We start from the raw sequence: 131,420 nt of genomic DNA on the forward strand, positions 1-131,420 counted from the left end.
CAATAAAAGATGAAATGGTGTTTAGTTCCATGTATGAATAGCTGCTCACATAAATCAGTGTGTGTGCATGCAAGGGTTGTTGGGACTATTTCCTTGATGCCTCCTGTTTCTAAAGAATTTTGTGCATTGTCCCAAGAAGCAAACTCTGTAGAGAAAAGTTTCAAGCTTTAAAACAAGGTTATAACAAACAATGAGATTACCACACAGAGCAAACAGTTTGTGTTAGCAGGGAACAAGTTTATTAAACAGTGTTCTTGCATGTTGGATTCACAAATTCATAGTGCACGAATGAGAAACACGATCTAGTTTTTCCTCTCATTATTGACACAAACCCAGAGGTTGCTCTCCTAATGTACAAATGAGCCTCCCATACACCTCTTACATTGTTCAAGGTATTTGACTTTTTGCTATAAAAGGAATTCAGGGCTACTTGTGCAGGGAGTCCATCTGAACAGAAAGATTAGATGGGTCCAATGAAACAACCATGTCACCTTTCATTTGCATTTCCAGGCTGTCCCATACTATTTCAGATATTGTGCAAATCCTGACTCTCCCCTACATCTATCTCCCTGCCAGCAATAATACATCCAGAATGGAATGTAAAATAATTTTTACTGCCATCTTCAGTCAGATGAGTTAGGATAATGAAGAAAACTTTCACAAAAACCATCATTGGTTCTATGTTACCTGAATAATTTCTCTCTGCACTTCTCCACTCTTTGCTTTAGACATATCTAGTGGTTTATATCATACAAGGGGACAGCCAGACACACCTGAGAGCATAGAGCCATCCTGAGGGGTGGGAGGAAGGGAAAACTCACCAAAGAAAACCCCATCCTGAGACCAAGACCACATGCCTGCTTTCTGAGATCAAAACTGAACAGCATTTCAGTTTGATTCAAGGGATTGTATACCCTGGCCATCAGGTGTGTGCCAACCTCCCTATACATAACCCAGATTTGGATGGAAAGCGCTCTTCTGTAACCCACTCCTCTCAAACTAACATCACACTGGTTGTGTGGTACAAAGGAGGAGGCAGAGGAGAGCCTGTTTTTAAAATCTGAAGTGCACAGCACATGTTGCAGGGTCACTTGTTTTGATGTGCCTTACTGTGCCTCTACACCTAGGAATTTATGAGGCACTGCTTTAGCAACGTTTTCTCTATTTTAAGGACTGCAGTTGTTGGTACCACTTCTGGATGATGCCACCATTAATTTTTTCATTCATCACAACACACCTAGGGCTGGTTTAGACAGAGGCACGTTGGCAGAGGCTGACCAGGTGCAGTATCAATAGCAAGGAGCCCAACCTTTTCCTGGTATGTTCACGACCTTTTACAGAGAGTACGTGCTTGGGTGTCGAGGTAGGGAAGGATCAGAACAAATCACAGGCAAGGACCACAGATGTGACTGTCAGGGAGAACCACACATGCAGCATGCAGAGGGGTTTGTTTTACTGTTTTCCACAGCTTAATGAAAACTTCCTGTTCCTTAACATTCATGTGGCACGAGAACAGGCAGTGACCATGCTGCTGACAGTGCTGCCCTGTGCCTGCTGAAGCTCTGCACTGCACAGCGACGCAGGGTTTCGGGGCCAGACCCACAGAGATATTTAGGGGCCTAACTTCTATTTCAGACTTCAGTGGGAGGCTGGTGCCTAAATAGGAGTTGAGCACCTGATTACCTTTGCAGGTCTGGGCTTGTGTGGAAGCAGCCAGGAGGTGCTCCACGTCCCTTGCCTGCCCACAGGAAACGCTGCTCTTCTCCAGCCGGCCGTGGAAGCGTGGTGCGGTGCGACCCTGGTGTTGTGAAGTAGCCGTTCTCCGACTGGTGACGGCCTGATTCACAACACCAGCTGCTGCACGGCACCTGAGGGGGCCCCTGGCCGGGCTCCCTGCTCCTGGGCTCCTCTGTGCTCTGTCCTTCTCCTCTGCAGTCCATCTTCTACGCCGTTGAGTGCTGGAAAGCAAAGTGACAGGGTTAGATCCGTCGACCCCAGCAGTTATATACCCCTGTCTGTTTGAAATACAAATGTGTCAAGGGTGAATGCCTCCAAGAAAAAAAAAAAAAAAGAAGAAATAGAAGTGGCAAACTGGCTTGGCACTCAAGATCTAAGGCTTTGCAGAGGTGGCCATTGCAGCACAGTACTGCAAACGTGTACAGCTGCACTCCTGCAATTCATTCCCTGCGCTCGTGTCATGAGAGCCGGAGGCTGGAAGGCAGAGGAAGCAACCTAGAAACTCAGCCAAGCCCTCAGAGACATGGGAGAAGCAGGCTGCTTTTTCACAGATCCCAGGATGTTGTTGAAAGGAGAGCAGGGCCTAAGGGACCGCTTCACTTCCCAAGTGCACCGTGGCCATGAACCTTCATGCCTGCGCCCTGTCTGCTCCTCTGAGGTGGGCAAGACACCAGCACGTGTGTGGGCCATTCCCAGAAGCTTCCCAACACACTGACATGCAGGAAGGTGCTCCCCACCCCACAAATGTCCCAGCCTGCAGGCCTTTCATTCCCCTCCAAGGCACCCATCCCTTGGGAGCTCTCAGAAGCTGAGGGACACAACCCACTGCTGACCAGGAAAAATAAGCTTCTTGTAAAATCACAGGGGAGTTATGGATTCTGGGACTCAAGGGAAAAGGAAATCTCCCTCCCTGTGCAGGACTGACACTGGTGAGCATGCCAGCCATCACAGCATGCACACAGCGTGTCTCTCGAGCAGCACAAGGGCTCAGGGTTGCAGTGCTGCACCACTACAGAACTGGGGAGAGCACAGCTCCAGGTGGTCCTGCAGCTTTTCAAGCAGACAAAAAGAGGTGGAAACAGACATGTGGTTCTTCCTGATTCCCTCCAAAATGCTGCACTGGAGGTACAATGAATCACTTGTCAGGGCTGGGTCATTCTTAAGGGGTTACCAACAACTCCTTATTGAGTTAACTAATCTAGGCTCTTGTGAAAAACAAGCAAATAATAAACTTGATCTTGTGTATTGGAGACCTTCCTCAGCAACCAGCCTCCAGAAGAAGGCTCAATTTATGTGAGTTAGTTTAGGACTATCCCTGGGAGGAGGACTCAGTGAGGAAGTCCTTAAGCACATTGGATAGAAAGAAGTGATGTACAGCCTAGCACATCTCCAGGGAGAACTGCTGGTTTTTAATAGTTCTCCTGAAATGGGTGGGATTTGGAGGCATAGGAAGCATCCCTGCCTCTATGCCCAGTGCCCAATTTAATCCAAGGGAAACTTCATGCCCCTGCTTAGAAGGGAGATGTGTATAGTCCCTGGGAAGAGAAGCAAGTAACATATGCAGTAGCAAAAAATATTCCAGAGAGACAGGTTATGCAATCTAGTTGCTGTAGGAAATGGAAATAAATTTCTTGACACTTGTGCATGTGTGCACACTTGTAAAGTCCCAGTAATGTTGTATTAACAGAGCTTTTATTTAAAGAACAGTTTTCAAAATTTTAATGTGTTGAAACAAACAAAAGAAGGAGTATTTACATTTTATGTGTATCTAATATTCCCACCAGCCTTCAGCTCTGAAAGAAAGAACCAGAAAGCTGAACTTGTGTTGTGGCTGGTGCTGATCAACGGTGACATGCTAATGCTGGATGAAGGGGAATCATCTCACCAGGGCAGATCTTTCAGTGTCTGTGGTGGCACTGAGCACACTCAGTGAACCACACTGTGTCACACACAGAGCAATGCCAAATACTTTTAGTACATTCTCTGTTCCCTGGGAACACTATGGTCTGCCACTAGTACTGTGGGTGGGAAAAGGGAAAGCAAATGATATGAGCATTTTTCAAGGTTGCTGAAATCCTTCTGAATCCTTGAATACAATCTGTACTGAAGCATATCAGATTACTTTAAAAAAGCACACTACCATATATGCATTGCTTGTAGTCTAGAAGAAACAAATTTAAAGGACTTTTCAAGTGGAAAACCAGAATTATATGTTGTACAAATAGGAAATGAATGCTTAATCTACTTTCTCTCCCCTTAACACACCAGAGACGGAGGTTGGTTTTCTGCTTCTTTATCCCCTTGTTCAGATAGTCCAATGTAGTCTTTGTGTACATCTAAAATTTTTAAATTTTAATATTCTCCCATTTTTACTTAATATTATTTTATTAGTCATCTACTGGCAATAGCATTCAGGTTCTTTGGCACTACATGGTCTGAAAGCTTTTTTACAATTTCAGCTCAACTGCACGCAGAGAAGTGTAGAATCTCCTGAACAGCTGAGTAATACACAGTGAGGGAACTGCATTCCCCCATGGCCAGCTGGGTCCAGAAGCCCTGAGGAAAACCACCAAACCCAAATATTTATTTTAGGATAACACTAGTGCATAAGGAGAAGAAAGTCATCTCCTATAAATAGGAAAATAAATTTCTCAGTTTGGGGGGGAAAAAATCCACGAACACAAACCCACCTGGTAACACAGACAATCCTGCTTAGGAATTAGCATTTGGGTTTTTTTTTTTTTGTGTGTGTGTGTGTGTGTATACATTTATATATAAGTATTTAGAAACAGGAAAGAGTAATAAGAAGCTGTGCCAATGAGCTGGCTTTTGTGCCCTGAGTTGCAGGCAATGAGCGGGACTTGGGCATGGGGTCAGCACTAGACTGGGGGCATTAACTGCAACCCCACCCGGAAAGGTTATTATCGCCCCTAATATCCCATGCAAATAGATTTTCTTGCTTTGGTCACAGCAGTCTATTAATTCAGCCCTCTTGTCTGGTACATCTTTATCCTCTGCAGGTTAATCCTGCCAAATTCCCTTGCTGTAGTACATGTCACACAGCATATAATATCCAACAATGCAATTTTGCTAATCCTGTTTTATCAGCTTTGTTGCCTTGTCTGGTCAATCCAATAGCGAAAAACCGCACATAAGGTTTTTGCCAAGATCTCCCTCTCTTTTGCCCCTCCACTCCCCTCCCTTTTGTATGGTTTCAATTAAATAGTTTGAGAGCAGAACATAGCATTTGGATATCTGCCAATGTCCTTCAGAAGCAGAATATCAAGGCACTTAATTATATAGGTCTCCCAATTCTTTCAGGCGCCCCACCTACCCAGTCAGCTGAATTTACTAAATGCAAGTGTAAAAAATCAGCTCAAATCTCCTTTTAAAACACTCCCCATGCATTAAGGACGTGAAGATGGCTGAATAGCGACATATTTATCTCCCATTATCTTAGTAAAAGATTAAACAAATGAGTAAAGACTGTCTCATTAACAGTTCTTTGTTTTCTTGTTTACTGTTTAGTGGACTCATTAACATTAATTATTAGAAGAGGAACATCAATTATTGCAATAACCTTTGTCAAGCCAAGCAAAACTGACTGCTAAACAGCAAACAGATCCTCGTTTACCAGTCAGGATTTGCGTGGACAGAAAGAAGAAAAAGAAAAGAATCCCATATAGTCCTCAACATCACTGTAAAGCAGGAGAGATCCAGTGTCGCTTGTTAAGTCTGGCATCAGCAGCACGTCCTACTTGAGACCTCTAGACAGGGAATAAAAGCGTGAGTAAATTCTGAGGTTAACTCCACAAGACTTGCTTACCCAGCTCTAAGTGGCGAGATGTGAACAAAGGGATCCCTACTTCCTCTGGCGCTTGCCAGGCTGTATTTATTACACTAATTATTTTAACGCAGGGAACAGCCCTTTCTCTCCCTCGTCATCAGCGCAGTACATATGCTTGTATAAATATAATGCAGACTGCAGCATCGATTTCAGGATTCTCCATCAACACGCTGCTAGAGCTGACTGCTTCACTACCTCAGGTGAAGGGCATTCTCACAGTTACAAGATATTATGGCTCAGGCTTTTTCCTCCTCCCTTCCCCTCTTCCTCAAATTTCCTTTTCCTTTTGAGAAAACCAATCCCAGGTGGAGATCTCTTCCCCTGCCTGAGCAGGGATTCGATGTTGTAGCAGTATTTTAAAGACACCATATATTTCAGCAGCTCTGGCAGGAGTTAAATGCCAGCAGTAGCACATCCATTATTTAAAATACTCTGAGGAAGAAAGCTGAGTCACACTAAGCTGGATCTGTCACCTCTGACACTGCTTCTCAGCCTAAATACAAGTGCTAGCCTGTGCCCAAGAACAGAACGAACCTTTGCAGAAGTACCCTGAGCCAAATGCAGAGGTTTGAGATTATATTTATATACAAATAGAAACAAGGGCAGCAAAGTGCTGCACTTTCTGCAGATGCTTCCACAGCTACACGCAGTGAGTGAATACGCAGATCTGTCCTTACACCAGCCAGGTTTTAGAGAACAGTCCCTTGCAATTTCTGAGCAGCTGCCCTGTGACTGCTGCCCCATGCTCGGTGTCACTGCGAGCCTTCCTCCTCACCCCCACCCTGGCAGCGAGGTTCACCAACACCTTCCCCTTGCTGCCCCTCGCAGTACACTGACTGTGTCTGGATCTCCCCACTAATTAAAATGTGAAACAATTAAGCTGTTTGCTAAATGAACGATTCTGGCCCTACAGCCCGCTGGCCAGAGAGAGAGGTCCGCAGAGACGGCAGAGCCTGTTACCTCGGCATGAATTTGTGCTGACAGGACAGTCCATCCGTCTTCACATCTTTGGACAGCTGTGCTTACCTAGCAGAATGCAAACATCTCTGAACTTTGCTTACTGGATAAAAGGAAGCATTAGTTTCCTATTGCATTTCCTCCTACAAGATCAATCATACACACACGGGCCAGACACAGCATCCCTGTGTTTGTAATTAATCTTGTGAAGGAAGAACATCTCCTCTCAATCGATTGTTATATTTGTATGCAGCCTTCCTGCAAGGGAGGGAGTAGAAGAAAATAAAGGCCAGTAGCAGAATAATAATCAGCTTATTTCTAATAAAGGCTGGTACACGCTGTATATGCACAGCAAGATGTTTTTTAAGGTGAGCTGATTCTCTGTTGGAAAAATCACCTCGTAATCAATGTTAATCATTAACATTGAGGACTTGAGGATTGACTTTGGATGTCCGGATGGCGGAACTTTGTTTGATCACAATAAAATTCAAAAGGATTTTCTGGCTTTTTTTCTGATGTTTTCACTGAAACAATACATGTGTACTTCAAAATAATCTTCCAGATGCTTTATTGTCTCTTGCTAAGTGTTAATGATTGCAGATAACCAAACTGAACACCACACAGTCGCTGTGTTCACTGCCTGGTTTGCTTACAGGAGACTCCTTCCCACCAACACATCTGGTCACAAACAATGTCTCGTTCACATTTTCCTTACTGTGTATGGGGATGTTTAAAATCCAGACTAAGGAAATATTTATTAAGAAACCAACAAACACCCCCACAGCACAACTTGCTATATCATCCTCTTAAAGAAGAATAATTTCCTGCCCTCTCAGAGAAAGAGGTATGTGCAAAGTTACTGCCCTTCTGAGGCCTACCAAGATTCAAATTAGTGGGCAGAGGGAATCAAATGCACAATATTTAAAAAACAAAAAAGTTTTCAGCAGTTCCAAGGACCCAGGTTTGCCCCTTTCTACTGTTTTAGATTTGTCTGTTTCATTGCACAAAGTGCACTGAGCTCACTGACATTTACACTGGGCCAGAATATTCTTTATAATGAGAAAATAAATATTCTCCAAGACATCTTCAGATGACACGTACACTTCTGATAGGCACCATGCTAGTCTAGGGTGCTGCTGCCCATTTTGATTTAAAGGAATAATGTGATGATTTGCTTGCTGAGTGCAATATTGAGACAAGTCAGCACCCTCTTCCCCATTAGACAAACAGCAGCAGGACAGATCTGCTGCCATTCATGACAGAACTTACTCCGTGGTGCTTCACACAAGCTGGTTCACAGGGTCTAATGCTTACATGATCAAATATTTAGAAATATTGAATTGTACATGTCCGAGAAAAAAAAAATCCATATATTTTAGGAAACTGATTTACAGCAATAGAGAACAGCATCAGTATAACCACACTTTAAAATAAAATGCAGGTGTGGTATTATCTCCCTGACTTCCAACACTGCAGCCTCATCTGCAAGGCCTGTGAAGATCTGGAAGCATCCTTCTTCCCATCAGCATCCCACCATTGCATCAGGTAACAATGCAGTCCTTGATAAATGCTCTGCTGTGGTACAGCCTCTTTAAGGACAGAGGCTGATCATTTTTATTTTATACTGCTTCTTTCTAATTTAAACATCCTTTATCTCCACAAAAATGGAAGTTTTGCCTCAAAGGAAAAGATACCTCAAACATCCACAAAAGTGTACCATTTTCTTTCAGTAGACTCAAATTATGCACTTCCCTTGGATATATATATATATATATATATATATATATATATATATATATATATATATATATATATGATTTTAATAAAGAATTGGATGCCAACACATCTATTTTAGAATTTCTCTTTTGGAAAATACATCTATGTGGTAACAAGCAGGCTTTCATCTGGGAAATCTATAGCCTGTTGCCAGGTTTATAGGAACAGCCAGCAAAACCAAGTTACAAATCATTGCTCTGACTCCTCCCACCTCTATTTATCTGCTCCCTGCATGACAGAGGGACAGCCCTTGGACCAGGGGTGCTGGCATCTAACCTGAAATGATGGACGCTTCAGGAAGAGCGTTTGAGTGGCCAACACCTCGACTCTGCCCCTCTCCCAGCCACAGCAAAGGGCATCTTCCCTCACCACCAGCAAGGAGATTTCCACAGCTGTGAGGTGAGCAGACGCTCAGACATGTGAGTGACTCTTAGGATGTCTCCTCTCTGCCCCTCCTTCACGAAAAAAATCTGGGTGAAAAGTGTAAAGATGCTGTTTGCAAACACTGATCACTGTAATTAAGGCACTGCTCAAACCGGCAGTGTTTGATAAGGTGCAAAGAAGATACAGTCTGGTCACAACTCACTGGCAGTGTAAAGTACAAAAGTGGTACATACTCGACTAAAGGGACACATGGTGAGCCCAGGGCTGGGTACTGAGTGTTAACCTCTGCCTTCTCTTTAACAGGAGACTTCAGACACTTGGCTAACTTGGAAGTTTTGATGCCTCGCCAGTTGCCTTGAGGCTGCAGATCTTAGAAGATGAGATTTTCCTGTGGCGTTTGACTTTTCTGCCTGAAGCCCAGAGAGCTGAGGAGCAGATAGAATGCAGGTGAAAGTAACCCACTACAAATGATAATGATAATTCACTGCATCCTCTAAGTAAAACTTTCATAGACTGCAAAAGGAAGGGAATTTTCCTATTCCCATTTCCTCCATGTCCGTATGACCATCACGGTCCTTTGCCCCTACATATACTGCTCTCAGGTCTGGAAGACCAGTAAATGCAAATCATTCTTCAGGAAAAGAGGATCCCAAACTCCTTTAAATTCTATCTGCTGTTTGTTTCTCTTTTTTTCACAACTAGCTACCCTTCTGTTGCCAGACCTAGAGAGGTTGGAGACACACATTTCTCAAAGCCGGCAGGAAGACAATAACAATTAACAGAATTATTCAGTTCTGTTGAAGCCAGATAAAAACCACGATCTGCATGAGAATTCAAAATTATATCCCTAATGAAATTTAGTTTCTGATCCCAGATATTTTTTCCTAAATAAAACATCCAAACAACCAACCAAACAAAATGAGCTAACCAAACCCCAACCCCCCTAAAATCCTCAAAAAAATCTCAAACAAACAAACAAACAAACAAATGGAACAGCCCAAATAAACTCCTAAGGATAAGTATGCAAAAGCTTCCCTTTCCTTAGCAGAGTCACAATACAACCTACGTTAGTTCAAGCCAGCTGCACAAAGCCAACCCCTCTTTTGTTATTGAGCCAGTGAGAAAATATGAATCAAAGTGGAAATACTTCAGAGATTTCCCATTAAAGCTGCAAACTTGACAGAGAATCACATATGGTCAGTTGTACCACACACACAAAGTCACAGTCCTAAATCCAGCTGGTCTCCTTCATCAGAACAGGATGTGTCTGTCTAGCAGTAGTCAGTGAAAGAGTGAAGCAATCTAGGATCTGGAAGAGAGCAAGCTGGAAGGAGGCATGTTTGAGGATTTCCGTTTAATTAATAGCAATACATTTTATTATGCTCTGCCTCCAGTTTTGCTTTTAGTTCTTTTCATATTTGCTCTCTATTAATGAACAAAATATAATCAGGAAAATGAAGCATAAAAGAGTTTAATTAAGCTTTTTTTTTTCTTTTTTTTTTTTTTTTTCTGGGAGGAGGGGTTAGAAGCTGAAACAAACCAGAACTACAAACCCGCGACAAAAAAAAAAGCAGGACCACCGTGTATTTCGGATTCTTACTATACAATATTCACATCCCTATGGGGGTGGGTGTTATTATGGCACTAATTTGTTTAACACAAACAAGCAGAAGCAGCTGAAGATGAAAACCTGTACCTAAAGACATGGCTGACAAAACATACTCATATGTGCAAATAGGATGCTTGGGAATAAAGCTAAGCTGGAGTTATTTGCACAAATAAGAGGGATTTTTTTTCTTCCCCAGCAGAGCTGACAATAAAAGTACTCCTGTCATCACCACAGCCTCCTGCAATGCTAACATGAAATTTTTCTGTGTGTGCATGTGTGCAGGCAGCTTTTGTTAGCATTTGTCTATAAAATCATAATAGGTGTCTTTCCTTGTGCACTGGCTTGTGTGATAGCGGTTTAAGAGACAAAACCAAGCCCTGTCTTTAATATAGTGTTATCAGAGGCATCTCCCTTGGGGAGGGGTTATGGCCATCTAGCAGACACCTGGATGAGATATGTGCTTCTTTGGAGAGATATTGCTACAAAGCGTTTGAGAGAAAGAATGGGTGCTTAGTTAATAGATGCGCATAATTACTAATCTGCAATGCTCCTTAATGGGAGATTTTGACAGGCAGTTTTGAGAGGTATCATAAAGACATGCAATAGTGCTGCTGAGTTTGTAACTCATTCCCCTGGAATCTTCGAACCTTAACTTTTATTAGCTGTAATTTACTTTTTTTCCACCTCCAATGATTATTTGGAGAACCCAGCCCATTGCTGCCCTTCCCTCCCAAGGCAGCGTGTTAGAGCATGCATCCAGATTTCTCTCATCTGCACACGCTGGGCACAGGCGCTGCATCACAGCTGAGCAGGATTGGTTCTAGTGGAGGAAAACACTGCTCCCGTTATGAGAGAGGTTAATGTGAAGAAACTGCTACAGAAATGAAAAGGACTTAAGGTGAAAAATCTAGGGGGAGAAGGGGTGTTAACACAGCAACACATCTTGGGAGGCCAATCATCCTAACTCAGGCTGAAAGTATATGGGGGACAATGTTTTGCTCTCACTACTGGCAGCTGCAAAACCATGTATAGCAGTTGGGTGTAATGGAAAAGACCATGAAACTCAGAGGCAAGTGACTGGCTCTATTTCCCTATGCCTTCCCTCTGCATCCCTGCATGCCAGCACAGCTGAGGGCAAGATTTCTGATTCTTGCTATTCCTGTCCTGGAGAGGCAGGGTGGCCTGATTCACCGCTCAGCTGGTTTTGCTCCTGTGATTTCAGGGGATGGCCTAGATGTGCTGCAAGGAATTAACCCCTCGGCCTCCTTCCTGCACATGCCATTTTCTTGTGAAGTGTAATATCGAAAGAAACCACTATGACAACATGTCTCGCTGGGCGTGAGAATGATCAGCACAAAGCACAAAAAGCCCAAGCCCTACTTGCAGACTGTTTTGAGTACTTTAAAGCAGCCTACATTTGGCTTTTGTCCCCGTCCTTCCTTTGGATTTCTATTGTACCTGGGCATCCTGGCAGGAGGAGATCATTCTTGCTAAAATCCCCTCATTTGCCTCACTGTCCATCCAACATCAAAGCACATCAATGTTTTGAGCCCAGAAGCTCCCAGATTAACAGAGCAAAATGTGACTGAAAATGCTGGTGAGATCACACATGTGACAGGTTAATGTGGGCTTTTTTTGAAGGTGAAACGGAGGCGCTGAGGTCCAAGGGCAGCAAGTGGCACGCTCCCAGGCCGCAGCTCATGATGAAACCGGCCACCGGGTGTCTGCGGCTTTTCAGGAGCCCTGTCATGCATTGCAAACATATTTTGAAAGGTTTTATAAACAAATCCAAAGGAGGTTATTAAATTCATCATTCTGTGTGCAGAAGGCATGAAAAAATTGTTGTGAATCGGGTAAGTAAATAGAAGTCTAACAGCAAATAATAAAATGACATAAATAATACAAGAATGATGACTAGATTGCTGTATTTTGAGCGGATTTCAGACAGATGTGAAACAGGTGGTAATTATTTGCTACAGAGTAACTGCAATTTACTTGAATTAACTCCATAATATATTTTGGCCAGAAATCCTGGTATTAAGGCAATGTTTTCTGAACTTCTTTAGGGAAAAACATCAGTTGTGTATCAAGTTGCATTTCACCACAGCTCTCATTTTTTTTTTTTAATTGTCAATGAAATACAAACATTAAAGCAGATCTCTAAGGTCATACAAGCAGCCAGGGCAGCAATGAGCAGGAGCTCTCAGCAGAAAATGGACACTGGCTCCATGCAAGAACTCCCTTCCTGTGGATTTCACCCCAAATTCCAACAGAGGAGCACACCACGTCTCCTGCTGCCGTGCTCAGAAATTTCCCTCTGCGCAACTCCATGGACCAAGCAACGGCTTGCAGGGTAACTCCTGAGGCTCTGCTTCTGCCACAGACGCACCTACTGCATCTCTCCTTGTAAACTAATTAAAATGATGTTCCAGAGGAAACTTCCTCTTAGATTTGGCACACAATTCTTTCAGCACACAATGCTGAACAATTGTAATTTCCTTCAGACGATCCTGTCAGCTGTATTAATAAATTAAAACACCAAAAATAAGAATAGCAGTGTTTGAAACTCCACTGGCAAAAAAAAAAAAAAAAAAAAAAAAAAAAGCATTAAGCAAAAAGTATTAAAACTACCGTGCAAGGCATGTATTTGCTATATTTAGCTTTTTTGCCCTGCAGGATGACAATCCTAAAGTGGAAGGAAAAATGTGCTGAATCACTACATCTAAAAAAAGGTATTCTTCTTCGAGCAAAATGTACCAGCCATGTAACACTGAATCTGAGTGCTTTTCACCCTACATTAAAATACTTACTGAACTGAGGGAGATTAAGGAAAACCCAAGACCTTCCCAAATGCATGCTTCAGAGGAGCGGGGAATTAAATCAGAATTCATGTAGTCAGAAGTTGGTATGCAAATTGTCCTGTGAAAGGAGTGCTCCATCTGTTTTGATAACCCAAAGCTCTGTGACCGCTGCAGGACACAGGCATTACACGAACATCAGATCCCAAACTCACTACCTCCTTCAGGAATAAGGGCAAGGAGACCCAACCTCAGCAATGCTATTCACACAGACCCAACCTCAGCAATGCTACTCACACACATTACAATTTAGTCCTGCAGATCCTTCATCCAGTGGCGAGGCTGATAAAAATGTGGGGAAAAAAAATGCAGATCCTCGCGGTAATTTGCAAAAGGCTGGTGTAGGAAACTTGTCAAACGCATGGGCAATGTGCATGAACAGAGCAAGCCTCTAAAAATGTAGGCAAATGCTGAATTTTTGAAGACGTATTTTAAAACAGGAGTCATATTTTGTCAGCTAAAACATAATTTTAGAGAAACTGTTCTTACCTTGCTTGAATACGCTATGGTACCATATGGCAACTTCCACCAATGGTGGTAATAATATCTTTTTATAAAAATAATATCCTTTTTCCCCTCAACAAGCTTTACAGATGAGTATAGGAAAAAAACCACAGTTGAATTAAGCAGATGCTTATGACATTCCTCCTGGCCATATAATGTGATTTATTGAGTTATACTGCAGTCTTTGGCTTTTTAACCAAATTAAGGCTGAAAAAGAAGCCAGCAACTAAAACATTTTTCCTTTTTTATTTGTATTATATTTAGTTATGTTGTATTTTTAGTTGAATAAAGTTGTGGAAGAGTACAGAAGCTACAAGACCTAATGGCCCGGATATGTAATTAATCAGATTTGAAAAGCAAGGACCATCTATCTACATAAAACAAATAGAATCTACCCTATTAAGACAACCCATTCAAATCACAAACCTGGCTGCTGCTGGTGAGAATATTTTGCTTGGCAAAGGTCCTAAAGGTTCTAAAATTATGTATGCTATTTTTATTTCCTCCTTGGATTGGATTAGTTACTAAGCAACTGAAGTGTTCAGTTCTCTTGGTTAACAGACATACTGTATTTCATAAAATTGGTTACTGTATAGGACCTAAATGCCCGTGAACAAAAGATAGAATCGTGTTTTTTGGGGACTGTTTGAATAGTTTTGTGTGATGGACTGTCCTGGCTTACCGTTCAAATGTATGTAATTACTATATGGGTTGCAAGTTTTTAGAAGTTTTATGTCTAGGTTAGATTTTTAAGAAAAGAAGAATCTCCAAGTCAGTGTCCTACTTGACAAGGGAATTTGATCACTTTTCATTTCCTGAAGATGCCACTAAGGAATTGGAGGTATATCATCAGTGTAATGCTCTTTGATGCATTAAACAGAAATAGGACACAGCTTAATAAAAAGGAAAAAAAAAGGGTAAAAACCAGCAGGGAATATAAAGAAGATGCCCTGAAATAGCTCTCCTTTGGAGTGAGAATGGACAAGAATTCTGTCATAGAGGCAGAATACTGGCAACATCCTTTAAAGCACACCCAAAAGTTCTACCTTTGGCTGATTTGATGGCATCAGTTGTAAGTACATATGTTCTTCATACAGTTAAACTAGGGTGGAAAAAGTACTTCAGGCCTCCCAGGACTTTGAACCGTGCTGCTTACTGATGCTGAAGCCCTATAACAGCTCCATGGTGCACCAACTGTTCAACTTCACAAAGTATCTCCCTAGTGCCCTTTAAACAGCACAAAATGGGGAGCTGATGGTGGTTTGATGGTTGATCCCCGTGTTCTTGCTTGCTTGCTTAACCCCAGATGAAACCTCTAGCACCTACAAGGAGTGATATGCTAGCTTTTACATAAAGTTACTCTAAAACAGTCCTTGGGAAAATGTGTACCATCAGACACACCCTGGAACCTTTTCTGAAATTAAAGACCCTGCTAGACAACTCAGCCTCCTCTCTTTCTGAGCCAGCTGATTGCCATGTTTCCACACTGAGGGTGTGGTGTGGCTGTGGATCCCAAAGGTGCTCAGACACGCCTCAGATAGGCAGATCCCACAGATGCTTCTGGGTCAGACATGGAGAACACACACTTCTGCTGCCGCAGCAAAGATCTTCCCTGCTCTTCTGCAGCTTGGTCAGGTGAGCTGCCTTTCATTGTAGCATCCAAGAAAAAAACCCTGTTAAAGCTGGCAAAACATTTCTGAGCTCAGAGTGCACCGAGTACCTAACTTGGCTTGCTTAGTTGAGGTGCAGTGAGAAAAAGCCAAGCTCATGTGAAGGGGTTGCCAAGCAGGGCATCTGTTCCCTCTGCAAAGCCCTGGGGAATACCTGGTGAGCAGAGGGACAAAGAGAGGTGCTGGAGTGTGTATCAGTCTCACAGCTGCCTATGCCATCAGTTTGTTCTGGGCAATGTGTTTAAGCTCATACACATCAATAGACTCTACTGGATGATGCTAGAAGTAATTTGAAATGCTTAAAGCAGCTACTCCATAAATCATTTGCATTCACTGGGTTCCACCTGGGCCCTCACTGTACTCTCCTTCCTCTGCTTGGCTTGGCAGCAGAGCACAAAATGGGTCAGTTTCTGTTCCCTTGAATATTTTATCACTAAAAAGGGAAAAGCAAAAGGTCAGTGTTCAAAGGGATTCCTTGTCCACATCTCTGTGCAACTTCAGCAATCTGGGTAATCTCAGGACCAGACCCTTCAAGATGCACACAAGACCTCTGACAAAATCCCTGCCCTCATATCACAGTGCTGTCCCCTGCGTGGCTCCTTGCTGTCTCAAGGTTAATATGCACACACACACAAAAGTCTACTTGTGGGTACTAAGGCTGACCCTCAGCATGTACTGCACTATTCTGGAAAGTAGTTCAGGCAATTCAGTGCCTTCTTTCAACTGCAGGCTAAGCATCACTCTTCTACAAGTTTTAAAACAACACTTAAAAGAGCCATTAGTGATGCCTGTGTAGGTACCACTGGACTGCAAGACAAGAAAATGAATCCACCTTTTGCAGCACATCTGCACTCAAGCCTGCTTGCTTAAGGACCCACAGCCTTTGCACAAGCCTGAAATCTGACAAATGAGTAATTTCAGAATCAAAGGCAAAGGAAGAAAAATCCATAGCTGTGACAACTTCCACCTCTGTTCTCTGGCCAGCTGCAGAGAGAGTGGAATTTTGATCACCTCTGTGCTCCTATTTAAGCCCAAAGCAGGCAGAGCTTCACCAGTGAGAGCCAACAGTACAACTGCCATCAGGAACAGTGATGCTTTTTTTCAACCAGATACTGCACCACAAGACAGGCTGCTGCATGACTCAAAATAAATGTACTTTGCGTACATTTGGGTGCAAAGCACATTTAATTTAAATTCTAGGAATGTCTCAGCTTTTCCATCAGGAATTCCTGGGGTATCATCCTGAGTCAGCCGTGAGGAGGACAGCAGATGCAGAGGATCCTACGGGGTTGACGCTGGGGAAGATGGAGGAGGGTGAACAGTGTCTCAGCCCCTACCAAACCAGTGGTGTCGTTTTAAATGATGTTTAAAGACCAGTGTTGAACGAATAGTGACATGAACGAAATGTACTGGAAAACACGAAACATTTAAAAATCAGTGGGGAGGGGTGAGAGAGATGCTGATCTGCAGTTCCAGTAGAGGACAGTCAGCAGTGCTGGTATGCACGCTACTCTGTGGAAGCACACCAGGACCCTAACACAAAGCAAAGCACAAAGGCAACCCTTTCGTTAGCTTTTTTAGGGTCAGCTTCTCGTGCTTCACCAACCCTTTGCCTTAACGTGCAGTGACACAGCAGTTCCACCCAGAGCATAATGGCTGAGAAAAGCTAACAGGATTTCAGGTATAGGCAAGAAATAGTATCAGAACCAATGTTTCAACACCAGAATTGCCATTCTGCAAACTACATGTCATATCATTTCTTATAATGCCACAAGTGCTCAATAAGAAAATTCTTCTGAGATCCCTTTTATCGGATGCAATCCTGCAAAATCTTGGAGCAAAGCTGCTAGGAGGTCTTCATTTTTGACATGTGCATGGTCCTCCTGACTTCAGCGGGGCTGCTCACTTCCAGGTCTACCTAATCTACAGCTGAGTTTTCAAAACACTCCTTATTTTGAAGTAAAGAAATGAAGCAAGGAGACTGAACCTCACAAAGGAAGGAATTCTAATAGAAATGCCTCACCAAGCATGAACTTTTATACCTTTAATTTATTTTCCAATACAAACCTATACTTCTGCAGCTTGCTCCTGCAGGGTGCAATACACCAGTGACTTCTAGGACTTCCCTGCAGCAGGGGATTGTCATCATCTGCTTCACCCTTGCAGCTTGAGCTTTGACTGCCCACCAGCAGAAATATTCAAACTCCACTACACAGGAGCTCAAACTGCACTCTTTCCACATCCCAAACCACAACCATACAAGCCAGGCTGCTGATTTAAATGGGAATACTTGCAGGTTTGCAAAACCAGGTCACAGGGAGGGGACAAAAAAAAAATTGTGTTTTGTAATGCCTGGAGAAGGTACATGTGGGAGAGATGGGGTTTCTTTTCTAGGAAAAGAAATACACAGGGAAACTCAAGTAAAGGAAAATGAAGCCTTGCTTCTGAATCGGGACAAACGGCTGTCTTCCTGGCACAAGTAAATTGAAGGTGAAAGCTTTGTCAGGAGCTATGCTCTGTGGAAGACAGCTAGAGAAGAAGAATTTAAGATTTCTGGGACAGGAAGAGTCACAAGAGATGAACATTGTATGATTTAATTATCCAACTGGAGGGATAAATTAAGCTTTTGACTTGGAGTTGCATATAAAGAGAGCAATTAGACTTCTCTTTAAGAAAATTAGCATACGGTTTAAGAAGGGAGTAGTAATTTAAAATGCTAGTATGAAATTGTTACTTATATGCAATGGTAATAGATCTGTAGGCTAGACAGATTGAACTAGGTGCTTCATTGTTTTATATCAGTATTCCTTTTCCAAAGCCAGCAGACCTGGAGCTGATTTTTACTGTTAGAAGATGTGCCCCAGTACGTCCATTTTCAGTGTGGACACAGCCTCCACCAAAACTCATAGAAGTTTTTTCCATTTCCAAACCCACACTGCTGCTGTTTATCTTGGATATGTATTATTCATAGATTATTAATCCACTTAAAATAGGTCTGTGCTGTGAATATGCTTTTGAAATGAGCTTTACATATATGCACATTTGCTTAGCTTGGGTTCAGGTTTTCATGATACTTCTGTACAACAGTAGCCTCTATTAATCCGCTCTTCTTATAAAGATGCCTGGTGTGTTTGCATATATCTGAATATATGCACCTTTACTCTCCAGGCTCTGCTGGCACTGCATTAAACAATTCCAGTAAGATGAAGTTGTTGCAAAAAAAAAAAAAAAAATCTGCCAAAACATCTCCATCGAGATTCAGATTTCTCAAGAGGGTTCATCAGTATGAGTATGTCAGTATGAGTCTTCTGACCAAAATCAAACCCTACCAATAGCTAGGGAACAAACCCTAAATAATTATAAAAATACGCAGTAATTTATTCAAAATTTAAATTAAGTTATATTCTTATATTCCACGTCAGAAGGATGTGGAATATAACTTACACTGTGTGTCAACTTGCAATAAACTATGCTCTCTGTTTGGAAACCTACCAAAAATTGTTGAGGGAGATTTCATCAGTGCAGGGACGAGCACTTTTGACCCCATGTAAGATTCTGCTATGGTATTCCTATTTGAACAAGTAACAATTCTGAGGAAGTCGATGTTTGCTCTGCTATCGTATTTCTATCTAGTAGCACTTTCCGGAGTGAAGAAATTGCTCTATCATGCGTGCAGAAGCACTTGGCTTGCACATAAAAAGTCCCCGGAGGGTTAAAAAAACAACAACCCACCACTTTTTGAAACCATATCAACATGCACACAAATTGCAAAGCAAAGAACTGGCTAGTATAAATTTGAATGCATTTAATACCAAAGTGAGGAGCAAGACAGTAACTCTGAAGCAACAATCCATCCTTTTTGCCTACCTTACTGTCAAATAAAATGCTTAAAAGAGGATTAATTTTCTACTTATGATCTTTCACCAAGCACTTTTATGTTGAGATAATTAACTTCTCTAATGAAAAAAAAAAAAAAAGAAAATATATCAGTGCAGGTTTTAGTGCAGTTAAATAAGCATACATTAGTTTAATTTTCATGTTTGAAGCCCTGGGATCTCAATAGTGAAAACCTAATGTGATTTGACCTCTTTTATACAGAAAATAGGTCAATGAAAAGAAGATATAACATCTGCAGCTCTACACATTTCCTACATACACCAAGTTTTTTTTATTGCTAGTAGTACTGGAGGGGAAAGCATCAAGAGTAAACATACACGCGAAAGGTCTCACTGTGTTAGTCACCAGTAGGGAACTCCATTGTGTACACAACTTCTCACTATAACACACCACCAGAAATGACTGGGATGTACATTTCCAGTGAAAAATAGCAGCTCTGCCTTTTATAAATCAGATAGCGTGACTTTGAGCTGAATTTCAGCTGTGAACATTTTGGACAGTGTAAGAGCATCAAGCATCGTGATGACTGAGGCTGCTGTGGGAAAGCTTCCCTGGTTGGATGTCATCTGCTGGGGTGGCACTGGCATTAGTTGATGCTGATGTGGTCCTCATCTGCTCCCAAGGGACGGCTCAGTCAGGGCCAAATGCCTGTTCAGGCTGCAGCTCTCAGGGACACACCCCAAAAGCCTTGTGCCAGCAGGAACAGACCTGTTCACACACACCTGACACTGGTGTTCCCCCCAGAACAGACCTCCCACTGATGGGCAGGAGAGAGTCTTCAGGAAAAGGAATGTTTGTGCTTTTCTGTTCCTATGCTGACACTTGCTGCTTGGATAAACATTCAGGTGTTTGTTTGTTTATTTTTTCCTTTATCTGTGCAAATCCTTGAAAACACTGCCCCTTGGGAGCACGTTTTTGGAACAGCTGCCCAAGATGACAGGTGAATATTTTTCTCTCTCTGTGGTTTAGTATGTAACTACCCTTGTCTCCCACTCTGTAAGTCAAGTTCATATGGTCCAGGCAGCACTTCTGAGGAAGCTGTAGAGAAATGTAAGGAGTGGGCTGGGGCTGCCACATTGTCCATCTATTTATCTATTTATCTATCTATCTATCTATCTATCTGTCTATCTATCTATCTATCTATCTATCTATCTCCCAGTCCCTGGTCACCCCATCATGCAGCATCAACTGAGAGCGCCAGTGGGAAATGAATTCTCTTCCCTGCTTTTTCCTACTCAGGGAAGTCGCCACTCGCCATTTTAAGTTTGCACCACAAAACAAGCCCCAAAAAAGGGGAAGACATCCAGACTGATGTTAAATGTCTTGCTCAATGTCAAATGGCAGCCAGCAACAGAACTGGAAATATAAGCCTGGGTTCCACATGGTGCAGACTGTAGCTACGTTTGCTAGTTTAAAGTTTGGCATACACTTCTGAAAATGAGTGCATGGTGTATTACATACACTGAAGTATTCAATGCCTTGTGTTTTCTTCTAACAACACCACCAGTAGGCCATACAGAAGTCTACTCAGACTTTACTGTTTTGAAAAGGCAAAAGATCACGTTATTCTCAGGGGAAACCAAAATTACTCCCCCACTCCTACATTCAGGCAAACTGACTGTGTACAAAGTATCACGGATATAATTTAGCAAATACAGGTTATACTTACTTATTTAATACAGAATTTTTATAACACACTGGAACAAGCCTTTCTTTGTATAACAGTGTGGGATGCCACCATCTTACATGGAGACAAGTCTCCCTGTCAATCCTCTACCTTTCTGTACATAGGAACAGTATGTCTGAATTACTGCTAGCATGGGTGTGAAATATATTAATTCAGATCTTACAAAGGCTAGTTTTGGAGGTTTGTAAAAACCTGTATATTCTGTTGAACAATTAGTTCTGGCAGCAAGGCCTTTAATCCAATAAAACCTCATTATGTCAATAACAGACCCCATGCAACATGCAAATCATACAGCTTTAGTGTCAACTGCCTGCCTGGTCAATGTTAATGAGAAGGGCTGAGGGGGGATTTTCAGGGGTTTGGACACTGCTTTGCTTCAAATGCAATTTTGTTTGATTTGCCTTTTTTTTGGCAGCAGCCCTTAAAAGCTAAAGGGCCCCACGGCATCCCCAAATCACATTGGGACCATTTGTGTGCAGTGTGTGCTCCAAAGAGGTCAGAGCCAAGACCAGTGCAGTGGCCACTGCTTCTGGTTGTTCTCTTGAATTTTAACACATCTAAAGCAGGACAAATCCCCTTCCATTTGCTTTCCAGTAGCTTCCCTCTCACCCCAAGATCACTAGCCTCTTCCCTCATTGCATCACTCTCAGCCACACGGAGATAAAGACTCTGATTTGTTTTTCAGGAGCTAGGGAGAGAGAGGGGGAAAAAAAGCAAAAAGGAAAAAAAAAAAAAAAAAAGGACAAAAGCACCAGTTATGGAGGAATTCAGTATTTTCATCACCTCTCCCCCCATCCCCAGCTTTAAGCATGAGCTGCAGTCAATTCCACCCAGACAATAGAGTCATTTGTCACTCAAGGACCCGCACAGGTTCAATACCTGATGTAAAGCAGATGATTGCTTCCATTGATTCAGATGAAATATCCACGCCGAGCCGCAGCCGGCCGTGGCTAGAGCGCATGCACCGTTTGGGACGGTTTAATAAATAAAGCATTGATTATAAAATGGAGCCTGATAAACCCTGACGGGGCAGATCTGCAGCTGTACCTCTCCTCTGACTCCTATAATTAATGGCTTAGTGCTGTGCTACTGTTAAGTGAGGGCCCGCTCATCTAGAAGCAATGGCACATGTTAGCGGCATTTATGCAAATGAGCATAATTACCGCACCCGGCCTGATTGACAAGGTCACTCCTTGCTTTGGCCGAGATTTTCTTGGTGGAGACCATCAGTGTTGGCTGGGGATGCCTTGCCAGAGGACAGGCCATTTCTTCAGCTGCCTGAGAACACAATGGGATGTCAGGCAGGCAGGAGATGGATCCCACGGCAAATGGGGATGTGAGCCCTCAAATCAAGCAACCATCAGAAGATGCTGAGTGAGAAATGTGGGAACTGACTGGGCTGTGGATGGTCTGCAGGCTGGGAGAGGGACCATCCCACTCCTGGTCACAGGTTGGAAAAAAAGCTTGACATAAGATGCCCCTTGAAAAATGGCATCTCACAAGCCTGAAAGAGAGATCTGGGCAGCTGTAGACAGATCCTTCTCCTAAGGAACAAAACTACTCCTTTGTTGTGAACAGTTGTTTAAATTACTTCTTTTTCTCTTTACAAGTGCTGGATGTAGAAGGACACAGCCAGGAAATACTCTTCCCACCAGCATGATGCACAAGCCTGAGCTCAGCCATGACTCAGAGGCCTTCAGCCACAGTCCCCAGCGTTGCCAGCTTTTGCCTCAATCTGCATGGATGACATCAGGAGAGAAATAGTATGTCTCTCTGTAACTGATATATATGCTTTTCCAAGAATGTATTTCAGGCTAATACATGTGCAATTAGCAGTGGAATTGCTTCACTATTTACCAACCTATTAGACTCTGCAGTCAAAGGCAGGTTCCAACTATCAGACAAATCTCATACAATAGCTACTCATTTATACGAGACTCCTTTAATTTCATAGTATTTTAACAAGGTTGCAGGTTCCTCATGACAGTTCTTCTACTATTTCAAGGCAAACCACCACACCCTTAAAAGGTAAATATATTGCAGGGGAGAATGGCAGAGAGAGGCAAGGAAGAAGGGATTTATCTTAAATTTTTATTTGACTCCTTCTCCCCTTACTGGAGACAGGAACAGACACAAGATTTAAAAAGAACCCCAACCCACGCACACATACACTAGATTTTAACATGGTGAGTTCTTGTAATGTAAAGGGGTGACTTTCCCCATTTCAATTTAAATGGAAAATGAGCTTTCTTTGCATACATTTATGTGTAGATCTACAAAATCCATTAAATAACATGGGGGGATTACTGAGTAGTGTCCATCAGAAAGTATTCATCTGACTTAATTCTGTTTCCAAAATGAAATCAAGTGCAACAATAAATAACAGCTAATGTGTAATTCAATGTAAAGTCAGGATCAATCCTTTCTTTCATTAGACTTGGTACAGTATATGTGCTATGCATTTTTAATACCTTTAAATGATTTAGGAGAAATCTTGCAGAATAAGACTGACAGGAAATAGTCTAAGCTCCTAATTTTAGGAAACAGCCTATAAATTAAATTCCAGGAGGACATAACTTCTTGATTAAAGGTAAATTGTTGTTGTCACGCCCAGAAAAAAAAATGCAGCATTGTATCTTATTACTCTAATCTATTACATTTGCTACTTTAATTTAGGAGAGTACCACAAAGCTGACAACCAAAGAACCACAGCCTGAGACCTCAATGTGCTACATTCTGCCCAGCCACTGCAGAATGAAGAGCAGCAATCTAGAATTTGAAATCTTAAAGCAAAAAATGGCTTCTTTTATAAGCATGCATCAGCTTCTGATTTTTGGCAGCCACAGCAAATGCATTTCTGACTCTTTCCATTTTCTTGCTGGCTGGTTGGTAACCATCTCTCTCCCTCCTCTCCACCTGTCACTCCTGACCCTCATTTCCTGCACGGTTTTCTGTCCTTCCCTTGGATCTGATGCGCTGATAAAGCGGGCATGCAGGATGCTGATTAGCGCTGCCGGCTTTAAAGTTTCCCTAACCCATTTCCCAGGAAATCTCGCACAGGCGCCTATCTCCAGCCAGCACATGTGGCAGGGATGCAGTGGCTCACCTCTTATTTCAGAAACACCTGCAGTAAAACAGAGAAAAGCTCTTAGCCCAGGTGCTGAAAGGGAAGAGCACAGCAGCCAGGCTGAGGCTGGAACTCGAACCCAAATCCCACTGTGTGCTCTTCCCTGCAAGCTCATCTGTGAAGGGTGCTGCTGGGTCCATGGAGGGAAAATAAAAGGCAAAGTGTAATGCACGAGCTTAGTCAGGCAAATAGCATTGCAAATGAATAACTCTACTCACACAAGCAGTCTCCATAAATCCCAAATCATGTTTGTGTTCAAATACTTCCTCCCACGGCTGCAAAATGTGTGAAGAGGCTGAGAAAGAGTCACCCATAACTACAAGGATTCACACCTCTTAAAGCTGTCCTTATTAAAAACAAACTGTATTTACCAAAACAGTACACAAGCAAACTCAGCTGTCTCCCTTCCTTCAGTCATAGCAGGGAGAGCTCCAGCTCCTCCAGGGCAGACCAAGGATATGCTTTTCCATACCCCTTCCAAGCCAAGGGGGCTGAAACAGCTTCCACTTCCACTTGGGAGATTCACTGCAGAAACCGCCCAGTTTAAATCACATTTTATAGCTTGTGTCACACCAACAAAAGAATTTAACTGCCTCTTCTGGCTTTAAAATCTACCTACCTATTGCATCACCGGTGGGAAATCTTTTTACCAAGAGAAGGGTAAGCTTGGCCTCGACAAACAGGGCTTTTTAAAACTAGTCAACCACAGCCCCAGGTAAGCCAGCATGTGAGAAATTTGACATTGTGAAAAAGATGAATTTTGGTAAAATCTCGGAGCCTGCAACTTTTGATGAGTTTGTACTAAGCTCTAAAGGACTGTGAAAAATAATGCTTCTTGCCATAAAACACTATTATATTTGAAGAGGAAATTGTATATAATCAGGAAGAGAGTTTGAACTCAATTAACTCTACTATAAGCTAAAAATACCTAATTTAGCACAATGTTTCAGAAACTGAGCCCTAAACATGAAAAATCTCACCATTACACAGCATCCTGCCCTGCAGAGACCATATCAGGTTCAGCCTGAAAAAAACCAAAGAAAGAAAATGCTGCATGCTGTTCCACTCAGTCCAAAGGAAACTAGAACATTTAAAAAAAACCTAACTGCACTTAAAGTCCACTTAGAGGACTTACACAGTAGCTAGTTGTAAATGAAGTAATGGATTTCATGATTTCCACTTGACAATGTATTTAAGCAGGACAACTTGTGTGCACAAAGACAGAAATTTAGCTGTCTGTTCTTTACATTTAGAATAAGTGCCCCATGTGTTATTCTCCCCCAAACTGGTGTTTGCACATGACACCTCTCCTGAGAAGCCTGTGTCTCTGAAGGGGAAGTGCTGAGCCACAGCCCCGCAATTCACAGCCAAAACAGCAGCTCTGAAGCCTCCTGGACTTTTCTCTCAAAGACAAGCATCCCTAAGCATTTTTCCCACACAGAAATGGACACAAGACTTGGAAATATCATTGAGAAAAATGCCTTCTGATCTCTGAGGAGCTGTGCAATATTGGGATGTGCAGTGCTTGGTCCAAGAGCAGCACTTTCAGCATATACAGATCTTCAAAGCACTTGTATCTTGGAAAAGTTTTCTCTGCCTGATAGCTGCTGCTCTTATAAAGGAAAAAAAAAACCCAACAAAACAAAGACCAGTGGAAATGTTTTTTGTCCTCAGGGGAAGAAGCCCAGTGTATTCCCTTTAAAGGATAGAAAATTCAGTAAAGCATAGAACAAATGTCTTCCTCAGTTTTCAAACAGCAAACACACTTCTGGTTTTCTTCTGCACATGCAACACCTCTCCACCTGACATTGATCTAATATTTTGAATTTCTCTGCAGTTTCAAACCTAATTAAAAAAAAAATCTACTTAGCAGAAAGATGTTTTCCTCTTTTTTACTGCCAAATCTTTCCACCTCGTTACTGGCTCCAGATGTAAAGTGTGCAATGCCCAGGGAACCAGTGACAGATTTAAGAGCCAGCCCCTGGTGCCCATGCAGCGTTTCAGACTAGCACTTTGGGACCAATGTGACTAACTGGGAGGTTCAGAGTTTTCCAAATGAACACAGAATAACAGCTTTTCTCATCTGGACCCAGCAGCAGAAGGCATCCAACTTCTGGGGAACAGTAATGCAAGTGCTCCCTGGCAGCAGTAGTGGATATTTTTAAACAGCTTTTCTATAAAGTCATACACTGCATAGAGCCAAATATATTGAGTTTTTTTAGCCCTCATGTAAAGTGACCTGAATAACTTAAAAAAGCAGCTTTATTATCTAATAAAACCTTCCATCACACTGAATCACCCTGTGTGTTCACACACGGAGAAATAAAACGTGTGTGTGTGTGCACACGCAGCCCTAGCACATATCCTCGCGTTTTGCCATCTGGCATCCTTCTAGGGATTAATAAAAGAAAAAATAAAATTAGGTTTAAAACGCCACATACGCACCCAGGGAATGAGAGCTCTTACAGAAGGTTTAACAACCTGTGTGGAGGCGCCACGGGACAAGGCAAGCCAGCTAAGGCTGCGAGCATGTGTCAGGAGCGGCAAATGCACATTTATCAAATCAGCGGGCACAAAAAGTTACAACTCTCTGAGTTTTATGTAGCATAAGGAAGCTGCAGACCAGCACGACTGATCAAAGCTTGCTCGAGTCCGGAGGAATTGAAATTTCACAAATGGTAATGTGACAGAGAAATGTCAAAATAGATGAGGAATTACACATGCCAGCCACTGAACAAAAACTAGCTGAGATTAAGTCAGAGACAAAGATGAAATGCCAGATTGCCTAAAGCTAATTATCTGGACAATTAATGGAATGCCTGCAACTCGTTTTGATTATTAAGAGCACAGTCAGTCGGAGAGAGGACAAAGCTATTTGCAAGAGCCCGCGCCGCTTTCCTCGGAAGAGGATGCTGGCAATGGAGTGGAAGAAATCTGTACCCTGGAGATCACTAAGCCAGCTGCTAAGCTATGGTACAGCCACGTCACCTGGTACCAAAACGATACCAGTCCTTTCCTTGGACTCTCCCTGGTGTCAAAATTCAATGCACATCTCATTCCCAAGCTGATAATTCAACCGGAATACTAGATAAGGAAAAATATTTGTGTGTCTTTGATGCTGCAAAACAAGAAACACACAAGTAAGTAATTCTGTGCCCTGACCTGCCAGAAATTAAAACTGAACTTCCTCCCTTAATTTCTTCATGCACCAGTTTTCAGGAAATTCACACATTCTTCTATATTTATCAACTCAAGAGCTAAATGTGGTTCCCAGATAAATTCTTTATGTGATGACACTTTGACACTTCTTAAACCAGCCACAGACCAGCCACATGCAAATACCTACTCACTCAGCTAATATAAGGGAATATCAAGATGTTTAATAAAAATATTCACTTGCTTTAGAAAAAAAAAAAAAAAGAAGGAAGAACAGGGTCTAATACCAAATACAGAGAGACTCTGTGAAGAGTTATCTGAGCCTTTTTCTGTTACTGGTACAGGACTACCTTAGTATCTGGGATGAGAAATACCCGGCAGGTTTCCCTTCTAAGCCCACATTTGTGTCAGTAAAAAGCACGGAGGCCACATTCTTTTGAAGACACAGTACTACATTTTAGCTTTTTTCCCCCTCTAGTGAGAACCTGGGAAATATGTATGCATTCACCACTGCCATTAAGCACCACATCCATCAGCTGAGAGCCACTTTATGCTGCAGAGCAGAGAGTAGAAATAGATGTGACCCAGCCCTGGTGTTTCTCTGAAGGGCTTCCCCGCAGACAGTGCCTTCAAATATCAGATGTAAATCAGAGCCCACATCTCTCTGGGCTGAGCAAGGCCTGTAGTGCAGATTCCCAAGGGTGAGCGGCATGGCCACAGCAAGACCCGCTCATCACCCAGCTCAGATCCGCCAGGAAGAATCCGGGACCTGGGTTTATTTACTTGGACTCTGGCATTGACTGACACAGTTATGCTGCTTTCAGCACTTCGGTAATTCTTTTGCACACATGTATATTCATTTTGGAGCTTTTGACATCATTTAACTGCTCAAGATGTGGGAATTTCCAGAGCTGCCTTGATCCTGAAATGAGGATGACTTTCAGCATAGGGATCAAAAAGCCAAGCTGTTCCTGCTTCGTGTTTAAGTTCAGCTTTGCTGCCTTAAAAAGCAAGAGCCTAGAAGACAGCACGTGCTAGAGAATGGACTACAATCTGCTGTGCTTCTTGGGACAGACCCTTCCTGAGGTTAACAGCAGTTTAACACCCCATGCAGAGATTAAAACTGGTTTTACAAACTCAGTTCCTGAGCAGGGACTGTATTTTAGCCGAGGGGAAGGCAGCCAGCTTTGCAGCAGGGAAACCAACTTCAAACAGAGGTAATAGAAGGGAGCCAATGCCTTCAAGCACACTTCATCCATCCTTGGATGATGGAGATAAGATGTTGCATTGGGGAACTGAACTTCCTATTTTTTTCTCTGCACAAGAGAGGCGGAGAAAGGGACCAACATTTAAGGGTATAGAATTGATGTACTACCTCAGCAAAAAGCTGTCTGGTGAAAAAACACAGCTCTGCTGACTGATGGGTGAAATGGCTCTGGGCAATAATCTCAATACCAGAATAAAGCAATTTTGGTAAAATCCCCAATGAGATTTGCAAGTGCAAAGAACACTTTGCACATTACCCAAGAACAGCTGCCTTTGTCCCCGCTCCCTGTGAAACCCCGACTCCCAAACTCATCGGTGATAGCAGTCTGGAGAAGAGCTGCAAGCAGGACGGATGTCCACTCCCTTCATCTCAAACTATTGCTAGAACTCAGCCACACACAATTACCACCTGCAGGTAGTTACAAACAGAAAATATTTCAAGTCCACAGGCTTAAAAGGCATTTTTTCCCCTAAAAAAAGTGGAAAAGTACACTAAAAGCTTTTGCTCATTTGTTAAATATTAGGAACATTTTAAAATTATTTTATCTTGCTAACAGTTAGGGGTTTCCAGGCCCTTAAAAGAAAATAAAAAAAAAATCAGTATTTCATCCTTCAGATAGGCCAAATCTCTTTTTTGCCATTTTAACTGATTTGCACTTCTGAGATGGCGATTAACATCTTGGTCAGAGACATCAGAATAAACAAAAGCTCTCAGCATATCAGGTCCTACCACTGTTTGAAGAAAAAGGTTCTCAGCTTTTATTTTGGTTTGCCAAAACAAAGAAATCAGCTGTTTCCCAGGGGAGACATGACAGACACACTGATTTTCAAAACACAAATGTGATGGGGGCTGGTGCAAAATCAGACACACTCAAGTAATCCACAGCACCCTGTCCTGCAGACTGGAGTCGAGGCAGTGAAGTGAGGAACAAAGCACACTGCAATGTTTTGAGGGGCTCAAAAACCTGATACATCTGTGTCTGCCACTGGAGTAATTTTTTTCTGATCTTTGCTCACAAAAGATGATTTAAGGATCTGAATGATTTTTTTTTCCTCTCAAAATAGCATGTCAGAATAATACATGCTTCTGCTGGCCCCATGGGAGACATGGGAACTGTGCCAATCCATCACACTGATACCACAGTCCACCCAGTATCCACCACGTCTGTGCACTTAAAAGGTTAAAAAAAACCCTCTATGTTTTGTGATAGGGTATTTTTTCCTTTATCCCAGTCTTAAAAATGTGGGAAAATGATACAATCTGTATCCATTCTTGGAGAGGCAGTGCAAGGGGAAGAAGCATCATTGCTGTACCCCAGATTTCTGCACAGGTTTGCCAACCCTGAGCCACTGGGAAACAGGAGTGATCAGGAGCTGCCCTATGCTTTGATTCACCTCGTACCAAACAGAGCCAAAGAGACTACAGAAATAAGTATTGCAGGCTCCCCTACTACAATACATCCATCTCAAACACAGACGTGAAAGATCTTGCAAGAGTGAGGCTTTGGTAAAGTGACAACTCTGTATTTAAATGATGATTTGTTTGGACAAGGTTTTCAGGAGGAATCCTGCACAGCAGCTGTTCCCAAGGAGCTCAGCACGAGCCAGAGTGCTCATTTTATCCTACCTTTTCATAGCCTTAAAAAACATGGTAGCATTCTCTAATTGACTACTCTTTTCATATCTCAGGAGAGGGTTTTTTTCCATTACAAAATGTAACTTGTATTCTGAATCTCACAGATCTTACCTAGAGGAAGAGACAATGCACAAGCAGAGATGTCTCCCTTTCCAAAATTCTGCCAGAGTGGACTTAAGAAAATACAAACATTTTTAGACACTTAAAATCTCCAAATGTGGGAAAACCAAGAAAGCTTAAAAAAAATACACACATGCATATACCTGATTTAAATGATTAAATCCTACTAATGAAAATTAACCTGGTATCTACATAAGAGGTGACCCATATGATAGCCCTGTGGTCCCATTAATGGCATTTATTCCAAAAGTCTAATAAGGTTATCTTTGGCCCCAGCTTCAGCAGGCTGTAATTTAACACAAGCACCTTTTCCTGGCATGTGAATCAGGTACTGTTACCACCTCTATCAAACTCTTTTGTGCTTCTAAATTAGAAAACCCAAATGTCGTTTTTCTTCAGATATGAAACACAGTCAGCATTGCTGTAAAATAAAAGAGCAATTAACTTTGCAAGAAAACTGTTTTGCAGGAGTGAAATACAGTACTTGAAAAAGTGGCTAAAATCTAAAACTCTTCCTATAAATGATATCCCTTAATCAGGCTAAAATGACAGAACACACCTTCAGATACTCCTGAAAATTAAAACAAAATAAAAAAATTAAACTAGTGGAAGATTTTCCTCCCATACACTAATTTGTTTGCTGGGCTGCACGGTAAGAAGTCTTGTTGCTTTGGTGGATAGAAAACTGGCTCTGTTTCCCTGCCATCTTCCCTCTCCCCAAATGAGCCCTAAACAGCTAATAAATATTATCACAGAATTTCTCATGGTTTCCTTTATCACTCAAATGACAAAAGAAGTTTTATGAATTCTCTGAATAAAATTCAGACTGGAGCTTCCCTAGCTGAATAGACAAAAAGAAAGCTAACATTAAGGACTTGAAGTTGATAAGTATTTTAAAATACAAAATTATCTTGGCTTTGACCCTTCTCTAAAATCAGCCAAGATTTTATAACTTGGTAAAATTAAATGCCTTATCAACACACAACTGACTGCTACCCAGCAAAGATAAATTATCTCATTAGTGCCATAGAAATCAGATGAGGCGTGCATAGTAAGTGACATATTAAATGCAATTAGAAAACCCTACTGAAGTGATGTTAGTGACCTGACACATGACAAAGAGCCCCAAAGAGGCAATGCAGATTCCAGGCTGGAAGATGCACTGATATTATTTCTATGCAGCCGACATCAGATATAAACCCACTACTTAGCCACCAGTAAAAATCCCAGAATCAAAAGGGTTGGAAAGGTTTAAGAAATTATTTATATGCAAAGAAGGGGATATCTCTGAGAGGAGCAGAGCTACCCACTAATGCAGCAATCTGCAATGGCTGTGATGGGATGAGCAGGTTGGGAGAGCTGCTTTCCCTCATTGCTCACCTCCATCCTCACATGTGCACACAGTGCCCATCAGCTGCCAGACATGAGGCAGGTTCCCACTTTTCACATCTGCAGCGGTAGTTTTCCAGTGCTAACTATCATAAAATGAGAATGAGGGAAACACATGGCTCAAAGAAACCTCCTCCCATCTCCTGTCAGCAGTACCAGTGAACTAAACCCTTCCTGACCAGCATTTATCCAGCTCTCTCAAACTCCCCTGCTGCAGGAATGCTGCAAGCAGGCTCTCTGGTGCTGCTCTCCCTTCTCTGCTGCAAAGTTTTTACTAAAATCTGTCCTACATTTTCCTTGCTGCAACTTACTGCTCTTTATCCAGCTCACAGCAGACAGATCACAGGCCATTCCTTCTCTCCAGCAGGCATTCCCACCTTCCAGGGTCACACAGCCCAGCCAAGAGACCCAATGACAGTTTCCATTATTTCAACTTGCTGTCCCACATCCTATTTCCTAAATATGTTGTTGTTTAACCTTTGCTCTTCCCTATATTTTCCTTGAAGGGCTATGCCCCAAAGCAGATCACAAATGCCCCAGCTGAGTACTTCTCAGGATGAGCTACCTTAGAAGATTAATCCATGTGTTGCACATGCAACTGTCCACATCTGGCAAGCTGTCATCTTGCTAAAGTACCACCTAGTTTTCAGACTACAAAAAGACACTCCTCAGGAGTCATCCCCTGTTTGGACAGTGAATTGGGCAGCCTGAACACTGCCTTCTGCCTCATGGAACCTCACCCTCCACAAGAGCATGGTCTGCTGGACCACAGAAAGACTGGCACAGCCACCTCCCCCAGAGGGACTGCTCTGAAGGGCTGAGCTCCCCCTCTCACCATCAGCCTCTCACACCATCCTTGCTGCCCACTGACAAGCTGGAAGGCTATCCACAACCCAGCCAATGTCCACAACAGCACCTTCTTCCTATCAAACAGCTCAGCATCTCTCCAGGAACCTGAAAATGAGACTTCTGCAATTTGGTCTCTGCCTGAGGAAAAGTTCTGTGGAGGGTTTATGGGTGGCTCTTCCCAAAACACCATCTTGATGGCTGGCTAAAAGGATTTTTCTTTTTTCTGGATTGTGGGTTTTTCCTTCCCTCCTCACTTGTGACTTGCTTTAGATTTGTGAATTTTATCCTACCTTTTCATAGCCTTCATCACTGGAATTTAGATACAGTGAATTTGAAATGCAAACTCTTCCCCAGGCCACAGAACTGAGGGAATCTCCTCTGGCTGGAGCCTGTGGCAACACAGACAGCTCTCTGCTGCACCTCCTATCTGAAACAGCACTTGAGTAACATGACATGCTAGAAAAAGTAAGCAAAAACTCTGTTAAGTTTCATGAAATCAGGTTAAAGCAATATACACCTGTACCTGGTAGAAACAGGCATTTTACAGTTTTTACACTTTTGGAGATTATTGTATCAGTGATGGAGAGTCTCATTTCTACAGGGAAAAAGACAAGAGGCAGACTGCAGCCTCTTGTCTCCTTGCAGTCTGAATGACAGGGGCCTTGCTATGGAGCTCCCTGCTCTTTTCCATCACTCACCAGCCCCATTAAATAAAAGAGGGGAGGAAAGGTTTGAAAAAACCCGTGGTACCTTTACTTCACATTGCTAGCAAAGGAAAACCACAAACATGTACTTTTTCCATGTCATTGTCAGATGATCCAGCGATTTTTTTCACCTATTGAAATGGGTCAGCTTGAAATGCTTTCCTTAATGCAACTTTTAGCTGCCTTTAGCACTTTTGTGAGGGGCACTACTGGTGTCAGATGTGGAACAACCATGTCAGAGAGGGAAGCAACCATTTTCCAAGCATGTTGTTTCGTTCCACAATAAAACAAGTTATGCTGTTCACAGAATTACTTTTTATCCATCACTTTACTCAGCAAGACAGGCCAATACAATTTCTGTCCTTTTTCTTTCTATGCACAGTTCATTTTTGTTCCTCCTGGAGGTTAGGAAGCAAATTACAAATTGACTGGTTTGAATCATCAACACACAGAGGTGTAACACTGTTTAATTGTAGGTATGTTGCTGGAATGCAGTTCTCTATTTTAATACACTTATTTCAAACACAAAATTAATTATTGGTGACAGTAGTAAGCAAAAATAAACCATAGAGATCACTGCATTTTGTTTAAGTGTATGATAACATGGAAAAATTACACAAAGCAAAAAGATTTCAGCATGTTTAGTTCTGTTTGAGGGCAGTGTTCAAATTCTTGGGTTTTAAAATTTAAAGGATAAAAAGTTTAATAGGAATTATTTGGTGGTCTACATTATCCAGTAGGGATATTTTGAGGCATTGCAGAATGTCTCTTTTGTTTCCTGAGATAGAAGCCAATGAAATTGAGATGAGGGTTTGTTATTGACTAGAACCAATTATTTCTACTGGGAGAAAAGATCAATTTGTGATAAGAATTATAAAGAAAAAACAGGGATAAGAATTTGAGACATATCGACCTTAGTTAATATTTCCTTGGAAATATTTAAATACAGCCTTTATTTTATAGTCTTTTATAAAGGAAACTAATAATAATTTTTTAAAAAGGCAATTTTCATTGTCTTGATGAACAGAAAACACTAATTAATTAATATTCTCTATTCGGAATGCCTTAAAACAGAGCAAGATTTGAAGTCATCTGCCCATGTGTACATAAGAATGCCAAACACTCTTTCCTCAGTTTACAGAGTCTTGCATGCCGCAAGCCCTGCTGGAAGAGAGCTCGTGCAGAAGTGCTGGTGCTTCTGCCCATCTACCCACAGGCTCACCTTTAACTGCCCTAGGAGAGAGATCAGTCAAGAGACTCACACTCAAACTCCATAACCCTTCTGCCTCAAAGAGCATTCCTTACTGGCTTCTACTCTTCCCTGCTTTTGTTCCATGTGGCAAAAACCATCATCTTTTAAAGAACAACATCTAGGTGCTCGTTCAGTGATGCTCAGAGCTGTTTTTAGCAAAGGCTGCTGGGTTCTCAGCCCTCCTGCACCGTGTGATTCCTGCATGCCAAGGCAGCAAACCATGGGTGGATTCACACGTAGCACGGATCCAGCCCACAAAGACACTTTGGTTATTTCCTGTGAGACCCCTGCACTCAGAACATGCAGCATTTCCTCAGCTCAATCACCCACAAGTCTCAATGAGGTTTTAGCTTCTTACTTCCCCTCAGTCAGTGTGAAGTTAGTCTGATCTTTAGTCTCACATTCTCTTTGCAGTGGTTCTGCCCTGTTTTTCAGCCTTTTCAGCTTCATTGTCTTACCTGCTTGCTCCCCTTTTTCTTCCCTGCTCTCTTGAGAGAGTCTCCACTGCAGAACCTCCTCCAGCAAGGGCTTGGACAAACCCTGCCCTGCTAAACTGGGGGGACACATAACAGAGTTTATGGGCAGCCACAGGGTTGGGTCAAGCCCTCATTGCTGCAACTCTAAAAAATTTAATACCAATATATGCCTTGTGACTGTGTGCTAAGATAACAGGAGATGAGAACTGGATGCAAAAGGGCATTTCATCCCCAGCTGCATTTCAGCTTTGGAGAGTGATGGCAGAGTGGGATACCGTTTGCAATATCCCCGGTGGATTTAAGATAGTGAGTTTATTATAATTTTAAACATGTTTTAATTAACAAATTCTTTTGTAAGCCACCGTCAGCAGCGGTTTCCATGGTTGCTGCTATCGGATATTGCAGAGCACAAAGTGGGGCTGCAGCAGCAGGGGGAGGCCACACACTGTGCTGATGGGGAAAGGGATCACTGCTGCCCACCAGGACCCTGGCTGAAGGGATGGTTCTGTGGCCCTCTCCCCTCGGCAGGGATCTCCTCCCAGGAAGGCATCAGGAGAATGGTGCCTCCTCCACCCACCCACTGCAGCCCCACGGGGCCCTCCTGCAGCCCCACTGGTGTGAGATCAGATCCGCACTTCCTTTTGGAGAGCAGCCACATTCAGCCCTGTCCCACACCCCAGGAATGTCCCCACAGTTCTTTCATACCAGAATGAGTACAGCCTTTAATTTGCTCATCTCCAGCGTTCAATCAGTAGGTCGACTTTCTGATGGGAACTAAAGGCGATTCTTTAATTAGATTTAAGAACTGCAACACTTGAAGTTAAATCACGCTTAGAAAGATGAAAATTGAAAAATGATAACTAATGGGATTTACAGATGATTTCCTTTAAAAGTAAAAAATTATTATTACACATATGTACCCCAAGGACCTTTCAATGGCTGTTAAAAATACTCCTCTTAACAGGAGACAATGAGAATATATCCACTTATATGGAAAGATGAACAACAAAGCTTCTGCTAAGACATTTTTTAATAAAAGTAAAGATTCCCAATTATAGACTACAGCCTGCAGTAGTCTATAACTGCCTCCCTTCCCCCTTCTCCTCCATTTCAGAGTCTGCACTTCTTTAGCAACTGAAAATTTTGTCATACCTAGGTAATATTGGGGCCATATGTCTGGATTCTGACCTAAGTGACATTGATGAGGCTGGCTGTAAAAAGGGACATTGAATCCTAGCTCAGCAACATGTAACTAAAGTGAAAACAAGATTTAAAATATTTCTCCTAGTGCAAAGTAGTATTTCAACCCAAGTTTAAAACCATCTGAAGAATTTAGGACCGCAACACGTACTACAAAGAAGCCAGGTATCATACTTTTGGGTAACCACTGCATCTTTGGGGATTTCTTCAGCAGTGACAATAATGGACAGAAATTACTGCTCATGGTTTAAGTGTAGGGATAATGCTAATGTCAAGGTTTTCCCCCTGTAAACGCAGGCACTCTCTTTTGCATCACATTCATCTCTTCTGACACAGCCCCCAAGGCCAACCCACTTCAACAGGAGTGGATACAGACTCAGAATCTGCTTCATGGGAAAGATCCGTTTGCTTAATTAAGTGTATAAAATATTGAACTTATAAAGATATTCTAGCTGCAATCAAACACTGACTGGTGCACAAGGCTTCTTGTGCCATTTGCTTCCCACCTCTGGTTTGTGGAAGTCCACTGCCACGGCAAGTGCTAAACCAGACAGTCAAACAAAGGTATGGAGTGCCAGCATCTACACTGGTGACAGAACTTGCAAACATGCCAGGAAACTGCAGGGGATGTGATGAATCAGGTAGGAATTCTTCACTAATATACTTTAACAGCAATTTGAATAACATCTATATATCTGTACAAAATACTATGTCTTTTACAGGGATTCCGAAGGTGCTCTGAAAGGAAGTATTTTAAGTTTTCCTTCAAGTGTTCATAGATAACAATGTTTACTGGGAATTTTGTGGTCTTACTTGGACATTAAAGGAATTAGCAGCAAATCCAAAAAGACAGAGACCAAAATGAAAATTATGATCATATTTCATTATATAATGATATAATAAATATACTTGCATAAGACAGAAGGAGAAAAGCTGTTGGCTTTCACACAGATTATGTTGAAAAGAGTCATACAGAACTGGTAAAAGAAAAAAACTGTGACGACAACTTAGCATCTTTTACCTAGCAAGGCACAATTCTTGCGCAATTATGAACCCAGAAGTCACTAGTACACACCAGCTCTTTGGTGGTTCACTATATGCAGCAGGATGATTACTGCACTTGCAGGAGTTAGATGCCTTGCCCTTAAAACCAGTGGCAACCTCGGCAGGGAAGGCAAAACCTGCTTGTTTGAATCCTTGCCCCTCCAGTCTCTTTAGAGCATGACAAGCTAGCAGAAGCTGGCATGGCTTCCCTGTCTCCTCAGTAGGGAAGATACCAAAATGCTGCTACTGCTCTCTGGCAGGCACCTTTTTCCAGTGCTGCATTTATTTCCAAGGAGAAGCTATAAATTTGATGTTGCAGCCCTGGAACAAACAGTTTGTTCTAGTCAGGGTTTGCCAGGCAGGAAAAGTTGGATGTTTCAGCAGCTTGGTGTTCCTGGGTCAGCTGGAGGAAGGAAAACCACTGGCTCAGGAGCCACAGAACCCTGTCACAGCTTTCCTTTCACAGAGTGCATCATTAAAAAAGGTTTTGCTTGACTAGGTAAGGCAATATTTGCAGACTCTGGAGAAGAAATTATTTGTAAGTTAGAATACATACAATCAGTAGAAGTAGCATTGTGATACACAATGTGATTTACAAACTGATTTCATGCCACTGCCACTTGAGGCCCAGGAGGAATGCCTTGGTAGTTATTTGGCTATGAGAAAAGCTTTTCCATTTACTCTCCTGAAAACCCAACAATCTGCTGTGTAGCAGGGACTCTCTTGGGGTGCATCCTCTTCATTCACAGACTCTGATAGGGATGCTCTATCAGTACTTTTAACTTCATCCCAAATTATGAATGCTTTCAAATCTGAACAGCATTAAGAAGCTTTCTTGCTTTTCCTGGCAGCCTGCAGTGCAAAAGTGTTAACTCAGGAATTTATTCTACAATGGATAATAAATGACATTTAGTGACATGATGGATGCATCCTGGCTTTGCAGTATGTGGATGATCTCAGAATACAAGCCTTATTTCTTGTTTCCCTAATATGCTGCACACAGATCAGTGTTGTCAGCAGTCTGTCTTCAGTATTTTGATTAATAATGTTAACGTGGTATTCTAAATTGAGTTACTGTTCACATTTCTGATCATATTTATGCTAATAGTCTTTTTCTTTTTAATTTAAACTTTCATGAAAGCATTATTTTGTGACTAGCAGGTTTACTTTCATAGGCCATGTTTTTTCAAAATGAAGGCAAGATTATCAGAATCAAAAATCACTTAATTTTTGTGATTAAAAATCACAAAAATTCCTCTTTAACTGAGAAAATATCTTCAGAGGTTATTCTAAATCTTATCCTCTTTTCCAGTTCACATGTCTGTAGTGAGGCTTTTCTTAGAACATACAAGTAAGAAGTCACTGAACTCTCCTGTTGGCGTGAGGTCAGAGGACACACGGATTTCCTGTGGTATTTGCAGGATTCCCAGACAAAGGGAGGAATGATGAATCTGACTCCATATTCTTAGAAGGCTAATTTATTATTTTATGATGCTATATTATATAAAAGAATGCTACACTAAACTATATTAAAGAATACTAAAAGGATACTTACAGAAGGCTAAAGGATAATAAAGAAGACTCGTGACTCTTTCCTCGACACAGCTTGGCATGATTGGCCAATGAGTGAAAACAATTCACATGAAACCAATGAAACAAGCACGTGTTGGTAAACAATGTCCAAACACATTCCAAAGCAGCAAAACATAGGAGAAGCTAATCAGATAATTATTGCTTTCATTTTTCTCTGAGGCTTCTCAGCTTCCCAGGAGAAGAATCCTGGGCAAAGAGATTTTTCAGAAAATATGACAGTGACAATTTCCCAACCAAGAGCTAGTCCAGTTTTGGAGATCTTTTTTTGTAACATGCTTCAAATTAAGCACTTCCAGACTAATGACACTTCATGACCCATCAGCATGCCTGATAGCCAACATGTTCTTACTCAATGCCAACGATGTGGCATTTGAAGATGGCAACTCTCAGCCTTCATGAACAAAGAGGGTTACAGGCACAAGCCCAGTCAGACTTCACAGGAATTCAGTATGGGACTAAAATAAGAAAACACCAAAAATGTGTTTGAGATGGGTCTATCTCACATTAAGCATCAAAGAAGCTCTAACAAGACCACGCTGGTAGTATCCACAGTCCCTGTTAACCAGAGAACTGGCTCATGCCATCAGACTGCAGTCTCTGTAAGGCCACAGTGAGGGCAAGATGACTTTCTGTGCTCACTAATTGCAGAAATTTGCTCTCCAGCTTCAGGCATCTGAAGGGCATGATTCACAGTGTCAGCAGGAAATGACGGGGCTGTCGTGCTCCTCCTGGCAGCAGGAGGAAAGATGATGCAAAAGTGAGTGAGAAGACTGAGGGCTGTGGGGATGACTCGACCATGAGGCTTTGGCACATCAAAGACAAGCCACGTTTTGATACATACAGACAGGAACAGGAAGTTCCACCCCTCACCAGCCAACACCTAAAACTGTCAAGTGTCTTAGCTGTCGCACTGAGAAAGAAAGAGCAAAATGAATTTTGGAGCTGATTTTAATAATAGTTTGCAAATCAACATTTTTGTTGTTTCTTCAGTCCTTAGGAACAGAACTTTTCTGGAGGGCAGCAGACCCAGGATGAACCATGTGTGGAAAACCTGACATTTTTCCTCAAACACACAAAAAGGAAAGAATGTAGAAATTGTATGAACACCAGTCCCACTTTCTTCTCCCACTGAGCAGCAACCAACCACTCAAATCACTAAAAAAAACAATCTGCAATTTTCCTCCAGATGAAGAGCACAGTGGCTTTTGATACATATGCACCTAACTGTGGCTTTCTGTGAGCACAATTAATATCTCTAGTGCAGCTAACAAAAGCAAAGCTTTTTAAGGATACAAAGCTGAAAAAAGGGATCTAAGGCTGAGTGAGCGGAGAGAGGAACAAAACGCAAAAGCAGCTCCAATGCTTAAGGCAACCTACACGCACACCATCCATAGATGAGTGTCTTGCTATGAAATGCATTTATATGGATCATTATCTTCACATGATACCTAGGCATTCCAGAAGCATTCAAGTGACCACATTATGCAGGGCTCAGCACACCGCTTGCGTACGCACGTGGGTGGCTTTAAAGAATCCTGAAATTATGTCACCACGAAGGGGAAATGGGGGGCTTCCCATGGAAGGAGAGAAAGAACAGGAGAGAGTGCATGCAGAGGGCTGGGCCCGTCCTACCCATTGTGCTGGACATGAAAAGCAAGACTCGTAGATGAAGTTAAAACCATAATTTTGACTCAATGGAGGACAGATGTCAAAAACATCAATCCTGCCCATATGCAAAGGATTTCATAATCACCTTTGCTGCGCGGCTCAGTTCGTACAGGGAGAAGCTGGGAGAAGGCAGCAAGAAGGAAACATTTTTTAAAACTTTTGTGTAGGTGTGGGAAGGAGGAGACGGCTGTACAAGCAAATTGCTTTGAAAAATCGGCTGGTGATGGGTTAGGGCTGAAACAGGCATTTCTGCAAACTCTGCAGTGCAGCAAAATCTGGGAAACACAGCCAAAAAAAAAGCCGGGTGGACTTCTCCAGAAATTGCCCAGTTGTGTCCCTGTGCAGCTTCCTCATGGAGCTGCCACCTGGCCCAAGAGCCAGCTAGACCTCCTTGCCACTGCCAAGCACCATATGATGGTGAGACAGGCAGCATTTTGCTGCTCTAGCTAATTAGGAAATCCTAGAACTAACCTCAAAAAGCACTCTCAACTCCCAACTTACCAACCTCTGCCTCCCCAGTGTTTTTAAACTCTGTTTAATGAAACCCTTTAGACAGGCTCCTACAGCCTGTGCCTGCGTGGCACACGTCTGGGGACAGGGACTGTCTCCGTGCTGTCACAGGGAACTGGTTCCTGCTTCCTGCTGATAAGGAAACACACTATACATTAATCTCCTTTTACAATATCCTATAAAACCCTAATTACAACCTCATGCCTCCACAACAAATACATCACACATTTAATTCATGCAGAAATGTCAGCCCTCAACAATTTTTTTAATGTGGTTGAGTTTGTAATTAAGGGTTTGCTTTGTTCGGCAAGTGAGGTATTAGGGTGTGACAACGGAGCCCAGCTCTACCACTATTTCCTGCAGGCTTTTCCCAGATATAAGCAAACCAGGACAACTGACCAGATACATTAAGAAGATCATCTGCATGGTCAGAGGTCTTACAGACCTACTTCTGGGACAGAAAACCTTTTATGAGGCCTGATCAATAGAAATAACTAGATAAGGACTTGATTTAAACACCTAGGAGATGTTCCAGTCCAGGTAGCCATTAATCCATGTGCTTCTCCCTCTCTTTCTTTGTGTCATTTCAAAGAGAAACAGACCTATCTTTCTTTTTATATATAGCTAAAAAACCCCAAAGAAACAATTAAGCAGGATCTTTGGTGGTAGTGCTTAAAAGAGATTTTTAAATTGGGTAAAAGGGACACACAGTACAGAGCTTACACCCGTCGGTCACTCAGCCAGCAACAGCCTTTCATTATCCTAACACAGATCAGTCCTGAAAATAGGAACTCACATCTTACTCAGAATTCACAAGAGTCTTCTTCTGGCTTGGTAGTCACCTCTATGTGCTCCAACAATCCAGCACATGAACTTTACTATTACCAAATGATCATTGCTGGAAACACAAACGGAGCCATATGCAAAGTCCTTTAAGGTCTCAAATGACGAACATACCACATCTACCTAAAAACACCAAACTAAACTAAACGCTCATGACCCAGTGTGGTGTTAAACCCATGAAAACCTTCTTGATCTTGGTTCTTCTTGCATGAACTGCATTCCCTTGACTTCAGGATAACAGACAGGTTTCCAGGAATTAGCAAATAAAAACAATCCTTCCAGTTGTAATGATGCTCCAAGCTTCACAATTCTGTGGTGGAAACTGGAGAGAAGAGTCTTACATTAGCATATGGAATAAATTCACTGATTAGCCAAGAAAAACATTTCAAATAAATCAGGACACACAGTGCAGCGGTGTTTCACCTGTACACAGCCATGGAACAATTTTAAATTACAAAGTTATCGCAGTAAGTTGTCCCCTGGAATATCATGTAGCAGGAATGGACAGACATCACATCACACTCAAGCAGAGTGACCGTGACTGTGACTCTTGGATAATCAGCCTTTGAGCTGTAACACATGAGATGCATGAAGAGAATGTCAGTGGAGAGGCATACAACAACACATACTGCCCTTGTTAATCACATAAGATTCCACCCTGTCATATCCAAAGCACTGAGGATAAGGTTTTTGGAATACTTATATGGAAAATATTAAATTATGGATAAAACACTTTGCCATCAGCAATGGCAGTGAAGGAAGCAATGTTTTATGTCAGAATTTAAGACCACAAAACCCAAGAAATTTTAAAAAGCTGAAATTTTATAAACCAACGAATTAGATTAAACCAAATATGTAGTAAATATATCTTTAATAGATTTTATCTCACGTAATCATAAGAACAACAGACAAGAATCTTCGATTTTTTGAAGTGACAGACTAATCACAGGCCTAATTTCAAGAAGCCCACTGGAAAATAAATACCACAGGAACATATAGAAAAAATATTAATTTGTAAATGTTCTTTTTGTAAAATATATCAAGCAAGAAAGTGTATTTAAGAACTGGATATGAAGCAAAGTTATCACATGTATGGCTGGGTACACTAAGAAAAGTTGGATCTGTGCTGTTCTGCAGCACAGGTTCTGCACAGACAGCTGCACTCCTTCAAGTGGTATGGGAGATATTGGATAAAAGTCCAATCAATGACTGTAAGAAGGGAAGAAGCAAAAGGGAAGAACAGGCAGATTTAATTAGGTTCCTACCCAGGCTTATGACATATATTACAGCAGAATTTATTGGCCAAACTGACCAAGGCTCTATTGTCCAGGAAACTGACTGAATAAGTCCAAGCCTCTATCTCAAAGGCTTTTTAAGTTAAGAGTAATTAGGCAGAAAGAACAGAGTAATAAAACAGTGGATGTGGCTATTTCTAGTCAATCAGAAGAGACAATGACAGTCCTCAATCTGCTTATCAACAATCCATGTTGCACTTCCGACAGGACAAACCAACCAGAGACTCTGCATTGAATCTTTTGGGAAACGGTCACCAAAATCACATCAATCCACCAAGACTGGAAGTTAGCTAAACCATCTTTTTCATTATTAGCATTATTCTGCATCTATCATCTTCCGCATGATTATAAATGTAGGTGAAACAATCATTAAAAAAAAAACAAATTTCACTGGAACTATTGTTATTTACCCTCAATAAAGACATTGCCTACAGTCACTGGGTCTTGATTAGGGGGCAAACACTTTTAGAGGTTGCTTTCTTAGACTGTTGGGATTTAAGCCTGCCAGGACGTAAGCTCAAAGAATAGTATTGGCCCATATGATTGAGGCTAACACAAGCTTCAAGATCTAAAGCAGGGCTTAGCAAAGGCAGAGAAGGTCACTCTCTATATCTGGTATCAGCCTGGGAACCAGAGCACCAGAAACAAGGATATAGAAAGTGGTGAAAACTGCCCCTCTCTAGATGCCAAGTACTTGGAACTGTTACCCTCAGAAAGCTAAGGCAGAATCAACAACGTAGAGTCTACTGACCAGGAGGAAAAAGAAAGGATGCTGTAGTCTTGATTGCTGCAGTCAAAAATTGCTGAAGCCATTGCCTCATAGGCTTTTCCATTAACAAAGGTGGTCTTTTTCTTCTTCCTTCCCTCAGTAAAGATTACTAATAGCAAATAAAAAAATATTTCTCTAGAAATCTTTTCACTCTGAATATGGTTAGAAAACCATATCCATGGTTTCCTCTTGACACAAATGCATATTGTCAGTGCAGGAGCCCTACTGAGCAGCAGCAAGGCTCACTGTCCACACCCCTGACACCAGAGAAAAGGGACATGTCACGCTTGCCAGAAATATGTTGGTCTATGAGCATTATGCCACAGTGACAATTGAAAAAGCCATGATCAACATTCTCCCTAAAAATAAGGCAATTCAAAAATGTCACTTCTGTTGTCACAGTTGATGTCACTTAAGTGTCACTTAGAGTTAATATTAGACTAATCGAGCCAATTATAGAGTACTTATAGTATTTAATAGCCTCTTGGATCTGACTTTTGATACAAAAATCTGCATATTCCTTGATGTTTTATGAATTTAAACCAGTTCAAAGCTCAGCACCAACAGAGCAAGGAGCGTGCAAGGTGTTGAGAAAAACCTCTCCCCTGTTCAAGCAGAAAATGATGCGTCACCTTACCAGCCACAGTGGACTTTCAGCAGTGACTCAACATGAACAGCTCTCTCAGCACACCCTGAGCCCTTCCAGCCCCTCTGCTGGGGGCCTCATGGAGGACTGGCTTCTGCTGCTTCATTTCAGAGGTGGCAAAGGCTCACGGACAAAGCAATGGAGATGGATGGAAATGCCAGGGACAGAGGCACATCCCTCACTCAGTAGGCGCCCCAGCTGCTTGTTCAGCCACACAACCAGGACCACCTGGTAGCACGCTGCAGTCCCTGTCTACATTCCCACACTGCAGTTCATCCATCCCTGGGGATGAGGTTTGCCTGGAAACCTGCACGCTGCCGCTCCAGAGTCAGAAGAGGTACTTCAACACTCCCACTCATCTGCTGAGGAAGAAGAACTGGGCAGAAATTTTTCTGTGACATCTATTTTCTCCTTTCTTTAGTACGGAGGCTAATGAAGAGTTTCATGTACACCTAATTGTCATGCACAGCAGTTTAATCTCCCTACGCAGCCTTCGTGGTCTAAACACACAAAGAAGATACATTGATTCTCACAAAAATTAATTGTTGGGGCAGAAAACAGGCAGGAGGGAGGGACAGCGATGCTATTTCCTCAAGGAAGTAAACCATACCTTTGTGATAACAGGTGCCCTTGGGGGAAGGTCAGAGCAAAAGCAGCTGGCATCAGGAAAGTGACTTTGCCTTTTACTAAAATGCAATTTCATAAATGCAGACATGAAAGGCAAATTGGTGCAAAGTCACATTTTCTTAATTCCTTCAACCCCAAAAGGCAGCGCTCTGCTTTCCTGTTTGAGCACCAAGAGCAGAGGCCTTGGAAGGAATGCATACCAGGGGCTCTACCCCAAGCCCTGTCTCCAACCCTTCCTCACACAGAGCCCAGTGCTCATTTCTCCTGCAGAGGCAAAGGCTGTGCCCCACTGCCAGCCTGGTGGTCCCTGCTCCCACTCCTTCAGGGCAGGCTGCTTACAACACGCCATTCACTTCCAAACTTTCTATGAGCAACAAACAGGGGTGAATTCACTATTTCAATGAGGAGGAACAAAAAACTCGCTACATTGGTCGGTTTTATTTTAAAAGGGGTGGGTGTTTTGAATATTTGCAGCAGTCCTCAGGGAGACAAATGGGTTGTCCGTGGATAAAGTGGACAAGGGTGCACGATACAGACATTTATCATGCGCACATTTATAAGCTATGTGTGCTTTACAGCGTAATTAATCAGTACTTGTCTCCTATTCTGTACACAATGCAGCCTCCCATCTTCCCAGGCACATTCGATAACTGATTTATCTCCTTCTGCAATCCAAATAACCTTATTCCTGTGGAACAAATTCAAATTCCCACGCGTGGAAACCTAAAAGGGGCATTGGAATCGCTGTCCTTGTGCATCCTTGGTACCTGCACCGTGAATCCCTGCAGACTCCAAGGCGCATCCACTGCCACTCTGCCACGTGTACATACAGAAATGTACTTGTAACACTGTGTATATCTGACTTGAGCAAAAGCAAAAGAAGGGAAAATTGTATCCTCAGGGAATCACTGCTGCTCTTCAACTCTCACCATCAACGCTGCCTCTTTTTGTACCTGGTCCTGAGTCTCAGGAGCAGGAAGCCAATCACAATCCAGAGAACAAGCAGCTCTCCTTCTGAGGCCACTCAATTAGAAATCAGGAGACACAAAACATGCAATTACAAAAAATACAACAGACAAACCCGGGGATTTTCCCCGTGCAAAAAATCTCACTCGTATCATACACAGAAAAAAAAGTATTCAGCATGATGTAAGTGCCCTCTTTGTAATTATAACTTGCCACATTTTCACGATTTCTTACTCTGTATTTACTATTCTGTTTTGCTGCTGCAGAGTTTCCTCTATTGCAATCAGTGTGGGTGTCTGGAGTGTGAGCTGTTAAGATTTCTGCTCCTCCCCTCACATCAATATGCTGGCAGTTATCATAAGCAGCTACAGTACAGATCCTGGTTAGAGATTTGCAAGATCTCACACAAAAATGTAAGGGTTGCTAGATGGAGGAATTATTTCTCCCAGTAACAGAAAGTTTAAGGAACATGTACATATGATTTACTGGGAATAAATAAACAAAAAAAAGGTGCAAATTCTTTGTGGTTTTATAAGCTTTATGTAAGCAAGACAATGTAGTGAAGCATCCACTGAAACACCATTCTTTAAAATTAATTTAGAGGAGAACTCAATGGACTTGGAAAAAGCAAAGAATATGTGTTATGTGGAAGTGCTACACCCACGTAAAGGAAAAAATATCCCTCACATTTCGGATATATAATTTCCCTTAACATGCAAATTAAGAAGGAAAACCAAGATAATTTTAAAAGAAAGAGATCTATATACTTATATATATTTGTATATACTCCTCTATATCAACCCATGATTGACCTTGCTTTGCAGACAGTCACCTACACAAGGTTAACTTCTCAAGAAATTAAGAGGGCTCAGACAAAAATGAAATTAAATTTTTTCAGCAGAGGCCAAATCACAGCTTGTGATGCAAAGCAGCCCCATATTACCTTCTACTTTGTTCCCTTCTCGTGGATGCCTCACAAAGCACTTCCATTTTACACAAGGGCGCACCCAAAGTTCAGATAAAGAGGAATCCTGCAATTGTTCTTCTTTATTTAGAAGGCATGAAACATGCATCAACACAAGATAAAATTTCTATCTTCTTTAAGGAGCATTAAAGAGGAGCAATGCCAGCTTATGCACTTTTGCATGTATTTTAACTGCAAAATACCAGCACACAGTCATTCCTCAAAGAACCTGTGTGAATTTTATCAATGGATCATTTCCAGTCCCTCCAACATTTCATCTCTGCCTTCAGCAACTAATGAGTTAAAGATGATAAATACCATTAACAAAGGAAAGAGGATCTTTCCTTTGTTTCCCAAAGAATGCGGAAGCCTGAATTCTGGCAATGTATTTTTATATTCAGCGAAGTTCCCTAAGCGCACAATTTTGCTTCTAGCTTTGTTTATTAGTCTACATTAAAAAAAATAATACTTTGATTATCCAGGCAGTAATTGTACTATAAAAGAAATTAATTTTTTTATTTCCTATTACTGATTGATTATCTGTGTGTGTATTTTCCCCTTGAAGAAAAATAAGAGGAAAATGTACAGCAACGGCTCAAAATCCATATAGTCTGGCTTCATTTCATGGAGAAAGTCTTACCAGGGCGAAGGAGAATTATATATAAACTCAATCATAATCAGTCATTAAATATTAAGCCACCAAATATGCATCTGAGCAGCATTTCCGATGTTAAATTTGTCACTGCTAATCCAAAAGGGGCCCAAATAAACCACCCATGCCACAAACAAAAAAAAAAAGGGTTTAGGTTTGTTGGTTTTGTGTATAAATTATAAAACACCAAGTTTGGTCCTACCATCTCTCCTTATGGTGGTTAATGTTTAGGTCTTCAGTTAATTCTGAAGGGATTGTTACACAGAGTCAGGAGAAAAGGATTCACTGAGCACTAACAGCAGTCATAGCTTCACACACCAATTTCACAAAGAAAGGTCTCAACGATACAAATACTGTATACATTCATAACAGAATTTACTGAACAGACTATAAGTTAGCAAAATATCAATAAAAACCATTGACTCAAGTATCTGATTAAAAACACAGAGCATTTTATTGTTCTTTTGAACCTGTCAGTTATGAGCCTTATTGACCTTTTCTGTAATGAGGGGGCAAATGTTCTGTGTTATTCAGCAAACAAAATTACCAGAAGTAATAGACAGCAAATTTCCCCAAGAAAAATGGCTTTGTTTTTAAAAGTTATTTGCAAATGTGCTCATATTTAAAAATTAAACCCATTAAACTAGTAAAATCTGCACATTTACATTTGAAGTCTAAACGATATTAGCATTACACTGCAATTCTATCAGAAAGATAAGAACAATCAATATATTTAAAAAAAAGACAACTATCTGCAAATATAGCCTAGACTAATAAAAAGGAAAAAACCTCAAGTTTTATATTAAGTGCAGTTTTGCTTATAAATTTACTTCCAGTCTCACATACATTTAAAAACTAATTTAATTTCTACCTCTTAGCTTTGGACACTATTAGAGAAATAAAACATTTGAGGAACAAATGTTATGCTTTTAAATGATGCCAGATAGTGAAGTTATTAGCGTGTCCATTCACTCCCCAGTCTGACACGGGTCTGGTCGAAACCACGCGGTACCACTTCAAGTGAGGCGCTGGTCTGTCAGTGCACATTGCCAAGGACACTGCCTCGGTATGGGGGAGAGAAGAAAGCAATACAGCAAGGGGGTTTAAAGCATGGGATAAATCAGAGGAAAACTGTATTTTAAGTTTTCAGTGAAAGGGGGAAAAGTAAGGTCCATCCATCCTACTCAGAAGGCTGCCTGCTGAAATGCCGTGAGCTGGCTTCTGCAGCACTTCCAAAAACAACCTGCACACACCTCTGCTGTTTCCTTCTACCTGATGTACCCTTGGCTTGCTGAAAAACAGATGCAACCTGATTCTCAGCAGAGGGGCTTGCTGTAGTGCATACAGCAGACATCATGCTTCCCTATATAATGCGGTGTTCCTCGCAGTCAGATGCTGTTGGTCATTTGCATATATAGTAATGGAAGAATAAAAAAGGCAGGGAAGTAACTGCTCTGTCTCTTTCTTTCCAAGGAGTTACACTACCTTTCTGCAAATTTCTAAACTTTCAGCTGGAATAATGCAGAGGGTGGAAGCAGCTGAAAAGGATCTGGATCTGACACCAGGATTTTTCCTCCTCACACGTCTGTGACAAGCTAGCAAAAGTGCATGCCTCTACATTTAAATACAAATAGGAAGACTGCCTTGCAAAGGAAGTGCACACAAGGACAGATGATCACATCTCACACTGGACTGGAGGCAAACCTGAACCTTTATGATAGGAACACATCTGATACAGAACCAATTGTAAAGACTTTTTGCCATACACTGTGACCACTAATATTTTATCGCTACTTTTGCAGAGTAATCTGCAATTAAAGAGATAGCATAAAGAATGAAATATTTTTGAGTCCTTCTGTTATAACCCACCCCCAGAGTTAAATGCTGACAGCTAGAGAAAGAACACGCAGAGCTATCTATTCAGAGGCAGCACCGTGAATGCATTCAATTAAAACTGCAAAGCGTCGTCTTGAAAAAGGGGATACGGCGACTGCATCTCCCACCAGGAGCCAGACCTCACCTCCAGCGATACACTGTACGCTCCCGCAAGGTGGAAGATTTCTTCCTTCCCGTGACAAAAAAATAATCTGCAGAGGAGGAAACACTTACCTTAATTTCATTTTGGAGAAAAAATAATAATAATAATAATAAAATGTGAACAGAAGAGCCCGGCTGCAGCACCTTGAGCAGCAAAGGGACCTGAGGAGATGCTGGCGAGAGCGCGAGGAGCCGAGAGGCAGCAGCAGCGAGCGAGGCAGGGGCGCTGTGGCCGTGCCCCCTTTCCCGGCAGCAGGCATGACAATGCGCCAACACCCCCTCCCCGGCACAGCAGGCAACTGTAGCCAGGAGACAGAGGTGCTTAAATTAGAAAACCGCTGCCAGAGGAAATAAACGGGAACCACAGCGACCCCCTCGACCCCAGCCGCTATCAAATCCGGGAAGATATAGTGCACATCTGTTTTACGAGGCCCCCAGGGAGCTCCAACTCCAGCTACTTACCCTGTCTGCATTATTAATAGATGTTAATGGCGCCATTATATCGAAAAGAAGCCTCTTCCTCTTTATATTATGGAAATTCCTAAATTCCAACTTAGGTTTGTTTGTGTTTTTTTAATTAAAAAAAGAAAAAAAAAAAGAAGAAGCAAAAAAACCCCACACACCATGAGGCAGCAAAGAGCTTCTTGGTCCTGCAAACTGCAGATCTGCACCCTCTCCCTTCACCCTGCCTTCCCCAGTCATCCTCAATATACTGATTTGGTAGACAAAATCGATTCAAAGCAGCAAACAACTGCAATAAAGCAAACAGGCAGACAAAGACTTCCTGCCATAAGGCAACTCCTGAATGCACAATTTTCTTTTTAATAAGGCTCTGAAATTTTTCAGCTAGAGCACATACATTTTTCCCCATGCAAATGATGCAGTATAAAGAAAAGCATAATCCCACACCATCCAGATTTGTCTTACCAAAACACCTAGTTTATTTCTTCAGCAGAAGTTATCTGTCCCCTCAAAAAGTATTATTTAGACTGACTTGACGATAAAGTATCTCCTGTCAAGCCTTTGATTTAGTTGATGAATAAAGGAATGTGATCCTAAAGTATCCCTAGGCTGTGTTTTGTTAATGCCTGGATTTCCTCCGGGTCCATTCATCCTCAAGGTAGGTGTACTGCAGTCATGCACCAAAGTGTCAAAAGACCTTCCACAAAAGATATTGACCTATTTTAATCTGATCCATGTATAAATGCAATGGAGCTACCACTGGGAATAAAGTGAACCAAAGATGTATTTTTAACCCCTTTATAGCACCGCACGCGGGAGGAACAAATGCACATCAATAACAAACATACCCTCAAAGACTGCACAAGAATGCAGTTGCTTTAACTGGATCTCTTCCACTGGTGTTAAGAGTCATATGAAATGCTACTGCTTCTCAGAGAGCCAGGCACATCTCTGCTGCACTTTAGCATTGCTGTCAGATAATTTTGAACAGCTTTAAAAAAAAAGAAAAAAAAGGAAAAACCAAAAAACTAAAAATCCAGAAATGCCAAAACAGTAGGCTTCCCCAAGACGGCTTTTACTCCGCTACACAAGATACCTATTTTAAGTCAAATAAAAAAAACCCACCTCAACGTCTCAAACTGCAGAGGAAAAGAAGAAGCCATCCTTAAGGATGGAAATACCCCAAGCACTAATTGCACGATGAAATTTTTCGCGTTTGTGGGGGCCGGCTGGGGAGAGCGAACGTGTCAAGCATCACCTTCTTGTGCTGCAGATGCATGCTGCAGCTGTTTGCTGGCTTCCCACAAATGAATGAAAAGTGCCGCTAATTCTTCCAAGACAAATGTAACCGATTGGCTTTGTTGCCTGCTCGCCTCTGTGGCTTTTGAGACCACGCAAGTACGCTGCAGACGCAAAATCACAGGGTCTGCCTGTATTAACTGAATTACAGGCAGCGCTGATGTGATCATCTTCATCTCTCTCTCGCGCTCTCTAATTATTTATCCAGATCAAGCCTGACTGCTGGAAAATTAGCTCTCTACAGGAGGTAACCGAGCTGAAAGGTTCTTTTTACCAAGAAATGATGGGCTGGCCTCTAGCAGTACATATGCCAGCGTGCAGTTGTAAGGAAATGTCACAAGATGTAAATCTGCAAGTAGATTTCTCATCCTCCCAGAAAAAGAAATAAGACATTTTTAGAATACATATATATATATATATTTATACAGACACAGAAAATAAGTAACTGCCCAAATTCCTGAACCCAAACTTAAAAGAATTTATTCAAAATTGAAAGAGAGAAGATGTATATTGGTCACGTCTTCTTTTCATTGCTTTACACAGTCAGTCCCACTTGCCTGTCTATGAACAAGTTCATACAGTATTTCACTTGCACAAGATTTTCACTTCTTGCCAGCAGCTGCAATGATACCAAGTTTTAGTTCCGATGCTTAGGGGGAGAAAAGACAGCAGCATTTTAGTTACTGAATCAAACCAACCCACAGCAGAATGAACAAAGCATAAAAAACCAGAATAGTAGAGGTTTTTTTAAGCTCAAGGTACTGTTTTAGCCTGTAGCAATCTAAATGCAACTGTGAATGTAATTTTTCTTTTTAGTTAAATAAATGGAAAATAAAAAGTGTTAAACCTTCGAGACAAACAAGGGTAGTTTAAAAGGAACAGCTTTGAAATTATTTTCCAATTAGCGAGACTGTCATTACAAGTCAATTTGCTGTACTGCACGCGTATATGGATGTACACGTTTTTAATACACTTTAACGCACACTTTGGTCCAATTCTAGTCACATGCAGGCCAGTACAAATTTTAGTGCTAGAGAGCTTTAACTTACCACTAGAAGCATTAAACACACAAAACGTGGGCATTGAAACAATGCAGCAGTATGAAACAAATACACTGATTTTGATAGCGACAACCTTCAGAACTTAACTGTTCAGAAAGCAAAAAAAGAAGCAGATTCCAGGCTGAATCTCTCTGCTTGCTGCACTTGCAGCAGTTTCAGCATGTCAAGGCTTCCTCGATCTTTTAATTGCATTGGGTGTTATGCATGCCAGGGATGGGTGAGAATAGTTGTCAACCCACCTGACTGCAGAACAAAGAGCATTTTTTCTCCCAGCATTTGTTATTGATGCTTGAGCCACACCCTGCGTCCTTATAGAACACACTCTTTCTCACATTTTCCTTTTTCCTTCTCACACATAGAGACGATTTCTTCCCAATAATAAAATTATAGCCATTCTCTAGAATTACTACCCTGGGTTTCACCATTTTTTGAATCCCCTGCGGGTTTACTTTTAAGGGACCAAGGAGGGTTGCGGGTGCTGCTGCATTTTCCACAGTGTGGGGAGTCCCTGAGCTGGGATGCCTCAGCATCCCACAACCTGACTCCCCTCGCCCTGCTTGGGATGGTGCTGGCAGGTGAGGGGCCTCACCCTGCTTACCCAGTCACAGGAGAGATAGGGCATAGCCTCCAGAGCATCTGAGGGCAGAAAAGTTAAAAAACCCACAACCAACCAACCAAAAAACCTCAAAACCTAATGGTACAACAGGAGGGAAACCCCTTGAAACGTCTTGCCTGGCCCCCCTACCCACCAGCCCCAGGAACCTGCCTGTGAGGTTGAAATGCTCCGGGTGGCATTAACCCCTAATAGCTTTTTTGCCAAATCATGTGCTCCCTATCACACCTCTCCAAATCCTCCAACAGCTGGCAGTTTGCAAGGTTGAGCTCCTCCTGGTCCGGTTGGTCCGCTGCTCTGCACAAAGACCCTTCTGCCTTTCATTTTTTGCCTACATCCCCATTAGCACTGCAAATCACACACACTGGTGTCTCCAGAATCAGATGCAGGAACAAAATCCCTTGTAGGCTGGCTACACAATACACAGAAACCTATTATGTTTTTTGCAGATTTGTATAAACAGGCATATTCCTGACTGGATCTATTTACAAAATGACCAAGCAATATAAAGTGAGATGCAGACAATGCAAAAACTGGTACCCGCAAAGACTTTTCCTGCCTGTCTGAAAAAATCTCCTGCATCACCTCAATTATCTCTTCCAAAAAGTCTGGAGGCAATCAAACACCACAGCTTCTAACATTGTCCCCACCAACCATGAGGTGTAGCAACAACTTGGCTGTGGTTTTGGTGGCTCCATATGAGTGGATAGGTCCTAAGCATCTTTAGAGTCAACAATGCAGCCCCCTCCCTCTGCATCTCCTGAGGCATCAAAGTAACACCTTCTGACCTAATAAAAGCAGCAGGAATGGTGGCTTTCACCAAGTTTCAGGGCAGGTGGAGTTAAGGAATGATATGATTTAGCCTGGATTATCTTTGCAAGCAGGAGTAGAGAGGGATTACTTACTTTTTTCTGTTTCCCTGACAGAGCCCATGCATCCAATGCGCTTCCCAATCCTAGCCCAGTTGTCCAAAACAGCTTAACGAGCAATGCAATGACCTCTGTGAGGTTTGGTGCAGGGCTTTTTTTGTTTGTTTAAAAAGGAGCTTTTGTTCAGCTGTTCCTTGGTATTCGATATGTTATCACCCACCAGCCACGCACCACTGAAGGGAAGCCGTGGTGCTCCTGGGCTGTGGCTGAATTCTGCGTCAAACAGAAAACCCTTTGACGCAGAATCAAAGAAACTGTTGCCACTTGAACCTTCGAGATGCAGAAAAATAAAACCCTTTTAACTTTTGATCACATGACTGTTGAATAACCAGCAAAGACAGCTTTAAAAAAAAAAAACCACAATCTGTATATCCCTGGACATATTAGACTGCCAACTGCTGAATGTTCTCGTTACTATTTTGAAATAGAGTGTGGGTGGAGGTACCTACTAAAGCTTTCTACTGCTACTGCCACCATTGCTGCTAATGGGGTAGGTGTTTCCAGAAATCCCTGCTCCTAAGGAGAAGCCTGAACTTGCATCTGTGCCTCTGCTGGGACGCACTGCAGACAGGAGTTTCTTGCACCATCTGTTATTTGCATCGCCGCTGCACGGGGATGCCAGCCTGTGACAGCACCCAGACCTAGTGCGGGCACAGCCACAGACAGGGAGGAACAGGGCAGGCCATGAAGGGAGGTCACCAAGACTGGGATGGTCCAGAAACAGGCAGGCAGCAGAGTATGTGACACTGATAAGACTGGGCAGGATCTGGCAGTCACCACGAAAAACCCGACTTTCCACAAGAGAGCTTTTAAGACACCTTGCTGGTGAAGGCATCACAGTGTGGGAGTATGGGAGGAGGGACTCTCACCCCAGCTCCACAGGCTTGCTACACTGTGAGTTGCTACACTGTGAGTTCCCTCCAGCCTCACCAGGATTTGACACGCAGTGGACACACATGGCACAAAATCAGCAGCTTCTCTCCCCCACCTGGCGGCAGTGACCAGAGGTCCTGCCTGTGTCTCTGGGGCAGTGCAGCCGCCAGACAGCAGCAGGACTTTCCTGGTGCAGTCATCTGCACAGCACACTGCACCCTGCCAGGTGCCCATTTGCACTCACATGGGGGTGTCTGCTGAATTTTCGTGGAACTTTCAACTTGTTTTCCTAACACTGTTGGATTATCTTTTAAACTGATCAACCCTGCTTGGGACTTAGGCAAATGGGTTTTACACAGTCACTGCTATGTCGCTGAAAACATGACTGAAGGAAAACCAGGAGGTCTCCAGAGTACTGACACTGAATAGATAATGAGCCCTAAAATAAAAAAAAGCACTACAGAGCACCACAGCTCTCAATATAAACAGGTATGTGAATACTCAGCACCTTTCTTAGAGATGCTCATGTCGAACCTGGGCAATTTATCTACATTTTGGCATAGCAGCTGTTCCTGCTGAGGCCTAAAGAAAACCAGCAGATTTTAATGGCAGTACAATTGAACTAGCAAGTACCAGGACTTGTTTGTTTTTGGATTACAAGTATGCTGATAATCCCATTACCATTCAACCTCTGCACCCCTCAAACAGGCTATTTGTTGCCCAGCTGGACACCAGCCTCCTGGCACACGGACAGCAAGAAGATGCTCCCAGGTTCCCTGTACCTGGTGCACCCACAACTCCTGATGAGTCCCCTGCAGCATCTGGGTGATCCACCAGATCCCTTTTCTGACATATGCTGCATCTTCCCTCCCAGAGAACTCACCTCCCACCAGCTTTCCCTGGAAGAAATCCTAATCCTTCTGACCTTTCTGAACACAAGTCCTTCCGGTCTTTATTTTCTTAAATAATCCCTATCTCAATTTGTGGCCAGGCACACTTATTTTTTCCACTTTCCATTCTTCACACAGAGTTCAACCCTCTGTGCAAGGCTGTAAAGTTGCTGCTGTAGGTCTTTGGCAGTCTTTACCTCTCTCCCAACCTCCTTTACCTCCTCTGAAATCACTTTTAGTTAAAAAAGCCTGCAAGCTGTTTCTCGACCATACCCAATCCTCCCATCACTTTGTCAGGAGCGCTGGACTGTCTTTTACAGTCGGAGACAGTGATGATAAATGACAGCCTCCATAATCCAGCAAGTGCTGCTGTCCAGGGGCGAAAGTCACAGGCAGATGTAGAGCCTTCCCACTGAGAACACCGCAGAGGGAAGAGAGCACATCACTCACAGCAGTAAATCCCATCCTGCTCTGGCTGCTCAGCTTCCAGCAGCGTCAAAGCCCCCTTTGCAGGCTACAGAGCACACTGTGCTTCCGAGTCTTCTCCTGCCAGCAGACTTTGTTTTCACTTAAAACACAAAACAAGGAAAAAAGCATCTTCTGTTATCCAAAAGAAGACTGCATGCAACCCTGTACACTCCCCAATGCAGCAGCTCTGATATTGACAGCCAGCTGGATAATGCATTCCAGCACTCCGGGGATCAAACCCTTTATCCAGGAAATCTGTCCCTGTTTGCTAAAGGAGCCCCTGGTGAGTAGGAGGAGTGGAGATTCAAACCATGCTTCCCACCTCACTCCTAACCCAAGTGGGTTAGAAGCAGGAGTGCCAGCCAGAAGCAGGCTGCCCTTCTTCCCAAAGAACCACAAACATCTTTACAAATATTAGACCTCACAGCATGCTTGGAAGACGTCGATAAACATCGCTTCTGCCACCTCACCCAAGTCTTTGCTGAAAAAGCAATGCTAGAGGGGAGCTTATCTGTGTGTCCAAGATCAGGTTTGGCATCTGTGACAGATTGAGCCATCTTAAGTCTCTGCAAACCCAGCCTTCAATCCTAAGAATTAGACACCAGGCAATGCCTTTGGCTTTTAAAGAAAAAGCATTGAAGAAAACACTTTTACAGCCTAGCTGGAATCCCACTGGAAGACTTGAAGAGGTTTTACTTCTGAAATCAGCTGTAACACCATCCTCCCTTTTGCGAGCAAGCTTTTCCCTGCCAGTACCAGCTCCAAGATCCTCAGGCTGTGCCCGTCCTCAATAGCTCCCAGAACTGGTAACATACCAGACTGGGATGGGGGGAAATCAGGGCACAACCCACACCAGGAGTGTGGGGTTTTGTCCAGTGTTCTGTCTGGTCTTTCCTTGGCTCCCTTGGACCTGCTCATCAGCCAAGAGCAGAGATGTAAAGGTACAGCCACTAGTGTCTTCACCAATACCATATGTACCACAGCATGCCAAAAGCATTTCCAATGGACCTGCAAGCCCTTCATGGTGAGTTGCAAGCAGAGCTAGTGCCAAAGCACTGGTACCTGTTCTGGCACAGCAAGGCCGATGATCACCTGTGACACGTGTGGCATCAGGCACCGAGGGCTAGATTTTTCTTTCTTTAGGCTAGACTGCCCTGCTCTGGTAAGCTGGCTAACCCTGAGTTGGAAAGCAGGTGGTGAGAGACTCTTTCCTGGTGCCTTTTGCAGACCCTCCTCTCTGGGAGGACGCTGTGCCGGGGGAAGGGAACGCACAGCCACGATGTGGCCACCAGCAGGGCACGCCTCAGCTCAACTGCAGTCCATGGCACCATTCCCCCAGCAGTGCTTTTGGTCCCTGCCTTGCTAATATTTGCTTTAAGAGGTCTTGATGAGTCAAGGATGAAAGTCCACAGCCTGCCAGAAACGGGAGTGAGAGCACGGAGCCTGTGCTAACAGAGGATGCCAGCAGTGCAAGGTGCACCTCAGCTGAGCTGGTGGGACCACGAGCCAGCAGCGATGACTTGGGACAGAGCTCACTGCTGTGAGCCCAGCCAAGGAAAACGAAGGCAGCCATTTTCCTGCAGTGTGCTCCAAAACTGTCTGCGGCATCCTTGCCTTGATAGTTAACCAAAATAATAATTTGCAATCCTTTTTTCCCCCCAGTTGTAGTCTAAATCTAGACTAGATCTGTTTTCAGAAGCAGTCTAATTTAGGCTCACACTTTAGTAAATCCTTAAAATTAATGATTTCTTATCTGTCAGCCTCCAAGACAAACATAGGTTTTCAGCAGAACCAAGAAGAGCCAAAAACTTAGCCAAAGCTATCCATCCCAGGTGAGGTCCACAGGGGGAAGTGTGACCCATCAGAATGCCAAGGAACTTGAGTCCAGCTTTGCAACTTCCTGCACATAAAGCCTGCATGTTCCTTCAGGACTTACATCCTTCACATAAGTAAGACAGAGAAATTAAATCTATTCAGCTGGGAAAAGAGAAAATCCACATGTTTTCCTCATCTCTACCTCCCTGCTCCGATTTGTCTCTTTGATGCGTCAAGAAAAATTAAATTCCAAATTTGCAAGAATTAACATCATATTGCTGCATTACAGAAGACCACAATCAGTACAGAGGATGAACAGCACGAGTCCACAAGGGCAGCTGTGGCTTTATATCAGCTAAAGTGGTCACCATTTATTTTTCTTTATCTTGAAACTGATGGGTTTGCTTTTAAAGTTCAAAAGTATTAAAATGGGATCAGACCCTTCAGTGGAAATAAAACAACAAAATCCAAGTCTCTTGGTTTGTTTAGAAAGGCCAACCTTCTTCCAAAACACTCCTAATTTTAATTGATTTATATGCTAGACAAACAGTTAAAAAGAAAAAGGAGCAGACTCCCGGCCATTTTTGCTCCCAGTAAGACCCACTGGGCAAACAAACTCGTATTCATTATTTACCTTGGGGCAGGACCCCGACTCCTTAACCAGGTTAAGGGCCCCATTGTGTTGATCTTTACATTAGTCCAGCAAAACGTGCCTCATAATTAAAGAAAGTGATGTCAATCCCTCTTTAGTAAGGGGGCTGGGACAAATGCCACCAACCCCCTCCTCCCCAGGCAGGCACCGTGGTACAATCTGCCACCTCCCATAAATGCTGCCATTCGTCTTTTCTTTAGATGCATTGCAGGAGTATTTCCATATAAGCCTTATTATAATAAAAACGACAGTGTGACAAACAGCTTTGCAAATGGGTCTGCTGCTCCAACAAAGCACAGACACAACACGCTGATTTGCAGCAATACCCCGCAAAATTCACAAGTGCTACTAGTTGATTTGAAACCCAGTAAATTTAGGTGGTTGCTTTATCTTCTTCATCACGACACCTATTTCCTTGACAAAGCTGAAGAAGTAGAACATGTGCTCAATGCCTGCAACTGTTCCCCCAATCCTTTCCTTCTCCTCCCCTCCAATTTACATTGATTACAGGTTTCAAAGTCTTAGAGATTCATTTTTAAGTTCTGTTTAAAATGCTGATTTTTACTTGTTTTCTTTTCATCTAGATCAATAATGCTCAGATGATAAATATGTACCATTTACCATTTATACTTTTTCATCTTATTGAATATTCTACAGCAAGCCTAAGAAAAATCAGTTCCTGGATAGCACTTACATTTCTCCTCTCCAGCCTATTCCCTGTTTTATCTATAACACAATACATGAGCCTGAGTGTGTTCTATTAACGCAGACACCCGTTATAACATTCAGACATTAAGTGCAGAACTGCATCTTAAAACGTTCACTGCTCATTAAAAAGTTTGTCTAATTTTATGATGACAGTTCAGCGCATACATTATTCTCTGCGAAACAGTGCCCCGGTGTTAAGACATCACCACATCAGTTTTCTATTCAGTCTTCACCGAGAGATGAAGAAGCCACCATTTTCTTTTTGATACATGCAAATTAAATTGTTTCTCTCTACAGAAAGTGTAAACCACGGAGAATTCTGCTTTTCAGTGGCGATACTGTCACCTAGCATTAAAAACAAGTATTAATTTGTAAATCAACCTCCTCAATCGTGTTCAAAGGAAGTAATTAAGCATTTAATGTACTAACAAACCAGCACAAATATTAGTTCTGTTTCCAAGGTATCTCGCAACCATATAAAATTCCCCTCACACTGATGATCTGCATCAGAACAGACTCTTCTACACCATTTTCCATAGAGGCAAGCTTACCAGGGTCTTGCACAAGCTATGCAATTTATACTGTTTCAAATTTAGCAACACATAAATAACTGCTTACACATATCTGGGACTATTAGACTTGAGTTTACATTCTAGAGCATTAAAAAACAATGGCGTCTTGTCAGTATCCTGCTTATGAAATGCTACAAATTCTTTAATAGTCATGCAGCATTTTCAGCATTTAAAAAAAAAAGCTCAAAATCATTTTTCTAGCAAGAGCATTTAGGAATGCCTTACCTCATTAAAATAAAGTTTTAAACAATGTCTACATTTAACTCACATAATGCACTGGGTTTGCTGTAATTATCTAGCAATTCCAACTATTCAGTAATACAGGAGACTTAAAGCACAGCTTAGGAACAGGAAGATTTGTATTTTCCAGCAGCCCTGTGAAACTCTGGTGAAGTTAGTTCGTTGCACTGACAAGAAAAGAAACCTCAAAACCAGTCAGGCAAAGTAGTTTAGCAGCTGTATACAGGGCTTTCTTTCGCTCGAGGCTTCAGTAATTTCAACAGGCACAATTTCACAAATCATCTTTCAAACTCTGAATAGCCGTGCTGCGATAAGAACCAAAGCCGCCAGAGTCGTGGCTCTCCAGTAATGCACAAAAATCCCGATATACAGGGTGGCGACTGAAAGATACATTCATTAACTTTGTTTTCCTGGTTTTAAAAAGGTCAAGTGGGATGCTGACTGCCAGTCAACCACTTTGTTTCAGGCATTTTTATTAGACAAAAGGCTTACAGTTAGCACTGCATTGTGCCCCACCCAGCTGGCTGAGAATTGTCATCTTCTCACTCCATTAGGCTCTAGGGCTGTATCACAATTTCCTCATTAAGCATTCGCTCCGATACATGTGTCTACCTTATAAACACGCTCTGTTCTTTCCCTCCCCTCCTAAATAATCTTTTGGCAGGTCAGACACGAGGAGGAAAAAAAACCAAAAAAACCCCAAACACATGAATGAAACAATGAAGGAACAGGATAGTACTGACCTTTTCTTGTAATAACGTCTTGCATCTCTCCCTCCCTTGCTGGTTTCTTAAGCTAGGAAACCACTTCTTTAAAAATTAATTACTGGAAGGAAAAAACCCAACCCTTCTTCAAAGCACCCACTCCTCCCCAAAACCAGGCAAGCCTATATTGGTCAATTTCTTATTCTAAATATATTTCAAGAACGAGGATTTTTCCATGCATACATCCTGCATCAACCTCACTCTATCTGCAATTGACATATCAAATGCAATGGGTGCAATAAGATGAAGTAAATAACGCTATTTTCTCTCCTTGCACCATGCATATATATTGACACCACGCAAATGCACAGTATGTGAAAAGAATGTTAAAAACTTAATGCTTGTGAAATTACGAGATTTTCAATAAACACATGAATTTAACCATTCATAAGAACAGTAAATGACAAGTTTATCATGAAAGAATGTCACATTTACTTAACCCCTATTTATGTGATTTGAGGCAGCCATACCTTATCATGAAATACTAAGAACACATTGTGAGAGAATATTGAAGACACTGCTAGAGTACAGAAAACAATTTCTGTTTTTAAAACAATTTAAAGTAATAGAACATTTTCCCAGGTTTATGTACTCTCAATTTAACTAAACCCCTCACCTATCTTTTAAAATGCAAGCCTCTCTAACAATGGCCAAAAACAATATTATGCTAATACAAGTCAAAATGGGGCATCTCCTAGCTTGATGGATTACAGGGGAAATAGTCAGGTAGGGCACCGTTTTCATGAGAAGGCCAAGTTCTTCCTTTCCTCCTATTTTTAATACTGATCTTATGAGCACACATTTTTTTTCCTCTCCACAGCATCTCTTAAAAACCGCTCTCGCATAGCCAGGCAGCCATCATGCCTATATGCAGTAGCAAGAATTTTCAGAAATGTGGACTTCTTTTCAAGGTAAAATGCAGGCATATTGTGAAGAAACCTTACTTCTTGAACTAATATTCCTCAGGATGTATTTGACAGAGTCCTATGAACCCACAATGACTTAACCTGTGGTGAAATGCGGCCAACTCTTCCCTTCTGAACGCGCATTTACTATGTCGATGTTTCATGTTGGTAAGACAGTTTTCATTCTTTTTACATTAAAAAGACTATTTTCACATTAAATAAGTTGAATTCGTTGCCATACCTTACTTTTACTTTTCAGTTTTCATCTGCTCCTTGACTGTTGAGTGGTATAAATGGAATCCTTGGGGTACCTACCTTCCAACGTTTTAATGGTTCAAGCAAGGCCATAACATTGTCGCAAATTATTTGAAATACATCTCATTCTTTAACATGGGATAGGTGCTGGTAATGCAAGCACTGGAAACACAGGTAAATTCTTTCCTAGTTACCTTTTTTTTTTTTTTGGTATGAAAAGCAGAGCCTTTCAGAAATTACCCATGATGCCCCAGAACCAAAAACATCTGCAATATGCTACATTCCCCGTTTGTCGCAATCAACCCACCTATTTAAAGCGGGGGGAAGAGACCATTAATCGACTAAAATACACACACATACACCCACAAAATTCATGGAAAGATCTCTTGTACTTACACGTTGCATGGAGCCGCATGCAGGAAGACAGCTGTGCCAGTGCCAGCCATGTTGAAGACCTGCAAGACCCAGGTATTTGTGAAGATGTTATTTGATGGCTTTGTGACTTTCAGCCATAAAACATCCCCTTCTTCCCCAGAGCCACCTACGATTTTCCTAATGATGTTCTAATTTTAAACGTGGTGTGTGAGAGACAGGGTAAGGAGAAACGTTCTAGGTATTTTAACCTCTTGATGCTACAGCTGTAATGCAAGAATGTTTAAGAAACACCTTAAATGTCCCTTCATGAGTAACTATTTCTTTCCTGCTGAAGCAGAAAGGGGGCCAGGGATGGGGTGGGGTGGGATGGGGGGAAGCAAGCCCTTGAGCCAAGCAGTTCACACCTTCAGAGGTAACGACCCTGCTTGGTTAGGACAAGCGGTAGGACACACAAGGTGACATTTAAAATCAAGGTCTCCTTCTCAAACACTTTTTTCCCTCTTCTCCCTCCAAGTAGGTCACCCCTCTCAGCTGATTTTGTGTAATTGGTCTAGTTTGTTCAAAAGCAAAAAGAACCCATCCTGCAGCATATGCTGCCAGGAGAGCTAGTGCCCTACTGCAGAGGGAGAGGGCTTGCTAAAAGCCATTATTGCTGCAGGGGAGCATCACCCACTATGACCATTTCAGACTTCTTCCAGGTCGTGGCAACCTGGATTTCTCAAAACCCCGTCAGGAGAAGCAGCGCAGCAAAGGCGTTTCCCGGTGGCTCCCTGCTAATGACTGCACCGAGCTCCAGCCTGGCCACCAAACCACGACTGCACGAGGGCAGCCGAGCTCTCCTCATCCCGGACTCCAGCGCTCAGGCTGCACCTTGGCATCATCCCCCCTCCCGGGTGACAGCGAGACGCGCTGTGTCGGTGCGGAAGCCTCATTGCTCATTCCCCTCGCGCAGTCCCTAGGGAGAGCTGGGTGCTCTGGGATGCTCCCTTGCCCGGGGAACAGGAGGCACCGCCGTTCTGGAACCTTCCTGCGCATGCCAGCCCTGTGCCTGCATCCCAAAATCTGCCTGGCAAAAGCGCGCTCTTGGAAAGCGGCTGCTCTTCCCGACACACCAGCAATCAGAAGAGGGCTTTTTCATACACTGTATTTCCCAACGAAACCTAAAAGTAATTAATTGTGCTTTTGCTTGCTCCTTATGGGGTACATAGTGACTAGAATGTGATGCCCCCTAAGTTTGGAGGAATTTTAACTAAAAAAAAAAAAAAGCGACAAAACCCAAAACCCAACTGAGACCAGAAACACACGCCCCGACAACCGAGGTACAGTAGTGCCCTTTTCCCCGCAGCTGCTCTCAGGGACGCGTGTCCTGCAAGCCCTAGGCGTACAGCCCCGGCTGCGCCGCGCCCGCAGCAGGCTCCGCATGGCTCCGCACCGCCCAGCACCGCAGCTGGCCGAGGCGGTGCGGGAAGGGCAGCTCGCCAAGGCGAGCATCCTCACCGGGCGGCGGCAGCCCGGCCCCGGGATCGGGGTTTTGTTAATGCCACTTCCCATCTAACGGAGTTCTAGAAACTTTCCGGGAAGCGCCCGGGGCGAGTCCGGACTGCGTCCCCGGGCTGCCGTAGTGCAGGTGCCCGGCCCCGGCCGAGCATCCGCCCGCACCGGCACCGCGACCCCGGGGCGGGCGGGACGAGCGCTCCGCTCCGCATCTGGGCCGGCCGGACCGCCGGGGGTCCGCGGGCCCCCAGGAAATCCGCACCGCGGCCCACGCCCCCGGCCCCCCGAGCCCGCAACAGGTACGCTCCGGGCGAGCCCCCGCGGCCGCCGCCCCCGGCACCTTCCCACGGCGGCGGCAGCGGCGCCGCTCCCCCGCCCCCCACGGGGAGGGGAGGGGATGGGATGGGATGGGATGGGATGGGATGGGATGGGGGGGCCGGAGCCCCGCGCCCGCCGCCCGCGCACTCACCCCGCAGCAGCCCCGGCTCGGCACGGCTCGCCCACCTGCCGGGGCCCGGCCCGGCGCGGCACGGCGGCGGCGGCGGCGGCTCGCAGCCTCCCGTACTGCAGGAGGCAGGCAGGGGCGGGGGCGGCGGGGCCGTATATACCAGGCACCCCCGCCCCCGTTCGCGGGGAGGGGGGGACGCTCGGTGCGGGGGGGCGGTGCGGTGAGCGCGCGCGCGCGGCGACGGCGACGATCAGGTGACGGGGCAGCCCCCGACACTGCGGAGCCGGGCGGGACCCGCCGGGCGGCGGCCGGGGGGCGGCGGCGGGAGCACCGCGCCTCGCTGTGCCGTGCCGTGCCGTGCCGGGCCGTGCCGTGCCGTGCCGCGGGCGGGACGTGCGGGACTCCGGAATGCCGCGAGAAGGGAGCGGGGGCGGATCGGGAGCGGCTCCGTTCTGGAGCGCCGGGTCCCCGGCACCCCTTCCCCACGCCCGCCCATCCCGGCCAGCCGGGAACCCCGTGCGGGATCGGCCACCCCGCACCGTCGGAGGTGCCGCTCCCATGGGGCCCTGCCCTGCCCTGGCTCCCCCGGGGTCGGTACCGATCGCTGGGCAGCGCCGCCGCAGTGAGCTCCCTCCCCGGTGGCGAAGGCAGCCGCGGCACGGGCGAGCGGGGGGAACGGGAGGCAGCGTGGCCAGGCCGCTCCGAAGTGGGCAGAGGGCTGTGCGGGGGGGCGCGGCGGGAGGAGCCGCCTGTGTCCCCGCACCGCGCTCTGCTGGCCTGGGGACAGACAGTGCCTGCGCTCCACGCCTGTGGTGGATGAGTTTCATTAAACACACTGACCCCGGGGTTTTCTGTTGAAAAAGCAGGATCGAGAAGGCTGCACGTTCTCATTGAAAGGGGCTGTCAGCTCGCGGTAAGGGTGAGCTGACAGCTCGCTTTTACAGCGTGGTGCTGGTGAACCTGCGCTTCTGAAGATGAGTGTTTGGTGCAGCCTTCTGCGGGGGAACACCCGCCCTGCCAGGGTCCTTGTCTCCTGCCTGCTGCCCACGCCGAGAGCTGGGGAAGCAGCAGGCTCGGCTGGCACTGCTCCCCACCTCTGAAATCCGGTGCCTGGGAACACCGAGTTACTTAATTCAGGCTCCTGACCCCTCTTCTGGGCAACGGGGCTGCTGCTCCCCGGTGTGGCATCTCACCGCCCCCACCCCTCTGGAGAACACACCCGCACATTTCACCTTGCTGTGTCTGTGCCTGCGTCCCGGTTTTGTGTCAAACGAGACTTTCAGACAAACGAGAGCTGGGACGAACTTCTGGGAGCACCCAGCTGCATCAGCGGGCACTGAAGCACATACCAGGGCTCAGCAAGCAGCTGCGGGCTGAGCGACACGTTCACAGCCCTCTGCTTCCAGGGGAAATTTTGTACGTAAAGCAGGAAAAAACCCCATGACTCCCAAACTGCACTCCCCCCTCCAAAAATCCCCAGTCACCAAACCCATCCAAACACTCTGTTTGCTCCTGGTTGCCAGACCAGGCAGTAGATGCCCCTGCCCTGCTGACATCTTGTCCTAGGTTTTTTTAGGGGTTCACTGATGCGGGGGGGCCAGGGTACAAGTCCCGAGTGAAGCCCCAGCTGTGCATTTGCCTGTTCCATTCCCAGTGTTGCAGAGCAGTGCTCACCCTGCTTCCCTGGTTCTCTTGCCTGTCTGCACCACACAGCAGGGCTGGTGGGCAGCCCCCCGCCCTGGGCAGGCACACTCCAGCCCCTCTGCTGCCATTTCCACGTCTCTGCAATCACTGTTAGCTGTAGAGCTTTATGTGCTCCCCGTCTTTGCAGGCTTTGATTGCCATGTGGCTCCTCCCTGCAAATGGCACGTTTTTAGGTGGTTCTCCTGGAGGGAAGTGCTCTGGTGCAGAGCTGCCACTCCTGTGTAGGATTAAATCTTCCTTGGCATCAGGACCCTTTTGGTGCCATGAAATATGTCTAGACTGATGTGTATTCATTCTTCAGACCAAATCCTTAGATCAAAATGTGTCTATTTCCATGCATGTTTTAAATTTTTGAGGAAATATTTTCCCAATGTTTATATTTTATTAATTTCATTGCTGCAACCTTTACTCATTTGTGTAGTCTCTGACAGAGAGGAAGCAGAGGTGTTTGCTGGGTTGCACCTTTTTTCCCTGATGGAATAGGTACCTTTCACATTAGTGCATTAGCATCTTTTTCTCCCAGAAAACTCTTGAAGCTTTAACCTTGCAGCTTCCTGCCATGTAATCAAAAAGCTGTGTTTTTCCTGCTAGAAATTTCTCATAGGAACTTGTCTCTCTGACATGATCCACTTACTGTTTTTTCCTTGTCAAGTGCAGGCTTGTTTTTCAATAAAAATAAAAGCAAAGAGCTAATTCTGAAATCCTTAGTCAGACAAAGCTTGCACTGAAATCAAGGGGAGTCTTGTCTTGGTGTAAAGATTGCAGGTTGAGGATCAAAATCATTATCATAAAACATTGTCGCAGGAGCAACATCTCCCACTTCAAAAATAAACATCTTTGCTCCAGTTAGCTATTTATGTAGCTGCAGGAGACTATTGATTTAGGAAAGCTTTCTGGTGCACAGATGCTCTAAACCCTTAGCACTACTAAGAAGCAGCAAAGCTCGGGAGGAGAAGGTTACAAAAGAAATATAATATAAAACTCTGCTTTGTTCCGCTCCTAGCAGTACTCAGGTTAAGCCTCTGGCTCACCTTCACCCTAAACACCTCTTTGCCACATCTTTGCCTCATCCCAGGCTCAGATGTTCCCAGCCAGGCTGCACAGCCAGTGGAATTAAACATTTGCCCATGGTGGGGACATGGGGCTTGGGAGCCTGGCAAAGGCAGTGAAGAGCAAGGGCTGTGTCCCTGCTGGAGTATGAGACACCTGTAGCTTCTCCCTCCTTGCCTAAGAGACCCTTACAAGAGGGACCACAGAAGCTTTGGTAATTGTTCCAAAATAAGAACCAATCTACGAATCCATCCCTAGCACAGATCAAGAGGCGGGGCAGGCAGAGAGAGAGGGGGAAAACATGCACAAGCAGCCTGAGTCAAACAGAGAATTTGTCATCATATTTGTATAAATTTCCCAAATTTCCGTAGTAATGTAATCATCCCATTATACTTACGGTAGAAGAATACTTTCAGAGTCACTTTTGAATACATTAGGTTACATTACACAAAACAGAAAATTGAAAGTCTTTAAACAGTGCTATGAAGTGTTTCCAAAGAGTCTGCCTCTAATGCCAATGAATAGCAAAGCTGCAAATAGCAGAAGGAGTTGATTACATTTGAGTCTTGCAACTTACGATATATAAAATTGCTTTTAAGGTACATTTCTAGGAATTAGGCTGGTGACTTAAGTGGGAAAAGAGTTAGGCTGAAAACCTGTTAAAATTATTTTTAGGGAGAAGATGGAGCCTCTCTCACTGCTTCTGCCATAGACTGTTCCTCACCAGGTGTGTAAAGAATTAAGTGCTTTATTGAGTAATGGCCACCAGAAACCAGCCTGTTTGCCCAACCCCAGTAGACATTGCTACTCTAACAAGAAGGAGATAAACTTGAGTCCACAAGCAAATTTTTTTCTCAAGGGAAGGCAAGAATGGTATTTCCGGACTAATGCAAACAGATGTTAACATAAAAGAAGCTGAAACAACAAATCACTCAGAGAAAATCTAAGTTGTTCAGCCTTTAATCTATTTAACATAAATAACTTCCATAACTACAGTGAATAGGGCAGTTGATCAGAAGTGCTAGTATGGAGGCTTGGAAGTCATGGTATGAAATCTATTCATCTTACATCCCACGTCTCAAAAAGTGGCAACATCCGTGTCTGATGCTCTGAGAAATGCCAATACCACGTAACTCCATTTTAGTGGCCTGTTTACACAGATCCCAGCTCTCTGCTGGAGTGAAAATGCTGTTTTGGCATAGTTGGAGGATACAAAAGTAAGTTGCATGCTCTGGATCTGTACGTCATCATTTAGCATCCTTTTAGGGGCAGGCAGATGTGTCAGTTCAGCCATCAGGCAACCCTCACAACATGTTCAGAGCTGCCTTCTGATTACCCAGACACTTCAATTCCTCTCCAAAAAGCAGCAGGTGAACCCTGATTTATTTGCAGTACATCAGAACAGGGTAGGTGCTGTATTAGCCCTGTCAGGAGCTGGCAAACCCCCTTTACCCATTACAGTCCTGTGGGCTCTTCTCTCTGAGCAGAACAGCTTGTCTTGAAAAGCCTTGAAAAGACAAAGGGTGAGCTTGTGGTTGTGTTGGGGGCACACTTGGCAGATCTGGTTTTATTCTTGCCCTGAGCTGTGGGTACCATTGCCTTGCTCTCCTGCCAGCTGCCAGCCCTTTCCCCTGCAATAGAGAGATAGTATTGCCTTGCTCTGCCATGTTTAGGACCAGTGACTACAAAATAATCACACATAAAATGGGGCCCTGAACTCAGCTGAGAGATCAAGGCCCAGCAAAAATGATTTGCCCATCTAGAACCCACATGGGGCCACACTTGCAGTAATAGGAGTGCTAAAAGCAGCAGACTGCAGCTCAGGCCTTCAGAGGCTTGCCATTTTCCCGTGGGGCTTGGGGAAGAGACAGCTTCCTTCTCTGCTTCCCTCCCTCTACTCCAGAAAGGACCTTGTTTGGGACCCTTCTGCAGCACATGTGGGTCTGGCAGCCCTCTATGGGACAGGACCTAGGGAACGCTGGGGAGATTCCACACGTGGCTACAAAGCTGCAGAGTGGCCCAGGGGACATCCCTTGTCATGTCCTTAGTCCTGTATCAGGGAATGATGGAGCTGGGCCATAGCAGGAGGCCGAAAAAAATAAATTTATTACTGAAGGATGTCTGAGTTGAATTGACTGAATCTGGGGGGTCAATGCTCATCATTTTCAATGGGGCTGCCAAATTCATATAATAGTAGAAAATGACTGAGGAGTGTCACAATTGCCATCATCACCTTGTAACCTTTCAATCTTGTAAAACTTTGGTTTAACAGATAGATTGCTTCTTGTGCTTTCCCATACACTGTTTGTAAGAAAGTCCTTTGTATGCCACCTGCCCTCCAAAATGCAAATGCCCCACTTAAGATGAGAGCAGTGGGCAGCCTGCAGACTACAGGTGACATAAACCGGAGTTCAGGAGCTCATGATGTCATAAAATGGAACACAAGATGCAATGTTTGCATTTAAATTGAGCTCTCTGAACAAATGCTTTGGAATTGTTCATAAACAAGGGGTTCCAGTAAAAATGTGACTAATGCCATTAGTCATCAGAAGGGGACCTTCCACATTGCCACAGCCACCAGTGGCAGAGCTCCCTTACCTTCAGCAGGAGCAGGTTATGTTTCTGGGAGATTTACTGCCCTTACCTAGCACGTCAAAACCCCCAAGGTCCGCAATATGTGAAATGCAATGCTTGATAGCAGAAGAAAAGACTGCTTTGGAATACGAGGAAACCGATGTGAAAGGGGCAATAAAAGAGTGCATTAAATGATGATGCCTCTTTTGAAAGGAAATAGGAAATTCACAGGCATCTGGGGCCATTGCCTTTCATATTCCAGCAATCAGGAAATTAACCTTTAACCCTTCTCTGTTGACCTACTCTCCTTTCTCTTTTTCTGTCATTCATTCTTTTTTCCTAATGACTGGAGAGAATAGATACAGTCTATGATTTATGCTTCCAAAGGCTACAGTCTGCCTCCTTCCTGTACCTTCTCAAGCACTTCAATGTCTGTGTTAACTCTAGAAAGAGTCAAAGCTTCACTCAGATTTACTTCCATGTCATACTTACCAACACCTGAATTGTTTATGCTTCATTTATTTCAAACCCCGTGGTACCTAATTACCCCTGACCTAGGAATAAATCTCACTCCCATCTTTGCTGTCACCTGGAGGCAGGCAAAGCACTGAAGGTGTTGGGAGCCCTCTACTTCAAGGAAAAGTTGGACCCTTTGGACTTGCACAGGGTGATGCTGCGCAGGGAGAACATAGAGATACACCATGACCCTGTTACAAAACCAAAATCAGGAGTAGGAGTCGCCTCTAACATCTCATCCTGAGGGAGAGGAATGATGGAATGAATGCCTGTGTCACCCTCTGATCCCAGGGAGACCTGGCAGATACAGCATCAGATAATAGGTTTCAGAAAAAGTGTGACAACATCACTTTTAAGAACAGAAACGGTGACTATAAAGCCAACAAATAATGGTTACAGCACTTCAGGGCTATGATGACTGCATGCAAAATCTCTGAAATGCTGTGAGTTAGCAATATCAGCTTTTTCAGGAAAAGAGCTAGGAGAGTGAGACATGGCCTCTTGTCATGGAAAATGGAAATTCTGTCTGAGTAAGTTCAGAGCAGCCTTTGCTTGCAGAGCAACTGAAAGTCCTGAGTCATCACACTGAATTGTAAGCTGCTGGCTGCAAATCCAGCACTGAATTCCCACCTATGTTCATTGCATGTATTGGAAAACAAATTTTGCTGACATAGCTGCACTTCACTGCATGCCAAAATGTGAGTATCTCATATGTTTCTGTTTTCCTTGGAGGTTTCCCCTCCTTGCCTTGGGTCCTGCCCCTTACTGAGAGCTAAGTCTGGCATAACTAGTCCACAGCATAACTTGTGCTCAGACACATGGTGGCTTGGTCCTTGGCTACACACCTGGTTTTTCAACTTTCTTACCTGAAGAAACCAAAGGTGCTTCCCTTTAAGCCTTGCTAAGGTCACACTGGTACTGTTCAGCATCTCTGGAGTCACCCTGAAGTTGTGTGCCGATTTAGCTTTTCCTCCAGAACCATCTAAGTCCTTGCCCAGAGAAATGATGACTGTGTGGGCACCGCCTGCACTTCCTGGTGGCTGGCCCAGCTTTGCAGGGAAGATATATTGGGAAGAGGGGATTTTTTCAGGTTACTGGATAGCATGATGGAGGGTAGGAGTCTGCTTCCCCGCCAGAGCTGCACCATCACTGCTTGTCCCCTGCTCTTGTGCAGACCCTGCCAGCTCACAAGGCACCATTCAGTTTATTTCCTCTGGGCCGTGTCAGAGGATTTGCTGCTGTTTGCAGAGAGCTGCTCTGAAGCTTCTGGGGAGGTGTATTTTCTGTGGGAGTGTTTGCCAGCCACACAAGGTGACTGTCTCCTCCCCTGGCGATGGCAGCCCCAGCACACTTTGCTTTTTGGTGGGTGCTCCCATCCGTGCAGGAACTGCAGCAGTGGCAAATGTGTGGGACAAAGGGGAGGCTCCTGCACTGTCTGGGACCAGGAGTGCTCGAGGGACAGCATGTCAAGAAGCTGGTAATTGAAATAAATGAAGGCGAACCCCCCTCCTATTGTCCACAGAGGCTATTTTTGGTGCAACTATTTTAAGTGTTGTTCTCCTGGCATTCCACATCCTGACATTTCAGCACACTTGCCTCACCTGCTCTCTGCATTACTGGGTTTTCAGCTACAGATCATCCCTATCAAGCCACTGCAGTGATTTTTTTGTGCCCTATCTGTGTTGTGCACACAGTGTCATCAGCACCTTATGTTTGTAAAACAATAACTCCAGGAATAAAACGGGTGTATCCGCTCTCCCCCTGCACTCAGCACTTAAGAGCCTCAGCATCATTTTAATATTCAATGTACTATGCCTTAGTTGAGCAAAAACACACTTTGTGCAGGAGCTGCTTAATATAATAAAAACATGCTCCAAAGTGACCCACATGGCAGGGGTAATTTAGTATGCTGCTCTTTGTGCTTTCTCTCTTACTTTTGCTGTTTACAGATTTTTTTTTCTCATCTGTTTGCACAGGGAATAGATGCTGACATTGTCCTTTTCACGAATAAATCTCTTTTTAGCATGTTGGCCAGCACAATAAAAAAATTATCAAACAAATTAGAGCCTGAACCTGCAACCTTTTCTGATGAAAAGAAAACCTGTTTGTGGGCCAGCTCCCTGGCTTACAAGGGACTTTTTTTTTTGGAGGAAGAGCTGCTCACGTGAGCTACACGTACAAGGTCTCAGAATTTTTGTGCTGCAGAGCTTGACTGTCAGCCAAAGCTGGAGGCGGCTCAGCAAAGGGAATGAAGGTGGTTGTCAGAGACGAGTCTCAATTTCCTCTTCCTCTGCCACCTGCTGCATTGGAAGGACCAAAGGTTGCTGTAATTTATACCACGGCTTAAAGTCTTGGTGGAATGGTTTGCCTCCAAAGCAAGAGTTATGTCTGTGGTAGCTTTTGCAGCAGCAGAAATTTTTAATGGTGCCTCCAAAATGACATGGATTGCAAAGCAGATTGATGGGAAGAGGTCCCCACAAAGGCTGTTAAATCTGAAGGCAGCAGCTGAGCCTCAGACGCCCTCTGAGCTGTCGGTGTCTGGCGACTGGGTGTCTAAAAGAGAGGCACTTTCCTACATTGCTCCTCTGCCATTAGCTGTGGGGACCTTCCTCTGACCTGTTGTGTCTGTCCTTGTGTTCAGAGCCAACACCAACAATTCCCAGCTCCAAGTTACAGTATTTTCATTTGGCTAGATCCCAGAAAGCAAAGGACGTGGCATATATTGCCCCAAGCACCATACATTAAGCTTCCCTCTTCCCTCCTGCCTTCAGTGGGAGAGGACTTGTACCCATCCTTGTGCAGGTGTTGAGGGAGCAGCACAATGCAAATGCTTATGACCTGCATCCTCACCAGCTCAGCTGGAAGTGGATGCCCTGGCTGGAGCAGTTTGCCTGGCTCAGAAATGCCACCCAGCTTCAGCCAGGGCATTGTGTGCATAGGTCAGGAGGTTGCACAGGACATCTGAGAAACAGCAGAGCTCTGCAGCCAGGGTTGTCCCCAGCACATGTCAGCTGCACAGGCAGTGCAAGGGTCCCCAGGTGAGCTTGCAGGATGAGCAAAGCATCTCCTTCTGTGCAAGAGAGATGCCTTCTCAGGGGTTTTATCCCAGAGAGCATCCATGAATTGTCTGCTGCCTTGGGCCCCCCACTCCAGAACACCTTTTCCCAGGCTCCTTCTCTGCATGATGAGGAACAGCTTCAGCTTTCTCAGCCTTTCAAAAGAGGAAAACTGTTTTCCCATAGATGATTCCCAGTTCACAGGATTGTGGGCACTAACTGCCCAAAGGTGGAAATAACAGGATGGGAAGTGTGTGTACAAAGAACTATTTTTATCAATGGAAGAATTGTAGTAGGTGCAATAATAAAAAATTAAAAACTGGTATGACTAACCCAGGCTCTCAGCAGTCCTGGCTCCCACTGTGCTGAAAATGGTATCAGCTTAAGTCTTTTATGAGCTGAAGACTATCAGGTAAGCAAAACTCTGCTTGGTATCTTCCCTTGGCTCCAGCAAGAATAGTCAATAAGGCCTTTGTGTTGTGCCTGGCAAGGAAACAACAAAAATAACTGCATCTTCAGCCAAGAAAATCCCTGCAAGGGTAAAGATGATAGGATTTCAACTAAGCAGCAGAAATACACTTTGGTATGAATAACTCTATAGGCTAATATGCCAATGCATGCAGGAAATGTGGTTCTGCCAGCTAGTGTTGGTTGAGTGTATCCAGAAGCAGCCTGTGGACACCAGTTTTGACACATGTTGGTGGTTAGGAGAGTTTTAAACAGAAACCAAGAAAATGCCAGCAAAATCCTATGAAACAATGCTAGTTTTACAGAACCAGATATACAAGATGGATTATTTAGTAGGGGGAAAAAAAAGGAAATAAAATCCAGAAGGCAATAATTCAATCAGTGACAGCTGACTGGACATATGTCAGAAGGGAAGGCTAATTGATGAGACATTTCTGCAAATACCAAGATGCAAACAAAACCAATATTCTCCTGCCTTGTGCAGTGCTGCCAAAGGTCTTCAGGCACAGAAGTCCAGGAGCAGAGTCATCAGAGACCCCCTGTATAAGAAATGAACAGGCCCCCAGATCTGACCACTGCCACCCAGAAAAACCTATATTTCTCCTCTGAAGGGGCATCAGGGCCCCTAAAAGCATGAAGGAGGTTGGTCATGGTGGTTGTGTCCAAGGCCAGAAGGCTACTCTCATTTCTTCTTGCTTCCTCGGCCCCTCGGTGTAACACATTTAATCTCTGTATGAAGCACAGGATGTTCATGTTTGCCTCCAGCACATATTTCAGAAGGACTTTAATAATTCATTGAAATAATTAAGGGTGAGGAAATCCATAACTTTCTGTGGCAGTTTGCTCCCACTGCCCATCAACCCTAGTGCTAAAAATGTGTGCCATATTTCCAATTAAACAGGTCTGATTTCACCATCCAGTCTTTGATATTTGCAGTCCTTTTCCTCCATGAGGTTAGAAGCACTGCTATATGCCCAATATTTTTCCTCCCTTAGAGTGGAAAAAGCTGCTGCCTATCAAATCATTCCTCAGTCATATTTCTGATGAGCTAGACAGATTGAACTCACAGACTTCCACCAGAGAATCATTCCCTGGTTGTCCAGTTGGTTTGGAGCTCACTTCTTTACATCTTTGCTGACTTTTTCCAAAGACTTCTGGTAACATGGATGTCAGAAATACACTCAATATTCCCAGGTTAGTTTCATCAGTGCTGCATACAGATGTGGGGTTTTTTGTTTGTTTGTTTGGTTTTTTGTTGTTTGTGGGGCTTTTTTGTTTGGTTGGGTTTTTTTTGGTTTTTTTTTTTTTTTAATATATAAATGGCTGTTTCATCCTGGCTCACCCATTCTTTGCATTCTTTGCTGAGAATCCCATTCAGTCAGTTGTCCTGGCACTTGCTTAATCTTGGCCCTTTATTTTTTAGTGTCTGTTACATTGTGAAAGCAAAGGGATGCTAGGGGCATAGATTAACAGCTTTTATTGATTGCCTTTCTCATGCACACAAGACTAACCAGCAGACATGAAGTGCAGGAATAGCCAGAGAGAAATTGAGCACAGAGAGCATTGCACCATGTCCACATCACCCAGGGAAGGATCTCTTTGAACAAACAAGGTTTCCCAGAAATATAGAGGGGCTTTGCAGGACTTGTGAAATCAGAGACAGTTTAGGTCTTTGGGTCTCTGGGGAAAAAAATGGGAGTGTGGTTTGGGATCAGAGCTGGGAAGCACAGCTCTTTTCAAGAAAAGAAGAATAGTTTGCTTTGTGGGTAACCACAAGAGATGATGAGGGAACAAGTTGTGAGAAATTTTGTGCTGAAAGTCTTTTGAATTTCAGCAATTTACACCAAGACGTTTCTTCCAGCATGCGGGAGACAATTTGTGTGAATGTATTTGTGATTCCATGGTCAGTGAAGGCTGTACATGAAGCAAAATCTTTGCCAATGTTGTTAGAGATAATGGCATTAGGGAGAAATCCCAAGCAGGGATAATTACTCAGTGTTTAGTAGGCCTGGTTATGCAAGCAGCCAAAAAAGCAGTGAATGTGAATACCTCCAAGGAAGGACTTTTCTTAATGATGATTTTGTTGCATCACCATGAGGCATTTTTTTGCTTGCAAAGGTGGGGTGTGTGCTGTTTATTTCCCTCCACTGATGTACAAAAGGAATAAATAAAGCTTGGCGAGCTGAAATGAGGAAAGATGGGCAAGTCAATAAATCACAAAGTCATTAAGAGCAGGTTTTTTATTGCATTGTGAAATGCACAGGAAGCACACAGGCATGAGTCCAGTCACATGCATATTAAGAGATGAGCCATTGCATTTTGAAGATTAATATTTAGTGAGCAGGCATCATAAAAGAAGACTTTACAGGAGTCAGAATGAGAGGCTGTGAAGAGGTAATTGCTTGCTGTGACCACAGACTTCCACATGCAGTGCAGTTTGTTGTCTCTTTCATTGTTGGGCCATGGTGCTGTGGAGCTGTGGAGGAGCAGGACAGCACTGCAGGGCAGTCTTGGTCACTTCACTTGCTTTGGCTGAGTGAGACAAGGTGATGGAGAAGAGGACAAGAGGAATCTTCATCCCCACCTCCAAAAAAAAGAGTCCTTCACTCCCCAGGTTCATACCAGATGGATTAGAGTAAGGCAGGTAAACAAGAAACAGAGTCTTCTCCCTTCTACCCCAGCCCCTGCCAAGGACTACAGGCACAGCAGAGCAAAGGAAGAAGGCTGGTGGGAAGTGGAGGTGCCCATCCTCAGACTGTTTAGCAGATAGGTGGGTTTCCATGTGTGCTCGAGGTGTCCACCAGGTGCAGCAGCAATGCAGCCTGCAGAGCAGCTGGGTGCCCAAAAGGAGCTGGTGATGTGCAGCTTGTTAGAAGGGAGCTAGAAGCAACAGCCAGGAGGGTAAAATGCTTGCAGGTTCTCTCAAAAGGCACCTTAGTACCCAGTTACGGTAAAGGTATTTCCAGTTATCAGAAAATGTTTTAAAAGGAAATTAAAACAGGCAGAAGGCAAGCAGCTGGATAGAATGTCAAAGATGTGTCCTTAAGAAGCAGAGGTTATGTCCACACCTGGGAAAGCAGAAGAGCAAACAGGTGGAAACCCATTGTAAAAGCAGCCAAAATGGATTTTTGTGGAGTAATTTCATTGTTGGGCATAAACCCAACAACAAAACCATTTTCAGCTACATCAGGCAGAGGCTACTTGCCAGCCAACACACAGGGCCTAGAGAGGACTGTGGGGTAATGGGAGCACTTAAAGATGACAGGACCATAAGAGGAAAGGAGACAAGATCTCTGTGCTGGTGTTTGCTGGAGAGGAGCCTCAGGAGACCTCCCATGCCACAGCTTTTTCCAGCTGGACATGAGCAAGAAACAGCCTCAGATTGAACTGTCAGAAGAGGAGGTTTTAGAACAAGTTGATGAAATGAGTAGCAACAAATCACCGGGTCCAGCTGGGGTTCAGCCTGGGCTCCCGAGGAGACTCAATTACAAGGCTGCCAAACTACTGAGTACAGTGTGTAACCCCTGCCTTCCATCAGTCATGTGCCAGGAAATGGAGGTGGTGAATAGGATACTCTCTTTAAAAAAAAAGGAGCTTTGGGAAACCACAGTCTCGTCTGTCTGCCTTCCCTTCCAAGCAAATTGTCAGGCAGTGTGATGAAAAAAAGACCAGACAGACAGGTTGAATTGATACCAAAGATCTGTTACAGCCCTTCAGAAGAACTGGTAGCTCTGTGGGTGAGGATGACTCCCTGGTCACAGTTTATTTGGCTTCCCCAAAAGGTGATGACAGGTCTGTCACCCAGGTGTCTGCTTATCTTTTAGGAAAGCACACAGATGTGTCTCTGTAGTGGTGGTGTTGATGGTATGCACTGAGTTTTGCTCTCACCCTTGTGTATGAGCTGGACTGAGCTCTGTAGGGCCTGAGGAAGAGGAGAGCCACCTGCCCTATGGCTCATGCCCCACTTGGACAAACCTCACTATGTATTGGAGCTCCTACTAGGGATGTGGAGTCATTAAATATCATCATCATCATAATCACCATCATCATCATCATCATCATCATCACTGACAGAGTGCCTTAGCTTAACACACACCCCATAGTGTATGTGCTATACAGAGGCAACAATAATGAAAAAACTGGGTTCTTTCCCATAAATATTGTAGCTACAATACACACAATGGATGCTTAGAGACAGTGTCCAAGACTGGATTTGATTCTTCTGTGAGGGATGGTTTCATGTCTCAGCAGTTCCAGAGCACACCACCAGGACTAATGTTTGGGTCAAAAAACCCTTTCAAGCCCACAGCCTCCCCTGCAACACTGCTGCATGACCACCCTTTTGCTTGTACAGTGCATTATTCCTGTCCTGTTCTTGTGTTTATTGGGTTGTGTCTGCTGCTGGAGAAAAGATCCCAGGTTTTCCAAGCTGGTTTTGAATGCTAATCTCAACCTGCAGCCGGCTCGTGAACATATTTAGTTTGATCTTCTCTGCAAGCAAAACAAATATCTAAGCTATTCAAAGAAATCTGAGAATTTCCCATTTTGGAGCTGACTGCCTGGTTCCTGTGCCATGATTGGGGTGTACTGGAAGGGAAACCTGGAAGGTTCTTCTTTTTTGGGCTTTGTTTGGTCCTGTTTTGCTAATTAGAGAGAAAGATCTTTGCTTGAGGTTATAGAATCAGCTGATAAACTTGTTTGCGGGGTTTAAAAGATTGAATCAAACAAAGGAGCTGTTGGATATGCATTTAAAAATACATTTCTGGTTTTGCCTTTGAACAGTAGTGGTATATGATGTGATGATTAAAATGGAGGATGAGGAAATCTGTTGCTTTGAACAATTTAATCAGTTATTTCCATAGGAGCATGTTAGGGAATCGAGGACACTTAATTTCCCTTCATTGTTCTGCATAACTGAATATATTTAGGTCATTATATCTGAATAAACAAAATAACATTCTTAAAAACAACAACAAAAAGAAGAATTGCGATAGAAGCAGCAGGTTAAGCGTGGAAAATCAGATTTAACAATTTTCAGAGTCCTTTTTTCCCATTGATGAACTGGGGATTTACATGACTAATGTCTATTAAAACACTTAAATACCCTTTGCCTCAATGGGAGCTGACAATGGGAAAATAAATCCTGCCTGCAGCCCATTCTGTCATATGAATCGAGCCCATGAGTGGCACGGTTCCTTGGTGGGGTATTGGCTGGGCTGGAAAGCACAGCCAGTGTTCATATAATAGGTTTTCCTCTCTGAAGGCAAATGTCAACATCATTTACCTCTGGGATAAGTGAGACCTCCTGAGGGATCTCAGCCCTGTGTGGAGGGGTCAGAGCAGGAATCCAATGCCCACATTTTGGCAGATGTGAGATCAGGCTGGCGGCCACAAAGGGGAAGGCTGAGGAATGTTGTGAGAGCGGGATATGGTCCAAATCAGGGTATTTTTTGAATGTGTAAGAAGGAGGACCGGTGATCAGAAACCAATTTTTCTGTCCTGAGCACCAGGGGACAGTTGTAAATAAGTTTCCGTAGCTGTTTTCTCTGTTAATAAAACAAAACATGTAAACACATCCTAGACGGCCATCCATCAGAGACATTTTGCATCACATAGGTTTTATGAATATTAGATAATGGAGGAATGTAACAAATAGCCATTTTTGTCTCCCTCTTGAATACCAAATAACGGTTATTAGTATCTGTCAAATAAATAATGTGAATAATTTAACAAGACATCACTATTGTGCAAGAAATGATACCCCATTCTATTAAGCTTTGGAGTCAGTTATTGTGCAAAGATAATAAATACATGCAGTAGCTACAGCAATTATGCCCTAGAAATCTACTTCGAGTGTTGCACTGCTTTAAGAAAAGGAAACCATCCGCACACAACGCAAATTATGTGCCAAATCTTCTGTTCCTGTCAACTGGCGTGGCTCCAGCTGTTCCAGCTGTGCTCTGTGCACAGTGCCCTTCTGTGACCATGTATGCACACACCTTCCTAACTCCAGCTCCTTCATAAAAATGCTTGTGACCTTACCATGTCAATTTGCCCTCTCTGGTTAACTTTTGAACCTTTCCCAGCAAAATCTGCCGGAGGTTTTGCAGGTAGGTTCCACAAACCTGCATGAAAGAAGGGGACCAGGAAGGGAAGACAGATCATGTCAATGAAGCCAGTATCTGTCCATGCCATGCATCTACAGGAAATCTATCCTAATGGTGTTGGTCAGAGAGCCACGGGCATAAAGAAAGGTGTAACATGAAATATTAGATCAACAGAATTTCAGTGGCCACTTGGAGGTGATGCTCCTGGAAGGCAGTGGCCTCCCCCTCCCAAAAAGGGCCACACTCACCTGCCCACAGGCTCAGGATTGCATATCAAACAGATTACAACTATTTCAGTGATCTTTCTGGATTCCTGCTTGTTGCTTGTTATTTAATCAATCAAAAAGCCTTGGAAAATATTATTTAAAATTACTATTTAGGAGTGAGCGTAGAAGCTACTCTGCTTACAGAAGACATTAGGGCCATTACCTTTGGCTGGTATTTTATGTGATAAAACACTTCTTTCTGTACATAGAAAAGCATTTGCATTACTTTATTATTGCATATTTGCATATTGTTTTCTGTGCTGGATGTTAAGTGCTCATTATTTTTTTCTCAGAAAGAAACTGAGGAAAAACATACATCTCTCAGCTGAATTTTGAAAGCTTCACTACGAGGGCTGACAATTTTTTGTAGCCAAGCCCTTGGGTCAGGACATGCTTTTTACCATTCCCCATCCCAGACTTGTTTAAAGTACAAGGATATGAAAAACCGTCTCTATTGTGGGATGCATCTGCTTATTAAATACTTATCCTGCTGATAACATGGATGTTATCTGATGCTAAATCATGGGATTAATTTTTTAATGTCTTTCTCAGAAAAAGGAGGCAGAAGACTGCATGAAAAAGTAACTGTGTTAAATCTAACAAAGGAATCAACAAAAATTGGAAGCTCCCAAAGCTAAGGCAGGCTGGACCACTGTCATTTTGTTGTGGTACATCTACAGTATCTTAGGGCAAAACTGAGGTCTCTAAAGGACAAGTGGAGTGTAACAGATCAGCACTGTGTACACCAAGAGTCTGCTTCTGGAATTGATCAGAGCTGCAAAACCAGCTGAGTGGTTCTGTGCATCTCATTTCTCACAGCAGCAGAACATGGGTTGCACGCAGTGATGCTCTGTGGGCAGACAAGGGCCTGTTCTATGGCACAGCTGAATCCTCACCTGGAATCTCAGCCTAGCCTTGTTTTCTGCCACAGAATCCCTTTGTGATGGTGGAAAGGCTGAACCAAGCCATTCAGAGATGGCAATTTGCACGTTGTGGTACCCAGCTCGAAATCTCAGGATTGGTCTTGCAGGAGTACTTGGCATGCACAGTTGCATCTGAAATCAATAGAAGCTGTTTTCTGAGCCTATAAAGTGCTGTAGAAAAGATGATGTACTATGAAATGATAAGCCTTAGGCATTTCAAACCCTCCATCCTGACTTAGTGGGTAGTTAGGAGTGTTTGCTCAGTGTGTCTTGGCTCTCTATGCATAACCATCTCCACTGATAATTCATCTCACCAGAAGCACCGTGAGAGTCAGTTCAATGTTTGGGAAATGCTGCTTTCAGAGCAGGGTGTGAAAAGTGTGCAATAAATAAGGCAGTCATGCACTGACGATGAGGACAGGCAGGATTTTGAGGAGCAATTAGTGAGGGAGGGAACTGGGAAAAAACCTCAGTCATATAGTGAAGTAATTAAAGATGTTTTGTAACCCATGTGCCCATAGGAAGTGGTAACAATTGCTCAGACAACCATGCAAAATTAAACATTCATTTAGGAGTTCTTGTGTAATACCATGCAACTGTTGCTTTGGTGTTTGCAGAAGTGAGGTCTGAGCACATCCCCTTGGTCTAAGAAAATATGATTCCATCCATATTGATATTTTTATACCAGATGAAAAACTGACACTTGTGTTTCGAAGAGTATCAAGGCACAAATACCACCTTTGCTGGCAATGTTAGATGGCCTCCAGCAACTACTATTTCATATGAATTTTAGTGATGTGGAAATGAGGAAAACCCAAAAACACAGTGTAAAAAGAAACCTCACCAAAACTCTGTGGAAGGATGTTGCTGTGCTATAGAGATGCTGTCTGCCTACAGATTATTTCATTGTTCAGCACCTTTTCTTTTCCTCTAACAACCTGGACTTTCATTAAATGAAAGAGACAAAAAGGAAAGAAAAAAATGAAAAAATAAAGAGAAAAAGAACAAAAAGGAGTACTGTGTGGATGTCTTTACTGAGATATGGTGGGGCTGAGAAACTTTTCTTCACAGCAAGAGTTTCTGGTGGGTTTGCCCACTCTTTTGGGATCGTGAAAAATAAGGCACATTCACAAGCCCCATCCAAATGAACATTTTCAGCTCAGTTTTCAGGGGACTAAAGTTGTTGCCACATAAAGTTCTGCTTACAGTAAGATATTTATTCCATCCAGTAAAGGAGGATACAAGCTTGGTAAGGCTGCTGAGACTGCTGATTTCCATTGTTGTATCAGCTCTTGCCCCAAGTAGTGGCACGTTGCAAAAATGTTATTTGAGAAAATTACAATAATGTTTTCTGATATCTGCTCCAAATACACAAAATGCAAATTGTTTTGAAAGAGATGAATAGTGTGTGGCAATGCACCATGCAATTAAATAATTGGTTGTGAACATCTTTTCTCATTAAAATGAAGCCATTGTAAATAACAGAATGATATTTAAATGAAACGGTATGTAAGGCCAGTAAGAAAGATTTGCAAGAAACATTTGTAATTGCATTATCTCTAAGTAGAAAATTTATAAATTATAATGAATTATACAAATGTATCCTGACATGAAAGGGAAATGTTCGATCAAGAGGCTGAATATGTAAGGATTAAGTTCTTTTTATTGAGGAAGTTTCTCCTGCCTGTATGCAATATTCATAAAATGTGTTACAAGTTTATAAACAGAATAGATATTTGTTAAAATGCGAATTTAGTATGGAAGGTATATTTTAAATATTTAATGAAACAATTATGCTGTATTAACACTATGTTCTTTATTTCTTGGATTAAAAATTCACGGGGATTTTTATCCCTCGCATCTTTATTTGTCAGAGACTTTATTAGAATTATTCTCCATACGTTTTCTGAATCAGCTGAGTACTAATAGTTTTTACATACCTTTTAGAATAGCTGTGCTTTGTTCTTCAAATGTATTATAATATATAAGAAAGTGGGCTCCAAGCCTGTCTCACTGCAGGTCTCCAGTGTGCCGTTGAGGCAGTTAATTGAGCTTTGCTTTTGCAAATGGGGGGTGGGATGAAGACTCGATCCCAAATATCTTCCCTGGCTGAATTTCCAGGTGCTGCCCAAGCTGAATCAGTTGTGGGACGATCCTGAAGATAAATTTCTCACCTCAGAAGCCACCCAGGAAGCCACTGCGCCTTTCTGTAGCACAGACACTGCTTGAAGCAAAGGGCACTACCACCAGGTCCTGCACCCTCTTAACCAGCTAACTGGATTCCAGGTGAACCCGCAAGTGAAGAACAGCAGTCCACACACAGGCATAGAGGTGCAATCATGAAACAGAAAAGGGATGGTCACAAACTCCTGGCTGTTCACAGCTTGGAGAATGAAGTGCTGTTCTGGCTGCTAATCAGAGCTGAAGCACCTCTTCTACAAAGACAGAGGGTTGCTGTTGCTCAGCCTGGAGAAGAGAAAGCTCCAAGGAGACCTTAGAGCATCTTACAGCACCTAAAGGGGCTGCAGGAGAGCTGTAGAGGAATTTCTTACAAAGGCATGTAGCAACAGGACGAGGGGTAATAGCTTCAAACTCAGAGAGGATAGAGTTAGATCATTAGAAAGAAATTCTTCTTCGCAAACTTGGTGCGGCACTGACATAGGGGGCCCAAAAAAACTGTGGATCCCCCATCCCTGGAAGTGTTCAAGGCCAGGTTGGATGGGGCTCTGAGCAACCTGGTCTACTGGGAGATGTCCCTGACCATGGCAAGGGAACTGGAAGTAGGTGGTCATTAAGGTTGCTTCCAACCCAAATCATTCTATGATTTTATGACCTCTTTTAACTTGCTGAAAGTTAGGTTGGAGACCTAATGAAGGGCAAGGATCAATACTAATAGGCCTAGCATCTTTGTGGCTTTTCCACCAATATCTCAGCAATGCTATCAAAGAAGTTAGAAACTCAGAACTGCAGTGACATCCTTGCAAAGAAGTTTTTGGAGAAGGATTTAACACAACATCAGCCAGGACAAGAATTACTGGCAAACTTCATGTAGGATTTATCCAAAGGTGGTTAAAACATCCCCTGAAACAGAGACAGAACTCAGTGTTCCAAGGTCAAATTTACTGATAACTGCACAAAGATGTTCCTACATTTTGCTTTGCCCAAGATATCAGTGTAATACTTGCAAGGAAACTGTTTTGGAAAATAGCTCTCTGGAGTGCTACTATGCTGCTCTGTGCTCTGGAGTGTAACAAGGCAGAACTCACATCTCATTTCAGGCAGTGCTTTTCTCATAAGAGAACTGATCCCAGATTAGCTCGGAAGACAACAAAACGCTACCTGTAGCCATTTTATTTTTATATGCTGTGGAATAAAAAGAAGATAAACTAAATGGTTTAATTGATGCAAGACCCAATGCTCAAGAAGCAGGTTTTATTGCATGATCAATTTAAATACAAAGGAAGACGATGCTGCTGTAGCAGACCCTAACCTGGGTACAGAGAGAGCACTGTCAGCATTTGCAGTAAAGGCCTCTGCGTCTGACAACTGAATTTATTAGAAAGAAGGATCTGGGCTCCAATGGATTCAGTCTTAATGAAAAATTCATGGATTTATGCATCTCCTTTGAGCTTTTTGAAACATTAAAACCTATTTTTATTTGCATTCCCTTGATTTTAGTGATTGTTCTCTTATTTGTGAACTGTGCACAAGTACTGACCTTGCCAGATGTCTGCTCCCTCCACTGCTGGAAGGACCCTGGCAGCTCCCTGTGCTCTGCATCCTCTGCTGGGCTCAGGAAGGGAGTCTAGCTGATGTGGCTGTATTTGTGCTCCATTCAAACAAATAGTTTAAGAATATATTTATGGAATAATTATCAGAACGTAGTGTAACTTGATGGAGGAGTGCTTTCTAAAATCAGATGAGTTGAGCAAGAAATGTCATTTGTGCTAATCTGTCTGAAGCTGGGTAAGTGTGAAATGTGCTGTAGGGAGGAATTATCTCTTCTACAACATTATAGGCCAGGAAAAAAATCTGTTTATTACACAAAATATAATGTCTTTATAACAAAATTTTAACTTATTTTCACTCATGTCTAAGTTAATGCGTTATTAATTGTGCATTTTTGGATATAATTTGAGGGGGGTAGGATAAATTATCTCTAGCACTGCAGCCACTTAACGGTAACAATCACATTTTCTTTTTAATAGAGTAAGTTAATTTTTAAAGTGATCTACAGAGGAACAGATGGGGGAACGAATTCTCTGTGGGTATCTCCTGCTACACCAACACTCAGAGCACAGAGCAGTGCCTAGTGCCAGGCACGTCTACCTTGCAGCTCTTCCTTCCCTTTTTCTCCTGTTATCTTGTGTCAGATGACCAGAAATGGAAAAGCAGCCTCTGAAGGTAAAAATTCCTCTGGTGTTTGAGCAATCTGCTTCACAAACAAATTCCTTGCTAGGCTGCAGCATCCAGCAGCAGGGTCCCATCTCAGGGTTTGTCTGCCTGTCTGTGAGCGTGACAGGACTCCAGCAGCAAGGGAGGAACGTGGCTGCAAAAGGGAAGATGGGAGGGGAGTCCAGTGGAAAGCACAAGGATAATTAACTGCTTCCTCATCTTCTATTTTGTCTCCCTCTGACCTGTGGACTCCTGCTATGCAGGAAGCAAAAACCTCCCTGGCTTCAGTTAAACTGGGATTTCGCTCCAGATTTCACTGTGCTATTTTCCCAGAAATTATTGCTTCACTAATTTTTTTGTAGAAAAAGAGAGCAGCAACACATCAGCCATAAAGCAGAGTTGCACTGTGGGTTTTCCATGTCCTGTGATTTATGAAGGAGGTCTTGTTAAAGGGGGACTTGGAGGCTGGAGATTGCTTTAGTGAGTGGTCTGAGGAGCTCCCCATGCTCCTGCAGTGTGCCCTGTCCTGTCTTCCCCATGCACACACCCTGATGCCAGAAAAGGGGCTGGATAATAACACCTGATAGTTTTAATACAAAATTTTAAGCAGAAAGTGTGCCTCAGGTTACCAGCAGGAGCATGGTGTCAGTTCAGGCACCTGCTTCAGAGCTAGGAATAACAATCCCAGTACTGCAGGAGCCATGGTGGCTCAGGCTCCTTCAGGGTGCCAGATCTGTGCTAGATAAGAAAGAAGAATCCTACAACATGTAGTTTAAAAGTCTTTAATAACAGTAATTACAGCAGAGCAAGTAGGACAGAAACTGATAAAACCCTTACCCATCTTATTGACTTCTATTCTTCTTTAAAAATGTTGCCTACATCTGTTACCGACCTCTGAGCCTCAGAGAGTGCAAAGCTGAGCATTGGTGTGTGAGAGAAATGCACCCCAGCCCATACAGCACGATGGTGTGAAGCATTTTTAACCCTTCTATTCAAGTGATTTACATAACAGGTAGAGCTGATTTTGAGAGGTCTGTATTTAGACATGTAAGAGATTGAGAGGGGAAAAAAATAATCTCAGTAAAAGCTGGTGCCTTTTCATTTTCAAGGAGTGAAATTGCTGTCTATTGTGTTCTCACTAATGACAATAATGTTGTGTTTATCTGACAAATTTAGTTCCAGGCCTTCAAAACAAGCAGTGAGGTGCCCCAGAACTGTGCTGTAATAGCACTCAGTCTGCCTGAGCTCGGACAAGGACAGGGAGGGCTGGGAGCTGCTGGGAATCACCAGCATACCCAAGAAGGAGGTGTCTGCTGCCTGGAGAAATGCCTCCTGTGATACCTGAAGAACACATGGACACACATCATTCCCCTGCTACTGGACAGGGGTTTGCAACATGTAGCTCCCAGATGAGAGATGGCGGGGTGCTGTGGGGCATCAGTGACATTTCTGGGAAGATGTCTCAGGAGACAAGAATTGGTGTGACAGCTACTGCTGTGCCCCACCCCTGCCACTGGTGATGCCCAGTGACACAGGTGCCCTGCAGGGCACCTCCTGGCCAGGATGCCAGCCATGCTCCTGGCTCCCTGGGCTCCCACAGCAGCTTTGCCACAAGCAGCAGCATTTCTCCACATGATCAGGCTCATCCCAGGCCACTGAGAGCCACTGCTGCTGCTCCACAATGAGGTGTGCAACTTAAGAGGGTGTATTTACATGTCTGGGCCTGTAGGACTGAAATTTGGGGATGAGTTGAAGCCTCAGTTTTAAATTAGATGCTCCAAAGACACCTGTTTCTGTAGGGCTTGATTGAAATGTGCTTTCTTCCCTCTAGTGAAAAAAATTCCATAATGTCTGTTTTGACTCTGGAACCACAAAGTCTAAGCAAAAATGAAACACCGTCTCTGGAAAAAATGCAGTTATCTGCAGTTATTTTGGAGTTGTGATAAGAATTTTAGACTTGTGCTGGGAGTCTTTCAATTTCAATTGAATCTACCCCCTCCTGACTATCACCCTTCATCCTAAACAGACACCTATGCCCTCATGCAAGTTTGATTTTGTAGAATCACAGAATATCCTAAACAGGAGGGAACCCTCAAGGATCATCTTTTCCAGCTGTGCAGGATAACCTGCACAGAATCACAGCACGCGCCCAAGAGCATTGTCCAAACACTTCTTGAACACTTCTTGAACTCTGTTGGGCTTGGTGCTGTGGCCACTTCCCTGGGGAGCCTGTTTCAGGGCCCAGGCACTCTCTGGGTGAAGCACCTTTTCCTAATATCCAATCTAAACCTTCCCTGACTCAGCTTCCTGCCATTCCCACAGGCTGAACAAACCAAGAGACCTCAGCCACTGCTCCACCTCAGTTGTTCCTTGTGTGGCTTCCCCAGCATGTTCTTTCACAGCGTGTTATCCACCTGGATGGCCCAGAAATGGTTGGGCCAGACCTCCAAGTACTTGAGATGAGCTCACCTCAAAAAAATAGGATTGTATTTGAGGAGATGGAGATTTTAAAGCCCAGGTTTACTTCTAGCTGTTTCTGGGCTCCCTGGGCCTCCAACAGAGCTGGTTTGCCTTTTGGCCAAGCTGAGGAGCACTCTTAAAGGCAAAACACTCTAAGTGGCCTGTGTCTGTGTGGATTAGAAATGAATCACTCTGTCAGAAAAGGATCTTTTAAAACAATTGCAAATTGCTTAGGTGGGCATTGCATTAGATTGTGCTTTATATATGACCAATCAATATGTTTGTGTATATAAGTATGTAAAGCTGCATCAGTTTCTAGCAAATGCAATATTCATGTAGGTGTGGTGTCATGGGCATCTCTCCCCATTTCACAACAGCCAGAGAAAAGTCTGCAGTAAGTGCAGGACTGGCAATCTCATGTCTTGGCTGCTCAACAGCGAGGATCCAAGAACAGCACAGGAAAAGACTGATACATTCAAATTCTGATGGCTTTGCAGAAAAAGAAAAAAGGTATCTATCCCAACTACAATAGTGGTCTGACTCTCATATGAGAGCTTTCTCCAGGTTTGTCAGAAGTGGCCTTTAGCAATGGCAAAAGGAGGCTTCTCAAGGAAGGGTTAAACTCTCAGAGGGAATCCAGGATAACTGTGGAGAAGTTGGGCTTAGTCATTGACTTTGCCTCCCTTTTGCCCCAAAACTATTAGTTCTTCCAGCACGAGTTAAGGAATGTCAATTTACACCCCAAGACTGATGTGCACAGAGGTAAATAAGAAATAATATGCACCCCATCAGGATTTTTCCCTCCATAAATCCAATTTCTGATACTGTCATGTCATGTATCTCATGACATGAAGGAAGGTCTAGGGGTTTTTTCACCACCTTGGACCACTTCTCCAATGTATCATTAAACCATTTTTAAAATGCAATTTAGTTGGCCTACTTTCCAACAGAAAAATAACCTAATTCCAGCCCCCACCAGTTGCATCTTACATATCCTTCAGGAACCAGCCAAGGGGCTTAAAGAGCCAACCCATGTTATGGGTGCCAAATCTCTTAGTTTATCATTAAGTTGATAATACACTTCAATCTCATTATTATTCTATCATTAGGATCTGAGTGGTTTGAGTGTTTGACTAAGTGGTTTTTTTTCTCTTCAGAGGTATGTGAAATGCTGCCTCTCAGCAAGGTGTCCTGAAAACCTTTTCTTAATGAACAAGTGATTAAAAGGCTTAAGTGCGAGCAAGCATCCAAAACACAAGCTGCATTATCACAGAATGAGCCAGAAACAGGCTCATTCAGCGCTGAGAATGAGAGCACTGAGGTCCTTCACTCAGATGCTCTCCACACTCTCTTGCTCTCTCTCAGTGGTAGGCGCTGGGCACTGTCCCATGGGCAGGCTGTGCTGTGGTCCAGATCCACCATGGATGTCTGTCCTTGCCTCTGCCGTGCACAGCACAGCCACCCCAGGGCACAGTGGCTTTTCCCTTGTTCCCATGCATGTCCCTGTTTCTGGTCCCAGGCAGCTCGGAATATCCGTGAGCATCCTGCTCCTACCCAGGTTGCACCTCCTTTGAGCTGGCTGCCAGGACTAGCACAGACAGGGAGTGAAAGAGAGACAGAATTCTCAGTAGTTTGTACTCCTGTGATATTTTTCACATCAGATGTTAGTGTTCTGTTTATTTAGTGTTTCCTGTGGAGGTACAGTGTGACAACAGCTGGACTTCAGCATCCCTACTCAAGGCATGGAGATGATTGTCAAAGAAACATGGATGCAAGGAGTGTCAGCCAAGGAAATGCACCTTTCCCAGAGTGGAGCCCTGGTCCTTCAGAAATCAGGGGAAGTTAGCCAATAGTTGCAGCAGAGATCAAATGTCACCTCATTTTCTTCACTAGATGTGAGTGTTGTGCAGGCATACCAAGGGTGGTGCTCCTCTGAGGGATCCCTGGGTGCTGCCAAGGCAGCCTGTGCTTGGCATCTGCTTGCTCCCCAGTTAGGTATGAGGAGGAGGAAGGCTCTGGGAAAGCAATGGTGGGTGTTTAACACACCATGCCAAGACCTCTAGGACCTCAGCATAGAACCAGGCCAAGGATGTGTATCTGGACAGGGTCTTTCTGGTGGCACAGGCTGCTTATTATCTGAACGAGGAAAGGTGGAGAGATAAAAAAAAAACCTTCTCCCTGACCTTTGTTGGAAATTTCTCTTCCATTTGTTTCTATTTCTGCCCTCTTCTCATTTTTCCCAGTAACAGAAAGAGCAGCACGAGCTGATACCATCTGTCATTACCCACATCATTTTCTGTGACACTGGTTCAATTAACGGCCCTCACAGATGTCTTCATGTTCCTGAGGAAAAAAGTTCAATTTCCCCGGCCCCAGAGAACCTATCTGTAGGGATGTGGCCAACTTTACTGTGTTTGCTGCCCCAAGGAGTTGTCTGGCTGTTGTGTTCTGTGGTGGCTTCATTATTTTCTATTTCTTGCTGACCCCAGAAGATGTGGGTCCCAGATGCCTGCACCATCCTCAGTATCACGTCTGAATTTCATCACTACCAAGCAAATTAAGCCTCTGACCTGGCCTTCCCAGCAGCCAGTGGGTAACAACCAGGCAGTAGAACAGCCCTGTGGCTGTTTTGCTCTTGTTAAACAGTTGTGATAAGCCCAGAAATGGCTTTAAGGGATCCTGAGCAGGGATCCTCTCTGATGGCTGGGTCTGCCCAGGGCAGGCACAGTGGCTGAGAGCTGAGGAAAAGCCATTCTGCTCTCTGTACCACAACTGGAGAAGAGCTGCTCAGTGTGCCTGTTTCTCTGCTGGCCAGTCTATTCTGGATCATCTTTCTTTTTGCAATTCTTTGTAATAACTTGAAAGTAGCACCGCTGGCTCTGATTTAGCTTGTGGTTTCTATATAGATAGCATCTAGGCACTTACAGCTTCCTCGTAGGTTGTTATTAAGGACTGTGTATTCATTTCCAGCACTGCCTTTTTTCTTCCAGAGGCATCTCTTCTCCTTCCAGTCATTTGAGATACTGGCAGAAAAGGAACATTTTGCAATTGCAGACACGGGGTCATGACCTTGCTTCAACTGAAGAAGACTTTTGACAGAGAAGTTAGTACAATCCAGGTTGTAATAGACTTATCTGGTTCCAGACCTTGGTTAACATCTCATTCCTCTTCTCCTGGAGAGAAAAAACAGTACAACTCATCTAATATACCTCGCCCAGGGCTGTGAGCAGTGTGCTGATTCACTGGAGAGCAGGGAATCCAAGAGAAATACTTTATTAACTTTTCACGCTGCTGGGAGTCAAGGTGGAGGGGGGAGTGAAATGGAAGCTTAGAATTAAAAGTCTGATAATTTGCCAGGGAGATGATGACAAAAATCAAAAGGGAAAGCACATTTTATTTGCAAAGTTCAAGAAGGGTATTACAATCAAGAAGAGGAAAGCAAATTGAAGCATTAAAAATAAAGCACTTGATAGAAGTTCTTTGAAAGGGTGGCTAAAAAGTGTTCCACTCAAACTCTCTCAGGACACCACCACATTCCCTTGTTCTCTCCATTTCCCCCCCAAGTCACATCCCTTAATTGGATTACAGCTGTTTGTGATGCCAGCCTGGCTGCAGCCATTGTGTGGCTAAGCACAGGCAGTTTCAGGCTGTGCAGGAAGGAGCTGCTCTGGATAACTCTGACCTCTGATCCCCAAAACCAGCTTTGCAGTCCCTGATCCTGTGCTGGGCTGGGTGTTGCCATGAGGTTTATATCACAAGACAGGATGGTTAAGTCATTAGGGAAGTCCCATTGAATATTGAATTTTAATGATCTGATCTGTAAGGAGTTGAGAACTTTGTCTCCTTCCTTGTCTTACAGGATGGGCTGACCCAAACCAGCAGTCATGGGCAGGAACTAGTCAGACCCTCTGCTTAGTCTGGCAAGATGATGGGGAGTTGGCAGAGAAAGTACAACTTTAGCTAAAGCCTGGCTTTCATGCTCACTGTTGTTCACTTGTGCATGCAGGGAGCCCAGGGATGCTCTGCCAGAGGCTGGGAGGGAGCAGAGCTGCTGCTACTGCTGCCACCATCAGTGCCACCATTCCCCTTCTTGTCCTTCCCAGCCAAGGGTCTTCTCTGAAAGCTTTGACTAGTGACATTGCAGGGGTTTCTTCTTAAAACCTGAAAACTATTTTATCAGCTTCAAAGGAAAGGGTGAGTGCCCTGTGAGAAAGGTGGGCTCTCTCTAGCATGAATCATCCATTACCCTTTGAAGAAGATTGCAGTACACACTTTATATATATATATTTCTTTCCAATCCACTAGGCTTCTTCTTAGGTACCACTTCTGTGTGCAGCTGTCATGACAGTACCAACACAAGGCAGAAGTGAGCTGCGTGGTACAGTTTTACTTAAATAGTATTCCAGCCTCATCTGCTGAACCTGAAAGACCCAAGGACACGATGCCAGGCCAGGCCAGCTTTTGTTTAGCTTGGTCTTGGAGTGGAGAACAGGAGAAGCTGTAGGAAAGAGGTGGGAACAGGGTGTGTGCCACTGCTGCTCTCCCATGGCCACAAACCCATCTACACACTTCACCATCAGAGACTTTCCACAGAGATTGCCATCTCCCTGAAACTCATCCTTTTCCACAGCATGAAGTCAAAGAAAAGCCAGGACATTAAATAATCAGAAAAAACCTCAGCCAGACCAGTTCTTAAATGTAAGCTGCTTTTCTTCAAAAGCATAGCATAAATATTTCAGCAATTCTTCTGATATTAGAATTATCCAGATGGGCTGAGAAAAAAAAATCTCAATCAAACACAATGCGTCAAATTGCATTGTATCAAATCGCCTCCGCTTGCGGAGTATGCACCAGAACTGCAGGAATGGCAGGTGGGATTGCATGGGTGGGTCAAGTTCTTGTGCTGTGCTAAACATTCCCATTGATTTCAAAGGCCTATTAATTCTTTTAGTTATGCAAAGAGAGCTGTTGACTTAATTCCCTAGTAGTGTGGTAAATGCAAAAGCTGGGAGCAGGGAAAATGGCACCAGTTGTGGTCGGAAGAGGAGGTCGGGTGCTCCCCTTTGGGGTCTTCAGCCTTGTGGGATGGGAGTCTGGGACATATCTGGTAGGGGAATGACACTTCTCTCAGCCTACCACCAAAACAAACACCTGAAAAAAAAAAGGCATTCCTGAACTTCTCACACAACAGAAGGAAATGTGTGAGGAAAGCAAAGCCTGTGCCCAGCAGATACACTTCTGTGGAAGCATGGTCACACTGTCCTGCTGTGCAGGCTCCTGTCCTTGCCACAATGCTGGTATGCCAGGGCTTCGCTGAAGTGAAGGTAAATACAGTGCATGGGATTTGGGAGAGAACTGGCACAGGAAACTAACAGCAAAGCAAGGGGAAGGATCTGGTACAGGGTGAGATAAAATGAAGAATGGAAGGGCTGTGGGGTGGCAGCAGCCTTATCGTGTTTTTAAGCCTCAATCTAATTAAAAGAGATACATAATTAAAATGAAGTAATTAACCCTTTTGTAATTAAATACAAAAATAATTAAGCTGAAATTGAGCACGATAACATCCAATTGTCAGGACAGGATTTATTAGTACTTTAATCTGATGAATTATTTTCATTGTTCTACTGATTGCGTTCCTGTGGAAAGAAATCAGTCGTTTCTGTACGAAGGGACGCAAGTTGTTTTTCCATGTCCTTTGGGCTTCTTGAAACCTGAACAATGATACAATGAGTATGTAAACCATGATTCCATGTTTCCACAGAAAGGGCTGCATTTTTGTCAGTGCCACAAGAATTTTGTATTATAATCTATATTTTCCTTCATACTTGTCTGCAGCTATTTGGTTTGTGTAAAATGTAAAGCACTTGGCCGAAAAACTGACTTTATTGCTGCATAAATGTTGATGTTCTGTATGGAATTTCAGATCAGAAGAAATACGTACATAGACATGGAGTACATTACAGGGTAGCAAGTGAAGGAAAAAAATACAACCACATTTTGAGAAGCAGACCCTGAGCTATCAGTGTTTATCAACTTGCTTCTGTTTCTCTGTGCTCATGCATAAGGTATTTATGTGCTTTGCTAGATAAGGGCAATAAAAAGTGGGGTTACAAATGCCCAGAGTAAGTATAGGCCACTTATTCGGACGCCTTTGAACAGATTTGACTACATGACCTTAGACTTCCCACCTTGAGCAGAGGATCAAAAAAGTCTTTTCTTCTTCTACTGTGCCAAGTGACAACTCAGTATCACTCGTCTCAGAACAAGGGCATGTCTTGGTGCCTTGCTTGTCTTCTGCAGAGCTGCAGTGATTTATGAAATAACTGAAGTCATCTGGGCAAAACACAATGAAGAACAGTTAGAAATACTGTAAGGACGGAGATCCATCTTTCATGTGGACATTTTCATCTGACAAATTTCTTACTGGTGTGGGGATTTAGGACATTGGTAGTGTCCTTCATTGCTCTTTACTTGAAGCATATTGCTATTTGTGTAGCTTTTGGTCTTCTGTGCTACAAGTCCTGTGCCTGCAACAGTGATGGAGTGAGCCTTGTCCTGTGTGAATATATATTAGAAGCTTGCTGGACTCTTCCAGACTAAGCATCTATTTCAAGCTATTACAGCTGGCTGTAACTGAGGAGAATGGTGACCTGTGGACCTTTTTGCAGTCTCAGTTCTGCACTTGGAAAAAAAATAATAGAAGTGTGTATTTATCTGTGAAAAGAGTCATCTCAGTTAAGATGACAGGAACTGCCAAATTGTTCAGCCTTGTTGGAGATGGGATACTAGGCAAGGCTGGCTTTATTCACCTCAAAGAAAGGCCTCAAGATGAGCAGATGTCTAATGATCTTCTCTTCACATATTTCTCTAATATTTAGACTGCTATAATGCACAAAAACACAAGTTAGGACCTGTTCCAAAACCTGTTGTCCAATTTAAGGAGTGAAGTCAGTGGTGGTGGGTAATTAATGGGAAATCTGTACTGCAAAGAGAAACCCAGCTGTGATAAGTGATATAAAAAGTATGCTAGTGGTGAGTTGTATAGCCTAGAAAATACCTCTTATAGTAAATGTCATCTGATTGTTCAAGAAAATTATGGTCCTTCCCCACCAGGCTGAAAATATAAGGCTAAATTCCTTTCTAGATGCCTCAGTAATACTGGAAAGATGGCAGAGAGGGAAAAACTCTTAAATGAGAAACAGAGAAAGTTGAACAAGCTGATTTATGGGGAAAGATTAAAGTAACTAAACGCACATCACTCAGATAAATGACATCTCAGGCCAGCGTAATTGTCGGCTCCAAGGACTTGAAGGATTGAGCACCTAGGAATGAGAAGATTCCCCAGGGCCACGCAAGGCTGGGAGCTCTATAATGGGGAGAAATGGGTGAAACTGCACAAATGAAAATTCAGGTGGAGGCATGAGAAATGGTTCCTTATAGAGACATTTCATGAACTATGAAATCCTCTCCTAAGGGGACCAGTAAAATCTTGGGTTATTTAGCACTAGACTAGAAAAGCACTCGAAAATGTACTAAAAGGCACAAATCTGCATCTGCAGTGGGTTCACTGGGTAAGTTATAACCCTTTTCTGTATCTCTGGACTGTTTGTTTGTTTGTTTGTTTGTTTGTTTGTAACAAAGCTGGGATATTTGTCCCTCTTCTATGGCATCTGCCTGCAACCCTTTGTTCCTCTGCACTCAGCATCTTTGGTGGCCCAAGCCTGTTGAGCCCCATGTTCTGATGCAGCAGATCCTCTGAGCTGAGTCATGACTCGAGGGGAGCCGATGCCACACCGTGAGGAGACTTCTCTGCTTTGTACCCTGCCAGAAGGATTGTCACTTGCTAATTGTATAGCTCCTCTTGACTTCCACGTAGCTCTGCTGGCACAGCAGCAGCAGCAGAGGTAGTGGTCTGCTGGCACGCACCGGTGGAGCCAGCCCTGGGTCACAGCCAGTCACACATATGCAGCAGCAGGAACAAAACTCCTGACCTTCACTTCCAAAGACATGGACCTCTGTGGAAGGACCCTCCCAGCTAGCTGGCCCACAGTGTTTTGGGGAGTTAATGCATGCAATTCAGTAATGGATAGCAGAGCGAATAAATAAGTTTTATTACCTGTGACACCAGATTGCAGAGTCATTTTAGGTACATTGTAATACTCAGAACACAAATTGATCCAGGACATAAAGTTTTCCAAGAGGCAATGGATTAAAAATATTTCAAAGTAAAAACAGAACAAGGATATCAAGACTGCCTTTTGCATGAGAGAACAAATACAGGGGCCCAGACTTTACCCCATTATTCATCTGCTTCTTTGATGGCAGCTAAGCAGAGCTCAACTGGTCATCCTTCTCCCAAGCAAGCTGAGATGGTGCAGAGCCAGCTTCACATCTGATACCTAAGGAACAGTCAGTTCCCAAGCTCACCACACATTCCACTAGCTGGGGGCAGGAGCTGAGGAAGGGGTTATTCTGACAAGTTGCACTGTGCCCACACAGAGAGCCATCCCAGCTCTCCCTCTGGGGCTGTGCTGTCTGGTACAGGTCAGGCCAGCCCCTACTTTGTGCTGGTGACAAGGATAGGGACAAGATGTGCCATCAGACTAAGCAGAGGCAGCTCACTGCTCTAACTGTTCTGTGGGTAGAAATTGTTCATTGCCTTAATCTGTGCTAGGCAATGAAGAACAGCCAGACAGAGATTTTTTACCTCTTTGCCCTTTCTGTCTGGTTTTCCTGCTTCTAAAATTTTTACATGAAAAAGAGGAGATGGGGCAGAATGGAAACAGTGTCAGCATCAAAAGGATGATAGTCTCTGCATGGATGTCCACATTTTTCATTCTTACAGGGTGGTGCTTGCAGCAGTCGGTGCTTGCAATGCCCAGGAGCGCCTGCTACCAGCAGCCAGGATCCTCTTGACTGGCTGGGAAGAAAGCAGCAGTATAAACGTGTCAATAGAGCACCAGCAATTTGTCAAGCAGTTATAATGCACTAATCAGGGGGGTGGAGGGGAGGAAACCCTGCCAAGACTCAGCCACCTCAAAGGGATCTGTTGCTTGTGCACAGCACTGGGGCTCTTTCCTTTGTGGGCAAGCCCAGTAACTTCCCAGGAGCTGATCAGTCCTGGGAATGAGGAGGTAGCCTTGGCTGCCCTGGCTTCCCAGGCTGGCTCATGGCTTTTCTGCCTCCCTGGTCCCCACATAGCTGCCCTGTGCTGACGAGCAATGCCATGACCCCTGGGTGCCCCAACAGCAGGAGATGGTGGCACGGAGCACCAGGACAGATCTCTAAGCTGCCCACAGTTGTCCTCTGTCTGTCTGAGATCAGCTCAGAGACCCAACACTGTCACCTCCTTGAAGGTCAAGAGTTTGGCCCATTTAGAGACAAGTTATTTGCCATGAAGTACCACTTAACACCTGATTTAATGAGCTTGCCAGACGTAAGAAAAAACATTCCAGTCCTTATGAGGTACTCTCCTTATTTTTTTGTTAATGCAGCAGATTTCAATCAAAAAAGTATTTGAACAGCACCGTCAGGCACAAATAAAAACACAATCATGCAGACAGGTAGCAAGGGAAGAAGTGCTGCAGTCTTGTGGAAAATTGGGGGATATTTCTTCAAACCAGCCTCCATGGTCCTTAAAGATGCTTAACCCCCCCCTGGGATTGCAAAGAAACCTTTGGAAAAAGAGATCTCCCCTGCATCCAGCATTGTCTACATTCCTCTCCTCTGCGGTCAGAGCAGATAGGCGTAGTATTGATTCATTGCTTCAGGATTTTAGTGGGTGGAGAGGAGGCTGTACTGCGTATTCCCCGTGCTGTCTTATCATTAATGCATTAAGGAGCTGAACAAGCAATAAGGGCAAATGGACTTCAAAACACAGGGAACTGTCTCCACAAGGCTCAGGCTGATTTACAGCAATTACATCTTGGCAGCATGGCCAGAGCCCATTAAGCCCCGCACCTGCCTGTAACTTGAACATCCCCGGATCCGAGGGGGCACTCGCCATTAGTCACCCTGGCACTGCCACGGACCCTCCTCGTCCCTGATGCAAGGCAAGATGTAAAACAATGTGGGGAGGATTAACAAAAAGTTAATAGGCTGCAGAGCGCAAATTGATCTGAACTTCAGCGTCGGATACTGTTTCAGATACCGGGATGCTCTGCTGGCCTCCTTCCAAGGTCTGAGGGGAAGGGATTGGAGGCAGAGCCTGGAGCCATTGCATTTGACTCAGGTTTTCCTTGTCTCTCCACTTTTTGTTTCATTACCAGAGGTGGACTGGCTGCTCAACAATTAATTTTCTTTCCCTATTTTTGAATTTTTTTATTGCTTTTAAAAGGGCGTCTCTTTGAGACGCCGTTACTTTGCAGGGCAGCTGTGTACAAATCACCAAGTGAAAGTGTAGCACTGCTGGAACCAAAGGGACGGCTTGTACAAACCCCACTGAGGGATGATGCTGCTTGCTCTGAGGCCTGGGGTGCAGGAAAGCTGGGTTTGCCATGTGCCTGCTATTTGCACCATGGAATAGCAGGGAATATCCCACCAAAAATACAGAAAGGGGGAATACTTCTGAGCATTGGTGCACCGAGGATGCATAAGAAGTCTCACAGCAGATCCCAGTGCTCAAAGAGATGAGGATGGATGAGGTTTGGGGGGTAAAGGCAGAGAAATATTTCATTCCAGATACCACCAGCATAAAAGACCTTCAGAGGAGTTAAAATTTACTCAGTGATCCAGAAGTGTTTATGGCCCACGTAAAATTTACCAGAAAAATGTCAGATGTCAGTGGATTGTATTAAATGTAAATATTACACAACTCGCAGCCTCCGTTTCTTATTGCAGCTTGGCACGTAGCTCTCGTGGATCTCCTGTTTGAAGGGGAGTCTCTGGAGGTGCTTCTGCTTGGCAGCAGGTCTGGAAAGGTTTCAGCATGAGCTGTGCTAGCCTGTACCTCCCCTTGTCCCCATGAGACACTGCCAGGCTGACTGACTGGCAGCTCTTATGGTGGCAAACGTGCCTGGTTCATCAGAGAAGCCCACCCTGATGTGCCTGTGACACACACTGCTGTGACACTGACATCCATCATCCCCAAAATGGGTGTGCACTCTGGCAGCACACTGGCAGAGGGAGGAGAGGGCAGCAAAGGATGCTCTCCTGGGTACACTGTTTCTGCCTCCAGCACCAGGAGGGACTGAGGTGGGCATTGGCTCTGGGCAGTGTCTCCTACAGGTGATTCAGGAAGAGAGAGAGAGCATATAGGCATTGCTCCCTGCTTGGAAGATGCTCAAGAGCACGGTGGCAGTGGGATCATGCAATTGTTAAATGCACTTGTATTTGAAAAAGGGGAAGACACTTTTTGAAGCTGTCCTTGGCCTTGGGCAAGTCCCACCAAGGCTGAGTGCGGGCACAACGCAGCTTGCTCCAACAGCTTGTCTCCATCAAGTCTGAGAGACATCTGGCTTGCTTTCAGTACTGCTGGACCTCTATTCTGTTTTACTGGCTATTTCATTAATTTAACAAATTACTTCTTCTTTGGCTGGCCTGTGGATCTCAGATGATGTGTGCAGGATGTGACTCAGGGCTCGGGGCATCCTTTCCGTGTTGAGTGAGACCCCTTGAGCAGTTGTGATGCTAAGTCACATCAAGTGTTTCTGCAGCCAGGCCAAGCTGAGGGAAATGAGTCAGTGTAGGGCATTGCAGCTCATAGCCACAGAAGCTGGGAAAGGACTTCATGCCCTGGAAATGCTGTTTTGTGTTGCACTGTTGTTCACTGTGCATGTTACTGTCATGGTATTCTTACAAAAAAAAAAAAAAAAGCAAAAAACCACAAAAGACCAAAAAACCACACAGAAGGGGTTTTTTGTTGTTGTTCTTTGGTGGGTTTTTTGTTTGTTTGTTTTTGTTTTTGTTTTTCTTTCACCTCAGAATGTGCAAAGGAAAAAAATAACAAACCTAAACACTTGTGTTACAACTTATGCCATTTGAAGCTGCAGTGGATTTCAGTGTACTTTTCCCCCTAAAGGATTAACTTTGACAATACTGTTCCTGAAAATCCCTCTCCTGCAGTCTCTGGGAAGGTCACTGACACAGTATACACACACAAAACACAGGAGCCTGGCCCATTCCTGCTGCAAGATAAAGGAGGTTCAGAGTCATATTTCTACTATAATAAACATAAATACAATAGGCTTTAGGAGGATGTCATGACAACTTAAGAAAAGTTTCTGGCATCTGTTTTATAGATAGAAAGATTTTTACCCTGTACTTTAAGCAGTGAGTTGGCTATTTTTAAGTCAGGAGAATGTACACTAGTATTATCTGGAAATAGTTTCTGGAAAGCAATTTCAGTTCCTGCAGGCATGTAAACAGGGATGATCCCCAAATGCAATTTATATCATGTTTTTCTAACACAAGAGCCAAGACCTATTAACAGTTCATTCATGTGTTTTTCAGGAAGCTGAGGAATCCTGTTGATATTTGGAGGAGGGAGAAATTTCCTGAATGAGCAAAATCTTTCTCTCCAGTCATTACTGCAGAGCCACGTTGCAGATTTGGCTTTGAGAACAGATCCTTCTTGTGCAGACCAAAGAAACAAACTCGCTAAAACCGTAAAATGAGATAAGCACGTGCAATTTCTGCTGATATTCATAACAAGCCAAGTCACCATGTGCTTATCGGAGACCTTGGCCTTCCTGAGAACAGCAGAATGTTTAGTCATCTCCACACTGCTGAGGAGCTGAAAGATGCCCCAGCAGCTCACTGCTCCTCCTGGCAGGCTTAGGCTCAAGCACAGGCTGCAGTCCTGCACTTTGACTTCCAGAAGAGTATTTGGAAAAAAAATGCAGATGTTTCCTGCTTAAGAATCACAACTCAGGCAAAAGTCATTAAAATAATTTGAGGCATTATTCGGGTATTTTGACCTGGTTGTGTTTAAATGTGATTGCTTCTCCCCCAGTAAAGACATCTGGGCATGCACAGGAAAATTTCATACAGGGCTTTCAGTCTTAGAGTTATGAGAAATATGCTGGGAGCCCCCATGGACACTTTCACTTTCCTGACAGAGAAAGAGCATGTTTTTTCCTGTCTTATTTGACATATGCACTAAGAACACTTTGCTTTCAATCTGTTAAAGCAAGCAATTGCTGCAGAGGTGAGAAGATCTCCTTGAATGGGCACAGTTGAAAGGTTAGCAGTGTTTATTGATTTAATAACTCTAATTCTTTCTCAACAGATTATCTTTCAAGAGACATTAGCAGAGGTAGAGCCCAGAAGTGCAGAAGAGCATTTTTGATATGTTAGGAAGGCATAGGACAGAGGGGAAAGGTGATGAATTGCTCTGGTCCTGACCTATTAAGCCCCAGGCACAGACTGGGAGATAGAATAGGAAATCCATGTACATATTTTCTAAAGGGAACATTTATAAGGATGGTGCTTATGTTGACCTGTCACACTGAGGGTATCCACCACTTCTTGTTACATGCTGGGTAGTTGATCCCTGGTGCACAGAGTAAGTAGGGAGAGATCTTGGCTCAGAACTTCCTTCCCCTGTGAGCTGATGAGCTCATGGTGACCAGGGAGAAACCTGAGTCATGATAAAGTGCTTTTCTAGAGGCAGAAGTGTGGTATTGAAGCCCCAGAGTGTGTTGGTCCTAAGCAGTAGTAACAATCAGATGCCTGCAGAGGTACTGTGGACTTCACCAAACCAGGCTCACTCAGTGCACTGCAGGGATGAACAGCCCAGCTCTGCTACCCTGCTTTCCACTGCCATCTGGTTACCATTTTTGCTCATTTTCAGAGCATCAGAGGAAATGAATGACAGCCCTTCATGTTCCCTTTGGCTCCTTCCAGCAAAAAAGGGGTGGAAATACCATACACCTGGGAGCTGAACAGCCTTGTTTGGAGCAGGCTGAATGTCCACACGAGAAGTATATCCCACCTCTCAGGCAGAGCCTGGGACCTTGTATTCTCACCACTGAGATCAGTCCAAATTGATGTGCTGTTTCTGTGATCCCACTGTGTGTACTGAAAACTCCTTTTCTGAACATCCAGCCCTTCCTCTTGATGTAGGTTTGTTGTTCTGCACAACAGACTGTATCCTGTGGGTCTCCTGCACGAATTTTAGAGTCAAAGTGAACCAGCTCCCGAGTTGCACTCTGTACCCCCACAGACATGGGCATGCTGGGACCTTTAATGGGTTGCTAATTGCTCTGATTACAAGTCAAGACCGAAGAGGAATTGTTGCATGATGAGCTCCCTGGCAGAAAAGAAGATACCAGTGGAACATTTTTGATGAATAATTCAGTAAGCAGGAATGGGAAATGAACAAGTCTTCTGTCTGCTAAAGGGAAGAAAAAAAGACCAAAAAAAAAAGAAGAAAAGACATCCTGCCTGAGCAAGGCAGACCCCTCTGAGCCTGGGTTTCAGCTCAGGAAGGCAGCACAGCCTGGCTTTGTAGGTGGTGGCCGAGCCTTTGCAGGATTGCACCACAGCCAGTTACAAAACCCTTTGCATAGTGGAATCCAGCCCACGTCCCTGCAGTGATTGCTGCAACCAAGGGCGAGCTCTCAGGATCAGGTTCTCATGTGGTGTAAATCCCCCAAAGTCTATTCAGCTGAAGGAACATACACTAGTCACAAGGTGGCAAGCCATGGAAGCCAGGATGGAGTTTTTACTTAGGGGGAGGGCACAACAGGCTTTTTGCAGGTGTTTTTAGCTTTCTGTTAGTAACATTGGAAGGTCTGAGCACAAATTTATTTTTCCAATATGGAGAGGAGCTTTCTTCAAGTGTGGATCTTGTTTCCAGACCAGAGGACAATGTGTACATATAAGCCTTAGTGCAGGACAGGAGCATTCACAGTGAGGGCTGCTTTTATTTTATGCATCTAATTTAACGTGACAATAGCGTGTGACAATAGCAGTGCAGCACTTTCTCCCCATTTGTGATGCTGGAATTGTGATTTCTTTTTTTCTCTCTTTATAGTTTCCAATTACTCCTCTCACTTGCATTCTGCAGATACAAACTAACTCAATCTCTTTGCTATCGAAGATCTGCTCTCTTAATCCAATGGTGGCAACAGCAGCAAACATTTCAATTAAAACTGTGTTCCACAAAATAGATGTATTCATTATATTGTCTCCCTTCCTTTAGAGAAGAACTAATTGGGAACAGACATGTGAAGGACTTGCATCCAGAAGTCTGCAAATAGAAATACACTGGTTACACTTCCAGTGAGGAGAGACAATGGCTTGAGCTATCAAAGCAAACAGTCAGGGTGGAAAGCAGAGGAAGGGAAACCAGTGTGCCAGGAGTAAAAAGCTGCTGCCCAGCTTCCATCCCTGGACCCATCCCAGATAATTTCTCCACCCTTCTGGGAGGTTACAGTGCTCCAGAATGTGGAAGAGATTACTCACTGGGTTGGTACAAAGTTGTCCTGGGTAGGTGTGTCTATAAGGACCATCCTGGATCCTTGCCTTGGCACCCTCAGGTCACTTTCCATGGTCTGCTGCCAGAGGATGCCATAAGTGGGAGCAAGGAAGAAAGTTCTGGGTTAAGCTCCATTTTTTTACTTGTTCATGTGCAAAACTTAGGCATCTTATGCAGTTTGCTTCCTCCCTTGGAGTCAAATTCAGGTACAGGTTCATTTGTGTTAAACCAATATGATCTCATTTGAGACTTGAGTTATTAAACCCAGGACACATGACTTTGCATCCAACTATCATTTTTTTCTTGGCAAAAGTAGCTCATGTGAGGGGATTATCCTAAACTCCATGCAGTTCTTCTCATAAGCAAGTGCAAAAATAATTCCTCAGCTTCATCCACAGCTATATGCAGAGAAGTCAAAAGCTTGCCAAGATGAAGACCAGACACCTCCCTCCCCAGCACAGAAAGACTCATTTTATTTGGAAGTCTATTGAATCAGTGAATCAGAATGAAGTTTTTAGTACTGAAAATCAGACACGTTTGCCTTGGACTACTTTCTTACCAGAAAACAAATAAATGGCTGCAGCAGGATGTGTTCAGTCATTCTTCTTGAGCAGATCCCCACCCATGTGCCTCGCAGCAGTGTAAAGCATGAACACAGGCATAGCTTGCCATGTGCAGTCATGAGATTTTCTTTCTCTGCTTCCCTTATCCAGAGGCAGATAGGCATCACAAACACCCTGAAAGGCTGTGGTCTACCTTCTCTTTCCAGTTAGTTTTAAGCGGGCTTTTTAAAGATGGTGATGGATTATCTGGTAAATGTGTGCGGCTCTTGGTAGAGCTCACCTCTGATTATGTCTGGTGGGACCTAAGAAGCAACAATGAGAGAATTAAAGTCCAAAGTTTCAGTGTCCACCTGCAGTAACCCAGAGTTATTAGGTGATGAAGGACTCTTACATCTCCCTTTCACCTCACCAAGCACTTTGACTGTCACCTGCTTTCCTTCTTGTACACTTCTTTCCTCAGTTATTTGCCATTCAAGCTGCTGTGCTGTACTCAAAGGCTCTCCTGCTCCCAGTCCCCACAGCTTGAGCCCTGTGTGCTTAGCAATTTGTCCATCATGGAAGAATATGACACTTATGAGGGCAAACTTTGCAGCATGGAGGTCTTGGATGTACATCCTTGGCCACTCTGGTATTATTCAGGAACCTCATTCTGCTGATGCAACCTGAGAAGGATGGAATCAGCGAAATATTGCAGTGTGGACTTGAAATCTCTCAGATTCTTCTTCATGGTCTTTATCTCCACAATCACAGACTCCATAACACTTTTCTTTTTGCCAAATTTAATTTCAACAACTTAAACAGGAAATACTGCTGGTTTTTTTGAGCAGAAACAATAGAGACCACCCCCCCTCCTTCAAATGAGGTGGGACTGAAGTTTCAGGTCCTAGTTTTCCTGGTTTAAGAAAGTTTTGTATAGAAGTTCCCTCATTAATAGACCCTGCAGGATATGGCTCTAGGGCCATATAGACAGTCACAGACCCTGACTTCAGACCCTAAAACATACAATCTTTCTTTACTGTAGCTCCATCATCTTTTACTAGTTCTGAATTCAGTCTCTTTGAAAAGCGTGTCTGTGAGTAAGGGAGCACACAGATGATTGTAAAGTAACAAAATATTAAGGAGGAGGCTTATGTAAAATCTGGGAGATGCCACAGTATTCATAATGCAAATGAGCTTGCAAACACAACCCATCTGCTCCACTTCAATACTTTCCTGATAATTCAGTGTGGTATTTATTTTGTTAAATAATTTTCTGACCTTCCTTTTGCCCTCCTTCCCCAAGGAAATAACCCTGACCTTCTTTCTTTGCTGGGAAATCCTTAAGAGTGGCTTCTAAATTGGAAGAGTGGCTCTCATTGGAATAAGAGCAAACACCAAACATGCTATGAATGAAAGCAATTCTATATCAAGAGGTGCCAAAGTCTTGCTAAGTATGACAAAGAGCACTTCTGCTCCTTAGACAAAAGGGAGATTTTGTTCTTGCAGGTGATGCAAACAATAACAGGCTGTGCTGGTTTTGGTTGGGGTATAGCTGATTTTCTTCACAATAGGTGCTATGGGGCTCTGTTTTGGATGTGTGCTGAGCACAGAGTGGATAATTCAGGGATGTTTTTGTTATTGCTGAGCAGTGCTTGCACAGAGTCAAGGCCTTTCTGCTTCTCACACCAGTGAGTGGGCTGGAAGTGCATAAGAAGCTGGGAGGGAGCACAGCTGGGATAGCTGACCCACACTGACCAAAAGGATATTCCATACCATATGGAGTAATGCTCAGCATATAAAGGAGGGGAAGAAGAAGGAAAGGGAGCATGTTTGGAATGATGGCATTTGTCTCCCCAACTCACTGTCAGATGTGATGGAAACCTGTTTTCCTGGAGGTGGCTGAACACCTGCCTGCCCATGGGAAGCAGTGAACTAGTTCTTTGTTTTGCTTTACTTTTTCTTTACCTATTAAGCTGGCTTTATCTCAGCTCACAAGGTTTCCCTTTTCTTTCCAATTCTTTGCCCAACCCTGCTGGTAGGGAGTGAATGCCTGTGTGGTGCTCAGCTGCTGGTCGGGGGTAAACCATGACCCAGTGGTAAATAATATGTGGTTTCAGGCAATTTCCCCCAAATCTCTGATGGGATTTTTTGTGCTAAATCCACCCAGCCACAGCAGAAATGATCCCTGAGTTGCACTAGGTAGCAGGGTAACTGCTCTGTGCCCCAATTTAGGCAGGTCCCCATGGCTGGAAGCACCAAGCACTGTGAGCAGCGGGGCCACATGTGCCCTCTGAGCAAGGCAAGGGACAGCCATGGCAATGCTTGGCTTTCACAATGGAAGTGAGGGAAGACTTCACCACTCAAGCAGAAACATTTTCAGAATCAAGAGTATAAAAATAAAAGGGAAAAAAAAACCCAACCAAACTTTTAGAAGTCTCACAGCTGCTATTGCCGATCATGTGTGTGACTCAGAGGGTAGACTGTATGCTATAAATGGAAATGGGTTACTTATAATTTGACTGATAATGTCTTAGTTTTTGTAAGAAAAATGTCTTTTGAAGAAATACTATAGTGGGGTGGCAAGCTGTACCATATGTTCTTTGCTGCAGCTGACTTTATAATACATCTCAGCTACACTTTAAACTGTATAGCACTGATTGCATTGTAACTCCTATGTCCTCTGCAGATAAAGTTATGGAAATATAATGACTGTGCTTCAGATACATGCCAGTGCTGTCTATACTATTTCAAATAAGCAGACAAGAGAAGGACACCTGCTTGCTTAGGCTTTCCCCACTTGTTTACTGCCTTCTGTACCACAGTGAGGGAGGCTTGCGGGTCCCCTAGGGAGAGTAAGCACCAAAAATAAAAATTCACGCTTGCAGCAGCCATGCTTTGACTATGTAGTTCTTCATGGCAAAGCGTGGATGCCTTGTGCCCTCACATAGGGAAAAATTAGTAACTGCAGATATCTGAGTCTTCAGAGGGCTAAGTGGGGAGCGGACAGCCGGGACAAAACCTGGAGGTTTCCCTCCTTGACCCTGAAAGAAAATAGGTCTGGAAATCATGATAATTGCCTCCCAAATTCATCTCAAAATGTCATGTCTGTTGGGAAATTCCTTGGACAATCTTCTGCTGTACATCCGGGAAATGCTGATGCTGTTTGCCAGCGCTGTGGTCTGGCCAGCCCCCTGTGATTTTTGGGCTATTAAATTCTGATAACACGGGAAGGCTGAAGCCACCCAAGATGCTGTGGTGTGGCCTCCTGGCACTGCCTGGCTGGTCAGACCTAGCAGAGCCCTGCCTTTCTCTGCAAGATGTCTATCTGCACTTGCAGCCGGGCTGTGTGTAGACATTTGCAGGGAAAACAATTTGTTATTGTAAAGTGTCTGTGTGAGGGGAGCTGAAGAAAACAGTTGAAAAGAAACTTTCTCTCTGATGAGTTTGATGCAATGTCTTTAGTCGTGATTTTACCAGCAGGCCACCCTCACCACTGCTTTACTTAAGATATTTTAATGAAAGTCTGGGCCAAATAGTGGTCACGCCAGAAAATCTGCCTGCACCACACAGCTGGTCTCAGTCCTGGGTTGTTCCGTTGTCTTCTAGGGCTTTGCCATGCCTTATGGCAGGGAAATGGGATAAAGTCACGGGGCAGCAGCAGGCATCACCCCATAAGGAGTCCCTAAGTACCTGTGCCTTACCCTTTGCACACTCCTACTGCACCCATTGATGCTGCTCTACCACATTTAATGGTCCAGACCTTGGCAGCCCTTCCCCTTGCTGCCTCCACCCCATTTCCCTGTCTGCCTCCACCCCATTTCCCTGCCTTCATGCAATACTATTTTACTTTTCATAACTCTGCAGCTTAGGGTCTGAGCTAACCTAAGCCAGTCAGAAGTACCCAAAGTCCCAGGCAAGGTAAGTGCTCAGGCTATGTTTTTCCAGCAGTAGACAAGGCAGGTTTTCCTAATTCCCCGTGTGCCTCCAGCCAGGTACTAGAGTAATGTCCTCTGCACAATTGGGTGTAGCGGCATTAGGCACATATTACTTCAGGAATTCAAAAAGGGACCATTACAAGGCAGGGGGCTTGATCTTTCTGCACCCTTCTCAGCAAGGTTGCCTTGAAAGGTTATAATTTAACCCACATGGTGATTGCAAATCATTTTATATAAGGCCACCGGTGAAAAAAGCAGGAAAAAATGCAGTGAGACATGGCAAGAGGTGATGGTTTATGCATTGCAATATTGCACCCCTCCTTCATATACATACGTATATATATATATATGCCTGAATGCACTGTATCTACTGAAGGCTTCATGGAATAAGAAATGCACTGGCTAAAGGTTGAAAGGAAAATTTAATATCAGATTTAAATGGTGACTCAGTGACTTGCAGAGAAATTATCAATAAGCCGGATGGGTCAGCACTGGAGTGGGAGTGTGACTCAGAGGTGTGGGGAAGGGTGGTGAGGTGCAGGGAAGGGGCCAAGGCTGGGAGAGAGGGGCTTTGAGGGCAGCAGGGTGGGAGGAGCCCTTGGAACGCTCTGTGGGCTGGAGGGATACTGTGGGAAGGAGCTGAAGGGTAGGTGAATGCCAGCAGCCAAGGCAGTGGGTGATGAGCAGATACCTTCTGTCCTCAGTTGGTATAAGCTCTCATGAGATCCTAAAATTCAGGAGAATGACTTTAGGAGCCGAGCAGAAATGAAGTGTGTGTGGGAAGAGTGCCTGCCTATGGAAGGAGACTCAAAAAAAATTTCCCCAACAAAAGGTATAGTGGCTTGGTTGCATCAGCATAATGTATGGGTGGAAATGCCACATGGTGGGAGAAGCAGGACAGGAGCAAGAGCACCAGAGCCATGCATGCCTGCACAGTGGGGCATCTCTTGAGCAGTGGAATGGCACTGCTGCAGCTCACTGCCTTGCCAGCAGTTTGCAGCATTGGTGATTTGGGGTGGGGAAGGTGATGCCCTTCCAGGGTTGGACCTCTGTGGACCACAGTGTCCTGAGCACTGTCTAGGTGCTGTCATAAAATGTCACATCAGGAATAAGAAAAAAGGAAGGCAGGAGGGAGTCCAGATCTTGAAATGCCCTTACATATCCTGTGAAGTCAGTGCCTGATCTCAGTCAGTGAAGTTGACCTAGAGATGGGAGTCTGTCAGCAGGCAAGAAGTGAGAGGCTGATTGGTCCCAAACACTGCTAAAAGATGGTGCCTTACCCAGTTCAGCGCTCAAGGTTTCCCCAGAAGGCAGAAGGGAGACAGCCAGGAGATGATCCACGCAGCGACAACCCTGAGGGGATATCTACACTGCTATCAGCCATGAGGAGAGATGGACTCAGGGGAATCAATGAAGGAAAATGCCCCTATAGAATGGAAAGAGATCTGGAAGGAAAGTGAGCAACCATCCCTCAAATGCTCACATGGTCCTTGCAGGGCATGGAAAGGAGCGAGCAGGTGGAAATGATGCTGAGGCGGATCCTTCTGCTGTGGGAACACAGGAAACACAAGTGCCAAGAGGAGCCAGACCCCTCAGCAGTGGCCAGGAGTGAGCTGTGGGGCTGCTTTTTGAGGAGAGCTTCAGTCTGCAATGTAGATTGGTGAATATTTAACAATTGCTCTGCCTCCCAGCAAGAAGATAGGACATGGGATCTGAAGGAATGAGCAGCTGCTGGCTGCTGAAGAGAAGACAAGTCAGGGATCTGTTTATTGGAGATGTCAGTCCTTTCTGTTTCCTATGAGGCTATTAGCTCTGATCCACTCCTGGCTTACAGTTGGCACAATTTTATTGCCATTTGCAAGTAATTAATGCCCATTGCTCAGTGTTTAAGCAATTAGGTGAACACATTTGCTTTAATATACCTCAGATGAAGTATGGTAGGGGAGAATAGTCCTTACATCAGTATTCACCAAATTTCATCAGCATACTTGTATCCTAATTTCTTTGTCAGGCACAGAGGAAATAGACTGGGAAAAGAAATCCCACATGACTGTCAGGCCAGATACCAATGCTTTTTCAGACTGCCATTATTACCCAAATACAATTTTTCTCTTTCAGCTTGGTGCCAGCACTGGTGCTGATGGAGCAGCCTATGGAAAGGACTGGTTCGGATCAGCAGAGAGGTTTGCAAACATTTTGGCAGAGGTGTTTTCCCTCCTCCTCATGCACAAAACCACAGCTGAGTCTCTAATTGACTCATTTTGTTGTGAGCATCATCTTATAGCTACCCAGCAAACCTGGGTAGAAGCCCCCTGTTGTTACCCTGGTCTATGAGCTGATCCCTTGCAAGTCCTGCTCCATTAGAGCAACAGGCAGAGGCATGTTTGCTCCCTTCTCTCCCACCACTGAGATATCATTTACTATTAAGACGCAGAGGACCAGAGACCTCAAAGGCAGCAAGGGAAGATTTACAGCACAGTGGCTGTCAGTTGCTTTGGTCTAATTAAATGGTTCCTGCCTCCTTGACTCGGTTCCAGCGCCGCGGAGCTTGACTTGTTAAGCATTAGGGAAGTGTCCTGGCTGCTCACTGTTACTAGTGCCTCAGCTCCAAAGTGTGGCTGTTTGGCTGAAATAAGCTATAAAATCCTGCCACTGCCTTCCCACCCCTCTTTTCAGGCAGCTGGATGTCCCTGCAGGTGGATGCCTGCCCCTGGGGCAGCAGCAGCAGAGCACATGGAGTATGGGGCACCACAAACGGGCAGCTGGACAAGGGCCACGGAACCACTGCTGCCCTTGAGCCCTCTTTGGGCTCTGCTTGCTGTTCTCTGAACCCCTCCTGTTCTCTGCTTGCTTTTCAGAGGGGCAGTGGGGAGCTGGGAGTAAAGAGCACTCTGGAGGTGAGGACCAACCTCAGTGGGGTCCCATGAGGTCCTCTCCATATGACCCCAAGACTCTCAGGCAGGTGCTCTTCCCCTCCTTGCCCAGAGTCACCCTGCCTCTCCTGGGGCACTTCCCAGCCATTCTCCAAATTTCTAAATATCTGGAAACCGAGCTGACTGAGTCCTTCACTCAATACCCTCAGCCCATTCTTTTCATGCCAATGAAGTAAAGAACAGGTCACGGTTCAAGTAAGTGTGTTTATTCACCTCACTCACTTTGAATTATTTTTGATTACAGATTATTATTTGAGTCTCATTAACAAATTGGCTGGTGTTAATCATCTGAGCACATGCTACCCAATTGGCTCTCCACATCATACGTTTCTCCCTCCCTTCCCTGATTGGATGAATCAAATTTTATTAAACAGCAGCCTTCTTTCTCCCTTGCTTGCAGATGATGCATGAGCATTTGTAGCTACTTGGCATTTCTGTTGTGAGACAATAAAAGAGCTTTTCAGAATGCCAGGAGAGGAAATACAGTGTGAATACTCTTGCAAATATTTACTTGTACTCTTATTTGCAATATTTTATTGTGTAATGGATTTAATGATGCTATTTATCAAATAATGATGATTGCTGTCTTTAATGAATTCAAATTTAGCTAAGCAATTTCCAGAAATATCTGACAAAATTAAGAGAAAATTCCAGTGCACTAAATGCAAGAGATGGGGGGGACCAATAGAAATAATTACAGCTGTACGATGCTTAGATATTGCACGAATATGTGTTTCACAAGCACCTTAGAGGGAAAATGAGCAGAGAGTTACCTCAGATGCAACCCCAAATTAGCAAATGCTATATCTCCACCTCTTCAATTCGGCAGCACCCAGTCAGGACAGAGTGGACTGGCCTTGTCACTGCAAGCAGGGCTGAGCAAAGACAACCACATCCAAAGGTCTGTCACTTCAAGATAGAGCTCTGATAGAAGCTGTAGTTTAGAAACCTGGGATGTTTTCAGGCTTTGGGGTGGTTTCACAAGCAGGGCTGCCTCATTCCAGCACCCTTGCCAGCTCTGCTCTAGCCCCAGTGCCGCCCCTTTCTGCCTCATGGGAAAAGAGGAAAGGGGTTCCAGCAGTAACAGGGATGACTAAGAGTCCCTCAGGCTTAGTGCATTGGCCAGTCAATGGTCTTGGAGCTGTGGCTGATGTTTATTCCATCCAGACCAAGGAATTAGATGCGGAGACATTCTTTCTCTACTTCTTTCCTGCTGTGCACTATATTTCTGAAGCTTCCAGCACCTACACAGATAATTTCTTGCCATCTGACATAGCTTTATTGGAAAAAAAGAACTACAGAAAACATTGAATTTCAGAATGATTAAAGAAAACACAGAAGAATGTAGTGAGACCTTCCTGAGATGGGCATCAGCTGTGCTTTTCATGCTTTTCTTTGAAGTGTCTTCAAGTATATGTTCCTAAAACACTGAAGACAAGGTCAATCTCCAAGTCCAGTCCCTTTTACTGGAAGCTGAGGGCTGGACATCTTCCTGTGACAAAGACTTGAAAGGCTCTATCCATATGTCTATCGAGTCATTAAGCTGAAAGTAGTGAGGTACAAAAGTCCCTCAAAACCTATGGGATCTAGCCTAGGCATATGAAAAAGAAGCTACGAGGACACATTCTTAGCCCAGTCTGAAGGAACTCCTAGTGAGATGGGACCATCTCCAAAATGCCCAAGTTTCATTGAAATCAAGCACACTGTTTTCTCATCTGATTAAAATGAAGGCACTGCCTTTTTTCACATTGCTATTTTGACTTGTTTGAATATGCAACAGCAGCTTCTATTTCCAAGAAATGCAAAGTAAATGCAGATTCTTGGAGAGCCAAGATCCTCTTTACTAGTTTTGAAGCACCCAAATCTTCAAAGCAAGAAATATTTCCTCCAGCTGCCCATGCACGAAGTTGATTTATAACAAGTTTTCTGTTCAAACCACTGTAATTTTGTGAAATGATAGCAGTATTGATTCCAGCAAGAGTTTCACTTTGCTGAAACTACCAGGCCAGAGGGACTAAATGGAGCCTTGGAGTGAATAATACAGCTTTCCACTTTATCAATTTCATCTGTTTTACTCTCCACCTTCACTTAACAACCTACATCTCTTCTTTCCTTCCTTCTTTTCCCTTTCAGGCACTGGTCTTTTGCTCTGGTTCACAGCTATAAATGATTGAATGTATTTTCTTACCTGGGAACTCTGAGCAGCATCAAAATACAATCTGAGCAATGAATAGACTGCTTGACATCTCCAAGTGGTTCACGTTGCTGGGTGGGAAGCTGAATTCTGTCTCCAAAATACACTGAATTCTGGAGGTGAAAGAAGAAAATTGTTTTTCAATATTTTTCAGTGGAAGAAAATATTTCTAGTTCAGTTTTTATTAAAATAAAAAGCAATAAAATGTTTAGGAGAAAAATTAAATTCCTCAGTCTGGGCTAGATTCTGCTGTCAGATATATTGAGATGAGTGAAGATAAACTTTACTGAAGACAATGAAAATATCTTGGTGTAAATCTGGTCTGAAGACCAGTTCCACAGTAAGACAAATCCTCACCTATGTAGGAGAGAAAAAGGGGAGTTGATGATGTTTCTGGATCTGCAACCTCAACAAAGATCGAATTTAAAGAATAAGGAAGAATTGCAGATGAATTCCATATATATTCCATCCACACTCCCTGTGTGCAGGTGTGGCTGTGCTTCCATTTCCAATGTCAGAGTGAAAAAACCGAGAAAATACAAATGCTTCGGCGGCACTATTAATTCAGCCATAGGCACAGCGTATATGTCAGCATAAATCTTCAGTAGCCTTGCCAGCTCCTGAAACTGCTGCTTCTGCATTTGCTTTCTCTGTACTCACTGACTTAAAGAAAGAAATTTCAGAAAACCAGAGGGCTTTAAAGGTGTTAGGAACAAACACCACTTAGAAAAACTAAGAAAGAGATAAATTTTCTATTTTCCTTGGCATGCATACAACACAGATTTATTTTTGCAAATGGACCATCCAAGGCTCTGTAAGTTTGAAGATTTTTGAGGCAATTATTCAGGAAGAACCCCCAGAAAATAATGTAAACAGGTTCTAGCATGATCAAATAACCCTTTGGATTCTATCACAGGACACATGGTTTAAAGCAAAGCTGAGGTATGCTGCATTTCTCCCAAACATTTTACACAGTGGTGTGGCTCCAGCACAGGGATGTCACCAGTCAGCACAAGGAATCAGGTGTGGAGGTGGAGGTGGTTTGCTGCCTCCATGCTGGTGCTAAACAGCCACATGGCATAAAAACCTTCTGTTGCAGCCCATCCCCATGGCCCCAGGGAGAGGAAAGGGCTCAGCAGCTCCTGATATGGAGAAAAAAGTGCAGAAGGGAGAATGCTCCTGCTCGAGAACCAAGCCAAGCATGAAATTAATATTTCCTTTATCATTAAAAAAAAAAAAAAAAGAAAAAAAAAAAAAAAAAAGGAAAGCTTGTAACATAGGAATAATTGTAAACTTGAAAGCCTGGGGACTGACTTTGAATCTCCTTCTGGGAAGGGGAATGCTTTGGTTGGTTCCCTTCTCTCCCTGTTGAGCAACATGGAGTTGAAGAGATTTAGGATGTGCCACACAGTTAGACTGTGATACCCAACCTGGTGCCTGGGTGAAATCCCTGTAGGTCTTGTATTCTCAGTCCCCTTGGGAAAACTTCCCCCATGAGGCACAGGTAGGGCCTGTGCAAGACCTCAAACCCCCAGGAATGGATTGGGAGTGGAGCCTTGCTGCATCACCATCTGCCAAAAAACACTGCAGAAAGCTGGTGGGGCTTCAGAGGGATTCTCCCCTGGAGAAAATGGAAAACTGTCTTGTGCAGGGTTGTGCATCAATGGTTATTTTTTCTTCTGTGGTGGGATTTCATTAAATGCATTGCATTTTTTCATCTCTCCACTTCCTTTAAGGAACTGCACCAAAAGGTCTCATACTTGGAACCATTGGCATTGGGACTGACTTGAAGTGGGGTGTGAAACTAAAGCCTGGATAACCCAAGAGGTGTGGAATTTAATCAAAACTGCACCTAATTTTCCCAGAAAAAAATTGTTCAGGAATTTTTTTTAATTTATGTTTTTGCTCACCCTCCTTTCTTTTTTGACAACCACATCTCAGCACTGCCTTACCCTTCCCTCCTGTCCAGGGATTCCTGAGGAGGAGCTCTGCATGCCCTGAGCCCAGCACAGAGTGGCTGGTGTATTTCTCCTGGCTGGCTTGGCACAGAACTCTGAAGCTTTTCGGGCAGGGCAAACTCTCAGTGCTGCTGTCACCACCACGTGCTTGAAGCAAAGCAAATGGACAGTGGCAAATACCCTGGCTGGCAAGCAGAAGCACAGCCTCCCCCTGTGAGGAAGAGCCACATCCACCTGGAATGGGCACATTTTGGAGGGTGCTGGGGTGGGTGGTGGCCAGGTTAATACCCAGTATATCATGCACTTACTGCCTTTACTCCCTGAAAGGTGTGAGATGAAGGAGGAGAGCTGGCTGTTATGCATTGAAAACAAATTACCTAATCTTGCCCGTTCTGGGCACAACACACAACTACCTAAAAGGTGGCTGTGATGAGGTGAACGTCAGTCTCTTCTCTCAGGTATCAAGGGCTAGGACAAGAGGAAATGGCCTCAAGTTGCACCACAGGAGGTTTACACTCAACGTGAGGAAAAATTTCTTCACCAGAAGAGTTGTCAAGTCTTGGAACAGGCCACCCAGGGAGGTGGCTGGGTCACCATTCCTGGAGATATTTAAAAGCTGTGTAGATGTGGCACTTAGGGACATGGATTAGTGATGGACTTGGCAATGTCTGGTTAAGAGTTGGACTCAGTGGTCCTAAACACCTCTTCCAACCTAAAGAATTCTATGAAAAAGAGCAAAATTATGGGAAAGGTAGCAAACTTTGCAGTACAAACTAAACGGCTAAATAAATTCCTACAGCTTTTCTGGTTTCGAAAAGCCTGTCTTTGGGAAATCTTGAAATGAGGCTTTACCTGCTCCTTTCTCCTGCTTTGGCTGGCTTGAGCTGTCACTGTTTCACAAGGTCTGACATGCAGCAATGTTACTGCTCAGTGCATTGTCTTTTTCCTGACATATGTCCAAGTTTTTGGTCACTTCAACATACTGAAGCACAGCTCTGCTTTGAAAAGCCACAATCTCCTCCTAAGTCATCAAGCTGCTCTTCCTCTCAGCTAGAAACCCAACACGTCTTTTAAAAAAGCAAAATAATTGCCTTTTTCCCCCTGCAAATGCTGTTTCAGAGACAGCCTGGCCAGTGCAGCAGGACATGGACTCTGGTGGCTCTGCAGTACCTACTTTCCCAAAGAAAAAGGGTCTGACAGGACGAACAGCTGGGGTAAGGATCCACTTGGAGTGCTTGGGATTCCACCACACTTTGGGCCTTTTCCCTGGCAGGCTGCCGCCCTCCTCCTGCCCTTGGTGCACCCACAGGCCTTTAAATTTCACGAAAGCTCTTTGGTTCTGGAGAAAATAATAATTAGAAAGAAAAAAAAGAAAAAGCAGAGGGGAAAAAAAACCCCACCAACTCCTCCTTGATTGCTGAGGCGCTGATGGCAGGAGCCGTCCTTCCCTGCTGAAGCACTTAATCAGGCCGGCCCGGCAGCAGCGGGTGCCCACCGGGGCGGCCTCGGGAAATCTCCTCATCACCGGCAAATGGCCCTGATGATGGCTCAGCAGGGGCCCTGCAGACCGGCTCTTAGCGTCAGAGCTCACAGGAGCTTCTCCAGCGCTGCTGGAGCTTCCCGTCCTTCTCCAATGCTGGATGCAGGGAGCCAGCTCCATGCCTTCCCTGGGCCTGGCTGCTGGATGCTCAGCCTTGACTGCTGCCTGGCAGGGACAGCACAGCCCCGTGCTCTCTGCTTTGAGACAGAGGACTTAGGAGCTCCTTAGGGGGGAAAATGGGATTTCTGAGGAAAGGCAGCATCAGGGGGACACCTGTGACACAGACTGGCTTGACTGACCACTCTGCTCGCATTGCACCTTTCTGCTTACAGCCACATCTGTAAGCCAGACAGGCACTCTCCGCTCATCCTCTGGGAAGTTGTGCCTTCATGTGTGGTGCCCATATGGGGCCGTATCCCAAATCTGATCCAACCTGTCTGTATTATGAAAGAAAGTACAGTTTTGGTGTGACCTTAGTGCTTTTCCCTTGGCTTCTGTGCCTACCATGAATGCCAATGTCTTCCTGTGACCCACAGCCCTGTGCCCTGGGCATTAGCAGTGTGATGTGGCTGCCCTACCAACTTCACTGGAGGTGACATGATTACAGCCCCTGTCTCCTCTGGATAAATGTCTTCAGTTGCTCAGCAACCTCCACACCAGGATTAAATTAACTTTGATTACAATTACAGACAGCACAAATCAGCCTGCACCATCAGAAGAAAGCAGAGCATGGGTTGTTTTTTTTTTCTAGAGGATTTTCTTCTCAAATGCTGCTGTTGGTGGGGGGGAGGGTAGAATTGCATCTCACCCCTTTCCCTCCCTTGCTTTGTGTTGAGCATGGATACATCCCAACCCTGGTGCTTTAAATGCACAGTGGGACTGAGCACAAAAGAGTTAGTTCATTTACACGCCTGAAAATATTTGCTTGCTTGGGAAAGAAAAGCAGAGAGGAGGCTCAGGTGCTGAAGGCAGCTTTGCTCTTATGTCAAGGCCCCAGAACTTCCTCTGGTGAAACTGATAGGCTTAAATACAGCTACTCATCACCTCCATAAGGCCTTTGCTGTCACCTCCTCCAGGTGCTTGAGTTAATAATAGCAACATGCAGTTATTATATGTGGCTTCACGGCTCCCTGGAGCAAACTTCCTGTCTGGGAGGTGCAGCTCCATAAAACCCCCAGGTGATGAGGATTGCAGGCAACCAGCCCCACAGGGATCAGACCTGTAGCACACAAAGGGGGAAGATTAATCACCTCTATCTGCTGCTCGTGGTCTTCTGTGTCTGCACCTGGAGGAGACTTGCCAGGCTGGCAGGATGCTTTCAGGGTGCCCAGCATCTTGCTGTGTGGGCTGCAGTGGGGTGACCTGGACTGGCAGGAGAACCTTTGCCTCGAGTCTAGGAAACTGGATGTTGCTTGAAGCACTGCCCATGTACTTCTGGCTTTGGGAAGGTCAGACTGTTCTGCTCCCTGTTCTTACACCTCTTCTCTTCACCACCTCCTTTTAGCCAAAACCTTTCCGTGGTTTCCCCACTTTCCCAACCTGTGGCTCTGGAGATCTGAGTGAGCTGGCCACCACCAGCCTGCAGGAGTCCTGCTGGCATTGCTCTGAAAGAACTACTGACCTGTGTTTCTTTGGGGAAAAACCTCCCTCAGGTAGATGGAGAGGAAAATGGTGCAGAGTGGTGAACCAGTGTGGGAACTGGGACTGGCAGCACCACTGAGAGTCACAGACAGCTTGGGCGTAGACAAAATTAATGTTTACTTTTTAGATGCCTTAATAGAGGGGTATTGCTTCTTTTCTCTCTGGGCAAAGAGGAAGAGGAGAAGGAGAAGGCAGTGCAAGCAAGGCAGCAGCTTTTGCTCCTCTCTGTGGTTCTCTGGCCAGGAGACTTCTGCCAATGCAGTAGGTAAGGACATTGGCTGCTGCAGGAATTGGCCAGCAACAAATGACTGTTCCCATGTGGGAGTGGGGAAGGAAGTGTGGAGGCTCATTATATTTAATGTAATTACTCTGGACTTAGAGCAGGGTATGTGACAAAGGAATTTGGCCTTCTCTTTTCTTCTTGCCTCCCTCTCTGCCTCCCTTCCTCCCTCAATATTCAACGACATAAGAGTCTGGTCATTCCAGTTTGTGATCCAAAGAGGCTTTTTTCCATTTTCCTTAAACACTTCCTTAAAAAGGACCCTCCTGGCCTTGCACAGGTAGAAGTAATATGGCAGAACAATTTCTAAATAGGCCTAGAATTTGGCCAAGGCTTCTGCTGTGCAGAGGTCTGATGCAGGTGTTCTGCCCTGACATTCTTCACCTGCTGCCCTCCCTGCTCCTCCAGAGAAGAGCTGAAGCTGCTCCTTGCCCTTCTGCCCATTTCCTGCATGGGAGACATTGGCCAACAGTGAATTCCCTTTGCTTGGGACCCACTACTGCACCTGCACCACCTGCAAAACAGCTGGAGAAGAATTGGCCAGGATGGCCCAGAGGTGGGTGGGATTTGGGGCTTTGATCCACCCTCCTCAGCTCTCATTTTTTCCTTCCTTGTTTAATGCTGGGGGAGATGGAGATGGCCCAAAAGCTGTGGCAGAGCCACCCTGCTCCCTCAGGAATGCACCTCTCCTCACCTCACTGGGATTGCATTCCTGTCCCGGCACAGACCCCCTGGGTCCCAGGTACTGACCTTCCCCCTGGGGCTCCCAAGGCTTGTCCAAGCAAGCCAGGCTGGGGCCATCTCCTGCTGGATCCTCCATGGGTTACTCAGGCAGGTACCCAGGCTGTAGCAGGGGGTGGCTACCTGCACTCTGGGAAAGCACCTAATCATGGTCTGTCACTGCTCACAGCTGTCCTTCAGTGTCTGCTTTCTCTCTCTCATTAGTGTCCTGATGTTTCCTGACACTTTCACCTTCCTCTTCCTTGTGTGCACCCAGGGGAAAGTGTCTTTGACTCACGCTCCCGTTTCACCGTGACGTATTTCAGCCCTGCTGCAGCCTGCTCTGACCACTGCCAGAGCGCAGCACGTCAGACAGGCCAGAGGTTGCCAGGATTTGTCTTTCCAAACCGCATTTCTGATGAGGAATGTTTGCATTGACCAAGTCCAGCTTTCACAGACTTGGTCAAAAAGATCACTTTGATCTTGAGATCATCTCAGAGTGGCAGGTCCACACTCACCTTTTCCTAGTCAGGCTGGACTTTCAAACGACCTAAATGTGGCACACATTTCTGTGTCTGTCCCTTGCTGTGAAAAGACAACTTGAGCTATTGCTTTGGTATCTTCATCTCAAGGGCTTCTGTGGTACCCTCAAGTAATTGCTTCAGCAGTGGTGATGGAGGCATCCAAAACTAGACGCCCAGGTGTTCTCACAGCCCCTACCACTCCTCTCAACACTGTTCCTGGCCATGGCACTCCCCCATGGCAACCTACAGCCTCTGGCAAAGATGCTCTCTGTCCCCCATTTCCCTTTCAGGAACAAGTGTCCACAGCATCCATTTCTCCTATGCAGATAAACCCAAGTTTCAGAATATGAAGAATTTTAAGTCCATTTAAATACTTATTTGCTAACACAAAAGCAAGTGCCCCCATAATTTAATATGCTTCTGGAAGTAATTGGATAGAAGTCCTTTGTTTCTTTTCCTCCTGTCATCTTGCATTTGTTTAATTTGGCTGTCGTGACATGAAGTGACAGATCCCATGCTCCGTTTTTACAGATAGCAAAACTCCAGGATTCTTCTTTCTGCACTGTTAGAAATTTATGTATTCTCCCCATTCACTCGTACATCACTGTTGTGTCAGATTACTGACCCCCTTAAGAATAAATGCATTTTAATACAGCTGACCCAGAAACCTCCCAAAGGGGAGATAAAGCCTAGCTCTGAGAACCAGCTGAATTTGCTGTAACTTAGAGAGGAATCAGAGAAGGGTCCAAAGTGGCTCAGTGCCATGGTTATTTCCCATTAACATGTCCACATTTCCTGCTGCTCGCAGCATTCTGGTCCCAGGGCTGCATCCGTTCCTCCGGCTGGGAAGGAGTTGCTCACACAGAGCTTTCAGCAATGTTTATCCAGAGAGAGGCACAGATTCAAGGGAAGATCAGGCATTATCCCTGTGCAGAGAGTACAACAGGGTTGTCCCAGAGATGGGACAGGGAGCCCTGATGTCAGGCACAGCAGGCACCGAGAGCAGCAACATCCAAGGACAGGTATTAGTCAGGCACAAGCCCTGCAGGGGAGGAAGGGCAGGGGACACAGCTGCCTGCAGGGGCTGGGGAGGAGCACTACAAATAACGCCTCGCAGTACACTTGCCTGGCTGGCAACGTTCCTGGCACTTCTCTTTAAAAATATTTATCAGAAGAAAGGAGAAACAGCAGGAAATTGCAGATTCAACCTTGTGTGTAAAGGCAAAACTGCAGAGTGGAGGAGAGGAAAGTATCTTTCTCTTTCTAGAAGTTTTTATACGTTTTTTTCTCAAATTTCATACCTTGAGTCTTGCTCCCTGACCATTTTAGCAAGTTATTTTTAATAATTTCTGTAAAATGCATTTAAAGCCTGAAGGATGTGCTCAGTTTGGAAGACCACAGGCTGCTTCCACTCCTCTTGCTTTGAGGTTTCTGAATTGAGTGTTTGGGTCCCTGTGAGGGTCTTCAGTTCAAAGGAAATATCTTCAGATTATAGCCATGGCAAATTGTTGGGCTGGAATTTTTGTCACCTTGGATGACTCCAGTTACCCATCATATTGTTCTAACATCTTCCTCAAGCACCACAGGCCTCAGATGCCTAATGCCTGTGCCAGAATCTACCAGTGGGCAAATACAGACCTTTGTGGCAAAATTTCTTTTTATTTATGAGCTGCATGCTGCCTGTTATCCTCAAGCAGCTTACAAAGCCAGCAATGTGCTTTGTACCCTCCCTTGGAAGGACCAAACCCTCCCATTTCCCACACACATGGAAGGAATGAGCCTTTCTGCTTCTTTATTACCGATGTTCAGGAGTGCCAGGATGAATCAGAAAGTGGCTAAATTCATTTGCTTAATCTTTCAGGGTAGACTCTTCTAATCCTTGTTTCCTTTCACTGAGACGAGTATAAAAGCCAGGAGGAGAAAACAGCTGAGGTTTCATATCTCAGGTTGATTTTGCAGCACAGACAAAAAAAGAAAGCAAGTTTCTCCTCTTGTTTGGAGCTGAAGAACATTTGCTCTGGAAGCCCGTGAAAGAAAATAAACACAGTGCAATATGGTGTTGTTTGTACAATTGGTTTTCTGTGAAAAACTTCACTTTAAATAGTTACAAAGATCTGGATAGTGGTGATCACGTATGTGAATTTAGGGAGTATGCAGTAGCCAGGGTAATATTTCTTCAAATGCCTAATTAGAGAACACAGCAGGTGACACAGAAAGATGCATTTCTGAGAGCTGCTCTCCTTCTTTCCAATAGACTCACACACATGCACATATATACATATATATATATATATATTTATACATATCACACACACAAGAGTTTATTTAGAGCTAAGACCCATTTAACAACCTGGCTTTAAGACTCATGATAAGATTAATTTGGTGTGGTAATTGTATGTGCTTGAAAACTTCTTAGCAATTATACTTGAAGTTACCAAGAAATTCTGTGATGAATTACCTTAGGATTTTCATTCTGAGAGAGGTAAGGACAAGGTTAACAGGGGTCTAGTTTGAAGAGAGTTGAGCACCAGATAATTATCCTGCAGTGCTGTATGTTTACAGTGTGTGCCATTGCCATGAATCTTCAGACCTGTTGCAACGTAATTATTTCTATTTTTCCATAATACAATATTAATTCTGCACCACGGGTTGGGATTCCCTTCTCAAACCTATGCATATTTTCTGTCTGTGGTCCAGAGAGGGGACCTGGCTGTGCCTTAGGTCACTGCAGGTGACTTACCACACTCTCCTTTCCTTACACACCAAGACATGGATTAAGGCGCCAGATATCAGGAGTAGGAGATATAGGAGATATTAGGCACCTATTTTGGAAATTTTTCATGGAAATGGATTTTAAAAGTTTGTTTTCAGAAACCAAAGCACTTAAATTCTTAAAGAATACAGAGTAATGCCCTCCTCTGTGTGAGCTGATCTGAGGGGAGGACAGAGGACTGGCACACAGAAGCACACATCTTCCATCTATAAACATCCACTCCGTGCATTAAAACCAGAGGAGCCATAAATTTCCTTTGCTCTCCTCAACCCCCTCAGGGCATACAAGACTGTGGTCTGATAAGAGCTGGAAGGGGCAGGGGTCTCAGCCCTACAGGGAGCTGGGGGATGGTTTCAGCAGCCAGGCTTGGCTTGGCTTGGGTCTGCAGTGGCTGGGTGGGTGTCCCCAGGCAGTGTCAGTCCCCTGGTGAGCAGGCAGGGCAGGCACTCTCCTCACTGCAAATGACAAGCAGGGCTTGGCTTGTCCTCTGCAGTGTCACTGGGTCTTCAACCCAGCTGCCTGACTTGCTCAGGCAAGGGGTTTCATCTCCAGTGCCCAGGCAGTGGGAGGGAGTGGAGGAGAGGTGAGGTCGAATGAAATCTCTGCAGCACTTTAGTTCACAAGTAAATATCTAATTAGAGAAATGTTTGACTTCAATAATAAATGAGCAGAATATCAAGAGACATGAATACTGGCAAAGTACATCTACGGCAAAGTCTTTACAATGGGGGCCTGCCCTCCCAAGGTCCTCACGTAAGTGGAAAAACCATGTGTGCAGCTGCTAAGGGTAGGGCATGACTTTCCTTGCTCTTGCTCGAACAATTTGGAGGCACCCATCGGCAAACCCACCCTCATCAATTCTGCATCTTCCTGAAAATGTACTTTTAAGCACCTTAATTGCATTTCAGAGATAACCCTGCAGGCAAAGTGACAGGAAGAGAAACCATATGGAGCAGTTTGGCGGTCAGGCTCTTTGTTTTAAATCAATCAAACATCTGCGGCTAATGTAGCTTTGGGCTGCTCCTCAGGAAACATTAGCCCTATTAGTCTGGGCTGGCAGGAACACAAAATAATATATTTATGGACAAAGCACATGTGCATTACTGTTGGAGAGCGAGTGGAGGAGGAGGAGGAGAAGATCTGTGGTCAGCATTTTGCCTTCTCAGGAGGTCAGCTCCAACAAGGAAAGAGAGGGAGCAGGGGGTCCTGGCTCCTGGCTCCAGCCCCGTGCCACCCACCTCCCTGCCTGGGAGCAGCCTTGAGACCTGCTGCCACAATCCCAGATGGGAAAGACCACCAGAAAAAAAGCTGTGTGGTTTCTACATTAAGGGAATGTGAGGCAGGACAGTAGTGGGATGTGTTACAGCCTGCAGGGACAGTGATGGGAGGGAAGCACTGGAGGGTGGGGCTGGCCATGGGGCTGTCTGCCTCCCCACAACACCACATCCCCACAGAGCAGGTGGAAAACAGCAGGGACAGGATGGGTATCCCATCTCAGTCCCCACAAGGACTGTGTGCAAGGGAGCTGGATGTAACCAGGCTGAAACCACCATTTCACACCAAAGGCTACAACACACAGAAGTGGGCTGGTTCTCTGTCTAATGTGCCCTTTTTCATCTAGACAGACAGTTCATCCCATTTTCATCTCAGGTGGTGTCTGTGTGTGCTTAGGTAACAGAAGCAGTCCCAAGGAGGAGGTGGGAGGTGGAAAGGGTAACAAGGCTTTTTCATTTACATTGTCATGTAGACAAATACAGATGCATTTGAAGGTGCATCAATAAGTGAGAGGCTCTAGGACACACATCCACCTGACAGCACCTCTCTAGTCTGTCCATCCATCTCTCAATTGCCTGGGAAATGGTGAACCATGACTGAGAGCATGAGGAGCAAGAACTTTGGGAGTGCTTCATAGCCAGTCACTGCCCCTGTATGTCAAGGAATTTGCACCAGAGAAACCTTAAAAGGCATGAAAATACTGTATATACCCTTAATCAACTCCCTAAACCCACTTTTAGGCTTCTTTGTTTCTTTTCACTGCAGGGAACACCAAAAACCTGCGGCATTGACAGGGGTAAGTTAGAGCAGCCATATTTAGGGAAAAGTGCATCACTGATATGTTTTGATTCTGCCAAAACAAAACATTGTGAATCCTGAAAGCACAAACAGTTGTTAAATTCAGGAGAAACCCCAAACTTATTCAGAATAAGGATTTGAATATTTGTTAGGCTAAGGCAAACCTTAATGACTGAGACCTGCTCCTTAGTGACACTGTGAAGTAATTGCACAACTATGACAGTTCAATTTAGTTTTCATTCCAGCACTAGATGAACCTGTCTTCTAAAATACAGTCTAATTAATCCTCTTCTATTTTTTCTGATGCTAACACCACTGGGCAGAGTCAGAGATTTAGGGATATCTCAACTGTGACTTTCCAGATTTTTAGATGTTTTATTCCATATTTGCCCCTCTATAGACTACAATGGCAGGGGCTGTGGAGAGCAGGATAGCAGTATGATTTGGATTATTTTCTTAAATCATGCATCCATGTATGTATTTATTTTTAGTGTGTATGTATCTGTTTGAGGAGCTTCCACTGGCACAGTGACTGTGAATTACAAAGAGAACACTTTTATATTCAGGAACTGTAATGACTTAAATCTGGAGAATATTCGCTCTGTTTCCATATCTGGGTTTTCATGAGCATGTTCATTTGTAAGCTCTGGCTTTCCTGCAGGGATGCAGAGGAACAAAGCTGGTTTTGTGAAGCAGAGCTGCTGAGGCAGGTAACTGCAAACCCTGCAGACCTCCCTGCTGCCTCTGCAGCTCATGGCCCTTACATGCCCCTCGTTGCCCTTCTGTCCACATCCTCTCCATATATCGCACAGCCCTTGTGCTTTGCCAAAATGTGTCAGCTCCCAGTGTTTTCAGCTGCACTAAGATCATTCCGGCCCCAGCAAACATCCCCACTTATGAGCAGATACCTACTTCCACCTTTCTCTTCTCTGAAGGGATGTATGAATTGCACTAACTCATCAGCCCCATTCTCCCAGAAGGGAGCTCCATCTCCTTTGGAATGGGACAACCCCTGGGACAGCCACTATTGCCTTTTCCTTTCCCAAAGAATGACAAAGTTTCAGTGATCAAAGTCAGGAGAAGGACTCACCTAACCTTTCTTTGAGAGCCCATGAAAGCCACACATGAGACACTTTGCCCCTAAGGGAAGGCTGGAGAAACATCTATGCATTTTCTCCAGCACCTGCATGAGAAGGCACAAGTCTGAAAACTGCTGCTAAATTTGTCAAAAAGTGTATTTTACAGAGTACTTGCAACTCAGGCAGATTTTCCAATTTATTTGCAAATTATTTGAAAATCCACCTCTACTCAAAAGAATAAGTGCTGTAACTGTGCCAGGGACCCGCTGCATCCACACCAGTCACTTACCACCTTCTCTGAGTGCCAAAAAACATCATAATTCTCAGTAGCAGCCCCATCATGCATAACACACTGAGTTGGTTTGAATTTTCCCAGTGTCACAAGCAAAATGTTTCCTTGAATTGTCCAGGGCTGAGGGGCTTCTGGAGGAAACCAAGGGGTGGCTCAGAGAAACTGCTGCTGGTGGAGCTTCTCAGTGTGGCCAAGGTTCTTCTGGGAGGGGGGGCAGAATAAGTACCAGCTGTTTCTGGGAGGGCAAAATGGTAGAGGGGAGTTTGCTTTGAAAATATTGTGTACCTCCACCTGAGAGCAGCATGTCATGGCAGGGGAAATACAGGAGGTAGCTGAGGTCTTGCAGCAGACTTCTGAGCATCGGCTGCCCCATGGTGCCCTCAGTGGCTCAGCAGAGCAGGAACCTGTGTTTTGTAGGTCACAGAGCAGGATGGGGCCCCAGGCATCACATGGGGTTCAAATGGACTGAATTTCCACAGCTTCCACAAAGGATATTACAATTAGGAGTCATCCTAGTCCACACAGTCCAAGGCAATCATTGTAATAATATATTTATAACCATCAGCTACAAGGGGAAAGTTTTCCTTTCTTGAGCCATACCTCATGGAAACTCCTTATTCGGGGAAAGGGTGTGGGAGTCTCTCATCAGAAATTACAGGAATTCAAAGAAAGGAGGACAGCCCTTCCCTATGCAACTGAAGGTCTCTTGTGACCCTAAAGAGGTGATATGGCAAAAATGAATTCAGAGAACAGTCAGTGTAATTCCAAGTTTACTTTGTGCTGTCCTTCACCAGCTGCTTGAAAGACTTCAGTGCTGGACCAGTGTTGGGAGTTAAGGACATGGAGAGATAATGCTGCAGGGGAAAATGAAGATTTTGCCGTGAATGTGGCTGTGGGGAGATGGAGGCTGTGGCCACCCTTGTAAGGAGTGTGCCTCAAAATTAAGAGAGGTGAGAATCAATGTGGTGACCACATATGGATTTGAAGATGATCTGATAAAACACTGATTAGTGTCCAGGAACACACACAAGGGAGGGATGTCACCTCGTGGGAGTTGTCCCACTGCCTTCACATCCCTTTGCATGAGATCTATGGTATCCTCACTCCCAAAGAAAAAGGATGTGCAGGCCTGTAATAGAACCATAGCAATCATAGAATGGTTTGGGTTGGACAGGTCTTTTAGAGATCATCTAATCCAAGGCCCCTGCAATAAGCTGGGACATCTTCAACTAGTTCATGTTGCTCAGAGCCCCCTCCAGTCTGATCTTCAATCTTCCAGGAATGGGGCATCCACAACCTCTCTAGCTAACCTGTTACAGCATTTTACCACCTTTACTGTGAAAACTTCTTCTTCATATCTTATGTAAACCAACCCTCTTCTAGTTAAAAGCCATTCCACCTTGTCCTATCACCACAGCCCCTTGTAAAAAGTCCCTATCCAGCTCTCTTGTAAGCTCCTTTTAGGTACTAGAAGGCTGGAAGATGTCCTTCTCTTCCTCAGGCTGAACAATCCCAGCTCTCTCCATAGGAGAGGTGCTCCAGACCATCACCTTCCTGGCCTCCTCTGGACTCACCCCAGCAGGTTCATGTCCTTCCTGAGCTGAGGACCCCAGAGTGGGATACAGCACTCCAGGTGGAGTCTCACCAGAGTAAAGGAGTAAAGGGACAGAATCATCTCCTCAGCCTGCTGATCATGCTGCTTTTGGTGCAGCCCAAGATGCAGTTGGTATTCTGGGCTTTTGAGCACGTATTGTTGGGTCATCCAGCTTTTCATCCACCAGCACTATCAAGTTCTCCTCATCTCTATCTTTGTTCACACCCAAGTGTGTGTTGGCAGCAGAGTTTACCCCAGCCCAGGTGCAGGGTACCAAGTGATCTTTGGCCTGTGGCCTCCAGGCTGGGCTCCTTTTGCCTTTTTGACCGTATTTCACTTGCTCTTTGAGGAGGCTGTACTCAGGTAGACTGCAGCAGCACTTTACAAACAGGCAGTGAAGAGCTTTGCCCCTTGCCCAGCCCATGTAAGGCCTTACCAGATAAGGTGGGCTGATAATGAATCTTTGCATCCTCACCCTGACCAGCACTGCCTCTGTGAGCTTTGCAAGACCCATTGTCCAAGAGCCATAACCTGTCCCTAATCTTCCCTCTAGGTACCATATTAATCAATGTTTGTTTTCTTTTGCTTTCAGCAGATTTTCTAATTATTAACTGTGCAGAAGACTTGTGGTTTAGTGCCTGGGTTACTTCCTCTCGCTGGGGGAAGGTGCTCTGCACAAGCCAGGGGCTTGTTTGCTCCTTGGTGCTCCTGAAAGATAAGAAAGACATTGAACAATGGGAAGCCAATCATCTTCCTTTTCCTCCCCATAACCATTAGTTTGATTCATGGTACTTTTTGTTTGTCACTGATGAGTAATGAGCTATTCCATCTTCACTCTAGATCTATGCAGAAATGATAGGTGCACATCACACAATGTAAAAGACATGAGGATTTAACCCCTCAGCCAACAATGTGCTGCTAACAACTTGTGCCTTGAAAATAGTGTTGTGGTAGCAGAGGGGAAAAGTTTTTTTTTTTTTTAGATCTACCTTTGATTAGGGACATACATTTTTGGAGTGACAGCCTGCCAGAAATACAGTGTTACACAAGCTCTCATCATCTGAACCAGCATCCTGGAGCTGCTAGTTTTTCTCTCTCAAGGTCATACCGGTTATTATGCAATTGCACAAGCAAGACAGCGTCTAAAGGTGTAAGTAGACAAAGAAGGTTTTTACTCACTCCCATGAGCACAGGGCCTTTAAGACTGCCCATTTAGGTACATATATCTGAAATATTTCCCATGTTTTGGCCCTCTTTTGGTGCAGCCCCTATACAGTCTGGGGCTGAGGAGCGCCACACCCATCCCTGTATTCTGAGTGTCTTGGGGTTCCACTCTCCATGTGCCAGGCTGAAGCTGTGCAATGAGGGTGCTATGCCAACATCCCAACCACCTTCCCACCCATCAGGAGCATGAGGTGCATGCTTCAGTCCCACTGTGAGCAGCCAAAGGTAGAAAACCCCATGCCAGGTCAGCCTGGTGGTCCCTTGAGTCCAACCCCCTGCCTCCAGCAATGCCCAGTGCAGGACAGGCTCAGTGCCTTTGGGAGCTCTGTGGGTTTGGGGCAGTGGCACCCCAGCTGGCATGCAGCCCTTGCTGATGCCCCCCTGACTCATCCCAAGAGCCATCAGGACAATCTGTGTGCGGGTTAATAGCAGTGCTGAAATAGTGATGGTTTTCCAGAGCCCGCCTGAGCTGACTCATAGAACGCAGCTTTGCCAGAGATGGCAGGGGGATAGAAATCAGGGACCTGATGAGCTTCTCCCTCAATTATTTATTTATTTTGTGCACCATCTTCTCCTTCTGCCTGTTGGCAATGAGAAGAATTCATAAGTGATGGTAATAAATGCAGAATGACAGCTAATCTTAATTGACCAAAGCTTCCCTCAAAAGACTGGGTCGTGCTGGATGTAATATGCTCTAAACATAAAAATATAAGCCAGGAAATGACACTGGTGGTTTTACATGTCTTTAGTCGAATGGGTTTTATGCTGCCAAGCAACAAAATCAAGGTGGGATCCATCTGTGAGGGGGATATTTTTTCCCCAAAAGAGGAACTCTGCAGTTCAGTGGCCTTTCATTGCTGCTCCATCCTGCCGCCTCTGCTTCCCAAATCTGCTAATTTGGGCTCCAAAGTGGCATCACTCAGTGGGGTTCTATTTTCTTCTGCCTAATCTATCTTCACCTTTCTGGGCATTCACCACAGGCTCAGTGCAGCCACTGTGCTGAGACACCGCCGAGATGTGCCTGACCGGACCCCCTGTATTTTGCTGATGACATTTTACCTTGGTGGGTGACTTATTTTCTCTCCAAATATAATGCACCATGGACTGCTATTTTTTCCAGAAAACATTTTTTCCTCCCAGGAAGTGGGTATTGATAGCAAGATGCCCCCTTATATTCCATCAACTCCAGCACATTTCTTTCAGAAACTAGTGCAGGAATACCTGGGGATCTTAAGGGCTAGGGGGATCTTTGGGGCTAGGGGGGAAGAGGAGGAGGCAGGCACAGCTATTTCCTTCAGGACAGGCAGGCCGTGCTTGGAGAATCCCTGGCAGAACTCTCCTCCAATCTGCAGGTATCCATTATTTTCCAGTGATCCAGGGAACCGGGGTTGTGGTGGCTGCTCCCACTCCTGCCTTGGGCTTGCAGCACCACCTCACTCCCCAAATTACTTCTCTGCATGGAGGTGTCTGGAACACCGGGGCTGGGACACGTGAAGGATGAGGGCCAAAGGAGAGGGGAAGGTTAGGAAGGAAACCTGAAGCCAACAGCATTTTTGCATCCTGCCAGGATGCTCCTGCTTGGGGTTGCTTTTCACGCTTCCCGTCTCGGGTAGGTCCCCTCCCCGCCTGTGATGCCAGCTCAGCTGGGCTCGTACTGCGGTACTTTCCTGAGAACATCCCAGAGACTTCAGAACCTCCTCCTCGTCCTGGCAGAATGACTTGCAGCTTTTCCGAAAACTGGCAAGCAGCCTCAGTGCTTTACCATGGGAAGAAGGTTAACTCCTTCCCTCCTTTTCTCCTTCCCTCCCCTTCCCCCCAGCCCGGCTCATCATCCTGCTGCTTTGCCTAGGCACTGGCTGTCAGGAACGACGGAGGAAGAAATAGTTTATTTTTAAGAGCATTTAGCCCTCACAGCTTCTTGGCTCGGGGTGTCGGGAGCGCAGCCTTGTCCCGACAGCCGGAGGTTTCATCCATCCGAGGCCACGAGATAAAATCCTTTGTGCGTGGTTTGTGAAAAGGGTAATTATTGAGGGTTTGGGGGTCTGCTGTTTGCAGGGCGTGGAACATTGAGAAGTGAGGACAAAAGCTTTAATCCTTTAGGCACTGCAGGGAGGAGCTGGCAGCGGCTCAAAGGGTGCCCAGCCCCGAAGGAATATTTTAAAGTTTTCCTATTTTGTAGCTCTGCAGAAGAGCAACCCGCGGCAACCGCGCAGCAGGACTCCTGCCTCCTTTTCCTAGCGTTGCCTTGGGCTTGCAGCATCACCTTTTCCAAGAATACCTGCTTTCCTGGTTAATTTTCAAAAACATTACTTCTCCCCCCACCCCCCCAACCCCCACAGGAGGCTCTGAAGGTACAAAAACCATTGGAGTTCAATGCACTGCAGCTGCAAACGCAGCTAAGCACCGGCTCCCTGCTTTGCACCCAGGTGAAGCAGGACCCTGGGATGCTGCCTTCATCCCCCTCTGTCCATGGGCTCCTCTGTTCCCCATTCCCCTGGGCATCCCTGGTCCTGGATGCTGCTTGGGTGGGAATAACCACCCTTTGTCCATCAGGATGGTCAGGGTGCATGTTGTGGGATAGGTGAGAGATGAGGAGAAGGAAAACCAAGAGACTGCCACAGCAAAGGGGTCCAGCCCAGT

General features: G+C 44.3%; 1 protein-coding gene across 1 annotated transcript; it reads right to left on the reverse strand.

Moving 5' to 3' along the window:
- Nucleotides 1–216: 216 nt before the first annotated feature.
- Nucleotides 217–62,670, reverse strand: LOC128935533 (uncharacterized). Its single transcript, XM_054273945.1, has 2 exons — nucleotides 62,618–62,670; nucleotides 217–1,958 (listed from the first exon to the last, which is right to left on the reverse strand). Exons 1-2 carry the CDS (start codon nucleotides 62,665–62,667, stop codon nucleotides 1,385–1,387), a joined length of 624 nt encoding a protein of 207 aa, XP_054129920.1. The 5' UTR covers nucleotides 62,668–62,670; the 3' UTR covers nucleotides 217–1,384.
- Nucleotides 62,671–131,420: the final 68,750 nt, after the last annotated feature.

Source organism: Melozone crissalis, unplaced genomic scaffold (genome assembly GCF_028551555.1).
Source record: "Melozone crissalis strain CALT ecotype California unplaced genomic scaffold, PUWL_Pcris_2 ptg000016l_1, whole genome shotgun sequence".
Lineage (NCBI taxonomy): Eukaryota > Metazoa > Chordata > Aves > Passeriformes > Passerellidae > Melozone > Melozone crissalis.

What these genes read in the sequence shown, in the direction of transcription:
- LOC128935533 (XM_054273945.1), bottom strand. Translation starts at nt 62,667, where the DNA reads ATGGCTGGCACTGGCACAGCTGTCTTCCTGCATGCGGCTCCATGCAAC. An exon ending in CATGCGGCTCCATGCAACGT is followed by an intron (nt 1,959 to 62,617) that starts GTAAGTACAAGA and finishes TTTGCTTTCCAG; the next exon opens with CACTCAACGGCGTAGAAGAT.